The sequence below is a fragment of the Solea solea genome, chromosome 20, assembly GCF_958295425.1.
Source record: "Solea solea chromosome 20, fSolSol10.1, whole genome shotgun sequence".
Classification (NCBI taxonomy): domain Eukaryota; kingdom Metazoa; phylum Chordata; class Actinopteri; order Pleuronectiformes; family Soleidae; genus Solea; species Solea solea.
In genome coordinates, this window is record NC_081153.1 from 9,670,182 (window position 1) to 9,814,360 (window position 144,179).

Consider the following 144,179-nt stretch of genomic DNA (forward strand, 5'->3'; position numbering starts at 1 on the left):
ATGTACAAACAGTACATACTTTTTTTTATATGATTTTATGAATTTATCAAAGCAGTGGTCCATATTTAAATGCTCATTTGGGTATTTTTATACCTCTCACTTCTGCAATAATCATAATAATAATAATAACTTTTTAAAAAGACCATCTTCTCATGCTTTTTCCCCCCACTCTTTTTCAAACCAACACTTTGGAGACTGAAGATGAGAGTCTCCTCACCAAAGTCAATGTTCGGCCCTTGAAGTAAGAGGCCCCCACACCCACATGCTGCAAAGAAATGTGTCTCTGAATAAAAAAAACATAGAGCAATAACTCATTATGACATTGATATTAAGTGGTGGGCTGCATGGAATTGATTGGAGGGCTACATAGGGCCCACGGGCCATGTGTTTGACACCCCTGATCAAGAACTATAAAACATAAGCAATGGCACATCATGGTACAAGACAGTAGAGATTGGAGAGACACACCTGTAGTTCAACAAATGTTTATTTAAATAAAGGAAATTCAACACTATAATTGTTGTTTACTGGTCTAACAAAATACAACTTGTTTTGAAGCTGTTGTTTGGACTGTAAGCTGAAACATTGTTAATTCAATTATTTCTTATTTTATTTTTATTTTTTGATTCATTATTATTTGCATACCGGGACAAATTGATCCGCATCCTGTTTCCCAGCAGGATATATGCTGAGCTGTCTCTCCTTTAGCGCCAACAGAGATATCTCGCGATATTTGCCTTATGACAAAATCAAGTTTTGCATTCCCAGTCAATAATGTGTTGAGGTATTTTTTTATTATTTTTTTATTTTTTTAACATGTACATGTTCGTCTGATTTCGTGGAAACTCAAATGTGTATTTTTTTTGTCTAAATTAAGAAACCGAGGGAGCACAGGAGAAGGTGCGATTTTGAATGACACGCGCTCTCGCGAGATCTCCATCTAAGTAAGTTTCCCTGAGTAAATGCCACGTCTTATTCACAGCTACGCATAGCATCAGCGGAGTTTGGGGAGACTTTATCACTTTAGTCGACATATCTCAGGCTGGACAGTCAGATTAACCTGCGGCCCCACAGATAACGATACCCGCCACACTCCGGTAAGATTGTCTGTTTGTTTTCATTGTGCTTGTGACGTGGTTCCAGCTACAGCAATGCGTTAGCAGGCTTGTGTTGCAGCCAGCTAGCCTAACAGCCAGGATGCATCCACAGCCTCTAGAAGCGGTGGTCAGGGTTTAACAGCATCTACTGTGTTGATTTAGGATTAAAAGTTGATTCTTGACCAGAGATTACAGGCCTTTTCTCCTCACATCCAACACATATCAAATCACAAGATGAAGCTAAATCAAAGTCAGGTGGCTAATCGCTACTTAGCTGTGTTTATGTTGCTGTGACTGAGCATAAACATTGATGTACATAATATAATATACATACACAGACTGAAAGTGGTTCAATGTAAGGGCTTCAGGATTGTACTGATCAGGTAACTTCACACACAAACAAATGTTAGATGTTAGAATTCAGGATCAGGTCAACAATTAATTGATTTTTAATCATTTATGAAATGAATCGGCAACTATTGGGATTATCGAGTTATCGTCTCATTCATTCTTCAGCGTGTTATTACTTGGACATCTTTAAGTGATTCGTTTTAGTTCATTTTCTGACATTTTATAGATCAAACCGTTAATCGGGAAGATTACGGATTTATCAATAAAGAAAGTAATAGTCAGTAGCAGTCATATGCAGGATACAGAAAGTTTAATGCAGTTATCAGAAAACATTTTACATTCTTAGGCTGTCTCTTTCCTAATCCATTCAATAACAATGCAATCAATAATTCATTAACAAGTGATTCTATTGTTCAGTAACATATAAACTTAAACCTTTTCATCTTCTCCTGGTTTTTCGTGTGCTTCTCACCAGTTAACATGAGCCATGAGACAGATGGTGCGAATAAATCTCAATGTACTTTTAATCATTTAAAATCAGGAATATGGAACATGGGTGTTTCAGGGTCACAGTCCTGTTGCATCAGCAGTTACTAAGCAACCAGAACCTGGGAGCTGCTGAGGTGACCAGCCTCACTTCATGTGTCTCTGTTTGACCAACAGAATAAACAGAAAAACAGAGGCATCTTCACCCAGACACATGAAGTGAGAAGGTGTAATTGGATTGAAACTGAAAGAGTTATTTCATTTTAAAGTGCATGTTAAGCCTATGTTCAGGTTCTCCTCATCACATGTTAGAAAATAGTGGCTGAGAACATCTAAAGAAAAAAGAAAAACAGTCGACCAAAGAATTATAAAGTGAATAATATAAACAGTTTCTCTTCAGTCTTTGATTCAGGATTTTTTAGACATGTCTTAAATTATGACTCAGTGGAATCATAATTTTCATAAGGCCTCTTTGAACACTCTAAAGATATAGAAACCCTCACCGAGCTTTATCAACAGTTTACCATTCACTCGTGACTGCACCTGCTGAGACAGCTACATGATCTAATTTTAAATGTGTAGTGGCATTAAAGTCCGGCAAGTTGGTTAGTAACACATAACACAAATTATATATTTTTTCTTGAAAAATCGGCAAGCCTGTGCGATTAATTTATTGTTCCTTCATTACTTTTCTCTGTTGAAGGGGATACTATGGGCTGTGTACGTCTGCTGGTACTGACACTGGCCACATCTGCAGTACTGCTGTTCGCCTCACATTCAACCTTCGCTCACAGCCATTCCCACGATCACCACGGCCACGATCACCACGGCCACGATCACCACGGAGAGCATGATCACCACGAACATTCACATGGCTCTCAGGTGAAGATGTTCCATGGAGCGAGCAAGTGGAGTGCAGAGGCCAACATCCATGCACATGAAGAGGAGCACCATGACCACGGACACGGGCACGGCCATGACCACGGGCACGGGCACGGCCATGACCACCTGCACGGGCACGGCCATGACCACGGGCACGGGCACGGCCATGACCACGGGCACGGCCACGGCCATGACCACGGGCACGGCCATGACCATGACCACGGGCACGACCATGACCACGGACACGGCCATGACCACGGCCATGACCACGGACACGCTCATAGTGAGGATGTTCTCCATGTGCACAAGGAGGAGAGTGTGCACTCGCATGGAGAGAAGAGAGTGAAGAGAGAGAAGAGGGACATGGTGGAGCTCTGGACACAGGTATGTTAACAGTCTGATTAATGGATTACCGCTTTGAAAACCTATATTTACATACAGTGTTTTGTCCTTTTTGTGCCAGTCAGAAGTGAGAATAAATCTATATTTTACAAAATTTTGATCAAATTCAGTTTACTGGTGGTGAATCTGTTTAAAAATTCAACACTGTTTCAGAGATGAAAAGTATTCTGGCATGTTCTCAGAGGAAAATGTCAACTTAGTATGAACCAAAAGTGTTGTCTTTAGCTTTAATCACTGCAGTGGACACACACACACACACACACACTCACACTGGTTGAGGAGTGGTGTGATGAATGATTGTAACATGAAAGGAAGTTAATTTACTGAAGAAGAAATTGACAGTGAGGAAAAGAATGTATGTTTTTTCTTTAGTTGGACAAATATTGTGATGTATTGTAACGTTTATCTTGCAAATTATTGATTATTGTTTTATTTCGATATTATTAGTACCCGCTGAGAGGTATATTTTGTCTTTGTGTCGTTTTTTGTTGTCATTTTTGTTCTTTGTCTTTTTCATTCTCCTTCATTCCATTTCTTTTGTCTTTTTTTTCATCATTGCTCCCTGTCGCCTTTTTCCTCTATTGTTTTCTTCATAGCATGTTTCATCGTTCTCCTCTTCGTTGTCATTTTCCTCTAAATATTTTATGTTTTCGTCCTTTTCAATATTTTCTTTCTTGCTTTTCATCATCTTCTTCTTCCTTCTCTTCTTCCAGAATATTGCTGTGGAAGTGGTTTGGCAGCTTTTTAAAGCCCCACAAATTATGCTTAAAGATGTGGGGCTTGATAGGGAAGGGGGTGTGTTATGGCAAAGACAATGTGAGAAAGTTCTCATAGGAATTGTTGTTTTTCTGCAGGCTATCGGAGCAACTCTGCTGATCAGCGCGGCTCCTTTCCTCATCCTCTTTCTGATCCCAGTCCAGTCCAACAGTGACCAGCACCAGAACCTGCTCAAGGTGCTGCTCAGCTTTGCCTCTGGTGGACTGTTGGGTGATGCCTTCCTCCACCTCATTCCTCACGCTCTGGGTTCGTACAAGTCTGTGACTGTGTGCCTCATTTATAGGGTTGATGTGTGTGAGTGGTCAGGCGAGACAGGGAGCGGTGCAGTTGTGTGTGCGTGTTTATGTAACTACATACGTAACACTTGTTTTCTGCTAAGCACTAGTTGTCATGTTACATGGACAATGAACTGAATGGGTTTTAAATCATGGCTATGTAATGAGCATGAGCAGTAGCAACCACGTCCATCCGTTATTTGTCAGTTACATAAACAGTGTTACCTCGTTACTGTTGATGAAGACCAAGCAGAGGCAGAATAATAACAAAATAAAACAAAATGAGCACACAGCAGCTTAAACAAATGTAAATGTTTCTAATGTATTTAAACCACAGCATCAATCACTCATTTTGTTTTAATTACACAATCATTTTGACTTTTATCTCTTTTTCTTCTGTCACAGAGCCTCACTCTCATCATGGAGAAGATGATCACGGACACTCACATGTAGTTGAAGAGTCACATGACCATGGCCACTCCCACGGTGTGCAGTAACTTTCTTTAGTAGTAGTGTCACAGTAGTGTCAGTTGGTTACCAACCAGTCTTTTTTTTTGTTTTCTTCCTGCACAGGAGCTGCCCACAGTCACATGATGTCAGTGGGTTTGTGGGTTCTCGGTGGAATCATCGCGTTCCTTGTCGTAGAGAAATTTGTGCGTCTGCTGAAGGGAGGACATTCTCACAGTCACTCACATGGTACAACAAAACACGTTGACAGAAAATGTATATATGTTTTGGTTTAGTTTTGCAGCAGAAAAAGATTTCAGGTTAAAAAAAAAAAAAAGGAGTCTAGACTGTGTAGTTTCTGTAATCTCTAAGGTCGGTTTGATCTTCAATTGTGTGGAACATTTTCAGCTGCTCCCAAAGAGAAGGACAGTGATGGAGAAGAAGACAAGGAAGTGAAGAAGAAGAAGAAAGAGGAGAAAGGAGGCAAAGACAAGAAAGTCCCAAAGAAAGAGGAGATAAAGAGCACAGGTGAGCAACACATTTATTTGTATAGACCTGTCTGACAGGAAACAGAAGATCAATATTGCCCTCTGCTGGTCATTTCCCGAACTGCAGTGTGGTGAGGTAAAGTGCGCCACTTAATCAGCAATTTACCCCGTCTACTCTACTGAGGATGGATTCAAATTATTTTCTTAAATTTGAGTACTTGCAGATACTGAGTACTTTTATGTTATTTCATTTCTATGTGGTAAGCCTCATTTGGAGTGGAACACAACATTTTAAGGTGAGCAAAAGTGTAGGAACAGATTAGATTTATTAGATTTAAATGAATAATACGGGATATTGAGCGGAAAATCCTTTGCTGTGTTCGTTCTTTAGATGTTTCATCAAATGATTGAAGGAGCTACTTTTAGTTGAGCAAATTACAGGTCACAGTCGGCTCTTATCTTTAAGTATTTCCAGACTTAAAGATACGTTAAGAGGTATCTGGTGCAGGAGTATCGGAGTAGTTTTGCGAATGCAAATACTAGATCATGAGGGCCGCATTTGACCCTATGCTGGTATCTGTATAGGTGCATCCCTAATTATTGTTATTATTACTGTAGCTGCTGCTCAGCAATGAGTCAGGCATTGATAGAAGGGTTGGACAACAGCTACAACCTACTAAGCAAAGATTTTTAGCTGCTGAACAAAAGGGGTCATTCAATTCATTCTACACATTTTAAGTGTATGATAAGAATAAGTTCACTGCCTTACCTAAGTTTGTGTCACTTTGTATACCGCTTGCTCCACCGCACCAAAGTCCATAGAGAAAATCAGTGTTTTAAGCTCATGGTGACGAAGGAGCTACTGGTCCCCTGGTGCCTTGTCTACTTATGTTAATCCTAATAATTGATTTCAAACACTAAAGTCACAACATTTCACATTTGAACTTCCTGATGGAGGCAGGTGTATCAAGCACTGTAGTGCTGTGAAGTAAGTAATGACATAAGGACGGTAATTGTCAGGAATCTGAATGCACTGGTTTGTTCCGGTTAAACTGAAATGTGCTAATTATACGTTAATCAACACACACGCGAATGTGGATGATTCTGGTCTTGGCCAGAGTCATGGTTTCAAATGTGTCATTTTGTTGTTGTCTCTTCTTGTTGTAACGTTGTCGTTTTGGCTTCACCACTTGCCTCATTATTATATGATAGTTAATGACTGCCGTCACTAAACTGTCTGACCCACTTTGAGACGGTGTCCTAGATAAAGACATACCGTAAACACTGCGTTTCCACACGAGATCTACAGCTCAGACTGAAAAATGATCTTTCATTTGCAGTTCTGACCTCTTGCTCACAGTCAGATCAGCTGACTCCACTGCAGCTCTTCAACAACTGTTAATAAGCTGGCCTGTAATGCCACGTTTACCGCATTTTGTTTCACTCCTTATAATGTTTGAAAAAATGAATGAATCCAAATTTAATTGCCACTGCACTCACGTTATTGTCATTTGTTTAGCGCCATTTTATTTCAAACCTTTATTTTCTATTTCTGTTCAACATTTTGCCAAACAAGTTTGCCAGTTTTTTCATTCGTTTGACATTTTGTCTTCTTGGGCTGCAACTCGTTTGATGATCAACTCAAGCTTTGTGTGTTTTTTTTTAATACTTAAAACAAGCTCTCTGATTTTTCAGCTGCCACTGTGAAACAATTAATTTAACCATTAAACAATTATTTAATGAATTACTAAACTAATAGTCAGCTATTTTGGTAATTGATTAATTGGTTTTAGTTATTGGAAATGAGTTCTCTTTATTCAGCTTCCATATTTTCTGGTTTCTTTGCTCCACATAACAAAGAAATCATTAAAACTGAATTGCTTTGGTTTGTGGACAAAAACAAGACATTTACAGGTTTGAGAAACACTGATCGACATTTTCAAACATTTGATGAAAATAATCACAAGTTACAGGTCTTTTATTAGAGATTCACTCTTTATGATTTTATTCTGTATTGTTTGATTATCTTTAAAGGACTTTGAGCCAAAAAAAAGAGCTGTACAATTAAGCAGTCTCTCACTGAAGGTGGCGCTGTTGTACTGAGTATCAGTGCAGCTTTGATGTGGTTGCAGAAATTAAGCTGACAGTAATTTGTGTCATTATTTCCTTATTGACTTTGATTCATGCATGTTTATATAAATATGTTGTGTAACCAGAGAAAGAGGGTAGAGAATCTCTTTGGTCTGTGTGAGTCAACCGTTCACTGATCCGTCATTAAAGGGTCTCCTGTTACCTTTTACATCGGCAAGATCAAACACACTTGTTGAGGCTTTTTTTTTTATTTATTGATTAATTATGCTGTTTGTGTGAGTTTATATAAAATCATCCTGTTCACGACCGTTCCTTAAAATGTTATTTCCCGAAAAATGTCCATCTTTCTGACACTTGGTGTAATTAATGATTTCTTATGAAAACAGAAAAGGGGAGGAAACCATCAAGAATGACACAGCAAAAATACAATATAAGCCAGTCACAACAGAGGGTGGGGGGGGAGGGATTTCAAAATGAAAAAATGGGGACAGAGGAGAGATGAAGGACACAAAAGGGAATGGTGGTGTGATTATTATTATATTATCATCGTTGTGTCTTTTTCTCTGTTCTCATGCAGACATTAAGGTGTCGGGTTATTTGAACCTGGCCGCGGACTTCACACATAATTTTACCGACGGCCTGGCGATCGGAGCCTCGTTCCTGGTCGGCCCTGCAGTGGGCACCATCACCACTCTCACCATCCTACTGCACGAGGTCCCGCACGAGATCGGAGACTTTGCCATCCTGGTCCAGTCGGGCTGCACCAAACGACGGGTAGGTGACGTCTGCAGCTGTGACATCAAGTTCAGTCTCTAACGTTTAAAGTAAATCCCGGGGCTGTAGAAATCCTGCCACTGCCTACTAGTGGATTGGCGGTGCAACTGCAGAGTGCAGGGTACGCTCGCAGGCTTGACAGGCATAACAGTGTAAATGATAGTTCTTAGTAAAGACCAATTATGAATTTGACATTTCACATCTGAGCGTGCATACAGAATGAGGTGGGAAAATGAATAGCAAATAAATTAAATTAAAGGTGCGGAAGATTTAGTGACACCTACTGGCCTCCTTTTCCCCAAAGCCTATAAAGGGAACTACGACAGCCCTCGCATACCAGAAAGGATGCCATAATTTTTAATTTGTGTCGCAACAAAATGTAAAATGTAAAAGGGCTTGAACTCATTTATCAGTTCAGCCAGAATCACGGTGGCACAAGGTAGCTGCCACTATGAAACAATTTAATGAACAATTCAACAGTTATTTAATTGTTCATCAGTTACTGAACTAATTGCCAACTATTTTCATAATTGATTAATTGGTTTTAGTGTTTTGTTCATTTTTAAGATGAGTTCTCTTTTTTCTATTTTCCGGTTTCTTTGCTCCAGATAAAAAATAATTCATTAGAACTGAATCATTTTGGTTTGTGGACAAAACATGACATTTGAGAACGTCATCATTTCCAGGTTTGACAAACACTGATCAATATTGTTCAACATTTTATGACATTTTACGGACCAAACAACGAATGGATTCATCAAGAAAATGATTGACAGCTTAATCAATTATGTAAATAATTGAGTCAAAAATTACAATAAAGAATAAAGAATGTGTTGAAGTCATAGTCTCCTCCCTCTTTCCCATCAGGCCATGTGTCTTCAGCTGCTGACCGCCCTGGGAGCTCTAGCCGGCACAGCTTGCTCCCTGTTGGCTGAAGGCGTGGGAGCCGCGGCAACCGCCTGGATCCTGCCATTCACCGCCGGCGGCTTTGTGTACATCGCCACAGTGAGCGTACTCCCGGAGCTGCTGGCTGGCCGCTCCAGTTTCGGCCAGTCCCTGTTAGAGATTCTGGCCCTGCTGTTTGGAGTCGGCATGATGGTGCTGATTGCAGAGTACGAGTGAGACGCGGCAGAGACTACGCACACAGCGAGACAGGAAGCGATGGCGCAGAGGGACAGAGAGGGAGAAGGTCAAAAAGGTTTCAGGAGGTGGTTTTATGTAAAATTCAAGTGGATTATTTTTGTCAGGGGAGTGGTTATTTTTTTTTTTATTTTCTTTGCATTGTATTTTGGGAATGAACATCACCCATTGAAGGCCATTGGATGGTTTTTGTTGTCTTGTGTTTTTTTTTTTTTTTTTAGCAGTTCACAGTCACATCCCTGATGAGGAAAAGAGCCTGGGAGCTGGAAAGAAAACAAAGGAGGAAAAACGTTTTTTTTTTTTTTCAGGTACTGTTAGTGATGTGATGTCTGAGTGAAGCGCCTCCATTAAGGACAGAAGCTGAAATCTCTGTCCAACAGCCCCGAAATTCACTCGCCACTTTGACTTTGTCACAACATAAATGAGCTGCAGTTTGATTGTAGTTTTAACTGACACTTATTTCCCTCCAATAAAAGCAAGATAAATAGTCTGCTCTTTAACGCGACACTTTTTGAACTGACATTATGAGGTGCTTGTCTCTTAACAGTGGCTCAGTTGATAAAATTTGGTTTTCTTTGTGAACCACTTGCTCCCCTGCACCAGATGCCATTGACAAAAACAAAGATTTTAGCTCACTGCCACCATCACTAAGTTAAGTTTAGTCATTTTGTAATGTTGAGTGTTTGAAATCCTTTGTTTTGGTTTTTACTTTAATAAAACAAACTGATGAGGCAGCAGTTGACGAACAAACTCCTGTGACCTCTGAACTACAATCAGAAGTTTTTGTCAATGAAGTCTGTGTGGGTGGAGTGACTGGTTAAAGTGACACGAAATTCAGTTTCCTGTTGGAAAAGGCTGATAAACATTGCGCCACAGCACTAAGCTCATCGTTGAGAGATATTTTATTTGCTGATTGTTGTAATTAACTGGGTTTTGCTGGTTGCAGACTATGCCTTTAAGTCCAACATTTCAGAGTCGTTCTGGTGCAACAGCTGTTACTGTTTCACAGCGTCCTGCTCACTGCTGTTAATGTTTACTGTCTGTCAATATTTCTACACCCCACCCAAAAAAAAAGAATAAAAGTTAATGTGTTCACACTCGAAATCAAATTCTCAAAATCCGATTCTTGTTTGAAAGAAAAACACATGTCGAACTTTGCAACATTCCTAAACAACATTCAGCATTTTTCTTCAGATTGGTAATTAATCTATATATGCTGAATTTGATTGTAGTGGGATTGTGAAAATGACTTTCCAATGAACATGACTAACTGTTTTGCTATTTACAAACAGACCCGCCCTCAACACTGAACAATAGGTGACTTATACAGCTCCTGTGAAATATGCAAATATTAGAGCCGCGTATCACACCCATGTGTTGACACAACACGATATGAACGAGCATGTGGTTTCATCTGCAGTCTGCGTTAAAAAGTGCCACATTTTTTTTTTAGAGCGTGCATGTTGCACTTTTTTATCAGGATACAATTAGATCTTAAAGCAAACTTTTAAATTCACTTTTTTTTAAATCATCACACTTTAGAGGCCTGATTATCCAATATAAAATCACTACATTAATGAAGAAGAAAAAAAAAAAACACGTTTGTCAAATTGATTTTCAGAGAGAGAAAAAACATTAGTGAATATCAGTGTCTTCTCTTAGAGAAATGTTTGGGTGTAAAATCGGTGAGATTAAAACCATTGACATCACGTGTTATGATTGACTTTAAATGAACCTTTGAATGTTTATGTTCCTATCAGTGAAAGCAGAGGGGGAAATGGATAATTAAGTTTTATCCTATGATCTATAAAAGAAAAGTGCTTTATGTTCTTTCTTCTTCTGAATGTTGACCCAGAACAGTGTGTGCTGTTACACATCAAGACAAAAGAAAAGCAGAAGGAATTCATGAAGTCACAGCTGTGAAGAGCAGGTGTGTCGCCGACGTAAAAAATAAATAACATCCGTCCTCCTCCCTCACCTGGAATTATATTAATGCAATGGTTTGGAAAGGCATCTAATAAAAGATGTGGCTTACATACTTATCGTACTTTTTGTTTTTGTCAAAATTATTGTTTGTAACCTGTCTCCGAATAATATTTAATATAACATCTGCTGCTGACCTCCAGGTTGCTGCTGGAAAAGAGATGTTGATCTCAATAGATTTTATACCTGGTTAAATAAAAAAACAAAAAAAAAACAATAACATGAAAAGCAGAAATCATCTGAAAGTGCAGATTAAATGTTGATCTAAACACAGTTTTACCTGACTGAGTAAAATTGATTCTATTCTAATCAGGATAAATATATATATGAAAAAAGGACATAGAGATTCACAGAGTCAGTGCATGTCATGTATCAGTTATTTTTTTATTGTTTGTTTCTTTGTTTTTCTTTTTTAAAAGTGGAGCAAGTGCATCAGAATTTCCTTCAGACAAATGTTGAAGTCTTCATGTCTCTGGTTTGATCATAAACAACAACAACATTAGACCCTCATAATTTAAAATAGTGGTTGATTAAATGTGTCGATAGATGTTTTCATCTGTGCTGGTTGAATGGTTTAAAAAAAATAACAATATTTAGGTTTCTTCATGTATCCAAATTCAGCTCAGACACTAAAACTACAGTGACAGGTGTCACTTTAATGCTGGTAAAATGTTAATATCATCATGGACAGATTTGAGAACGCACATGCAGCGTAAAAACTGGGCAGTGAAATTTAAAGAGGTGACTGAACGCAGCAGCGACGCACACACCAAGGGTCTCAGTTTAGGAAACTGACAAAAAAAAAGGACCTAAAACTGAGTGAAACATTAAAAACACACAAAGCAGGAAGTGAAGAAAAAGGTGTTGTTGAAGAAACTGTTTATAAAACCTCCCACTCATTAACACTGATGATGGTGATCAGCTGTGAGGGAAACACATCTAAATCTAAATGACATGAGTTCAGTGTCACATTTTTAATGTTGGAAAATATGGAAATTGGATTCAAACATTTAGATGTAGCATTAAAATGTAGGTCAAATGTTTTTACATTTGAGATATATTTAACTTTATTTTAATTCTGCTTTAGGTTATATTTTTTTACATTTGTTTAAGTTTATAAATATTGGTGTAAATCTGATTATAAAAAGACAGAAGCCACAGATAAAAAAACACCTGATTTTGCGATCTCACGTGACACAACGTGACTTTAGAATGAAAACAAACATGGAGGCGTCTAGCAGCTAGCAGTTAGTAGCAGTAGCTGTTGTGTGTGCTGTTTTACACAGAAAAATGCCATCAAAACAATACAAAACAAAAGAATGAGAAAACTGAACCAACGTGGAGGTGAATTGTAAATAAAATGTTATTACTGAGTCTCAAACGGCGCCAGTGCTAGCAACTGCTAAAAGCTAATGGACGCCACATCCAGGTCGCTCTCGCTGGTCATTGTTAGTTTCTGCTCAGATGCTGATGTTTTACTGCTATTTACAATTATTTGGAATCAAAAAGACTTTGATCTACGACGATGTAAAATCATATGACCAGATAATCTGTTCAGGCCAGGCTCAGAAAAACTGAATATAGCATATAATTTCAGAAAACGTGTGTTGATTTCCCTCCGAATGAAAACCAAAAAAACAACATGAAATCATCTTTTCCATGACAGTTAACGACAATTACCCTGCTGTGATTCCTCCACCAACCTCTAATTAAAATAGACAACCCCATACACTCAATTAAATTCAGTATCATTTGTGTCATGCGTTGCACGTCATGACTCATATCAGTTTATTTCACCCAGCAACGCTGCGCTGTTACATCAACAACCCATACACAGAGGCAGAGGGAAAAAAAGAGTTGAGGAAACACCATTTTGGCAGGAAATGTATGAAAATACCAGGCAAAAATACTGTCTTTTTTTTACTGGCTGTTTTGATAAAAAGTGCAGATGGTGGACAGACGTTGTGACAGAATCGGAGACAGACTAAGACAGACAGACAGGAGAACATGTGACCAGATCAGCAAAAATCACTGCGATAAAACACACTCACAGTCAGTGATGCTGAAGAACCACAGACAACAGAGAATCGCTTCATATCAGACACTGAGTATCAGTTTCAGATTCACTGCTTTAAGAGTGAACTTAAGGGAGGCTTAAGGAAGTCCAGCGGTGGTTGCTGGTCTTTGAGAAAGGGGAAGCTCATATCAGGACCGGTTATTTATACATAAATTCTTAGATAAATGCTGCAAATGACCAACTAGAACAAGGAAATGTGATAATTATGTAAAACTGAAATGCTTTAATAGGGTTTTCTGTCTACAGACTTCACTCACAGAATTCACACAGGACTGAGGCAGAACAGGTTTCTGCACCGCTGTCAATCAAAATCTGGCTCTGCCTTTCAGACAGTTCCTCCAATCATCATGCAGAAGTCCAGCATTCGCAACCGCCCACAGCTCCATTGAATCCCAGAGAAGCCAAGCTTCAGTGGAAGTGGGGTTTTTGTCCAATCAGCGTTGAGCTCACTGCAGTGAAAAAACAAAACCCATGGAGAACAGTTAAAGCCGAGCTTTAAGTGATTTTAATGCGGAGGCTGCTTCGGGAATACGAAAATCACGTAAGACGATTCGTCATCCGTGATAAACAGCTGATTCTGAACAAACTAGTGACACATTCTCATCGCGTTCTAGTGCACGATTAATATTGAAATGTGAATACAACACAGAACATTTGACTTTGACATTTTAGAGGAAGCTGAGCGTCACTTGCTGTCTGGCAAAGTCTTACTGTACTTTGAGACTTACTAATATTTATTCTATTTGACAAAGTTATGGACAGGATTGTTGAAAGTTTCCCCTTAACTGGATGCTAACATCAGTGTCGTTACAGACTCTGGGATTAATTAACCACAGATATACTCTAGTCTGCCAGGTTCTGGGGTTTTAAAGTGTGAAGTGAACTCTTGAGATTCACTAGTCAACTATTTCTCTTCTTGCGTCTTTTTTCATCTTGCCTATACCGCAGCTTTAAAATGAGAAGAGCGGTGTCGCCATGGTAACAATAATAGAATGTTTTTTTGTACTGGGCTCCTCCTGGTGGTGGACATTTGCTCCTTTACGTCACTCGGTGTCCTTTACTACTGTTTAATTAATGTGCTTATAGAACAATAAAAGGTGACTATGGGTCACAATAGACTGATGACAGACGGTATGTTAATTATTTGTGTGTGTGTGTGTGTGTGTGTGTGTGTGTGTATCAAACAATGACTCACCTGCAACATTTGAAGTGCTAGTCAGGAGTGAAAAACCCTGCCAAAATAACCAAAAAAAACCCAATAAACAACGTGACAATAAAACAAAAAAGGATTAATGATTTAGAGCAGAATCTAAACAGAATTTAAACAAACTCAAATAACCATTTATTTATTTTTAAAAGTCAAACAGTGGTTCACATATTTTCTCCACCCAATCAAAAAGAATTGGTTGTGTCCCTGTAATTGTCAGGCTTAATTTGAGAGGCGTAATCCTGTTTGTGAAAGACAACAACAACTCCGTCATCCACAAATGATTATGTGCATAATCAGATTTAACTTCACATGGATGATGATTCCCAAAATGAATTCAAATGAAAACCAACTAAATCTGCGTCTATATGCTTCATATTTCTGTACATGCACTCGTTTTTTTATTTACTGAACATGTTTTATATTATAAGAGGCCATCGCCCGGAAGGGCCAATTAACGCTGCGTTGTTGTGTGTATCTGCGTCATGACCTCGTTTATGAAGCCCTAAAAGTCCATAACAATCAGTTCAGCCACTGCTGAGAGCGCAGGGTTTGATTGTTTTCCTGAGCCTATACGACTAGTTACGTCACTGGCGAATTTCACCACCCCTCTAAACAGCAGCGCCTCCTAGTCCGGCCACTAGAGTCCGGGCACATCCGGTGACGTACTTTCAACCGTAGAAGAAGAAGAACTACTCTCGTTGTAGCTGCTGAGCTCCGTACAACCGATACGCAGCAGCTACAACGAGAGTAGTTCTTCTTCTTCTTCTATGGTTGAAAGTAGCAATATAAAGCCGGACACAGCACCAAACTTCACCTAAAGGAAGGAGCAGTGCCAACAATACGTATATTACAATTTTTACAAACCGTAAAACTGTCTTTGTGTGCTTGTTTTGTCGTTTAGCATTAGCCGGCGACAGGCTAAGCTACACGCTACGCTCGTGTTTCATTTGCATGTGTGTTTATCATCTCTGTAACCACAACGTTATCCAAGTTACCGGCGTCCTGCTGCAGTCTTTCACTTGTTACAGTGTCTTCTGACTCTGGGTCAGACTCCGGATCAAATGCGTAAGGGATTACGGCATTACTCAATGTTTTGATAATTGCTAGCGGTGCATCTGCCTTACCTGAGAGCTGACGTGCCAATTACGTCACTTCCAGGTAACTGGCCAATCACAAGACAGTCCGTGTTCTACGGGTGTGGTTTTGGTCTGAAACAGCACGGCTGACGAGAGCGTCACTGATGAGACGTTTACATCGGCTCGTTTGTAGCGACTCGTACGTTTTTGACCATAAAAACGACTTCATGTTTGTAAGTACACCTCCATATCTCACATATAAGTGAGATAGGACCATGCTACAGTATGGCCTCTTTAAATTTCCTCACATAAAGGTCACGTGTCATGTTTATGTGTCATGTCTCTATCTGTTTTATTATTCACTCTAACTGTGACACGGCACTTTTTTTTTCTCATCTTTAAGTTTTGTTTTAAAGTCATTGTAGTTTTCTGTCACTTTAATTTTTAAACTAAAAGACAACTTTCTCTAAATGAGACACATTCCTTATGAGACACATTATAACAGTGATTAAAATGAGCATTTTCTGATTCATTTGGTTATAAGCATCTATAATGTCCGCATTAAAGGTATAGTTCAGCTGTTTGAAAGTGTAACCCAACACATCACCAGTAAACCAGATGTTTTTTTTGTTATACAATTTCTTATCTCAAAGAAGAAATCAACAACATGCTCTAAATAACTGGGTTTTATGCTTCAGGGCATGTGACCTAATTTTTCTTTTTTTTTTAAATCAGATAATTTTCTTACGTGAGAAGAGAAACACAACAGGCATTTCACTTGTGTGCTGTTAAAACAAAATTGATTTACACTGCAGACGAGGACATAGCGTATACATTCATCTCCTTATACAAAACCTGTGTCTCTGCATTCCTCTACTGTTTGATAATTATTACCTTCGGTGCATATGTAGGTTTACGTTCAAATTGCAGCGCATGAACACCTTCACTGGCATCGAGCAGTAAGGCGCAGGATCATATCAGAGACGCCGCAGAGCTTCACCTTCTACTTTACATGTTAGTTTACAGACACGCACGCACACAGAGACACACACACACACAGATAATCAACGCAAGGAATGTTGTTTAAATCACCTGCAAAGGATGGAATGAAAAAAGAGAGAGAGATAAAAGGGACACAGTTATGAGGAGGGGATTTTTCTTCTCTTCACTTCCTTGTTTATATGTATTTTTCTTTCCTTTTCGATTATGTCCAAGGTGACTGTTACTGTAACAGCAGCTCTTCTGAAGAAGTCTTCTTTCCGCATCAAATACGACTAATTAAGCTTTTTTTAATCGCTTCATGTTTCAAGGTCTTTCCTCAGATTCACATTTTAAAGCAGAGCTCTGTCATCCACTAAATCAGTCTTTCTCAAACGTTTTTGTACCAGCTGAGAAAATACTGATGTCTCTAATGTTAACATGCAGTGGTCTAAATACAGTGAGCAGATTTATTTATTTATTTCATCATCCTCCTCTTCCTCGCATAAACTTCACAGACTGGTATAGTCTGTGAACATTAGATAAATATGGAGCCAGAGATAAGGTGACTCTAATTATTATTAATATGTTGTTATTTGTTTACAATATTACATATGTTATTTGTTATTTGGTATATACAGTAGAGCAGTATTTCTGATTTTACCACCAGAGAAAGCTTGTGTACCACTGGTGTTTTTATTATGCTTTTTATATCTTTTTATATCTCGTACGCTGCTTTAATATCGTGTATGCTGCTGCATTTCTTCAACAAATACAATATAGTAGACTGAGGGTGCTACAAATAAAAAAGCCAAAAGAGAAATAAATAAATAGAATTCAGTTAAACGGCAATGACTAAAACTGACCTGAGGATATTAACTACAGTGAGCAGAAGAGTTTGAGCTCAGTGTCACGGTCATTTGGCGTTGAGCACAGACATTGAACATTTGATACGGCAGTAACAGCAGCCGTTGGCTCACAGGCGTCATTCCTGAGTTTGACGGCAACTGATTACAGTATCACTTTTCACTGTCGAACATGTTTAGAAACAAGGATAAAGAAAGAAATAACAAGCATGAATAAACAGATGTGTAAGATAAATAAATAAATAAATAAATGAATAAATCCAAACCCCGGAGCTGGATGTGGAACAAGAACAAGTGTTTCTTTGCAAACACCTGATTAATCTCAGCAATCGTTCATCCTTTCACCAGTTTGTCACAGCTGTCAGTTAAATCAGTGTGTGAGGATGATGATGACATGTTCAAGTACACACACACACACACACACAGTAGATTATGGATCCTTTCACTTTACTTAACCATATCACCTCCCTTCACCACTTCCCGTGACTTGACTTCCACTGTTATCCACATAGAAAACAGAACTTTTCCTTATTTTCACGCACATTCACACCATTATTTTGACAAAGGTCTTCATTCACATTAAACCACACAAAACCACTCTGAACACTGTAGTAATACTGTTTACAGTAAATACAGTATGATAATATCGCCGCCACAGAAACACACCAAAAACAGAGCTGGAGCTATGACATAATCACAAGATGCGTGTTAAATTGTTAAAATGTTAAATTTTCTGGGACTCTATATAGTGTATGTCTAATATACCGTTGGTTAAAAACTTAAATAAGGCCTCTATGTGTTAGCTTTGCACAGAAAAGACGACGACGCTGCTGCTGCTGCTGCTGTTGTTGTTCATGGCTGTGGTTAACGTGACAGAAATGTCGAAACGCAGAAAATCTTTTAACTGTGAGTGTTCAAAATACCTCAAGTTCATGGGCAACAAAAAACTCCTGGATGCTGCGAGGAAAGAGAGTAAATATTATTTACTTGATTTTATGCAGTTTTATTTATTTACTAATGTTTATTTTTTTGTTTGACACTGACTGAACTATTGGTCAGTGTCAGTATCAGTCCGATACTTGTCAAAATCATTGGATTGGAACAAAAAATCCTGTATCGCATGCTTCACTATGCACAGACAGTTAAAAATGTATATAAAAATCAAGTTAAGGAGACTTAACTTGTTCTCCTTAACACACACGTTTGTGCTTCATTCATAGTGAGGACCCTAACAGACATTATGCATTCCATAGCCCCTTACCCTAACCATAACCATCACAACTAAGTGCCTAACCCTAACCTAAACCCAAACCTAATCCTAAAATCAGGTGGTAACCTCCAAAAATCCCCTTAAAGATGTGAGGAAAAGACAAAATGTCCTCACTCTGTATGGTTTATAAAATGTTTGGTCCTCACAAAGGCACAAATACAGGAACACACACACACGCACACTATTCAGAAGTCAGTGACCTAAGTACTGTGATTTTAGTTTCCTACAAACAACACGAAATATTTGCAAATTCTGACCAGACAAAAAGTTTAAATGTGAAGTTTATTTATTTATTTATTTATTGATATAAAAAAACGTGAACCCCGACCCATTACCTGACATTCCTGGCTTCTCACGGTGTTGTGAGGCTGTGATGGTATAACACCACAAGGAAGAACATTATTTACCACATGCTTTGTGCACTTGACCTGAACCACAACCATAAACAGGAAATTGTTTTCATCACCATCACTTCCTCATGTGGACAGTGGCAACAGTTTGTTTGGGCTGTTTTATTTCTTCTGTTTGGGAGAACAATATTTGTTTGGAGGACTGTAGCTAAAGCAGCTGTGTGTTTGTTTACAGCCTGTCTTTAAACTGACACCAGAATGCTGGAAATGCTGTTTTCTGTCGACTAAAATCTCTGCACTGACCTTATCAGGACCAGGTTTTGGTCTCCATGGTCTCAAGTGTGTCTCCTCCAGTGGACACGGCCCCAGCATCTCAGAGCAGGGACTGTATGTATGTATGTTGCTAAATGCTATATTTAAATAATCTGATGTCGATGATTTTGATACATTTATTTGTTCCCTCACATTTCTGATCATTTAGCCACAATTATAACTGCCCCCGTTGTCATGTGACTCACACTGGTGTCTGTGAAGATGACATTCATCGAGATGAATGTGAACACAACATTTCCTGCTTAGTGGAATAGAAAATACCCACCACCGCACCCTAATTACGATGAGCAGCGTCTTAAAAATTACATAAGGATTTCGAGTGAAAATCTACATCTTATCTTGAATAAGGATATTTGGGAAGTTGGGAGTGCCGGTACTACTGCAGGTATTCTTTTAAACATGTCTTTTCAAAGGTGCTTTCCTCATTCCACAACATCAGAAGCAGTTAAAGCTGAAACAGCGAAGTGAAGTGAAAATGCAGCAAAATCACAACATTACACACATAATACTACCCATTTATTATAATTACAACTGGTGTGAAGGTCTGATTGTGTCTGCACTGATTATTCTTTTTCACCATCATCGTCATCATCATGTTTTGCTTTTTTTTCTTTCACTTTGATCACATGCACAAAGACCCACCTAACCTGGTTTCCACCTCAGCTAGTTTCAGGCCATCTGATGAATTTTCCAGTGCATTCATTCATCTTCTGCTGTTTTATCCTCCACATGAGGGTCACAGAAAATCTGCATGTTTTTGGACTGTGGGAGGGAAACCAGAGAACCCGGAAGAAAACCCACGCACACACGGGGAGAACATGCAGAGAGTGTTGACCGGGTCATGAAACTGCGTCTTCTTGCTGCAAAGGCAAGAGTGAATTATGCAGTTATTATACTTCATTATTTCAAGAGGTTTATTGTCATACGTCACAGTAAAAACACATGGCAAAACCATGCAATGAAATTCTTACTTGGGTTGTGCCCATGAAAAAAACTGTTGGTGGAGGAAGTGTGATGGTGTGGGGCGAGAGATATCGAGATGTGATTCTGCAACCAGGGACAATCCCACATCTCCACTGTGGCTGTGTAGGGCTCTTCCACATGTTACTGAGGCCCCTGTTTGTCAAATTAATAAATTATTAAATTCTTTCTTCAGACTTGAATCATCTAATCCAATAAACGGACACCAAACAAGAGTCAGTAGCACAATAACCTGTTTGCCATTGGCAGAGAAGATTTGGCAAGTTTTTCATGGGCACAACCCACATACTCAACTCTGCTGCTCATCCCACGGATTCATTTTCCTCACTAATTAAACCATTTAAAAGGGAAATAAACAGGCTTTTCAACGGCATGAGATTTATTTCCATGAGGTATCGTTGCAACAAAGAAATAATCAACCAAACACAAATTTCCATACTTTTTTGCTAAGTTTATATCAGGTCAATATGAGCCAAAACAGTTATTTTTATTGTAACACAGTGGAAATGAACGGAAATAGATGCTGCCCTCATGTGCCTTAGAGGTGAGAGGGCCAGGGCCTCGTCAAAGCTACCTGCAACTTTAATTACTGCTATCATCATAATAAATAGCAATTAAATTAAATGAGTTATTGTTTGTTATGGAAACTAATGGAGGAGTTTTTCGCAGTTTAGATCGACACTTAACAAAATGATACTAATTTAATCACACAAAAAGTAAAAATCAAAAAATGGTTTGTTGGTGAAGCCTGGATTTTGGATCTGGATGGCTCAGTAAGACGTTGCTGGAGGATCTCAGATCTCAGGCGGTGAACAGACTCACGCGTCACGAGGAGCTCAGTGTTTAGTTCTAACAGACAGACAGAGGACGACGTTCTCACCTGTGTGTTATTCATCTTTGAGACTTAAATTTGATCCGATTTTTGAGCGGTGCCACTTTAACGTCAGATCCTTACACATTTAACCAAAATTGATGAAGCAGAGAATGGTTTTCCTTCACTGTCTTTGATCATTTAGGGTGAGCAGATACTTCCTCCAGTATCGTTTTGTATAAGAGTCTGTTCACTGCTCTGAAAGTTCCAAAAAGGATCCCAGGTCAAGCTTTACAGAACTGAGCTGACCATGACATACTCATCAGTGCACCCTAAAAATAAAAGAACAACTTGTACAATAATAAATTAACAAATAAAGGTATTTATCCAGTTTAAAAGTGTAAGAGTGTTTGATTGTTGGCTGGATTTCCATGTTTTTCTCCATCACCTTCATATAAACGGCTCAGATGGGAGTGTCTGCATCCGTGTCAGTAATTTCACCCATAAACCCCGAACAAACAAAAAGACAGTTTTGCGTCTCACAACAAACGCAGTACCAGGTCCAGTTTCAGGATGTGTTCTCTGTCACACTGAGATGGGAAGTGTGAGTGCAGTTGAAGTGTATATGGGACAGAACACTGTGTCTCTTCGCGACAGTTTACCTGGAGCTGCATTCCTCAGCTGTTTGTGATTGACGTGCCCTCGCTGGTTCAGCCTCCTCATGACTCATGCAGGTGATTTATAAACTCAACGTCAATCAGCCGCAACTCATTTAACATAAACACCATGGAGGACGAAAGACAAGCGCAAAAGTAAGTCCACACTTTAATATTAAACAGTGGATTTATGTTGATATGGAATGACAATGATAATATTAAAATAAAATATGTTCAAAACGTAAAATATTTTGCTTTTGTTGTTTTGATTTTGAAGAACTAGAGTGAAAATAATTAAAAATCTAATTTCAGATTTTTATATATTTGTAAAACATTGGTTACACACTGTAAAACAATACCTTTGTTTTTGCTTTATAATAAGTTTAAAGTCAAAATAAAATTATTTTGTATCTATTTTTAATATATGTATGTATATATATATATATATATATATATATATACATATCAGTTATGCACTCACACGGGAAAATGTTAAAACAATGAATCTACTTTTGTTGTTTTGAGTTTAAGAACTTGAAAATAAAGTCATCTTTATTTTGAATTATTTTTTCTAGTTTGTTGTTACATTAGTAATACACTCACTATTTGATGTTGCAAATTATTGTTGTGTTAGTGAAATTATTATAACAATACATTTTTAAATCTACTTTTGTTGTTTTGGTCTTAAGAACTATAATGTGAAAATAATAAAATCTAAAACAATTAAAATAAAATGATTAGTTTTTTTATATTTTTAATTAATTTGCGCTCGCATCATATCTACTTTTGTTGTTACCTTTTGATTTTAAAAACAATACAACTGAAAATAATCAGTTTTCATATTTTTCCATTTGTTTAAATGTGTAACATTAGTAATTCAATCACAGGAGAAAATGTACAACAATGTATCTACTTTTGATGTTGCCATCTAATCTCATCTTTTCTATCTCTAATCATGTACATGTTTTTTGTTTTTTTTACTCAGCAGGTCGTGGGACACCGCGCGAGAAGTCCCCGTGATTGATGATGAACGCACACCTTGGAAACTCATCAAACTACTTAAGATCATTTCTCTCTTTATAGTCTTTGTGCTTGTGTTTGGAACTGCAGTATGTAGCAAGGTGTGTTATTTTCACATGACAAATAACATAATGAGTATGATTGTGGTCAGAGACTGTGGGCAAAGTGCATATTAATTTAAGCTGATTTTTATGTATATTCCAGACTGCCTTCCTCCTCCTCATTACCTTTGCCAATGAAGGCACAAAGATCCTCCATGTGGACTACAAACCCGTCGCTCTGCTATGTATTGGCTGCTCTCTCATCACCCCCTGTGTCCTTCTACTTCTCAAAAGCTTGTGGAAAGCATGTTACAAAACGTCAAAGCTCCCAAACAAAGAAACTATCGCACTGGTAAGACACAAGTCAACGGCATCTTGGATGTCGACAAATTCCACAATCATTTATTTTTGACTAACCATGTGTGTTTCTCCTCCAGGTTGTGTTCTTTGAGTTTGTGGTGTCTGGAAGTGCAGCCATTCTTACCATCGTGGCGATGCCACACTTGGACATTGTGACCAATGTTACGATTCTGAACGGTGTAGCCGTCTTCACGACACTCCTACAGATCATTTCTCAGTGCACAGCCAAGCAAAATAACCGCTTCCTGCTGCCCTCCATCACCGCCTTCCTCCTCCTTGTGCTCGGTTATATCTTGTTCGCCCTCTTGTACATCATGAAGGATCCCACTGATATCAAGATGATCATGTGGGTGGGTCTGGCCATAGGTGCATCAGTGTTTGTGTCTTTCAACTGGTGGGAGGCCTACTTCAAATTGATAAGTGAGAACAGCACCTCCATCCGTCTCAAGAGACTGTGTAAAGATATGAGAAGATGCCAGAACATCCTGCAGATCCTCACCTGCCTGCTCAGGATTCTGGTGACCGCCGGTGTGCTCGGAGCCTATGTACCTCTGTCTAAAATGGACTGGGACATCGTGAGATCCATCCCAAGCCAGGAGACAAGGATCATTGGCATCACCATCGGGGTCCAGCTGGTCGCCTCAGTGCTTTGCCACTGGTTCACTGTTGCAGCGTGTAAGATGCACGCCATGCGACGGTGCTTCATCCTGCCTGTGTACCTGGCGTCTCTTGGTGTCATGGCTCTGTTCGTCATCCCTGTCATTGTTTACTATCAAGACTACAGAATAAGTCTGAACGGGACTGCAATCACCAACTTCACAAACTACTGCAATGTGATAGTGGATGGACGGAACCAAAGCCTGAATGGGACTGTGTTCCCAGAGCTGGTTTTGGATGTTACACACACTCTGTGCTTCCTGGACATGTCCAAGATGTGGGACATCGGAATTCTGACAGGTAAAGAACATACAGCAGTTTACCTACAAAACCTACAACCTACAAAAACTAGTTCCTATAGTGGAATTTGCAAATCACATGCAAATCTGCAAACCTGGGAGGTTGACTCAGGTATGTGGACTTGACAGCCCACATACCTGAGTCACAGAGCTGTGTTTAGTGCAATAGCCATGTTATGGAGGAAATCCTAAAAATGCCATCTTTTGTGTTGCTGTTGTGTTCTGCATTTTCCCTAAAACCCCCAAAACATTGTCATGTCTAATGCTTTTTATGTACCCTCAGGTTCAGCAGTGTCCTGGTGGCTGGGGCTGGTGTTGGCCACTCTCCATCTGTGGTACCTCAATGTATTTCGTATCCAGAGGACCCAAGACCTGTTTGTCAGGAGGCTGTTCGACGGAGCATTTATTGAGCAGTCACTGCTGCTCAACACCCGCTTCGACATCCAAACCAAAACCAGGATTAAGAAGTAAGACAATGTCTTTGATTCTGTTACATTAGTTCCTCAGTTTGTGCTTGGACTTCGCTATGGGTGTGGTCATGTTGGGAGGTTTTTCTCAAACTAAACAAAATCCTCTAATGTTCAGTTATAGGGACTATGAAACCGTGATGTTGTATCTGTGTGCGACCATGTGGCACGAGACCTACGATGAGATGATAAACATCATCATTTCGATATTCAGGTGAGTGTTTACTGTGCAGTTTATCAATGTATCTCTTGATTGTTGAGTTGGCGAGGCATTTGGATTTTGAACTTCAGTTTCATGCTTCATGACTCAACAAACTATAAAAATAGTTAAAGCTTTTTGGATTATCTAATAGCCAAATATTTGAAAGATGTATATATACCTATATGTCTTATATTCGCTACAGAATGGACAAGTACAGGCCAAAGAATGAGCTAAAGGCCAAAGATTTCATTTTCGAAGCCCACATATACTTCGATGATGCCTTCCAAGACGTTGAGGGGACTCAGGAGCGTCACCTCAATGAATACGCAAAGAACCTTGTGACAGTCTTTAAAGAGGTTTATGGGTAAGAGCCAAGCTTACAAACTAACTACAGTTATGGTCAATTTTAGTATTAGTATTTGGCATATCACCTGAACTACAAACTGCCATTGACGTGATCTCTCATCCTCTGTCATCAGAATCTTCTCCAATGACGATAAATTCTTCAAGAAGCAGTATTACATTCCTGATCAGAAGATTATAAGAACCCCATATGGAGGCCGTATTGTAATCACCATGCCTCATGGCAACAATATCTTTGTTCACTTCAAGGACAAAGACCGCATCCGCCACAAGAAGAGATGGTCTCAGGTAGGAGAATAAACCACAATTGTTGATCAATGATGATGTGTGAGAAATACTAGTTCTAAAAATTGTAATTTCTTATTTTCTAGATCATGTACCTTTATTATCTTCTGGGCTGGAAACTCATGTCTAAGTATTATTCACGTTGGCAAAAGGGGGGCGAAGACAAGGGGTTGAAAGCAGAGGTGGAGGTGAGATGAGTGAAAATATTTCTTAAATGATCTTAAATGCATTATAAAGATCATTCCAAAAATGAAAAATAAAAGGTTCTACAGCATTAATGTAATTTTCACTCCAGAAAGAGAAGCGCAACACTTATATCCTGGCTTTGGATGGAGACACAGACTTCCAGCCGTCCGCTGTAATGCTGCTCATTGATCGTCTGAGAATGTACCCAAAGGTCGGGGCAGCATGTGGAAGGATTCACCCCACTGGATCAGGTGGGCTCATAGTCGAGGGAACAGTGTTTCCTGAGAAAATGCACTTGGGAATCCCGAGTGCTTTGTTTAACTCTAATGCTAAAGGTTAAATATTTAAAAAAAAAATGGAAAAATAGTAGATAGCATGAGAATGGCATTTACACCGAACAAAATTACTGAAGTAGTTTGTGTATTTATGTTACTGTATTTCCCCTGCAGGTCCTGCAGTATGGTTCCAGAAGTTTGAGTATGCAGTGAGTCACTGGCTTCAGAAGACATGTGAGCATGTGATCGGCTGTGTGCTGTGCAGCCCTGGCTGCTTCAGTCTGTTCAGAGCTCAAGCTCTGATGGACGACAATGTCATGAAGAGATACTCCACCAAGTCCACAGAGGCGAGCCACTACGTTCAGTACGACCAAGGTACAAAGACATAGACATTGTCTAGTGGACAATAGCCACAGCGATGGCTTTCTCCTTCTTCCATTCACAATCCTTTCTCTTGTTGTGTTGTGTGCAGGTGAGGACCGCTGGCTCTGCACTCTGCTGCTGAAGCAGGGGTGGAGGGTGGAGTACAACGCAGCCTCCGACGCCTACACCAACGCACCTGAAGACTTCAAAGAACTCTATAACCAAGTGAGCACTGTGAACCCCCCCCCCCCCCCCACATTCAGATTACTATCTATATTGTTCAAATTGTTCACATTCATAACCTCTGCATGCCTCAGTCTTTTTGCATGAATCATCAACAGAAAAAGGACTCACTATTGAAGCTGTGTAAAATAAAATAAAATTTCTGTGTGCACCCACACCTGAAATACATACGTCAGGCGGTTAGTTAGAACATAGCCAGATATTTACATTCAGAAAGTACATATCATCATCTTCACTTTCAAGTTCAGTGAAGTTTTAAACTAAAGCAAAACCTGATGTCAGTCATCCTAATACTTACTCACTTTTAGCGAAGGCGCTGGGGACCGTCCACACTTGCCAACGTAGTCGATCTGCTCGGTGCCACCAAACAAGTCACCCAGAAGAACCCGTCCTTCTCTAAACCCTTCATGTTATACCAGCTGTTTGCCATCATCTCGGCCATTCTGGCGCCAGCCACCATCTGCCTTTTGATTGCAGGTTGGTAATCGTTTCTGAGCTTCAGGACATCATATCTGGTCTCTGCTGAAGCTCTGGCCATTCTATGAAATGTCTCTTCCTTTGTGACATGCAGGTAGTCTGGCCCTCATCTTCGAAATACACTCTGCTGGTGCTCTGGTCATAGCTGTGATACCTCCAGCCATCTATCTTGGCCTTTGCTTCAAGCTCAAGTCAGATACTCAGATCAAGATAGCAGGTGTTTTAAGCATCGTTTATGCATTCCTCATGTTGGTGGTGACAATATCTATTGTTGGTGAGTTAAAACAAGTAGAGCCTGTGCATTCATGCATGTTACTTTATTTTGAATGTGCTTGAGGGAGCTTTAATACTGAAAACTTATTTTTCTCCCACCAGGCACAATGATGAAGGACAGAACCATCCTGACACCCAGCAGCATTTTTGTCATCGGCATGGCCTGCATTTACGTCGTCACTGCAATAATGCATCCTCAGGAGTTCCATCTCGTGTTCTATGGCTTTCTCTACATCCTCTGCATCCCCAGTGCCTACCTCCTGCTCACCATTTACTCCATGGTCAACTTGAACAACGTTTCCTGGGGCACCAGGGAGGCGAAAACTTCAGGGGGCGCTGCAGCTCCTGGAGACACCGTGTCGCTAACAAAAACACAGAAAGGTAGATGGAGGCTTATTTGCCATGCCTGCTGATAGTGCAACATTAGACCAGTACTGTTGATGGTGCTGATTTTTATTTTACTCTTGCAGCCAAAAATGCCATTCAGCGGTTTTTCTCGTGGACTAAATGCTGTAAAAAATCCAGCCAGAGGCCCCAAGAGCAGCAGCTTGGTGTAGAGAACAACCCAGAAGACACGATCCATGAGCCTGTGACTAATTCTGATGGACCGCGTAACACCATCGTAGATGATGTGAGGATGCCAGAGCTCGAGGATGGCTCACGGTAAGTTCTAGAGGTCTAAAAATCGGACTCCAGTATCATGCTAAAGAGCTGCAGGTGCTAATTAGCTTAGCTTGTCTGTGGCGACAACAGTACTAACAGTTTAACTGTTTTATTGCAAACACAGTCCTTTTCTCTGTTCTATAGCACACAAACACTGATAACTTTACACGCAGCGAACGACATGGTGGCCGTTATGGCATACTTTTTTTCCCAGAATGCCTTGCCAAACGTAATACTAACAGAGCAGCTCTCTTAGAAAGGACAGGCGTCCCTCGTGGTCAAACTCGTGGTCAAACTGGACTGTGGTGATGCTGATGTTTTTTTCTCTCTGTGTTCCAGGCCAGCGTCACCTGCTTTTGCTATACCGCTCCAATGTAAGTTATGATCTGACTTATAGGCAAAAATCAGCACTGTCATCTTTTCTTTTCTTGTGAATGTCACATTTTTTGTTTAACACCCTCTTGTCCCGCACTTGTCTCCAGGCTGGGTGAGTCAACTACAGGAGATGTCCACTGAAATGCGTCTGCAGGAGGACACACTCGACCAGGTACTTCTATTGATTATCAAGTATATTACTGATAGATAGATGTAGATAAAGACAATCATTCACATTGTATTGTTTTTTTCAGGAGGAGATCAATTTCTGGACAGAGCTTCAGGAGAAGTATTTGAAACCTTTGCCTGATGACAAAGAGAAACAGAAAAAAATGGCCAGCGACCTGAAGGATTTGAGAAACAAGGTGAGTGTGAGAAGCTGAAGCCAGTGAGAAAACGGTCTCCTGTTGGCGTTTAATCTCTAATCTTCTCTTCCTCATCACCCACAGATCACCTTTGCCTTCTTCATTATTAACGCCCTGTGGCTGATGGCGACCTTCACGCTCCAGGTCTTCTTCGATGGTCCCTATGCCATCAAGGTCCCAAAGGTCACACACACCTTGGAAGCAACTGGAGAAATGGTAACGATCGACCCCGTCGCCTTCATGTTTATCGTGGGATTTGCAACGTCGGTCACCATCCAGTTCTTAACCATGTTCTACCACAGGTGATCACTTCATTTCCTTCATTATCTTGTCAATTTCTATTTTGACAATAATACTAACAATCATTTTGTGCTCGTATTTTCCAGACTCTTCACCTTGATCCATTTTGTGGCCTTTTTGGACACCGAGCCCAAAGACGACAAATTGGAAAAGCATAAAAAGAAATATCTGAAAGGAAAAAAGGTATTTACATTTCTGCCATTTTAACTACTAACACTAATCTAAACAAGTCAACTAAACTTAACATAACCACTTGGTCCATAGTGTAGTTCACATTTTTATGGGATGTGTACAAAGCTGTGAGGAACATTACTTATAATAACAATTCAGTAAACATAAGGCACATTTTATCCCACATACAAACCATAGGTCACATAAAAATGGAATCAATGAAAGCAAGGTCAATTTTTCTTTTGGTAAATACCACCAGGGAACATAGATACACAAAGGTATTAAAAACAGCAAAAATGTTTATGTCTTAAAATCAAATAACATTAGTAGACAATAAGTGTGTGTGTGTGTGTGCATGTAGGACAGGAGAGCATACAACTAATAATAGATATTTAATAGATTTTAAATAGCAAACGTGCGTGAGTCGCTGTGTGTGGCTTATGTGTGATCATGATGCGTCATACATCAAACTGCCGCTGCTGTTATTCATAACTCCTACTTTTGTTGTGCTCAGAGAACAAGTTAATTCTCAGTAATTACTCAGAACATCAAATAGGCATGAACAATACTTTAATTACTGAAAAAAGCAGAATGTACCAAAGCCGCACCCTGTTTCCTCCTCCTCCTGCTGCTGATGCTGTGGCTGCAGCTTTTGAGGCGTGGTGCTGGCAGTGCTGTTAGCATCGGTGGTTTCCCCCGCTTGTACTGATGTTCCGTTTTTACATTTCCTCACAGCTTGATTCAGACTCCAACGTGGACTCTGTGTCCAACGTCGACTCCACCTCCATGGCTGACTCCACCTCCATGGCTGACTCCACCTCCATCGCTGACTCCACCATCACTGGCACGTCACAGGAGGACTCGGACACAGAAGGGAGCGACTATGAGTCCATCTCACATTTTAGCCGTCAAGGTGACGGGACGCTCGTTTAAACACACACACACACACACACACACACACGGATTCATAAAAAAACATTTTAGCACTTTTTAAATTTCTACTGTACAAAATATTTTTGTTTTGTTACTTATTTATGTCAAGTGTTTACTTAAGGAAAGTTGTTCACGTATTTTAGATAAAACTGTGTCGGGAAGAATGAAGGAAGAAATGGACTCAGGGAACAATTGTTGGTAAATGAAATGAAAAGCACCAACAATAATGGGTCAGTAAATGTAACACTGTTGATGATAATTATGAAGGACTGTCTGCTGCTTCCATATTTAATGCACTTATGAAACAAATGTAATGTGAAGTGGCTGTTTCTGCAGCCTGGCTTAAAAAAAAAGAAAAACTTACATTTTTTATTTTTAATTTAAACTTTGATTATCAACGGACACACAGTATTTTGTATTTTGAAGTGAAAATATTTGACGTTTGCTAACTTTACTTAGCATGAACTGTTGAAATGAAATGAAATTATTACTTTAAAAGAGGCAGGGGGTTTTTGAACCAAGAAAGGATTGTGAAACATGGTTTGGTTAAGGAATGTGAAAGGGCAACTGGTGAGAGAAGATGAAATGACACATTTTTACGTGATTTATGTTCAGAGTGTTTGAAGTCCCTAATAAATCTGTTAATCACCTTTAATTGTGATAATGACCTAGTTATGAATTGATAAATATAAAAATAAACTCAAAAAACAAAAATGTAGTGTTTCCCGCCTTAATGGATTAGAAAGAAAGAAAGAAAGAAAGATGGTGGATTGAATGGATGCTGCTGCTGTGATTGAAAGAATGAAGTAACAAATATCTCTAGCTCAAAGTCAATTTTCTACTGAAGGTTAATAGAAATACACATCAATTCCATATTACATGATAGCGACTAAACTGTATTTGTTTTGTTTTTTCATTTAATTGTCATTAAGTTAATTGTCATTAGTCTTTCTTTTGTCATGATAGAGTCTTTTCTTTTATTTTTCATGCCTTATAATAGAGTTTTTGTGGAAATGGTATTATTGTGGTTAATTAAATCAGATTGTCTAGTGCCCTTGGTATAAATTTGTTTTAATCACAATGTTAACATTTTAAATGCTGCACAATGCTGCACAAAAACAGAATGCAAATCATTTTCCACTTAAGGTACAACAACATCTGTTGTTGACGGACAAAAATACACATTCATTCCATATTTACAATGAAACAATGATGGTTGTTCCCTCTCTGGAGTTTAATAATCAGACTATTGACGTGAAAACCTTCCAGGTCAGGAACAAACTGTATGAACTTGAACGTGTTTCATCTGCACATGGGTTTTGTGTCTATTGACTGAGAACAACAACGCCTAGAAACAGGCGTGTTCTGCTAATTAAGCAGAACACATATAATTAAAAACATACTTCTCAATCTTCTTGCACACATAGCATTTCCATGAGCAAGTATGCCAATATTAAGTATGACTAACATGAAAGGGTGAAGTGGGAAAGATCTGAAGATTCACTGAACACGTTTCACCTTCTCTCACCTCTGCTTCTCAGGACAGACGTGTTAACTGGGTGAGATCAGGTGAAATCAGCAAATCTGCTGCTGAGTCCATGACAACTGGAGAAACCAGGACCTGGAAGAATGAGAATCTATTGTGTGTATTTTCTTTTATTTTCAAATGTACAAATAAATTTGACCTCCCTGAAATCAGTAGTGAAGATTCACTCACCAACAGAAAATCATGAAAACAATACACAGTTAAAATAAGGCAAAAACAACACCCAGTTCAAATAAGGTAAGAGGAAATGAAGAAAACAATACGCAGTTAAAATAATATAAGAGAAAATCATAAATACAAGACATAGGAATGAGACAATTGTCAAAGAAACGAGTAAAACTGACACAAACGGAGGTAAATTACATTAAAAACTTTAATGTGGATTAAAAATCTTAGTGGTGTGGAGTTTAAATGAAGGAAGGCAGTTGAGGGGACAGGAGCTTCACCTGCCCGGATACACCTCACTTTTCCCTCGTTCTTTCTGTAATTTATTATGGTTGCTGTTGACATTGTTTTAGAAAAAATGTTTTTCTTATGAAGGATTTAATACTTCTTAATACAGTTTAATGCTCTTTCTATTTTTCTCTACTTTGTTTTCTATATCACTAGTTTATTTCCCCCGGAATTGTGTGTTTTACTGTTTCTAACTTGACTATGATTGAGTTTTTATGTAGAGCACCTTGAGCTGCCCCTGTGTATGAAATGTGCTCCACAAATAAAGCTGCCTTGCCTTGGTTTGCCTTATACGCCGATGACACAGTAATTTACACCACAGATGTCAAATGTGTCAAGGTAGTGCCGGCTCAGGCTAGGAGGGGAGTACGTCATTCAAAAGGTTTGGTTCGTTTCGTTTCACTAAAGTGCAGTGTGAGAACAAACTCGGAGCGGCTGAATGTTGCACACCCCCAATTGAACGAGTCTGGCGGACAACATCAACTAAATGCATCCAGCTCTCACAAGAGCGACAGTTTAATGGGTAAACAAACATCACCATCTTTGCTTTAATATTCACGCTACTTCCTGTCATCTTTCAAAGAGAAAAAATGTGTCTTAAGTGGGGACTTAAAAACAGGAAGTGAGTCGGCCTGCCTGATGTGCAAAGGCAACTAATTCCACAGTCTCGTGGCAGCGACTGAAAATGCCAATGATGACCTGAGAGAGTGTGAGGGGGCGTACGGCTGAAGCAGACATACTACAGCAGAAACAACGTGACCATGTTTAAAGTCTCACCATGAGTTTGCCATTTCACCATGACGACGCATTAAACTGATTGGGAGGCCACACGTGGCCCGTGGGCCTCTGGGTTAGACAAATGACATTATAACCTTATAATTATCTTTGTTCATTGAGTAAATGAGCTGTTTGCTAATGGATACTATTTCCTACCTACCTTATGTTGGTAGGAAAGTTCCCAAATTAGATGTAGTGTTTCTGGGCGTCGTTGGCTATTTTTGACCAGCGATGACACAGTGAATCATGTTCACGCACAAACACTGAGAGGAACAATAAACACACCTATGCAGAAATTAATGGGCGGAGGCCACAGTAAATTATAATCGGAGACAAGAGCGAAGAGTTCCATGATATAATACTCCTGAAAGCTACTGATCACAGTGTGTAGAAAAGAAAACAAATAACAACATATTAATAATAATAAGAGTCACCTTATATCTGGTTCCATCTTAATCTAAAGTCACTATACCAGTGTGTGAAGTATATGTGAGGAAGAGGAGGATGATCTAGATAATTATGTATACAGTACTGTGCAGAAGTCTTTTGTTGTTTTAGCAATGCTATAACGACAATAGAGGATAATTATTTCTATTTCACTTTACTGGAACACATCCAGAAAATATGTATGCAGTTTTTTGTTGTTTAAAAACAAACAAGCAAAAAAAACATCCTCTACAGGTGTCAAGTATTTAGTGTGATCTACCCTTACACTTGAACAACAACACAGCTCTGTTAATACTGGAGTGGAACCTTAATTAATGTTACTGGTAAATCCTGTGTTTGTCCTACTATTTCATTTAAAGAAATATCTGCTGTAAAAAACGTCTATTACGCCAGGTTTATTCAAGACATGCTTGAGCATGAGTTAAACTCATTGACAGCTCGCTAATATATAAGAACAGCTTTAAGTTGCATCACTTCATTCCAAATTCCAATGATCACAGAATTTGACAGAAAAAAACAACAGAGCTGGTGGTGCCTGAAACTTTTGCACAGTACTGTATATTTTCAAATATAATTATAATTACCCAATATAAGAACATGCCAGGCAGCTTTGATAAAGGGCCCCAACATCTAATTTTGTTTTGGGCCCCATGAAGGCTCGGTCCGGCCCTGCTAAAATTTCCACTATTTTCTATATTTCATTTCTTTCCTCTCTTTGTAAATGTTGATGTTTTGCGGAACTTTACATGTTTTCACATGTCTCTGTACAGGTGACACCAACTGCATTCTGTCTGTCCTGGGGGAGGGATCTCTCCTCTGTGGCTCTGTGGTTTTTATCCCTGTACAAAGGGGTTTTGTGCAGTCTTGAGGGTCTAAGAACAGAGGGCTGTGATGATGGGCTTTATCAATCAAACAGACTTGACTTGAGGAATCGTGGCTGGTGTTGAGGAACTAAAGCAGAACTAAAGACAAACATACACAAATTAAAGCGAGAGACAGAAAACTGACTGGAAGTTTAAGTGATTGATATAACACAACAAGCAGGATAAAAAATCTGACAACAGACTGAAGACAAAGTGGCTGATTAAGTGATCGCCCACAGGTGCACTCATCAGGAGCAGGTTCCAGGTGTAGCCACACACACACACACACACAGACACACACACGAAATTCCGTCAGGCTGTTCACTGAGAGGTTAAATGCTGCCCTCTACAGTTCAAAGTACTAAATCACAGTTCTTCTGTTTTAACCCCTAATCATTATGACCTAAGCCTATTCTGTAGGTCTCGGCTTTGAAAATTGCACACTCACAATGAAATGAGTATATCTCTGCAACCACAAGGTCTATTTGAATACTCTGGGTGTCATAGTAAATGGAACACTTGTGGGATTTGCTAAGATGTGTAAATATCAGTACATGTGTTACTGGTGAAAAGAGTAAATGAAGATGGCACACACAAAAAATTAAAAGAATTCAGGTTCACCTGAAAAAAAAGCCATTTCAGGATGAAAACGATCAAGTACAACACGTGAACACCATCTCTGCAAAGTTTGACTTTGATCAAGTGAAGCAGAACATAATTAGAAAGGGTTTTAGTACAGAAAGCACACTCAAGGGCTCATTTGGCACATTTTGGCAACATAAGTGCCATTTGTATTTTCTCATGTATTCAACTACTTATTTGATTTTTTTTATCACTATTAGTGTTCAATAACACAGTTTTGGTTGTGTATCAAAGTTCCAGTGGACTTCAATATATTTCCCATTCCAAAAACGAACACCAGATGGCTCAAGATTTCATTTTCTTAAAACCACAAAGTTAATTGGGAGCATATAGGTTGGGAAGAGCAGGGTGTACAAGTTATATGTATGTCAATCGGTTTGAATGTATGTGTGTGTGCGTATGAATAGGCATGTGTATGTATATGTATGCATGTGTTTATACATATATATATATATATTTAAATATGATATAATGAAATATAACTCATTTAAATATAATGAGTTATTTTATATATACATATATGTATATATATATATATATATATATATATATATATATATATATATATATATATATATTTATATATGTATGTATTGAAATAATTGTAATTATTATTTATTTATTGAAGTAATAGTTCAGTTAGATCCACATTTTGTTCCACACTCCATACCATATGGTGGCACTAATGCTCTGAGTCAGGGGTATTCAACTAAAATTCTAAAAGGTCCAGTTAGAGAAAATGTTCCTCAAGCAAAGGTCATAATGTCTAACTTGCGTTATGATTTAGTAGTGGGATATATATTGAAGTAGCCTCGTAGTTGTATCAACGTCTGCATGTAATCAACAACTGACCGTCAGATCGGATGTAGAAAGAACAATTCAAAAACATTTCGATAATATTTGTTGTCACTTTTATACAATTATACACATATCTAAAACTGTAGATATGTATTGTATTCTTCGCTCTTTATTTGTTTTTAATTTATTTTAGTGCTTGACCGTGGCACTCATAAAAAGTGGCATTTCACGTTGCCACGGTCTCTGATCATATGAGACAGACTGGTTTTGTGCTTCCAGAGGGAAGAATGAACATGAATGAGTCTGTCCATTCAGGGGTGAAAGTTTTCGCTGTCCACTTTTCTCGTCTTAGAAAGTGCCATGTTTCGTTATTTTTCTCTGGCTCACTCGTCTCTCCCTGTGTCGCTCACTCGTCTCTCCGTCCGTCACTCGCTTCCTACCTCGTTCACCCTTTTTATTTTTTTATTTATATATTTTTTTTATTTATTCTTTAGGAAAATACAAAAACACAAGTAGAGATTGTCCATATTCAGGGTCGCAATGTTCATGGAATACAGACATTTGATTGGCTTTAATGGCATCACATGGGATGGCTTAACTCGAATGCAGTTGGTCAGTGGATTTCCTGATTCGCTAAACCAGTACCGTAAAGTCTAGAGAAGCTGCGCCGGTCAAAATAGAAGCGCCCTGTTCAAATTTAAAATACTTAAATAATTTATTGACTGTAGGTCCAGGTCCATATAGGACGGCGTCTGGGTCCTGACTCGGACTGCGGTCCGCCTGTTAGTTGCCTCTGCTCTAAATCGTTGTTTGCCAACCGCCAACCTCAAAATAGAAAGAAGAAAGAAAGGGTCCTCACGTCAGACGCCCGGAATGTTTTGAGTGTAACACAGGAAGTCCGTCTGACCAGACAGAGCTGTTTACACTGAAACATCTACTTTTCACGGATAACATAAAAGGTAAGAGCAATTTACAGTTGTTGTTGTTGGGCTAACCGATTTCTGTTGTCTTTATTATTTGACTTTTATGGCTTGAGCCGTATGGAGTGTGTTTTGGAAAAAGTGTCGGAGCGCTCCACCGAGAAATGCAGCGAGTGGGTTGACGCAGCAGTTCCGTATGAATTTTGATATGTAATATTTAATTTAGTTGTTATTTGATCTGTGTTTGCCACATTTAAAGGTTTGTAGCGATTCGATCAATAGCATCAATATATTCTCTCAGGGTTCACTTTTCACGTGATGTTGTTAATGATTTTTTTTAAGCAGAACCTCCCAGGGTCCCCCAATTGGGGATCCTTGTCCAGCATTTTCACAGCAATTGGAGACAAATATGTGTGTATATTCAGACTGAACTAATGTATATATACATACACACACACGCATTATTTTTATTTAAATATTAAAATGTGGTGTTAGTACACGTGTGTGTTCACGTTTGTTGGTTCAGTCTGAATCGTTGACTCACTGACTCTCGGAGTCAAACACGTGAAAACATTTGTCACCATCTTGTGGTATCTTAGTGAATCATTCACACATTCATATTATTCATGTTTCAATTGAGGAAATAATCTTACATAAAACATATGACATTGTTTTTTATGCCAGAATTTAGTTTAATATCTTGTTTTGTTAAAATCTATATTGTAAAATATGTTTTACTAGTTTTACATTTTGAATTTGTTTTAAAAAAAACATGTCTAAACTACAACAAGACAAAAAACTTCTCAGAATTAGTACAAACCCTAATATTGTATATTAATTCAAAATGTTTAAATTATTAATGAATAAAAACTTATTTGAACCAAATACATTGTCATAGATAGATGGAATCAAAAGATTTAAAGTATAGAATTATGAAAGTATGAATACGTCTGAATAGAGTTGATTCAAGTGAACCATTAACATTTTGACATTTTAAAGAAATGTTTAAATATATTCAGATATCTTAACATTGTTTGACTCGAGGTATTTGGCTTTATTTTGTAGTTGAACATTTACTCATTTAGTTCACATTTTCACGTTTTATTCTAAAGTTAGAAAAAATAAATACTGGTTTGATGTAAATAACACAACTATAATTAATGCAATTTAAAGTGTTACATCTGTATCAATAAAAGTCCAGGTGGTGGGGGGAGGGGCCCACAATCCTGTTTAGGGCATAAAGGCTCGGGCTGGCCCTGGGTCTGAAGGCGTCTGTTGTTTGTTCTTGTTCACAGTTCAGCTCCACCTCAATTCAGGCAGAACAATAAAAATAAAATGTAATGACTCATGGTGTCATTACAGCATTGTTACTTCAGAATGAATTACTATTATTTTGAATTTAATTGATACTTTCTCAAAATGGATAGGAAGTACTAAAACAAACACACACACCTGTGAAAGAATGTCTGAGCAACCAGCGTGTGACGACACTGTGATCTTAAACATATATGTGAAGGAGAGGAGGGCGATGAGAGCATAAATCTGCTCGGTGTACATTTTACACCACTGTATTTTAATGTTTTACTGAGAGAGATCAATATTTTCTCAGCTGGTACTTGTTATAAATGTTAAGCAGAGACTTAAAACGCTCTGGGTCTGGGCTGAATGTAGTGAGACAGACTGTCCCACGAAAGGCTCTGTCCCCTCCGGACTCATGAAATTTCCATAAGCATGAAGGTGCAACAACTTAGTCAGATAGTAGATTTAAAAACAAACAGGATCCTGTGTGTCACAGGAAGCCACAACAGATGTGATGTAATCACATTGCCTCGCCCCGTCAACAGTTTGGTTAAAAACTCGTTAGAATTGTACAATGTACTAAGGACTAAGTCACTGAACATATATTTATTTTTTCCATCAGGTTTATCTGAATATCTTAATCTTTGTGCCCCGTTTCGTGTGAAAATGATGTAGTTTATGTGTAATTTTCAGTTAAAATAAATACGTTTACTGCAGTGCAATCACAAAATGTTGTTCAGTGAATGTTTTTTAAATTAGTTATCACTTATTATTATTTAATTGTAATATTTTATCAGATAAAAAAAGAAAATCGCTACGTTGATCTTTCTTCTTGAATATGAATTTTCCACGTGATATATCTCTTCTAATTTTGTTTGTATTTTGTAACAGTGTCTATGTTTTTAGATGCATCAGTGTTTTCACTCCTGACTATTTATATGCAGATTTGGAATAAACAGACAATTTCCAGGATGTGATTGAAACATGTCTCTTTACTGTGGTGCATAATACACAAACGCACAATTACAGTACAACGATGAAAAGAAAGAGATTACACAAAATCTGTGATTATTGTAAAAAAATAATTGCAGTCAGATTTTTGTATATATACATATATATATATATATATAGACTAAAAAGACATTGAAACTGTAGTCAATGTTCACGTAAATATTTTTTTTAAAAGACACACAAACACACACACACACCCTGGTTTCCATGACTTCAGAGGACATTACATTGACTTACATTATTTCATGGAGACTTACTCTAACCTTAACTATAATTGCTACCTGACCCTGACATGTCTTCACCCTAAGGTGTAGAAATTTGCATTATTGGAATTTTTGTCCACATGTCCCCATAAAGAGAAAAGAGAGACAAGAGACAAGACAAGTCCCCATTACGTGACTGTGTAAACAGATTTAGGTCCCCACAACATGAGGAATACCAGGTAGACACACACACACACATAGTTTCATGCTTTGTTTGCTTGTCAGCTTCCGTGGAAACACAGACATAAGGGTTGTGAGATGATCTCAGTGCCAAATTTGAAGTCGATTTTAATAATTGAAATAAGATAAAGTCAGAGTTGGTTCCTCTAAAAGTGTTGGATTAAGAAGTTCTTCGGGTTTACACCAGAGACCCATGGTCGTGGCTTCTGTTGAGCAGATTCGGAAACAAGAAGTGGTTGCTGTCTTTGACGCTGTCTTCGTCGCTGTCGTCGTCGCTGCTGTCGTTGTTGTTGTCGTCGTCGTTGTTGTCATGGTTGTCGTCGTCTTTGACCTGCAGAGAAGAACTTTCATCAGTTCATGTCACTGTCACTTCACCACACCTTGAACATCACACCTCCACTTAATACCATCCCACGCTCTCCCACAGCTGTGGCAGAAGGGTGGGGACAGAAAGTTGTGCATGCTCCATCTAATTTAGTCTTTCATGTCATGACAATTACCAGTTGTATATAAAACACAACACTCCATACCATTATTCATGTCAACCATCTGACAATGACAGGCACGTAATTCAAACATAAAAATGACTTTGTATGTCAGCTATCTGGTAATGACAGACAACCATATGCTTATGCTTGACATGCTAAGTCAAGCATAAAAATAGCTTTAGGCTCTTGTTAGTTACAGTGCCAGAACATTAACATTTACACTCAATTACTAATTCATGTAAGTAGGTGAACTGCATTATTACCTGAGCAACATGGGAAATTATGTGTATGAAGTGCGTGGTGGCTATTGCTCATCTGCTGTATCTGTTGTTCTCACATGGAATGTGTACAGTGGAGTAATTGTAATAACTTCAATGTGTTTCATAGACACTTAAATTATATTTTCATCACTTGTGCAAACACTCATGCAGGCCACTATACTTTTTCTATTAGCTGAATATTCAGCGTTCAACTTTTTCATGCTTCAAATTATCGTTATTCTGTGGGAGTTTAAATACCCAGGATCAGTCGCACTTACTCTGCCTGACTTTGTAAAGAGCCTTGAGATAATGTATGTAGTGATTTGGCAATACATTTAGTAGTAGTAGTAGTGGTAGTAGTAGTAGTGGTGGTAGTATAGTGGTGATGTGACAGTTGTTTGTACCTCTTTGGTTGGCTGTTGTTCTTTTTTAATCTTTGACTCTGTGTCCAGATAGGCCACATAATGGATTAGGGTGGAGACTCTGAAACAAAAACACACACATACACAGAAATTACAACAATATAGTTTGAATAAACACAAAAACCAAAAACACATCCATGTCCTAAGAAAATGCAGCTGTGAATACTGAATACTACCTATTTTTTTTTGCCACTCAGTGCTTTTACATGCACAGTATAATCAAGCTAAGGTCCTAGTACGACTAAGACAGGCAATTGGCCAACTTGCAGAGTCCGAGTACACATGCAGAGGATAAAATCGAAGCTAGCGTGTATTGAATCAGTTTCCTGATTTGACTTTTACAGAAAACCGTGAACGGTGAAATGGATGGTGAGATGGACGGTGCTGTGATTCTGTATGTTGTACTTGTTAATCGTAAAACAAATTATTTGGAGCATGGCTCTTGTGGTTGTCATGTGTTCCGACTATGTACTAGGTATGTTAGTCTAAGACTTGATCAATTTGAGTCAGATTAACATATCGGTTTGACTAAAATCCTACTTTAAACATGCATGTAAACGCTAACAACTAATTCCTATAATTGACATGCTGAGTCAACAATTTCTTCACTTTGTTGATTTATAAGAATCCCTTATTAGCATTGCCCTAAAGATTGATATGAATAAATAAATAAATAAATAAATAAATAAAGAAGAGGCTCGTCTTCCTGGGGTCCATAACAAAAAACAACATTAAAAACACAGAAAAAACGAATAATATGTGGGATACATGATTAGAATGGCTTTGAAACGGCAAATCACATGTCATTTCATTTAATTTATTTCATGTGAATAATAAGTTGTATGTCTTCATTTTATTTCATATTGTTAGTATTATTATTGTTGTTTACATTAGTCTGGTAGCTGGGTATAGCAGACAATAGCGCACACATTACTGTGAAGGAGTTCATTATGAAAGTGTACACAGAAAATGGTAAGAATACATACGGGCGGGCAGTAGCCTGGGCAGCTATGCGCTCGCGGTGCGAGGCAGCCGCGAGGGTCCTCAGTAGTTAAGCGCGCGAAGCATCGAGTAGCGATTGTAGCCATGCGTGTTAAAACATCCGTGTTTAATCTGTGTTTACAGGTGAGTAGCCGCAGACAATGCACATTAATAGTATGAGATGAAGTGCGAGGTAAAATGAAGATATGAACCGGAAAGTATATCTGTGAAGTGAATGTGTGTGTGGAATATTAACTATCACAGGATGTAATGACGGTGAGAGATGCGCACCTGATATACGCGAGGGATAAGAAGTGCGTCTGTGGTTGGGAGTGAGGGGAGAAGTGTGAATGGAGTGGTGTGTGTTGTGGCCATGGATGTATTATAAGAATATAATATATATTATAATATAATATAATCTTATAATACATCCATGGTTGTGGCTCAGTCTAGTTATTGAGCAGATGATGTATATTGCAATAGTTGTGAATTCAAAGTAATGTTTTTATTGTATTAATAATTTGTTGTCATGGCAAAGATATGGAAATATTGCAATTTATATTCTTTATTATTTGTATGATTATGTTGTGCAATGCAGAGAGGATCTCAGTAATGTTATTGAAGTATTTGTGTTACTTATCAGTGTAAATATGATGATGTGTATTTTTGGTCCTCAGTAAGGATCAGCGCGCGAAGCATCGTGTAGCGATTGTAGCCATGCATGTTAAAACGGCCGTGTTTCTGTGTTTATAATAAAATAAAAATCATCCTTCAATACCTACACACTGGAGACTCCTTTTTCGCATTCCACGTGTGTAACAAATAGACACAACTGAAATGGTACCAGATCAATGGTTCCATTCAAGTATGAATTGTGGGAAGAATGTAGAAACTGAAAAATGGCAGAAACATTCCTCCTTGCTCTGATTGGTTACCTGTGCCACAGCATAGACAGGAACTGGATGAGTACCACAAAGGCGAAGGAGAAAATGAACATGAAGCCGAGTGGGTCGATGTACATGTATTGTCCTGTGAACTCCATGTTGGTGTCGAGCTTCGGCACCTGGATGGCGATGTTTGCTTCTGCCAGCTGGAGGGTAAAGGTCATCACGAGCCAGACAGCGTTGCACATGAAGTATGCGAATGTCATCTGCAAGACAAACTGATTTGCTTACATCTATCTCGACTGTCATGGCATTTTGCAGACGTGTTGACAAACTGATGCATTAATACCTTGTTTCTCAGTGCCTTGAGTTTCTCAGCCATTAGCTTCTGTTTCTCTTTGTCGTCGGGCAGAGGCTCCAGGTATTTTGACGTCAGTTCTCTAAAAAAATGCTCCTCGTCCTGCATAGTGATGCAAATACATCCAGTAAATCTCTACCTCGCAGTTGAACAATCATAGCTCATCTATATTTATTTTAATTTAAAAAAAAATAACTGCATTTGCCTTCATTTTCACATTGCACGGAGTAATTAATTGCTTTTTGGTCGATCACACCTACTTTCTAAACTGGAAATGTGTTTCCAAATAATTGTTTTCTTAGCACCATGCGCTCTGTTCAAGAACATGCGACTGCATCTTCAAATAATTAATTTTTCTAACTTCTCAAGCGCAAGGCAGACTTGATCCTGACAGACAATTAAATCAAAGCGTTTACAGCCCTTAACGTCAACTTTGTAAGCAACAGTTTCCCAGACCTTTTTGAATGTGTTGTGACTTTTGTGTAAACATTTTGCTTCAAGTTGGCGCAAAAGCAAAAAGGGTCACCATGCAACCATTATGATAACATGCAGTGCATTTGATAATGAAGGTGAGCTTAGTTTTAAAACAGGTATTTTTACAAACACTGTTCAGAACAAGAGATTTATGAAAAGTTATCAAAAATTAATAAACAAGCAAAGGAAAACACACACCTGGTGGAGTTGACCCTCTCGCAGTTGCATGTCCTCAGACAAACTCTGTAGCTGTGAGACCCAACCTGAAGAAAAGAGCAAGCCAGAAATGAAATATTAGTCAATATCAGCACATGAGAAATCAACTTTGTTTTTCTTAAACTCTGTTTTGCTAAATCAGAAGGAAACACTCACACTGGTTCGGGCAGACGACTGCAGGAGGCTCCTCGACTCTGCTACAAAATTATAAACCAAACATTAGCAGCATATCAGTGAAGGAACCAGTGCAACTCTTATGAGGTTAAAGCTGCAGCTGTCGTCCATTTACAAAATAACATTTGTTTGTTTGAATAATCTATTTTGAGACATTATGTCGTGCTAATCTTTCACTCAAGGTATTTCAAACTTGATCGACTGAAGCCAATGACACACATTTTGCTTATAGTTGGAATTGACATTGTGGATTCTGACCAAGACAATATGCAGTACAGTACATATGAAAACCAATTAGAAATATTGACTGACAATGTATTTTATTAGTGTTTTTCCCTCCGTGACTCAGCCATGAATTTTCAATTGTTTATGAAGAGTTAAAACACATTTTCTAGAAACCTTAAATCAGTCAAATGGTCACTTCTCACCTCTGCTCTACCTGGGGAATTTCAGGAATCCTCTCATCCACAACAATTGTGTTCTGGGGCTGAGGTCCGTACTGCTCTTCCTGAAAAATCATGCTGTTCTGCGTGCTGACGACGACCTCCTCGCCTCTGCATCCTTGCCAGACTTTTCTACAGCAATTTGACTGCGTGAAGATCTCTGTGAGTTTGTTTTTGACTGTAACGAAGAAGAAGAAAAAACAGTTTCAGTTCAAGCTGGATGTTAAATGAAGCAGCTGTGTGTCACAAACAGTTTAAAGTTTAATAACAGGTTCTGTCTGAATGACGAGTGGTTGAAATGAGAACTGGAGCATTTTCAAATCTTAACTGATTGGAACAAATGTGATTGCAGAACGTTACCAAACATGAAAGAGCCTAGTAGTTAGGAGCTAGTAGCTGTGGCGTCTGCATGATGTCATGGTTGTGAGGACAGAATTAACATGGCAGATATGTTGCAGTGTGAGCTGGAGGTGGTTTGGAAATAAATAATAAATAACAAGAAACAAGTGTGTTGATTAGCAGGGCTAGATGTTGCTAGCTGTCTGGTTGGTGAAACTTCTTGATTTGCGCGAGCTCATTGGTTATTGTGGGTTTATACACATGCATACTATAGTATTTACTTTTCTGTGCTGTGGTTAGTGGGGGTGCAGTCACAGGTGCACCGGCTCCAGGAGGGGGCACCGTCTCCCTGGTTCCCCAGGACACGTTGTTCATGTTGACCATGCTGTAAATGGCCAGCAGCAGGTAGGCACTGGGGATGCAGAGGATGTAAAGCAAGCCATAGACCACCAGACCAATCTCCTGAGGATGCATGATGGCCGTGACCAGGTAAAAGCTGGCGAGGGCGATGATGAAGAGGCTGCTCGGAGTCATGATGGTTTTTTCAGCCATCATGGTGGCTGAAGGACACGAGAAATGAGATTAGCAAATTGTCTCAGGCTTTGAGGATTGCTGGATTTGCTTCTGACGCACCTATTAGGACGAGTGCTGATATCATCATGAGGAAGCCATAAAAGGTGCTCAAGACTGCAGCAATTTTAATCTGAGTGTCAGACTTGATCTTGAAGCTGATGCCGAGGAAAATGGCGGGTGGTATCACAGCCAGGACCAGAGCAGCATTGGGTGTAATATTCAAAAGTACAGTGAAACTACCTGGAAGTCAGAAAGGAACAAAAAACTGCTTTTACAAGTTCTGTCAGTGGAAGCTGAGTGACCTAATTTACTTATAATACCATATAATTATTAGCCTTTCTTGTGGTTTCCTTCTCTAATACCAAGAACATAAGCATTGTTCCTATTTAACCAATTAATGACTGGATTACCACTTGTTATTGTGCAATCTGTAACCAAATGTTTGTTTATATTTTGTTTAGAATATTCCAGTAGGCCTGACCTGCAATCATGAGGACAACAGTGGATGGTGAAAGGATGGATGAGGCCAAGTTGAAAAGCTGGTAGAGCATGTAGGGTCTGGACATGGACGGGTTCCTTTTCACAATCAGGGAGGCGGAGCCAAGCAAGTCTATGACGTTTGCCATGGTGGACGGTCCCCATCGCCGACGCTGTAGCCAACAAAGAATATGTTGAGTTTCTGCAGTGTGACACACTGGTGACCTTTCAACTGTGATTGGCTGCAGTCAAGGATAAGCACAGTGGATGCTACCAACTGCAGTGTAGGAGCCTAAAAATTGCAGCTGTCCATCAGCCGACACTTTATACTTACTGTCTCATGTTTGTGACTGACATTGTAGCTTTTTCAGTTGCAAGTATGAGGGATGTATTGAAGATGAGCAGTGTTTCACGTTTTGTCTTTCAATTGTGTTTCAACCTTAAACTGAGAATACTGAATATATATTTAACTGGCACCAAACCCACAAACACTTTTTCCAACTTCAGACAGAATTTCTAACTGTCTCGTTAAATCCAGCATGCATCACATTAAGTCAGTGGTGCACAGATTCTAATCCTCTCAGATTAGTCCCAGTAAATAGTCCCTTTTCAAAGAGGTGACCTCTCATAGTTCTTTAAGGAACTAAATTTGACTCCACAATTACAATGTCAATCTAACAAAACAGAGATAGTTGCTAGTTGACATTGTAAACTGACAATACTAATTATGTAGTCATCACTTCACATAATAGAGTGCATTTTCAAAGAGCAGAGCCATTGAGGCAACAGAGGGTTTATCACGCGAAATGCTGCAGGAGCAAGTCAGTAATTACCAACCACTGTTTTCCTCTACCTACACCTGTCAGTCAATTTCAACAATTACTTGAAGACAAAAAAGGCGGACAAGCTGCAGTTTCTCGAGAAATGCACTTGCTCTTGTACATAATTCTTTATCTTTGAGGTATAAGACAAACAACCATTCACACTCACAGGGACAAAATGCAAAGTCTCCACAGAAATCTACATCTGGAACTGACACCACAGAACAGAAAATATTTGACACACTTTTGAGCACTTCCTCTTATTACCTGGTTGTAAAACTCCTTAAACTCCTCTGGGGCATTGGTATAGGCATCAGAGGCGGCGTTGTACTCCACCCTCCATCCCTGCTTTAACAGCAGAGTGCACAGCCAACGATCCTCACCTACACAAACAATAGACCGAAATGATTTAGTCCCACACACCTTGTGGTAGATGAGATATTCATGTACACGTGGAAAGAGTTCACCTTATATGTATTAATTACTAGAAACACACACCATTTATGTGGTCAAATTGTCAAGGAAGTAAAAATGACTCCACTTCATCTGTTTATGGTTTAGTATCTGTAGACCTGTGTGTTTGATATGGGTGACCATAATTATGTTTACTGTTAATGGCAGCTTGTATGCCATAACATTGACTTCAACCACATAAATCTAGGCTCGTTAAGTCTTTACAGCTCAAACAACCATTCAAAAAATCTGTTTAGGGAACGTGTGTACCATTCAGATCATGACGCAACGTCCATTCCAAGGCATGCAGGGCAGTAACAAAGATAACATTTAGGACAAAAGGACAGATGTAAAAAAACAAATTATAATAATAATAATAATTTGGTTCAAGACAAGCCGAGGTAGAGGCGTGGAGTGTTGAGCCTCCACATCTTCCGCCGCAGACTAAAAACATATTTCTTTCGACTCTACCTCGACTAAGACGATGACAAAAAAAACAAACCAAAAAAAACAAACAAAAAAAAACACTTGCTTATACATCTCACTTATGAATAGCACTTTATAGTTTGGCTTACTTGAAGCTCTTACTTACTTCTAGCTCTTGTTTGTACCCAAATGTTTAAATGCACTTATTGTAAGTCGCTTTGGATAAAAGCGTCCGCTAAATGACATGTAATGTAATGTAATGAGTGCAGTGGGTCAGTTGAAGAAATGGCGAGAGAAGACACAGGAGGAGGAGGGTTGGAGTTGCAATCTTGCAATTTATGCTTAAGATTTGACAGAACGGGCAAATAAGGCAAACACTTATTAGCCTTTTCTGCCAAATAAATGAAAAGCATGTTTAAATGCAACAATGTCTCTCCTTTGCTAATAAAAAAAGTCTCACATCACTTTGATTTTAGATTGTTACAGTGATGCGCCTGATGAAGCTGCCCCATTCTTTCAACTTTTGCATGATTGTCCTTAAGAATACCTGACTAAAGAAATCTGTAAATGGTGGATTATTAGGATGTAGATCTGATGCTGCTGTATGGTCCAGTTCCACCCCTATAATTGATCACGTATGTTGAGAAAGCATGTTAGCAACAGCATGCGCTGTCTGTTTGAAGTGTTACCTTGGTCGTACTGAATGTAATGTTGTGCTTGGGAGGCCTTGATGGTGTATTTTTTCATCACGTTATCGTCCATGAGAGCCTTGGCTCTGAAGAGACTGAAGCAACCGGGGCTGCACAGCACACAGCCAAACACGTGCTCTGATGCTTTGTGAAGCCAGTGACCCACAGCATATTCAAACTTCTGGTACCAAACCATTGGACCTGCCAGATCCAAAGAGAAGTTACATGTTACTGGACGCTAATAATAAAACAACAAACTCAATTCTAAATCAGACATTATTTAGATTATGATGTTTAAATTACTTTCTAAGGAAATATTCAATGATAAAGTCAAAGATGTGAGCACAAACTCATTTTCCAACTGACAAAAATTGTGCAAATCCACTAATGTATATTCATTCATTCATGCCGCTGGTCTATCACAGGTCCAACACAGACAAACAACCATTAATTCTCACATTCACACTACTGGGCAGTTTAGAGTTTCCAATTAACCTCTGAATGTTTTTGGACTGTGAGAGTAAACCAAAGAATCTGGGGGAAAAAACACACTCTACACAGAGAGGCCCTCACAAACCTGGGTCTTTTAGCTGTAAGGTAACAGTGCTAACTACAACAGCGTTTGCATGACATGATGTTCCAATGTATCTTAAGATAAGGCCAGATAATCCTGCAACCACATTTGTTCCAGAAATTAAGGCCCAGTCATCATAGTCTGGTTATGGCTCACATCAGCGATGGCGTTTAATGTTCTAAATGTACACAGATTTGTCCGCATCTCACATGGTTTTATTTATTTGTAACTTCTAATCACTTCTCTGTTTTGTTTAGTTTTTTCTCCATTTTACCCACCCGATCCAGTCGGGTGGATCCGACCACACGCTGCCCCGACACGCGGGTACAGTTTCAACCGATCTATGAGCAGCATCACAGCAGCCGGGTGGAAGTCTGTATCTCCATCTAAAGCCAGGAGGTAGGTGTTTTGCTTCTCTTTCTGTTGATACACACACAGGAATATACTGTATGTTAATCCATTTGAATGCATCAGTACATTCAGACTGTCATGTAAACGTGTGTGTGTGTAGGTGAATGATTTCTCTCAACTCACCTGTAGCTCTTTTTTTAGCTCAGCCTCGTCCTCTCCTTTATCCAACCTCTTGTAATATTTAGCTGCAACTTTCCAGCCCAAGAGATAGTACAAGTACATGACCTGGAGAATGTCAAACACACATTAGAAGCTCAGGACTGTCAGTGTGGTAAAGCTAGCCATAGCAGGCTACAATGCAACCGAAATATCCCAAAAACACCAACAATTATTGTGTGGTTTCTCCTTCCTTCTGTTGTCAAATTGTGAATTTTATTGTCAAGACTCAGTTCACACAACTGCAGACAACACCATTTTAAAGCTATGACCCACATCATGGATGTCACTATTATTGTAACTATTAGCACAGCGTCTCAGAGTTAAAGGACTTGTAATCATAATATTTTTTGTTACACTAAAGACAAAGTTGCATGTTGAAGCATTTTCCATACAGTACTGCAGTTTTTCAATTAATTCAGTAAAGTGTGGTGTACAATACTGATGTGACTGTAACTTAATAGCTTGCTGGTAGAGCATTGGACATTATTATGAGAAGTAACGCTAAACTGAACCAAACACCAAAACAGATTGAAGTGGAAAAAGTACCAGAGTAATGGTGACACAGTATCTTTTGCATTTTAACGAAATGGGAGGATTATTAAAAATCCAAATTGCATATTTTCCTACCTGTGACCATCTCTTTTTGTGGCGGATGAGCGTCTTGTCCTTGAAGTGAATCACCAGAGTGTTCCCATGAGGCATGGTGACCACCACACGCCCTCCGTACGGTGTCCTCATGAGTGTCTGTCCAGGGACCTGCTGCTGCTTCTCGAATAGGCCTTTATCCATGTTCACAAAATAACTGAGGACAGAGTGTAGAAGAAACTTCAGCTTCACTCTGTACCTGCTCGAGATCACTGTTCAGTCTCTCACATTCTTTGTAAATGATCTGTCACCATTTGACATATTTTACCTGTAAACTTCTTTAATAATTTCCACAAGCATCTCTGCATATTCATTGACGTGGCGGCCTTCGCTCCCTGGAACATCTCTGAAGGCGTCGTCAAAGTAGACATGGCCTTCAAAGGCCACATCACTGGTTTCTTTTTCCCTCTTTGGCCGATACTGGTCCAAGCTGGGGAGTTAAAACAATGACATGAAGCTATTTTGGTGGTATTGATGGAACTGAAATAGCTTGGGCTCCTGTAGACAGCATTTGCTTACACCTTTCTACTTTCACGTTAGCATGACAACAAGACTTTACATGAACAAAACTTAAGCATTTTAGAAAGAGTAGAAGACAAATCATCATCCACAGCCTTCTTCATCTTCTCTTACCGAAATATTGAAATGATTATCTTCATCATCTCATCTAATGTCTCGTGCCACATTGTTGCACAGAGGAAGACTTTTACTGGTTCCAGTGGTGTGAATCTGGAGGTGAAAAAAAATAGATATTTGCAGTTTTGTGAGTCAGACTCAAATGCAGAGGGACTTTTGGTACTGCAGTCAAAATGAATCTGGCAGCCCTACATCAAAACTAAGGTGCGTAATTGAAACACAATAGGATAGATTTTTAACATTTTTTAACAGGTCCCCTCACGATTTTGTCTACCCTGTTTCTCATTTTAAATATATTTTAAATCAACAAATGCATGCAGAACTCGAACCCTAACTCTGAATCTGTCTTATGAACACCACACATACTAACCTCTTGTGTCTGTCGGTTGTCTGGATGTCAAATCGAGTGTTAAGTAACAGCGACTGCTCTAAAAATCCTCCCTCATACAACCTCTTGATGAACAGGTCTTGGGTCCTCTGGATGCGATACAGACTGAGGTACCAGAGGTGAAGCGTGGCCAGAACAAGGCCGAGCCACCAGGACACTGCTGAACCTGGGGGAAGGTGAATGGATGGGTAAATTATCCACACAATCTTTACTATTATGATTTATCCTTAAAACCACTTCAGGTCGCAGGTTCAAAGTCAGAACTCTAATTTATTCTCTATGTATCATATAAGGGTTGTGAGTGTGTTTAGTACCTGTAAGCATGCCGATGTCCCACATTTTGGACATGTCCAGGAAGCACAGAGTGTGTGTCACGTCCAAAACCAGCTCTGGGAACATAGTCCCATTCAGGCTTGGGACTCTTCCATCCACTACCACGCTGCAGTAGTTTCTGAAGTCAGTGCTTGAAGTCCTATTCAGACTATGTTTGAAGTCTTCATAGTAGACGATGACAGGGATGACGAGCAGAGCCATGACAGCCAGAGATGCTAGGTAAACAGGCAGGATGAAGCACCGTCGCAGAGCGTGCATTTTACAAGCCACAACAGCAAACCATTGGCAGAGGGCTGAGGAGACGAGCTGGACACCGATGGTGATGCCTATAATCCTTGTCTCGCGGGGTGGGATGGACCTCACGATTTCCCAGTCCATTCGAGCCAGAGGGACGTAGGCTCCGAGCACACAGGCTGTCACCACAATCCTGAGTAGGCTGGAGAGGATGTGCAGCATGTTCTGGCACCTTCTAATATCTTTACAGAGTCTCTTTAGGCGGACAGAGCTGCTGTTCTCACTGATTAATTTGAAGTAGGTTTCCCACCAGTTGAGAGACACCAAGACGGACGCACCCACAGCCAGGCCCACCCAGATGGCCATCTTGGTATCAGAGGGATCCTTCGTGATGTACAAGATGACGAACAGGACATAACCGAGCAAAAGGAGGAGGAAGGCGGCGATGGAGGGAAGAAGGAAGCGGTTCCTTTCCTTGGCAATGCACTGAGAAATGATCTGCATGATCGTAGTGAAGATGGCTACACCGTTCAATATCGTCACATTGGTCACAATGTCCAAGTGTGGCATCGCAACGATGGTGAGAATAGCTGCACCTCCAGACACAAGAATCTCAAAGAAGATAAACTGGAGGAGAAACAGAAGAAGTAGAGCATTAATAAAAATACATCAACAATAAATTACTCTGATGTATTTGCCACAACGAAAATGACGACTCAGGTGCTGCAGTAGAAATGCATTTCATTAGAAAAGCAAGCACTTAGTGAAGGGTTCTCACCAAAGCTGCTGTTTCTCTGGCTGGAACCCTTGCAGATTTGTAACATGCCTTCCAGATGCTCTTCTGTAAAAGAAGGACACTGGAGGTGATGAGAGCGCAGCCTATACACAGTAGAGCGACGGGTTTCTGTTCTGCTCCGAGGGTCTTTGTGCCTTCATTGGCAAAGGTGATGAGGAGGAGGAAGGAAGTCTGCAGGTGAAGGAATGTGAGAGAGTTTAGTGCTTCATGGATAAACAGAAGTAAACACAGATAATGACCACAGTTACTTTTCTTTTTTTTTCTTTGATATATTGCTAATATTCCTGTAGTGTACTGCTGACACTACCAATAAAAACCTAAAGTAAGTTGAAGAATAATCCTTAAAGGGGACATATTATACCCTATTTCCCCCATTAAAATAGTTCCCTGGTGTCGTAATGAACATGTCAGTGACATGCTTTGGTCAAAATACCATAAGGATGAAGCATCATAGCAGTTCAATAACCCTGCTAAAACCTTGGTTTTGTGCATGGTCCCTTTATATGCAAATGAGACACAGGGTGACTCATTTGGACCTTGGACTTCTTCCAGGGTGTTTCTGATTTGTCCTCTTTACAGCGCTCACTCGCTCAGCTCCTGTTCCCTCAGCTCCATACCTCTCCCCCTCCCTCCACTAGTTCTCTGACAATATCAACATGGCAGCGTGCGCAGAAAACAGCGAGAGTGCCGTCACAGGAAGAGACGTCCTACATAAGGATCAAGGCGAGCTGAATAAACTGCCGCTGTATGTGACTGTATCAGACCGGTGACTGTGCTCCGGAGACCTCGCCACCGCTGATCGCCAGCGGCGAGCTGCATAAACTGCTGCTGTATGTGACTGTATCAGACTGAGTCTGTGCTCCGGTCATGGAGGACGTGCTGAACAAGTATTTTTAATTAGGACGTGTCAGAATGGTCAGTTATGAGCTCTATGTGACCTTTTCTTAACAATGTGTGTGTTTGTAAGTCGGTGAAATATGTTCGCTGACTAAATACGGCGACCGCTGGCCGCAGTCTGATGTGAAGTGGTGCGAACACAGGAACACACGTTTGCTGACTTTATCCGGCACATAAGCTTCATATATAAAAACCTCTGAGGCTGGAAGTTTGTGTAAAACACTGTGCTCCACTGTGCAGCCACCAACAGCACACTTGTCCCTCCGCGTTGACATAATACCGCTCTTCCTCCCTCGCCTGCACTCTCGCAGGGACAAGGTGGAGCTAAGGTGGAGCTCTCCAAGTAAACTTACTGGTGGGGCGGTAACATTCGCGCTGAAATGCGCATGCTGCCGTCATAACCGGAGGGAATTCAACATCGAGTGTTTTATCACCTATTCTTACACTAAGGGGGACCACGAAAAAAGGACTGAGTATACTTTTTCCACACTTTGGGCGACTGGTAGGGCCTCCAGAGTCCCAAATATAAGTATTGAAATGGTTAAAAAGTTGATTTTGCATAATATGTCCCCTTTAAGAATCAGTAGTTCTTTTCAAAGATTCTTAAATAATCTACCCACATTAGGTTTGTAACCATAAGCCTTGAATGTTGCATAACTAATATTACTGATCCCACCAAAAAATGTTACAAGAATGTTAATAAGATATAATATTTACAATCTTTAGAAATCATGATGACTGGGAAGATGAAGGTTCCCCCTTGTGATAATGCAGAATGAATCACTAGATCTCAATCATGGCGAAAATACACTGCATTTTTTAACAATTTTCTCTTTTCTTGATTAGCCCAATTATCCCAATTGTAACAATCCATGTTACAATTTTCCCATCCCCACTCATCTGCACATGGAAATGTAAAGAAGGAAAATACAAATATACAGTATATTTGCACAGAACAAACCTTGCTACACAGCGCCAACCCAAACACAAGCAGAGCAACAACACACAGGGAGACAAATTTGAGTAGTTTGATCATTTTCCAGGGAGTTTGTTCATCCTCGAATACGGGGAGATCTCGGCAGGTGTCCCATGGTCTCCTGAATTATAAAAAAACAAAAGATTCAGTATGACCATGTTAAAAGCTTTTGCTGGAAAAGGATATTATAGAATAATCATGAAGAAACTGAACAAACCACTTCAAAGCAGCTTTATTTTTTCCCTGCGTTACCTGCTGAACAGCAATGATGAGGGCGTGTTTAACTTAATGATGCCTAGGCAGGGTTCCAGCCTTCAGAGGCCAAATACCTTAATTTTTCCACCAATTATGGCGTATTTCCACCGGCTCTACTCGCCTCGCCTTGGCACGACACGGCATGATTAGGTTGCTTCTCCAATGCCTTTTTAACGTTTTTAGGATTGTTAAGTAGTTTCAAGAGATCTACAGTTTGGGGCTGTTCGGCTTGATTTGTGTGTGGGACTAAAAATAGTGCCTGGTGCTAGTGGAAACGCTACTTAAACGCTACGTGCCGAGGCGAGGCGAGGTGTTTTTTTGTGTATTTAATTTTTGAGATCTCACTCTTCTCCTTGATAAACCACAATATTATTAAAAAAAACAAAATAATTTCCACATACACACCCTCTTGAGATACATTATCAGCATTAATCAAAATAATTTAATCATAAAACATTTAATGTATAAACCTTCAATGCAACTGCACACACTGGACAAGGTCAAGAATGCAGATATGGCTGTCTGATCATATTTAAATGTAACAATAATAACCTGTGTTTTTATAAATAAAGAAAACTTCATTAATAAATCTAGCTTAAAGTCAATCATTATTCTTATTTTAAATTTATCTTTGTTTAATAATAATTCAAATTTGGTTTTGTTATAAATAAAGTAAATAAAAAGTGTTATTTGTCAGTAATGTCCTGGCGAGTCAGGTGTTTTTTTTTTTTTATTTAACCATTGGTCTCCTGCTTAATGCGATTACCTTTTATAATTGAGTAATCCATGAGTTTGTCTTTTAAAACCTGCAAACGATGATGTTTTCAAATGTCTTGTTTTGTCCAAAAAACTAAATTATTTTGCTTTAATCATTTCTTTTTTATGAAGCAAATAAATCAGAAAATATTTACATTAAAAAAAAAAACTGGGCCAAAATAGTTGCCAATTAAGTTAGTATTCAATTAATGGATTAGTCTTTGCGTCCCTATTTTTTACCAAATGTTTAATCTAAATACTTCAATCACTAAAACATCCGATACAACAAACATGGACTATGAATTAGGATATTTGATGGATGATTTTGTGTCCTGTAAATAAAAATAGATACATGTCTATTCTTTCAGACTTATGTAAATCAACAGATTAAATCAGATCCTTCTCTAAATCTTCAAATTGTAAAATAAGAAAATGTTCCACTTAAAGAGGTATGTCATTCATAAATCTTCATTTTTATGTCATAAATTAAGACAATAACAAAATCAGATTCCATGAATGCAGATTAATTGTATTTTGACTAAACTCGTCACTTAGTAATTATCTAAATGTAACAAGCACAAATGATAAATGAATTGATTTAAAAGTGGACTTACTTGGGAAGCGTCCTATCTCCATCCATGTTTGCGACTTCTGTGTTGTGTTTGGCTTGACTTCACAGCATGAAACAAATGACGTGTGTCTCGTCTGCATCAAGATGCCATTGTCGCAACACCTGTATTACAACTGTGTCCAACCTCTCATTAAAGGGAACACACGTAACTTTGCATATACTGCAGGCAAAAACAAAATAAAAGAAATTTGACTTTACTGATAACCTGTGAAGTCTCACCCTATATTACTCATGGGTTATATATAATTATAATATGTATATATATATATATATATATATATATATGTATATGTACATATATAATATAATATAATATAAATATAAATGGAGATAGATAATAGATAATTACACTTGTGTTCAATTGCTTTTTCTTTACCACGAAAGAGCCTTTTATAGTGTATGTATATCAGGTGCTCAGTCAGCTCTAAGTAGGCCACAATGTTTTATGGTGCATTCCAGTTGTATAGCTGAAAGTCAAGTTTTTAAGTTAAGGGCACGTTCCTTCATCTGGAAAAACCTCCCAAGTCACAGCAAACTCACAAAATAGCTGTCACGTGTCAATCATTAAAACACTCTTCCCAGACCAGCCGAGAGACATCTGTCCAAGGACATGGCTCTGGACATGGAGGAGCAGTGGTTCTTCTCTGAGCCCCTCCCGTATGTCCAAGCTCCTCACCCTATCGCTACAGCAGAGGAAACTCTTGGCTGCCTGTATTTGTGTTCTTGTTCTTTGGGTCATTACCCAAAGCTCATGGCCATAGGTGAGGGTTGGAATCAGTCAGTAGATCAGTCGGTAAATAGAAAGCTTTGCCTTCCATCTTAGCTCTTTAGATCGGATCCACCTGACACCGATATCCGTAAACTCCTCCACTTGAGGCAGGACCTCTCTCACGTCTGTTTGGGCATTTTGGGTTTCTTGCACACAGTTGGATGACAGCAACACGGTCTTGTAGCCAGTTTTTAAAGCATGGTGGAGAACATGACTTCAACTCCTTTGGAATTAGTTTTTCCGCCAACACCATGTTCATAGTTGATGCTTCCTGAATGTGCAAAGGAAGCGTGAGAGAGTCTTGTGAACATCCAAAGAGAGACATGTCTGTCAGGAAGTAAAGACCTGTGGTAAACATCAGCAAAAAAAGATTTCAGACCAAAATGCATGAATCCAAATATGTGTATCATTTGTCACATAATGGAGACATATTCCAACACATGAAAGTTTACTTAACACAATGACCACACATACTTTACCTAAAGTACAAAAAGGTTCATTCCAACACCAAAATATGTTTTATTATTATACACATTTATACATTTAGTACTTTTGGGTTTTTAAATCAAATTCTGCCATCACACCCTAAATGTGATTGCTCAAGTTTCCACGCAAGCATCATTATCATCAGTACCTAGAAACGTATCGCTTTGGTTTCGTTTCATTACGTTTGACAAAAGAATGAAACAGAAGGAAACAAAACTCAGCAAGAGTTTACACCTCACAGGTGTTTCGCTTTAGAAACACATATTGTATTTCTAAAAAAAATAATTGGAAATTGGGCTTGTGACAACTTTCTTCCATATTCCACCACACTGGTTTGCAGAATCAAGATCATTATTACAGATATGTGTTTTGTTCACGCGAAGAAAACTATTCCTGCATAAAGCGTTTAGTTTATATGTTTCCATTAGACCATAAGAGAGTTGATTGAAAAGCTTGTTATCAGACTTGACATCTTCACAGTAGAACTTATTACAACTTGTGTTTAAATGCACTTATTGTAAGTCGCTTTGGATAAAAGTGTCTGCTAAATGACATGTAATGTCATTACAGCTTGTTCTATGCGGTTGAGAGAGATTGTTTGGCCGAACATTCAGGACATTCCATTGTGCAATCCTTTGTCTTTGTGGATGTAATGTTTCTGCTGCACTGACAGCCCGATGATTCACACGTCACATCAGTGAACCTGACACAAAACACACAAAGAGCTTCTGAGTCAACCAAATTAAAACGCCAACACAATGAGCCCTTAATTAAAAAGAATTAGAGGGTGTATTGGTCAGGACGAATTAAGATATAATAAAATAAAAGAGGACGAGTTAAGATAAAATAAAAGATAAGATAATGTAAGTTAAGATAAGACTTCTTATTCTTATAATGTGGATTTTTGCGTTGGTTGCATGGTGCGAATGGCGTGACGCGTCGTGTCAATCACTTCAATGCTCATGTTGAAAATCACGATGACCAATCAGCTTTCATGTCTGTGTTGTTAAGCTTAATTATAACATATTAATAGAGAAACGTGCAAATGATACAAACAAACCCATTCAATTTTATTGATTTAAAATATGATTATATTCGACTAAAACTAAAATATAACTGAAACCAAATGGTATTTTAGTCCCAAGACTAGAACTCAAACTAAATCAAAATGAACACTGATACAGTATAAACATATACATACTGTATTCTTGACAGAGAAAATTCACAGTAAATTCTGACACAACATGTTTACTTACAAATACACAAAAGCACAGAATTCCACATGTATTCAGAGAATGTGTGGGTGAATAACAGGCTGCTTCCTTTCATAGAGTCAAGCAAGGACACTTATCATTTATTACAAAAGACAATTACATTATATTACATATAGTTTCATCACAAAACTTTTTTATCTTTAACCCAATAATACTGGTACATTATTTGCAACTTGTCTTGTTTATATTGCATTCTCCAACTGTGTAACACATATTCTTCTTATCCAAACATGACTCAGCTAAAATGCTGCTGTATTTTTATTTTATGTTGTATTTACATTTTTACAATCAAGAAGCATGAAGGATTTTTGGATTGTATCACATTTTATATTTTTAACTGTTTATCAGATCCAGTGATTTTGACCCGAAGCCTTCCAGTTTATAACATTCCACATTAATATAATATTCATTTACAATAAAAGACATGATAGGTTTTATTACATTTTGAGATGTTATTGCCATTTTTAACTTCTCTTCTCGGTTGCCTTTTTATTGTTGTATTGTTTTGTTCTTGTTTGTGTTTTGTTTTTGTTATTTTGCTTTAGGTTCATGTTCCCCTCTCTCTTGTTGGCTTTATTTTAACATACTTGTTGGACAGTTGAAATGTTGATTTGTCATCTCTCATCTCTCATCTCTCCTTGTTATTTCTTCTCTCTTTTTTCTCTCCCTTCCTGTCCCCACTTCTCCTTCATCACCTATTTTCCTTTCACCACAACCGGCCGAGGCAGATGCTGCACATCTTTGAGTCTGAACTGTTGGGCTTCTTTTTTGTAAAGTGCTATATAAATTACATTTATTATTATCATTATTATTCTTATTCTTATTGTTGTTGTCACAGTTGCCCTACATGATTGCATTAGCTATGTGCAAAATGTCTTCAGTCCAAAAACAATTTGTTCCTTTTGGAATTAACACTTCCATCCTTTACATAAAGGAAAAATGAAAATGAAATGATCAGTTTTTGGTGTGTGCACACATGCATCAAAATGTCCACTATCTGTCTCATTTTGGGATGGGAATACAGGCGAAACAAAACGGAAACACATTTATGTGGATCAGACACGAGATAGCACCAAAGGTCCTGATCAGATCGACTGCTTATATGAACACGATCGGCATAAACCAGCCCTCTCGTTCGGAATATTTGTTTCTGAATGTGCTGAATCAGATCAGAGTTTTCAGATTGCCATATTTACATCTGATCAGGCTTTTATTCTGTTTCCTTGTGTCCATGTAAACATAGCTGCTGAGGCTGTTGCCACTATGTCGTGACATCCGGATTAAAAATATCTACAGGACCAAAAGTCTATCACTTGTCTGTCCACATTCTCTCACAGACTTCACAGTGTAAGTGCTATCATGGAAAAAGACAGAAGACAAAAGAAAATCATAGTTTGTGTGCAATGCATGACAGTGTGTATAGTAGGAGCTCTCAGTGGAATGTTAATTGCTTTTTACGAAAGACATAAAGACGGTGAAACAAAGTCAACATTAAGAACTATAGTTGAGCATTTAATTGATATATGTATGAACCTAAAGCTGGCATTGAAGCTATAATTACAGAGGGAAGATGTGACTTTATATTTCAAAAATTGCTCACCTCAGTCTGCTCAGGTGAAAGAGCTTATAAAGTCTATGTACTGAGGTTTAAAACATGAGAACATGTGATAGCTTTTTTATTATTTCCCGTCACATGGTTTGTGGTTTAGGAAATGTTATTTTCTATCTTTTTCCAAAATAATGTTGCGTCCATCCTGAGCCACAACTGTGCTAAAATGCTACGAGCTGTGACCTTAACATAAACGCAGCGTCTGGCCCGCAAAAGAAAAATGAAATGGTGAATATAACATATGTGCCTAATCTCTGATGACACATGATGGTCATTTTAAAATTTAATATAATACATTTCTTCTATTTAACCCCTTTAATCAGCATTTCTTGGCTGGAAACGGAGGTTTGTAAACCGCTCACTCTCCCACACCAAACCCCATAGAGAAAATCCGTGATTTTATATCAAAGCACACAGGAGTTGTTGATCCACTGCTACTTCCATCAGTAAGTTCAAATGTGTTATTTTCTGACTTAGGTGTTTGAAATCCTTTGTTCACGTTTATCTCAGTGACACAAACTGCAGCTCATGCAACCCCATGAGCTAAAACCACTGATTTTCTCTATGGACTTTGGTGTGGGAGAGTGAGCAGTTTACAAAATTCAAACACCTTAACACTCACACTTTAGCTGATGTGTGGCTCTTTCCTGTCACCACAACCGAGGCTGGTTTGGACCCACTACTGTCTTCCAGAGAGCGGTCGTTGGACTGCGTTGCCTGTCGTTCTACATCGTCTACCAGCGCTCGGGTGTACACACTCAGTAACGTCTGCCTGAACTCCCCCCTCATGTCCAGACCCATGCAGAAGTACAACAGTGGGTTCACGCAGCTGTTAAAGTAGGCAACGCTCTTTGCCACTGGCTGCCATATCTTCACCACCTTGTTCTTACTGTCCACCCTCTTCACCAGCAGGAGGCAGTGGTACGGTGCCCAGCACAGAAAGAAGGCAATGACCAACACGGCTAATATACGCAGAGGGCGAGATTTCCGGGACAGGCGCGTGCGCCGGATGCCAAGTGCGGCAAGGATGTAACAGATGAGGATGACCACGAACGGCAGCATGAAGCCACATAAGAATCGGATGGAATAAAGAGCCAGTTCCATGCTCTCGCTGCCGGCTGTCTGCGTCTTCACCTCCACAGAACACTTAGTAATGTTTTTGTCGTTAAGGTAAACTTTGCGGTAGACGAAATAAGGAGTGCTGAAGGCAATCGCCACTGTCCAGACGCAGACTGCCACCACCCTCGCGGCCAACAGGGTGCGCCGTCGCTTGGTGAAGACGGGCTGCCAAACGCAGAGCACTCGGTCCACACTGATCACAGCGAGGAGAAAGACGGAGCAGAACATGTTGGCGTATTTGAAGAAGCCGTTGAACTTGCAGAGGAATAAACCAAAGGGCCAGTGGCCGAGGAACTTCTTGACGAGGGAGAAGGCACGCGTGAAGCAGAAGATCAGGTCTGCGATCGCCAGATTCACTAGCCACACGTTGGTGACCTTCGGCTGAGGAGGAAGGAGATTTAATAGATGAGAAGGAAAAGAGAGAACGGCATCACATAAAATGTTAAAAGCACTGAAAATTGCCCAGCAGGTGTTTATAAATTGGTTTTCATTAATTAACATTAAAAGTAACATTCAAAAAGTTTCTGTCATGTCATGTTCCTGTAAAAAAAGAAAAGACTAACCCACACAGTTCAGCTCTATAGGCCGGGCAGGTTACCCCTACCTTGAGCTTGAATCCTGTCACCCAGATCACTATAGAGTTCCCGGTGATGCCGAGCACCACAGTCAGCGTGTAGAGAACTCTGGTGACATTGTCCATGACGGCATCGATGTCCACTGTCGTCCCCTTCTCATCCTTGGAAAGGCTGAGGATTTCGACCGGTGCAGAGACATTGGATGACATTGTGTCGCTGCAAACACAGAAAAACAACACAGTAGTGTCATATCATCACTGTCTGAGGTCTGACCACGTAAATCTTTGAAAATACACCTTTTGTTTTCCATGATTTATGTATTTGACGTACAGACTCTCAGTGATTTTATATCACAGCACATAGCAGTTGTTGATCCACTGATGCCTCTGTCAGTAAGTTCAAATGTGCTTTTTTGTGACTTTGGTGTTTGAAATACATTGTTCAGATTTACCTCAGTGACATAAACTGACCACACAAGGCAGCAGTAGACCAGCAGCTCCTGTGTCCCGGCAAGTTCAAAATGCAGATTTTTCTAAGCATTTATTTAAACATCCTGGCAGCCATGTTTTTGCTGTAAGCAATCCTACAGACTGATTCTCAGCAGCAGGGGGCGCTCACAACAGTCAGCACCATCAAGTGTCAGTAGCTCACAAAACAGACTTTAAAAAAAACACCTACAGAAAAAAGAACCAATAAATAATATCCAACACTAAAAACACAAACAAAATCTGACTATGGTGTCTAATTAGTAAATAAATAGATAAAATAAATTAAAATGCAATTAATCGTGAAATTATTTAAATGAATGGTTCATTCTGGTTTTAAAAAATATCTTAAATCAGCTTTTCCCTGCTCTACCACACCTGATTTAAATAGTCAGCTTGTCGGCAAACTCTGCAGAAGAACCCCAACCCTCTAAAAAACCTCTAAAACATGGGTGTCAAACTCTGGCCCGCGGGCCAAATTTGGCCCGCCGTGTAATTTCATTTGGCCCTTGAGGCAATATCAAATTAACATTAGAGCTGGCCCGCCGGTACGATTTATTCATTGTTATTTTATTTTCAAATTTATTAGCATGTGGAAAAAGTTAATGTTGATATTTACCTCAGAAGGCTGCAAATAGAAAAGAGGCATTCAATTTTTTATCTAAATTTTATTTAATATGCCATTGATGTTTTTTCGTTTGTTTTTTGAAAGTTGATTTTGCACTATTAAGTTATATAAGCGTTGCTTGTTCCATATTCAGTGTTAAAACAAATCAGTGTAGCAAACTGAGCAATAATTAACGTTTTATTCATGCACTTTCTCTTGCTACTTCAAGGCTTGAATGTTTGATTCATTCATTATTGTTATTTTATTTTCAAATTTATTATTAGCCTGTGGAAAAAGTTTATTTTGATATTTACCTCAGAAGGCTGCAAATAGAAAAGAGGCATTCAATTTTTATCCATCCATTATCTACCGCTTATCCTGTATTTAGGGTGCATTCAATTTTTATTTAAATTTTATTTGATATGCCATTGATATTTTCTAATTATTATTATTATTTGAAACTCGATTTTGCATGTCACTATAAAGTTATATAAGCCTTGCTTGTTCAATATTCAATGCAAAACTTGTTTGGGTCCCTATTAAAAGGTTAATTTGTTCAACCTTGGCCCGCGGCTTTGTTCAGTTTTAAATTTTGGCCCACTCTGTATTTGAGTTTGACACCCCTGCTCTAAAACATGCAGGACTAGGATTGGGAAACAACAATGACTTTATTTTACCAGATTTTCTTTAGCTTGTTTTTAGTCACAGTAGTCTTTAACTGTAAAAAAAAAAAGTGTAAATCTATTCAATGTTGTTTTGTGGTTGTTGTAGCAGTAAAAGCACACGTAGAACTGATGACATTAACTGCAGCTCTGCTCATGTCAGTCAGAACACAGTGTGATAGTGAACTCTGGAACCGAGGAAGCTAAATGGAACCCAGCCATCGTGTATATGATTTTTTCACCCGTGACTTTTCCGACTGTGACCCATCAAGATTCCATCCTGTATAAAACCCTGCAGGGACAACAGGACGTATTGTCTGACACTCACACACGCAAACTTGTTTTTATATTTTAGTGAGGACACACCATAGCCCCTTACCCTTACCTTAACCCTGACCTTAAAACCTAAACCCAAGTCTAACCTTTAACCTAAGGCTAACTTCTAACTTCTGATTCTAACCCTAACCCGAAAACCAAGTTCTTAAACCCCAAAAAGCCATTTTAAATCCGTCCTCACACCCTGCTACACACTGAGAGTGACTTCCTTTGACATGTTCTAAGGCTGTGAGCGACAGTGACTCAGCTGCATGTGTTTATCTGTCTGTGTGTTTATTCACGTCTATTTTCAGAGCTTCATTTGAAGACGGAAGCTTGTGATAAGACAACTTCACTCTGAGTCCAGATTCCTGTTTCCACAGAGTAATTAGTTCACTTCACTAAGATATGTTACAGGGCTCCTGACGTCGCATGACGTGTTTCTATGAGCCGCTATATTGGCAGGCAAAGATACAGCAAAAAAATGAACAGTTCTAAGAGTTCACTGTCACTTTAAATCCTCGGAGATCGGCCAATATTCCACAAAACTTGACGCACTGAATATATCTGATCCTTCTGATGCCCTCCACGCTTTTTTACGAGGTTGAAGTTCAAGCCTTTCGTCCTGTGTCAGCTGGGATTGTCTCCAGCTCCCTGTGACCCTCATGTGGAGGATACAGCTGTAAATAATGTTAATGCAATTTATTTAAATATTTTGTTTCCCTGTTATACACACATATTTTCTTGTACCAAATGTGTGAAATATTTGCCTCAAATGTCTCATCATGGTAACAGTTGAGTATTTTCAGTCTGAAGACAAAACAGGAAGAGACCAAAGACTACAAACATGCACCAACCTCTTACCATCTCTGGTTTAACATGATCCTGCATTCATTTACTTAATATACATATACAATTAATAGGGGACACGACAAAGGAGATTAAATGAGCAGGTGATATTTTGGTTTAGTTGAGATTGAGTTTACCAGTGGAAACAGATGTGGTTTCAGAGAAGAGTGTGGGGCAGTTTACAGGACGTCTTTAGCTTCAAAGGGGAAATGAAAAAGAAAAGGAAACAACTGAACAGCTTCCTCCACATTAAAATAAAAACTTCAGACAGAGTCAACAAAACAATCTCGATGAGCAGTTGAAACTGGGAGATTGTGGGACTGATTAATACTCAAGAGAAACACAGCGTTTTGGGTAAAACTATACTTCAGAAGGCAAATTATAGCAGCCTTTCTCCATTTTAATTCATCAAAAAAAGTATCTATTTCCAAAGATCTAATAACTTGAAGCTTGTGCATCAACAACATGATTCAAATGACTTTTGCAAAATAGGTGACATACGTTTTGTAAATACTATAAATGGTATATTTTTATATTTTTATTTATTTATTTATTTATTTTTTTTTTTTTAAACTACACTTCTCCAAAGTGAGAAAATGGGAACTTACATTTTTCTTCTGTTTATACACTAAACATGAAACTAGTTGAAACTGAAAAAAATGACGCCAAACAATTCCACAGGTTCACTCCTGTTTCCCCTGTGCAAGCACTGCACATATTGTATATATTGCAAATATTGTAAACTGCGTCATTTACTCTTTACTCTTTCTTAAATCATCAGTAAATCTTAAAACATTTTTAAAAAGCAACCATATATATAGTTTTACTATATTGTACACAATTCTGAATTGTAAATCAACATGACTCCAAACTATGAAACTGTGAGTGAAATTTTGTTCTAAAACTCCCCTTTTTCAAATGTCTGTAAACAAGGTGCATCAAGGAAACTCACATGTTTTACACAGTGAAAAAAGTCAAAGTATGCACAAAGTTCTCATCGTCATGACTCCAACATGTTAATAATAGTAGTAATAAAAATAATACAATTTATTCTTATAGCGCTTGTTTTTATGCAGATGACACTCAGTTATACCTTATATTTAACCAAAATGATCTATACGATGACGATCAAATAACTGTAAGTCATATGTAACACGCTCTCATTTAAAGCTACAGCGCATAACTTCAAATATAAACAAAGGTCCAGTGGCACTGCTGTTTTTTTTTATGTGTTTATTGATATTTATTAATTTCTATTAAGCAAGAGTGACTTTCAGTCAAATGATGTTGAATTTTGTGGTCTAGGAAAACATGTTTCTATTTTAGGTATGTGATAAAAACACGTTTTACCATTTGAAACAGATGCAGCCGTATATTCAACGAGAAATTCACCAAGTGAAAGCAGTTATTTCTCATTTCTTCTCTTACTTGAACTGCAAACATAAACATCAACCACAAAACAAAAGCTCAGAGGACTTAATGACATAATATGTGGAAGTGTTTAAGAGTGAAGTGAAATGTGTGCTGATTACTCACCTGAAGATTTCAAACTAATTATATCACAGATCTGAGTTCAATGTCTTCACGCTCAGTGGTTAGAGATGGAGAGGAAGCATCTTCCTCTGTGTCACAGTTAATTCTGGTGGCTTTATTTACACAAGCACAAACACACACACACACACACACACACACACATACACACGTACTCATACAGACCCTACCTCCTCCTTATTTTGTGTCATGAGTGTCTGGCTATGTCTTCCTCTTTTACTCACACAGTCAAACTCACTTCATCTCCTTAACTGGTTCCACACACACACACACACATGCATGCACACATGCACGCACAGCATTCTTAGTTCCTAACCCCTCAAGTTAACCGTAACCTAATTCTAACTCTATGCCTAAAACTAAGTCTTAACCCATTAAACTGCTCTTTTAAGGTGCAGAGACCAGAGGACCAGCCAAATTGTCCTCACCTTCACAAAACGTCCTCATTTTGTGTGGTTTATACATTTTTTTTGTTCCTCACAAAGATGTATGAACAAGTACTCACACACATACATATTACTACAGCATTATTACTGAAGGAGACATAAACCACCTACACCCATCACACACCTAATTCTAACCCTAAAACCGGGTCTTAAACAATAATGAGTCCTTTGAAGGTCTGACAGAAAGTGAGGACTAGTCGTAACTGTAGTTAATATCAGTGGTCTACACACACCATTCTTAGTGAGTAGACTCATAATGCATCCCTGAGCCCTTTACCTAACTCTCAACCTAAACCTAGTACACGTACCCCTGGCCCCTTACCCTTAACATAATCCTTATTGTACCCAAACCTTAAAACCAGATGACGACTAGCCAAAATGTCCTCACTTCCTGCAGTTTAACAGCGGCCCTCACAAAGGCATTCATACAGGTACACAGACAAATATGAACTGTCTCAGTGAGGATACTCATAGTCTATTCCCCAGCCCCTTACCCTTAACTTAACCCCCTTATGACTATCATGATAATCAGGTCGTCTGGATTTATTTTGATTTTATGGCTGTAGAATTGTCAAAAAATGTTCAATGAGGGAGTGTTTCTGCATCTTTTTCCAAGATACAGTAACATTCAATTTTCGATATCTGGAAGATATTCAACCGTTTAGGAATTCTCAGGAGTACTGAGAAGCTGACGTCACAAACCGGTGACGCGCTGGTGAGTCTTGTCTGTGATTGGACGGTTGTTCCGCGGAAGTCCTGAGGGCTACCGTAATGACAAGTATGTGGGCACAAAGCTCTATTTCTCTGCTTTCCGCTATCTGTCTTTTACCGCTTTATCTTCCACATGAGGGTTGCACGGGGTGCTGTGCCGATCTCATTTGACATAGGTCTAAAGACGGGCTCACACCCCGGACAGATCGCCAGTCCATAGTTTTTGAATTTTCTAGATATCGCAAACGGTCTAGGAATTACAGTAATGAGAAGTATACATGCCAAATCTAGTTGTAATCTTGTAACCAAACCCTAAAACCAGATCTTAATTAAGGGGTGACAGAAAGTGAGGACCAGCCAAAATGTCCCCACTTTCATAAAGTGTCCTCACTTCCTGTAGTTTAAAAGTGGTCCTCACAAAGGTATACATACAAGCACACACACACTCATTGATTTCTCAAAGAACAGAATCCTCAAAATTCCACAGAAAAAACTTTAACAAACAGGCACATCCTTATTTGGAATTTTACTCACTTCCAGTTGAAGTGTCTAAGAGGACACTTCCATGAAAACACACAAAAACAAGTTAAACAAACAAACAAACAAAAAAGAATCAAGGAAAGCGCAGGAGAAAGAGTTCATGTCATGGGAACTCAAGTTTTCCCCAAGAGCCAAAACATGTGGCAATAAATAGATTTAAGTAAATGTAACTTTTTTTAGAGCAAGAACAGCAATAAATATTCACACGCACACACACACACACAAAATAATATTTTCACCAATATATATAAATATTTGGTTGAGAGTTGAGTGTGTAATAGGAATGGAGTAGAAACACTTAAGTCTATACTAATGCTGTTGTCATTTTACGTAACATTGTTTGAAATAATCCATCCATCCGTCCGTCCAACTTTTGTAACTTCAGTGTTTGAAATCCATGGTTCAGATTTACGTCAGTGACACAAACTGACCACACGAGGCAGCAGTAGACCAGCCCTGCGAGCTAAAATCACTGGAGATAAAACAGTGAAGACATTCTTAAAGGAATAGTTCACCGATTTGCATTTAGCTTTGTATTACTAGAATAGGGGTAGTATTTTTTTTAAAATTGTACTTCCCAGCCTCAGTTTCCCCTGAGTGATTTCTCAACTCAGATTTAGGGGAAACTGAGGTTGGGAAGCACAACTTTTACTACTACCCCTATTATAGTAATACAAAGCTATTCCTTTAAGATACAATTCATCCTAAAATACACCATTGCTGTATCTAATTTTCAGCTCATCTCTATTCATATCTTAAGTGGTTTGCGTTTATTATAATAGTGTCCAAATTATTTCCTCATGCTCATGACAATAATGACTCGAAAACAATTTTTGTCAATAGCAATATAATTGTGTGTAATTGCTCTGTTTAATGAGTCTATATTGTTCATTGTGTTTTCTGTTCTTTCACTTTTAATCATCTGCTATGTATACGGTCATTTTGTTGTTTTTGTCTGAGATCACTTATAAATACTACGTTTTTATTGGCTCATGTTGACTGTTTAGCCTCAGGAGACAAAGATGAGTCATGTCGCTCTGCAGGAGACACTTCTTTCTCTTTGCTTTGGTTTGCGATTTTGAACGTTTCTTATTTTTCTTTCTTCGGAAACGAAACACAAAAAGTTTGAATGTGGAACCGCTTCCTTGTTTTCGTTGCCCAGGTCACTCGACATGTCGCAAAAGGTCACGGCAGACATTTGGTCGCTACACAGAGGAAGTTATTTGTGAAAAAGTGCCACTTGAGAGATTTCTTCTGAACACTGAAGGGTTCAGAAGAAAAAGAAGCAGCAGAAGGAACAGTTTTCACTCACACACACGTCTTTAATCAGGTTATTGAACATGGATTGGACTAGACTTTGTTTTATTTAACTAGGTAAATGTGCAGATTTCTACACTGAGTCTATAAACATAAACATACTCAAAATGTTTTTTTTCCAATCGAAAAAAAAATTGTTTTCATTTGCTGATGTTGTGCTCAAGTGTGTGTGAAAAGGGGTGTGTGTGTGTGTGTGCATTACCATTATCTCTCATCTTATATTCTTTAATTCGTCATTGGGTTTTTTTAAAATTATTTTTAAGAGTCTTTATTTATGTCTTTAGTTTATTATTGATGATGCTTGCATTCTACTATATTTACGTAGAATATGTTAGTTTTTTATTTATTTTATGGTTTATGTTATAGTTTTTTTAAAATGTCTCCTACTAACAGTTAGGCCTTGTTTGTTTGTTTATTTCTGACTAACCTGATCTATCTATCTATCTATCTATCTATCTATCTATCTATCTATCTATCTATCTATCTATCTATCTATCTATCTATCTATCTATCTATCTATCTATCTATCTATCTATCTATCTATCTATCTTTCTATCTATCCATCCACCCATCTATCATGGGAACCAGTGTGTGTGTGTGTGAGACTGACTTCATACATCCAGGCATGTGAAGCCTGGACACATTGTACTTTTCATTTCCAGTGAAAAATAAATGTCAAAATACAAATTTGATCAAGAAATATTTAAAAAAAAAACAAGACTAAGAATAAGAATTTGATTACAGTTGTTCTCACATCACTACTAACATTTGCATAGCAGTTAGTGCATTTCTCAAAACAATTAGTGCAAACTGCAAAACCTAGTAGATAACCTGCAAAAACACGTCACTTGCTCAAAATGGTCCATTCCTCAAAAGCAAGTAAAGAGTGGCTAATCCACCCTCTGCATGACTCTGCTGTGATGTAGTCACATGCTGCATCCATGGCTGCTAGCAGGGCCATTTGCGCATGTGGAAGCCGGTCATAAACCGTCCACCTCCAGGCAGAGAAAAACTCCAGTATCGGATTAAGGACTGTGGAGTAGGGAGGGAGATATTCGACCAGCGTCCTGTCATGTGTTGCAAACCACTGTCTGACCAGATGTGAGTGGTGAAAACGGACATTATCCCACACAACAACATACTTGTTGAGTTGGCCTCCACCCCTCTCATTCTCGGGGACCATGTCCCTGTAGAGAGTGTCTAAAAAAGTCAGCAGATGTTGTGTATTATATGGACCAAGAAAGGGGGATATGGGTGAGGACGCCATTGTCTGAGATGACTGCACACATTCCCTCCGCGTTGGCCTGGGACATCAGTGGTTGCTCTCTGTCGCCTTCTACCTTTGGCCAGATTGAAACCCGCCTCATCAACCTATATATGAATGTGTGCAGTGGTTCCCTGGCTTCCAGCTCCAGTAAACGCTTTATCGAGAGAGAGAGAGGGAGAGAGAGAGAGAGACTGTGTAACATAATGCATTTTGGAAAACATATTGTACAGTATGTTCTGTGAGTACATATACAGAATTGCTAGTGTACTGCATGAAACTACACAAAGTAAAACAGTTTACAGTGCTGAAGTATACATAGAAGACATGTTTAACCTGTACATACTGGTGACGGATCTCCTTCACTCTTTCACTGTTCCGTTCAAATTGCAATTGACACAGATTCAATATTGCCAAATACATTGTTAACCTCTATGACAGCGCTTTGAATTTCTTTCAGCCTTATTGCGTTGTTTGCGATCACCATTGAACAAATGGCTTCCTCTTTCTGCGGGGGAAAAAGGGGCCCTCTTCCTCCTCTGCAAGGTTGTCTTTTAATCCTATGTGGTGCAGAGTAAAATTACACTAATGTACAGTAAACATGAGATATTATGAGATGTTGGATTTCTGTCCAATACTTTACATACCTGTTCTCCCTACGAAATGTTTGAATGATCGAATTCACAGTGGTTCTTCCAACATTTGGTTGCACCCTCCGACCAGCCTCAGCCATTGTGAGGCCGTGATTGACAACAACTGTAGCCCTAATTTCATTAGGAATCTGCCTATGAATTTGGCCTCTTCTCCCTCTTCCCCTGTTTTGTCCCCTTCCCCTTCCTCCCAGCATCCTCACCCCTCTTCCACGATGCTGACCTTCCATTTGTGTGTCAAAGAATTGTAGAAATGGTAGACACTATGTCCTGCTTGGTTCATATATGCTTGCCACGTGAGGGTTCATGGGATTCATCCCTGAGTGACTGTGAACAAGTGGCTTGTCATTGGTTACACCTCCTCGTGAGTGAAAGCTGAAGTTCACCTGAGAGCAATTGTTAAAATTAGGAGACATTTCCAGGAAAAAATTATGAAGAAAGGTATAAAGTTTGCTTGACAGAATTTGATAACTAGTTCAACAATTTTGTGTGTAATGACTCAAGCAATGGGCCACACGGTGATGTAGTGGTTAGCACTCTCGCCTTGCAGCAAGAAGACCCGGGTTCGAACCCCGGTTGGAACAAGGGCCTTTCTGCATGGAGTTTGCATGTTCTCCCCGTGTGTGCGTGGGTTCTCTCCGGGTTCTCCGGCTTCCTCCCACAGTCCAAAAACATGCAATGTGGGGATAGGTAAATTGGACACTCTAAATTGACCATAGGAGTGAGTGTGAGAGTGAATGGTTGTTTGTCTCTATCTGTGTGTGGCCCTGCGATGGACTGGCGAACTGTCCAGGGTGTACCCCGCCTATCGCCCGATGTAGCTGAGATTGGCACAGCACCCCCCGTGACCCTCTGGCAGAGGATAAAGTGGTAGATGATGACTGACTGACTGACTCAAGCAATGAAATGAAGACTATTAGTTTTATTGGGAACGACTATTCAGCATCCATAAGTATAGTTCATTTTGACTGACATGACATAAGCAAATGATAATGTTATAAAACAGCAGAAAATTGTATGAAAGCAACTGATACATGTCCAAAAGCATTTGCAATTTGTTCAAAGGAAGGATAAATTGCTACTATGATGTGCACAAATGACTTAATGTTGTGGAGGTTGAACTAATAGTTATGAGAATTTTCATTCTGATCTGAGAAAAGCACCAAAGCGACTGCGAACAACTGTAATTCACATGTTGTTGTTTTTAAATCTGAGAGAGAATGTCATTAAGACTTTTTATTGGTGACATCAAATCTTTTATCTGATGTTATGCTGCCCTCTAGTGGCATGAAGTGGATTTGTTGTTTCATGATTCCAGCAAGCTTGAACAATTCCATTTTCATTTTGACCTTGTTTCCTAATTATTTTATGAATAAATGAAGAGAAATGCAGTTGTAAATACCCAGAATTTCCTGGGACACCTTCTGAATGTATGTTTTGTCTGAATCAACAGTTTAAAACTGAGAATTGAAATAATATATACATAAAAAAAAGATTACAGCAAACAATTTTACATTTGTTTTACTGATCATTGATCATCACAGGTCTAAATAGATGAATATAAATGAAATAAATAGATGAATGAATAAATAAATATATAAAGACCAGACAATATTTATCTAATAACACAGAGACGTTAAAAAAAAGAAAATTGCTCCACAATGTGGCGACATCTGTTGCAGAACCACCAACATTTTCAGTCAAATTTCACCACACACTCTTTACACAACGTTTACACAAACACACGACACTCAGAGAAGTTCCTCACTGCGACAACACTTCTGTTTTTAATGTCCACGGTCAACTGTGCAGAAACTGCTCACCATCATCTCACAGGTAAATTCAACATCCGGTTCATAAAATTACATACAAACTTTTGTGTTTTATATTTTGTTGAAATACAGAAACACTAAATCCTGTATTTGTTTTTACAGTTTTTATATATTTCTTCTTATCTCAGTGCAGCAGAGTTATGTGTTTTATTTTGAAGCGTTGCCTGATGACACTGTAAAAATAAAACAGTTGACAAAAGTTATTCAAATTAAATTTACCAAGTTATATGAAGACAACTTACTCACTTTAGTTTGAATGAGCTTAATTCAATGTCATTGTTTTGTGTTTGTTGACCATGTTTTTTTTTCTTCAATGTATATATAAGTAAATAGTTTGTCCTTAAATTGATATTGATATTGATTTTCATATTTTCCCTACTGTATTTGTTCGTCTCATGCAGCTGCGATGGGTGTTGTTCTGACTGACTTTGTTTTGCTCATGGCTCTGATGAAAGGTGTGTGTACTTCCTGGATTTTACTCATCTCAGGTGGATCAATATCAGTGTTCAGAAACTATACACACAATATTTTTTTTGTATGTAAAATGATTAAACTACATATAAAACAAAATTATTACAACTTAACGTCTTACTTTAAATGTGTTATTTATACCAAATATAATTGGAATATAAGTGGTTGTGCAGTGCAGCTAAATGTTCAGAATTCAGAATTAACAAATTAAAACTGACATTGCGAAAGAGTCAAAACATTTGTTTAATTGTTTTTGGTTGTCATGCTTTAATTATTTTATTTATCACTGTGTTTTTCTTTGTTTGCTTTTATTTTGCATGCTTTTATTCATTGATGTTAAATTAGATGTTTTCAAAAGTGATTATCATTAGATTATGAGTTTAATGGTGTTGAGCTCCCTCTGCTGGTCATTGAAGTACTACAGGTAATTTCACCAATCTTATTTAAGTTAATTGCCAAGTCATGGTTGAGCTGGCAAGCAGTTTCTCTGAGAAGAGTTTTAGAGTTGTGTGTGCTTTATATTTATTTTAACATGAAATAGTTTAATTTTTTGTAAAAAAAAAATTGATATCCCGCAAGTGTTATTACTAAACATTTTATGAATTAAATGAATGAGATCACATGTCCGAAACAGATTCGATACTATCTGACACTAGAACATCAAGCAACATTTGACTTTTTAATCAATAATTGTTTCAGTTCCAAATGTCAATAAAAATAAGTTTAATTTCTTAACACTACATCATAGATTTCTCTTTTTATTTTACACAAAAATCCTCTAAAATAACTAATGATGTGATATTAATGGAATAAAATAAATACTTTCAGTAGTTGAGTGAATGTACTTAACCTGCTGCTGTTGAGGCTTTTATTTTGTCTTTGCAGGCGTCGTAGGTCAAAGCTGGGATATAATGTTGCCCGAGACCATCGTGGGCCTCAGTAAATCCTGCATCACTGTTCCGTGTCACTTTACCGTTCCTGCTGATCAGGAAACAAACATCCTGAACTGCTCCAACCGTGGCGTGTGGAGGAAAGGAAGTCTAACAGGTCCCATCGTCATCAATTCACAGAAACCCAACGTCATACAAGTGCGTTCTGTCTTTTTTTAAATTCCAAAATAAGATAGTGGTGAACATGAGAGGATTTTCAGGTGTTAACTCATTTTAAAAACATATTAGAACATGAACATTGTGAGGACACAGACTCAAGAAACAGGAGTACAAATACGAAAACTCGTGCCTTTAAAATGAAGGCAGATATTAGCAACTAATAGCTAGCTGTTGTGTCCTGCTTTGCACTTAAAATGCAAACAAAAAAATGGATGAAACGGTGGATGAAATGTTGGCGGAGAAAACTGGATCACATATGTTGCAGCTTGAGTTGATTTGAAATAAACGTCTATTGTTGGTCTCCAGCGACGAGCTAAATGCTAACGGACGCAACATCTGCTCGGTGAAGCTTCTCAGTCTGCTTGCGTTGGCTGTTGCTCGTTTATAATAAGCATTTGCCTGATTTTAATCATAACTATCAAAAACGTTTGATATATTTGGAAGTTTGGAAGTAAATCAGTGATTGATTCATTGATTTGGACTGAAAATGACATCTTGTAGGGGCAAATAATCGGAGACTTGACACAGAAGAACTGCACAACAGTGATGGAGAACTTCTCTGAGGACAACAATGACATGTTCTTCTTCAGGCTGGAATGTCCCAACCTCAAATTCACCTTCACTAACGGAGTCAGAATCACTGCTAAAAGAGGTCAGCTCAAAGTGTCCCTTAGTGAGAGCTGAGTGATTTGTGAGCGCCCCCTGCTGTCTTACTCTTTCTTGTGTGTGTGCGTGTGTGCGTGTGTGTGCACAGATCCGTCTCCTCCTCAGATGACCTCGGTGACTCAGATGTCACAAGGAGCTGAGGTGAAGTTTCAGTGTTCGGCTCCACTGACGTGCTCCAACCTTCCTCCCTCCATCAGCTGGCAACCGCAGGACATTTTCAGTAAGGAGGAGCTGGTGGTGGAGGTGATCACTCACTCACTCACTCACTCACTGACTCACTGTAAACTCGCAGTAAAGTCCCCTCCATAACAGTTTAGTTAGTTCAGTCTAGTTTAGTTTAATTTAGTTTAGGTTAGTTAAGGTTAGTTTAGGCTAGTTTAGATCAATTTAATTTAATTTAATTTAATTTAATTTAATTTAATTTAATTTAATTTAATTTAATTTAATTTAATTTAATTTAATTTAATTTAATTTAATTTAATTTAATTTAATTTAATTTTCTCAGGTTTTTATTTGTTTCCTTTTTTATTGTTTCACATGTATTTGATTATTTTGTGTCATTTAACTTCTTATATGTATACATACATATATAAATGATTAGATTTCATTAGATTCATATATGTTTTTCTTGTATTCACATGCTCTTTTTTTTTGTAAAAGCAGGTCACAGACGGCCAGACGGTCATGACATCTACGATGACCTTCACGGCCTCTGCTGACCTTCACAACGAGAGCATCATTTGCTCGGTTTCTTACCCGCTGTCCAAAGGAAAGAGCAGTTCACCGTCAGCAACAACTCGAAGACTCAACATCTGGTGTGAGTGTTTGTCTGCGTTCAGCTCAGCCAAGCAGAGCGCGACCTCTGCTGGTGGTTCTAATAAAAGCCTCGATTATTTTTAAAAGACATGACATTCAAAAGCTACAGGAACCAAAGGTGAGATAAGATAAAGTGAATTAATTCAAATAACTCAAACAGATATTCATATATATACTAAATAACATTAGAATATCTGTTGATAAAACTGGAATTAAAGTCTAACTTTAACACTTTTTCCAGGTGTAAACCAATATATATGTGTATCTAGTTGACGTTATATATTGAAATTATACATACAGTATACTACTGATGACAGATTAATTGATTGATTAATCAATGAGTCTTTGGTTCATTCATGAACTCTCGTTCCTTCCTCCGTAATGAAAACAGCTCTGACTCTTGTTCGAGTGATGAATGCGTGTTGGAAAGGGGACGTGTTTGAGCGTGACGCCGCCTGAGGAGGATTTTTTTGTTTTCTTTTTCTTTGAAAAGAAGAAACTTGTCTTAACTTGACAGAAGTAAAGAAAGAAAAATGGCTGCAAACACAAGATGTTGTTATTTTGCCACAGGCAGAAAAAAGTATTTGAGACAGTGATTCAGTCATTAGCATAAATGTTAGAAAAATTTACTTTTTAGCATCGTTTTAGCATCAAAACATAATTTACGTAGTTTTTTCCATTTCACATTAACGTAATGTATCACTTTAAATGAATTATTGTATATAAACTTATAATAATGCTGCAACAATTAATCAATTAATTGGTGATTGAAGTGTCAGCTATGTTCAGCTTCATTAACATGAATATTTTCACTTTCTATGATCTACAGTAAATTAAGTTATAATTTATTGATACAACTAATGATCAGTTATTTAAAAATGATGAACAGATAAACTAATAATTGAATTAGTTGCTCATTAAAGCCAAAAACTATAACACTTCAATCAAATATAATAAGACCTTAGAGTTATAATAGAATAATAATGATTGTATTTTTATTTTTGCAAACACTTATAATACAAGGTATATTTCCTCCACCGTGAAGGAAGAACATAAGATTTCTTTTACGTTAAACTTTGGCTACTTTAATTTTGTGAAAGTTTTGGAAAACATTTTGACACTTTTCATCATTTCCACAATATTTTTAAGGTGTGATTAATCATAAATGTCCGTTATCAATAATAATAAAGGAAATTAAAAAATATATGTCCTGAAAATGTACAATATATTGCAATATGCAACTTCACCCCTAGATGCCTCTAAATCCTACAAACTGCTCCTTTAAATATCTGTAAAAGATATCGACTTTTGTCTTCACACAGATGGTCCGAGATTCACCACAGCAATGCTGAGCACCTCTGGTCCTGTTTCTGACGGGACTTTTGTGACATTCACGTGTTCAAGTGACGCAAACCCTCCTGTGAGAAGCTACACCTGGTTCAGAGACAACCGCGGGCAGGTGAACACAGAATCTCCTCTGTTTTTAAATCCATTTAGTCAAGACAAATTAACTTGTTGAGACATAAACACGCTCCCCAAAGTCCAGTGGGGAGCGTTCAGTGATTTTTACATCACAGCACATAGGAGTTGTTGATCCACTGCTGCCTCCATCAGTAAGTTCAAGATTTGATTAGACTAGTGCAAAAACAAATGATCTTTTTGTGACGTGACTATGTTGTCACTGAAAGCCAGTGTCTATGTCTTTATCGAGGTTGCTCTTTCTTTATTTCTCAGTGTTTTTTTTGTTGTTTTTTTTTAATGTCCTCTCAGCTCAACAGAGTGGGACAAGGACAAACGCTGATCCTTCAGGTCAGTAAGAGAGACACCGGGTTGTACCTGTGTGAAACCCAAACTCAGCGAAGCTCTGAGAGATCCAGGTCTGTGGTTCTGGAGGTGCACGGCTCTCCTACTCAGGGTAATTGTGGTGTTTTAAAGCTGCAGTACGTGACTTGATGATTGATTCTAGTTGTCGATGTTATTATTAATGAAGTTGGAGTTATTTATTTGCTGCATGCTTACTTGACGGAGGGAGCATTTGTCTGTATACAGCAGCACAGCAGGGGTGGGCGGAGACTAACGCAAAGAAAGTGCATTGAAAGTTCTCACATCAAAATCCTATGTAAAACCAACATGTAAAAAAAAAAAGTACAATAAAAACACACAATTTTAGATATATTGATATTACACAAGTGTTTTATGTTTAAATGTAACAATTCCAAAGGTTTTAAGAATAGTAAAGTATCAAGCTGGTATTGTTTTTCTCTTGTTCAGACATGTTTTTTATTCCGATTTTTCAGAGAACTGTAAAAATGTGAATTCACTGATAATTCCCTACATCATCTGTGGAGTTTTGCTGGTTCTCTTCATCCTGACCGTCGCCGTTGATTTGTACAAACATCAAAGGTAAAAACAAAACGAGAGCTCACTTTTATTTTCCACTTTTACTGTCTTTGAGAATTCTTTAAATGCTTTATTATCGTTTGAAAACCCACTCACCAATGACACTTAATCGTCTCAGAACTTCTTGCCTAACATTGCCTCTCTTTGTTTTTCTTCTTCTTTTAAGTCTTTCCAAGAGGCTGAAGGTAAGATTTTCTCTTTTTTTTCCCCCACTTCAAACAAAGACAGTTCAGAGACAGACAGTCAGATGAGAGACACGCTGTCGTCTCCTGCTCGGCGCTAACACTTTAGATCAGATAAGTAGTTTTGACATCACGTCATGGTCGACTCAGCGTCTCCTTCACGCCGACACTGCCGTCATCTACGTTTGACTGAGGCAGGAAGTCAGTGTGACACAGGAAAAAAACACATCTATCATTTTTAACATTAACTAATATACTAGTATAGAAACGTCCCAGACAAATTTGGTAGGTGCTAAAAAGTCTTCAACTTCTTAATTTAAGTCCAACCACTTTTTCAGGTGTAAAGCAGTGTATATGTGTATGTAGTTAATGTTATTTGTTGTATTGAAATTATACATTTTGTGAAAATGTATCATTTTTTAAACACGGCATCATTTCAGGACACGTCTTCAAGCACACGCAACCACCCAAAATGACTCGAAACGCTGTCGTACATATGCCAGACCTATACGTGGTGCTGTAGCGCCACTATCCCAAAACTAGAGAAGAAGACGCTGAGCATAATATGCTGTATGTGTACGCTACAATGTAAACAATCACAGAAACAGAGACAGAATAAAGAAAGTCAAGACAACTAAGAATAAAATAAAAGTTAACATAGAGAAAAGAAAAAGACAAAATAAACTTCAGGAGAAAGGGATTAGTTACTTTTTAAATGATTGTGCCATGTGTGACAGATGTTATTGATCCATTTGTTTTGCAGAGGATTGAGCAGAACAGGGACCACACATACGCTGAACTGAGGACGGTGAATGTCAACAGTGTCTATGATCAACTCCAGGTATCTGAAATACCATTTTTATACACTAATACACTTTTCTTCCTCACTCTGAAGCTCTGTTTGAGCTTGGGCACGTCATCGTGACTAAATTCACTGAGTTGCTGTCATTGATTAGATATTAGCTTTAATGAGCAGCTGAACATGTGTACCTAATAAAGTGGACAGTAACTTTGTTACCAGTGCAACAAGTTGATTCCAAAGTTAAATATTCATGCGACTGTTTTCTTTTATTAAAGATATCTGGATAAACAGAATTAAACCTGAACATATCTGGATAACTAGAGTTAAATCTGACGTCATCTTGATGCCCATAGTCTGAATTTAGAGGATTATTTGGATTATTTAGCCAGATTAACATTTAAAGTGGAGTGAAACGAAGCAGGAATTGATTATTCATGTCCAGACATGTTTAAAAACATTTAAAATCTGACTTCTGTCTGGAGGGGGCGCCCTCGTGCACAGTTAGACACTTGGTCCAGAACATGTGGATGTGATTCCATCAAAGTTTTTTTCTCTAAGGCTCTAAACAGAGGAGCAGACGTCAGGTCTGCTGGTAACATCCTCTTCAGAAGCTTGGACTAACAGATTATTGGGTCATCAGAGTATATTTGCTTGTTTTCTCTGTGTCGATGTATCACACTGCTCTACTCTGTCCACGTTTGATTTTGTTTCGTCTCCAGAGGCGTCCACAGCTGAAACCGAAGCCCAGAGCTCCTGAAGATCCAGAGTATGAGAACAGCACCAGCACAGTCACAGTCAGAGAGTCACAGTCAGAGTCACAGTCAGAGAGTCACAGTCAGAGAGTCACAGCCAAACAGAGACAAACGACCTGAGCTGAACTTTTCATGAACACCAGCCTCCAGTTCAGACAGGGGTCACCAGAATTTTAGGTTTTCAACGACTTTTCTCTTCGAAGTTTTTTAATGAAATAAAAATGTTTTCCAAATGAACCAACAAACTGAAGACAATGAAGACTTGCATGTACACATCATGGCTGCATCGTCTGTTTGTTTGCACAAAAACTTAGCACAATATGTCTGTGAAAAAGATGCAACTCAAATTGAATAAAATACGAGCACATTAGCAAAAACATTTGTTTTTTCTTTGAAATAAATATGTCATATACAGTCAGGGGTCGCGTTAACCGAATATTTTCCGTCATTGACCGTTTTTTTAAAACGGTGACGGAAAAATCTGAGAGCCATCCGTCATTTTGACAGATTGCAATTCACACCCCTAAAAACTATGTTGATAAAAGAGGTGAAAAAAGAGGGATAGATGCAGATGAAGAACAAACTCAGCCCTTGGCCTCAGCGGAGCGAGGAAGCGGCAGTAAGGAGGTTAGGCGATTTCAGTGGGAGCGGGAGTTCTCCTGGCTGAGGAGGGCGGATAGAAAAATGTTGTGCGACAAAATAAAGATTCCCATCGGAGAATCTGAGCATCATTTCTGACCTGGACACCGTACTCAATGCATCTCGCTATCCTTGTAGTGCTGACAGCGTGTTAAAGAGCTATGGACAGGAGGCTTTGGAGCGCGTCTGTGACCGGTGCAGCTGATCCACTGGTGCAGAAGCAGCGCATGTTGCGGGATTTCCTACCACGCGCAACTACGCGCAAGCAGGCACGCGATTTAAGTCCATGTGGACCAGGAGGAAGGTGTGAGACTGTGCGTTTAGGCCACAGGTGAACTGTTCATATTTCACTGCAATATGAACAATGCAATTGAATATGTCATTATTATCATTTAAAGTGACCGGTAAAAATGGATTATGACGGGATTTTTATGACCCTGTCAGTCAAAATGACAGACAACGAAAAAGTCTAGCGCAACCTCTAATACAGTATATCATATTTACATTGGACAGCATGGAGAGGTGAATAGTAGGAGGAAGACAGAATACCTGTAAAAGGAGGTGCTGGAGGTGTCAGCGGAAGATGCTGAGATTTTGGTTGTTAGAGATTAGCATATAATCCAGGGATAGCTCAGGTAAGGTAAGTAAGAGAGTAATGGTTGAGATGGTTTGGTCACGTGCAGAGGAGGGACAGTGATTATATTGGACACAGGATGTTGAAGATGGAGCTGCCGAGAAGGTTCATTGATGCTGTGAAGGAGGACACAAGGACAGTTGATGAACAGAAGAGGAGACAAGGTAGAGGACAAGATGGAGATGATCCACTGTGGTGACCCTTAAAGGAAGAAGCTGAAAAAATAGTCACATATGAACCAGGAACATCTCAAAGTTCACATAACAGAACTGTCTATGCTTCAAAACCTATGAGGCTACACAGAGTTCACGGTCAGTGCTACTGTGAGAATGTATGTTAGAATCTTTGAGGGACGGCTGAGACATCATTTAAATACACTGGTTGTTAAGAACCCACAATGACACACTAACCCTTTCATCACCTTTAGGAAAAACAGACTGAACCACATCCACTTTCGTATTCTTCACACTTGTTCAGATGAGAGTGACGCAGCATCATCGCTGCCTGTTCATTTCCAATCACAGACCTGCAAGTCATTTCATCTGTGACACATAATGCGGTATTTACTGGTGCTGATGGTTAATAGCAACATTAAAAAAAAAAAACAACACTGCCACAACTGTGTCAACCAATCAGATGAGGTGTTGTTGTATCACTGAGAAGCTGCTCCTGACCTACATCATGTTCAAACTAAATTTATTGCGACAGCTAATGCCAGTTAGCGACCACACTTATTTAGATTTGATCTTTCACAGAGAAATGTAAATCTGCTTCCTGTCATAATTTTCAGAACCTACTTTCTACTCGTCCAACTGCTGGAATTGTTGGTTTTAAAATTGCTTTTCACCACCAGAAGGTGACATCGCGGTGGAGTTGACGCCATGACGTCAACCCCAACTTTGCTTTATGGCTACCTCAATACACTTTAGTCTTTTCTGCTGTTAATAACTATAACTCTATAGACCTTATTTTTTAATCAAAAATATCAACGCTCGTCATTGACAATCTAATATCGTATGCGCAGTCGGGGGTTCATATAACAGCAGTCGGTTTAAGCAAAGGGCTTTAATAGAATGGGAATGTTTTGAAAGTGGACACGAAGTGCCGTACAAAGGAAGCACACTGTGGCTAAAAGTTTGTTTGACTTTGTTGAAAACAAAAGGTACTGTATGATCTTCTGTAGGTTTAAACCTGCAACGTCAGCAGTTGCAGCTAATTAGGATTATTGTTAGTGTCTAAGTTTGTATCAGACATAACAAACTACGAGGAAACTAGTCCTTGAATTTGATGCCAAGGTGTGGGAACCTTGATTCCTTGCAGCAAAATATAATAAACTGCCCATAAGTATGTTAGTATAAGTGTATAATCATTTTAAAATAAACATCTATTTGGTTTTCCCAGCTTATATATACACATACATACATATATACATGTAATTGCTGTAATTGCAATATGCACCATTGGGTGTCACTACTTCTTACTCGATGCACCTTTTAAATGCTTTTGTACACACTTGAGTGCCAAACAGACATGAAAACAAGCTCCTGCTTGGAATAAATGACAACTGTAAAATATTTTTCCTCCGAAACATGAGATCAGCGACATGTCGGAGCTGCAGACGTGACGTGGAACTCCCATATCCATAAGAAATTCCACAGGAAGCAGTCACACGGCGGCTCCTTCAGTGTTCACTTTGATTTCTCGCTTCACTGCTCGTCTATAGGGAGCGGGGCTGCGGTCTGTCTGTCACGCTGCATTCCTGCCTAATGTGACGGGTTCAACTGGAGCCAGTTTAGTCTGTGTTAGAAAATCACCAGGCTGCAGAGTGTTTGATCCAAAAATACTCCTACATCAAAACAACTATGAGCAAAGACACTTTCATTTTAATGAGCAGATGCGTCTCCATTTTTACCTCTGCTGCTGTGAGAATCACCATGGACGTAGGACATGAGTAGCAGGTAGTCACCAGGGAGCGACTCCACTGCAAAGGGAAAGAGGTAATGAGCCTCTACTTCTCACTTTATTTCTAAGTCAACATTTTCCTGAGGAGTTAATAGTCAATTAGGGATTGGCATCATTTTACGAGTATATATAGTCATTTTAGACCAACTACTTGTTCCTGGGCTTCACTTTTCAAACTGAAGCACTACGTCCATCTTTATATATACAGTCTATAGCACTGAAATAGATGTACTGTGACTGCACTTGGAACTTTACTGTATATTTACATAAGTAACATTTGTTTCCTGACCCACTGTAACTAAAACAGTTTTTCTTTCTTCTTTGGTGCAGGTGTCGGCTTGTTTGCTGTTGTTATTGGGAGTAACTATAATAATGAAATACGATGACACCTCGGGCACATCCGTCACACCACACTGAGCCAACCAAAAGACAAAACCTCCCTCTGTCACTCATTTGCATGCTGCCTCTCCCACTCTACCATTCAGTGGTGCATTTCTCACATTCCACCATTCAGTGCATGTGTGTGTGTAAAAAGTGGGAGATATCCGGAGCGTGGGTGTTGGGGAAATGATGAAACAAGTGGGTAGGACTGTGAAAACGACTATAGAAGATAAGCCCCCTCTTTAACAAACCCCCAACACACACACACGCACACACGCGCGCGCACACACACACTTTAATTGACTTTAATTCATTTTCTTTGGACTTATTCTAATCCTAACTGCTACTGGCCAAACCCTAACCTTGACCTAACCTTAAAGTCATCCAAACAATACAACATGTCTTCACCTTAAAAGGTAATAATACCTCATGGGGAGTTTTTTTGTTGTTTTTTCCCCACAAGGAAGACAAGTCTCCATAATGTGACTGATAAGGTACCCACAACATGAGAACAACATGAGAAAAAACACACACAGGTTTGTGCGTACACACACTTGCCTCTCTGCAGTTGTGAGGACATATTATTGAAAAAAATACATTCCCTAACCCTAAATAAAACCCAAACCCCTAAAACTAACCTTAACAATAACTTAAATAACTCAAAAAAGTCACACAATACTGTGTCGTCCAAAATCACCCAAAAAAGTCATACTATAGTATGTCGTCCTAAATCACTCAAAAAAGTCATACTATAGTATGTCGTCCAAAATCACTCAAAAAAGTCATACTATCGTATGTCGTCCAAAATCACTCAAAAAAGTCATACTATAGTATGTCGTCCAAAATCGCCCAAAAAATTCATACTATCGTATGTCGTCCAAAATCACTCAAAAAAGTCATACTATAGTATGTCGTCCAAAATCACTCAAAAAAGTCATACTAAAGTATGTCGTCCAAAATCGCCCAAAAAAGTCATCCTATAGTATGTCGTCCAAAATCACTCAAAAAAAGTCATTCTATAGTATGTCATCCAAAATCACTAAAAAAAGTCATACTACAGTACGTCGTCCAAAATCACTAAAAAAAAGTCATACTATACTGTGTCGTCCAAAATCACTCAAAAAAGTCATACTATAGTATGTCGTCCAAATAACTCAAAAAAGTCATACTATAGTATGTTGTCCAAATAACTCAAAAAAGTCATACTATAGTATGTCGTCCATAATCACTCAAAAAAGTCATACTATAGTATGTCGTCCAAAAATCATTAAAAAAAGTCATACTATAGTATGTCGTCCAAAAATCATTAAAAAAAGTCATACTATAGTATGTCGTCCAAAATCAATCAAAAATGTCATATGTCATAGTATGTCGTCCAAAAATCATTTAAAAAAGTGATACTATTGTATATCGTCCATAATCACTCAAAAAAGTCATACTATAGTATGTCGTCCAAAATCGCCCAAAAAAGTCATACTCTGCTGTGTCGTCCAAAATCACTCAATAAAAACTCCATGCAAAAACACTATTTTTTCAACTGGGGCTCGAACCCTGGTCTTCTTGCGGCAAAGGCAAGAAAACTAGCCACTACACTAACTGTGTAGACCATTGCTATATGGTATGTTGGGTTGAATCAGACAAAAGTCATACTGTAGGATGTCGTCCAAAATCACTCAAAAAAGTCATACTATAGTATGTCGTCCAAAATCGCCCAAAAAAGTCATACTATAGTATGTCGTCCAAAATCACTCAAAAAAGTCATTCTATAGTATGTCGTCCAAAATCACTCAAAAAAAGTCATTCTATAGTATGTCGTCCAAAATCACTCAAAAAAGCCATACTATAGTGTGTCGTCCAAAATCACTAAAAAAAGTCATACTACAGTACGTCGTCCAAAATCACTTAAAAAAAAGTCATACTATACTGTGTCGTCCAAAATCACTCAAAAAAGTCATACTATAGTATGTCGTCCAAATAACTCAAAAAAGTCATACTATAGTATGTCGTCCATAATCACTCAAAAAAGTCATATGTCAGAGTATGTCATAGTATGTTGTCCAAAAATCATTTAAAAAAGTCATACTATTGTATATCGTCCATAATCACTCAAAAAAGTCATACAATAGACGATATTGTATTTTTTGTATGTCGTCCAAAATCGCCCAAAAAAGTCATACTCTGCTGTGTCGTCCAAAATCACTCAATAAAAACTCCATGCAAAAACACTATTGTTTCAACTGGGGCTCGAACCCTGGTCTTCTTGCGGCAAAGGCAAGAAAACTAGCCACTACACCCACTGTGTAGACCATTGTTATATGGTATGTTGGGTTGAATCAGGCAAAAAGTCATACTATAGTATGTCGTCCAAAATCGCCCAAAAAAGTCATACTATAGGATGTCGTCCAAAATCACTCAAAAAAGTCATACTATAGTATGTCGTCCAAAATCACTCAAAAAAAGTCTTTCTATAGTATGTCGTCTAAAATCGCCCAAAAAAGTCATACTATAGTATGTCGTCCAAAATCACTCAAAAAAGTCATACTATAGTATGTCGTCCAAAATCACTAAAAAAAGTCATACTACAGTATGTCGTCCAAAATCACTCAAAAAAGTCATACTATAGTATGTCGTCCAAAATCCCCCAAAAAAGTCATACTATAGTATGTCGTCCAAAATCACCCAAAAAAGTCATACTATAGTATGTCGTGCAAAAATCACTCACAAATATCATAATGTAGTATGTCGTCCAAAATCACTCAAAAAAGTCATACTATAGTATGTCGTCCAAAATCACTCAAAAATGTCATACTATAGTATGTCGTCCAAAATCGCCCAAAAAAGTCATAGTATAGTATGTCTTCCAAAATCGCCCAAAAAAGTCATACTATAGTATGTCGTCCAAAATCACTCAAAAAAGTCATACTATAGTATGTCGTCCAAAATCACTCAAAAAAGTCATACTATAGTATGTCGTCCAAAATCACTCAAAAAAGTCATACTCTACTGTGTCGTCCAAAATCGCCCAAAAAAGTCATACTCTACTGTGTCGTCCAAAATCACTCAATAAAAACTCCATGCAAAAACACTATTGTTTCAACCGGGTGCTCGAACCCTGGTCTTCTTGCGGCAAAGGCAAGAAAACTAGCCACTACACCAACTGTGTAGACCATTGCTATATGGTATGTTGGGTTGAATCAGACAAAAAGTCATACTATAGGATGTCGTCCTAAATCACTCAAAAAAGTCATACTATAGTATGTCGTCCAAAATCGCCCAAAAAAGTCATACTATAGTATGTCGTCCAAAATCACTCAAAAAAAGTCATTCTATAGTATGTCGTCCAAAATCACTCAAAAAAGCCATACTATAGTGCGTCGTCCAAAATCACTAAAAAAAAGTCATACTACAGTACGTCGTCCAAAATCACTAAAAAAAGTCATACTATACTGTGTCGTCCAAAATCACTCAAAAAAGTCTTTCTATAGTATGTCGTCCAAAATCACTAAAAAAAAGTCATACTACAGTACATCGTCCAAAATCACTAAAAAAAGTCATACTATACTGTGTTGTCCAAAATCACTCAAAAAAGTCTTTCTATAGTATGTCGTCTAAAATCGCCCAAAAAAGTCATACTATAGTATGTCGTCCAAAATCACTCAAAAAAGTCATACTATAGTATGTCGTCCAAAATCACTAAAAAAAGTCATACTACAGTATGTCGTCCAAAATCACTCTAAAATGTCATACTATAGTATGTCGTCCAAAATCGCCCAAAAAAGTCATACTATAGTATGTCGTCCAAAATCACTCAAAAAAGTCATACTATAGTATGTCGTCCAAAATCACTCAAAAAAGCCATACTATAGTGCGTCGTCCAAAATCACTAAAAAAAAGTCATACTACAGTACGTCGTCCAAAATCACTAAAAAAAGTCATACTATAGTATGTCGTCCAAAATCACTCAAAAAAAGTCTTTCTATAGTATGTCGTCTAAAATCGCCCAAAAAAGTCATTCTATAGTATGTCGTCCAAAATCACTCAAAAAAAGTCATTCTATAGTATGTCGTCCAAAATCACTCAAAAAAGCCATACTATAGTGCGTCGTCCAAAATCACTAAAAAAAAGTCATACTACAGTACGTCGTCCAAAATCACTAAAAAAAGTCATACTATACTGTGTCGTCCAAAATCACTCAAAAAAGTCATACTATAGTATGTCGTCCAAATAACTCAAAAAAGTCAAACTATAGTATGTTGTCCAAATAACTCAAAAAAGTCATACTATAGTATGTCGTCCATAATCACTCAAAAGTCATACTATAGTATGTCGTCCAAAAATCATTAAAAAGTCATACTATAGTATGTCGTCCAAAAATCATTAAAAAAAGTCATACTATAGTATGTCGTCCAAAATCAATCAAAAATGTCATATGTCATAGTATGTCATAGTATGTTGTCCAAAAATCATTTAAAAAAGTCATACTATTGTATATCGTCCATAATCACTCAAAAAAGTCATACTATAGTATATCGTCCAAAATCACTCAAAAAAGTCATACAATAGATGATATTGTATTTTTTGTATGTCGTCCAAAATTGCCCAAAAAAGTCATACTCTGCTGTGTCGTCCAAAATCACTCAATAAAAAACTCCATGCAAAAACACTATTGTTTCAACTGGGGCTCTAACCCTGGTCTTCTTGCGGCAAAGGCAAGAAAACTAGCCACTACACCAACTGTGTAGACCATCGCTATATGGTATGTTGGGTTGAATCAGACAAAAAGTCATACTATAGGATGTTGTCCAAAATCACTCAAAAAAGTCGTACTATAGTATGTCGTCCAAAATCACTCAATAAAAGTCTTTCTATAGTATGTCGTCCAAAATCGCCCAAAAAAGTCATACTATAGTATGTCGTCCAAAATCACTCAAAAAAGTCTTTCTATAGTATGTCGTCCAAAATCGCCCAAAAAAGTCATACTATAGGATGTCGTCCAAAATCACTCAAAAAAGTCATACTATAGTATGTCGTCCAAAATCGCCCAAAAAAGTCATACTATAGTATGTTGTCCAAAATCACTCAAAAAAAGTCTTTCTATAGTATGTCGTCCAAAATCACTCAAAAAAGTCATACTATAGTATGTCGTCCAAAATCACTCAAAAAAGTCATACTATAGTATGTCGTGCAAAAATCACTCACGAATATCATAATGTAGTATGTCGTCCAAAATCACTCAAAAAAGTCATACTATAGTATGTCGTCCAAAATCAATCAAAAATGTCATATGTCATAGTATGTCATAGTATGTTGTCCAAAAATCATTTAAAAAAGTCATACTATTGTATATCTTCCATAATCACTCAAAAAAGTTATACTATAGTATATCGTCCAAAATCACTCAAAAAAGTCATACAATAGATGATATTGTATTTTTTGTATGTCGTCCAAAATCGCCCAAAAAAGTCATACTCTGCTGTGTCGTCCAAAATCACTCAATAAAAAACTCCATGCAAAAACACTATTGTTTCAACTCGGGCTCGAACCCTGGTCTTCTTGCGGCAAAGGCAAGAAAACTAGCCACTACACCAACTGTGTAGACCATCGCTATATGGTATGTTGGGTTGAATCAGACAAAAAGTCATACTATAGGATGTTGTCCAAAATCACTCAAAAAAGTCGTACTAAAGTATGTCGTCCAAAATCACTCAATAAAAGTCTTTCTATAGTATGTCGTCCAAAATCGCCCAAAAAAGTCATACTATAGTATGTCGTCCAAAATCACTCAAAAAAAGTCTTTCTATAGTATGTCGTCCAAAATCGCCCAAAAAAGTCATACTATAGTATGTCGTCCAAAATCACTCAAAAAAGTCTTTCTATAGTATGTCGTCCAAAATCGCCCAAAAAAGTCATACTATAGGATGTCGTCCAAAATCACTCAAAAAAGTCATACTATAGTATGTCGTCCAAAATCGCCCAAAAAAGTCATACTATAGGATGTTGTCCAAAATCACTCAAAAAAGTCGTACTAAAGTATGTCGTCCAAAATCACTCAATAAAAGTCTTTCTATAGTATGTCGTCCAAAATCGCCCAAAAAAGTCATACTATAGTATGTCGTCCAAAATCACTCAAAAAAAGTCTTTCTATAGTATGTCGTCCAAAATCGCCCAAAAAAGTCATACTATAGTATGTCGTCCAAAATCACTCAAAAAAGTCTTTCTATAGTATGTCGTCCAAAATCGCCCAAAAAAGTCATACTATAGGATGTCGTCCAAAATCACTCAAAAAAGTCATACTATAGTATGTCGTCCAAAATCGCCCAAAAAAGTCATACTATAGTATGTCGTCCAAAATCACTCAAAAAAAGTCTTTCTATAGTATGTCGTCCAAAATCACTCAAAAAAGTCATACTATAGTATGTCGTGCAAAAATCACTCACAAATATCATAATGTAGTATGTCGTCCAAAATCACTCAAAAAAGTCATACTATAGTATGTCGTTAAAAATTACCCAAAAACGTCATACAAATAAATCCTTAATTTAACCACAGAAATAAGGTTTTGCATCATAAGGACCAGGTTTTGGTCTCTATGAGGACTACTGGTCTTGAAAGGGTCAATGTTTATGACAGGACGCACACATGCGCACGCACACACACACTCTCTCTCAATTACCCCATATGGTTTTATTTGTGATGACAAAAGGAGAGCGAGCGAGTCAGCACTGTGACCGTTATTACATTCTTTGTGTTTGTGTGTGTGTGCGTGTGTGTGTGTGTCTGTGTCTGTGTCACTTTCACTTCTGCCAAAATGTTCAGCATTTTAATGTTTTGATAATGACAATAACATACAATGGGGCAACAAGTACTTGAACTTCTTTTTCTTTTTTACTAAAAGTACAAATGAAAGACAAAAATTACACCCAATTAAAAATTACTCCAGTAAAATTAGTAAAAGTATAAACAGTATAAACCTTAACTTAACCTTGACCTTAATTGAACTACTTAGTTGTTTTAAAAGCTTTTAATTATGCTTTAATCAATTCCATACTGTTCAACAATATGGTAGCAAGCAAAGCAAAAAAATATTTATTGATATAAAGTCAAATTAAATGTTTTAATGTTTAAATGTTTTGGGTTTTTTTTTAATTTGAAAATCATGTATGGTCTTACCTTTATATGTATGCATATATGTCCATGCACCAACATTTCCATGGTCAAAATCGCTGAATTTACGCATTTCCTGTTTAAATACACGGGAGAACGGTGAGGTGAAGCAGCGGTGAGCTGTGCCACACACGCTCAGCACTGCACGTCACTGCCTAGTATATATAATATAAAATGGTAACATAATGCATTTTGGAAGTACAGATATTTGGAAGTGTAATAATAATAATTACAATAAATAATAGTAATAGTAACTTTTTTTTTAGTACAGCCACAGTTGCCACACCAAAAAAAATCATATTAATATGACAATATATGAATTGATTATGTAATATTACAAGATTCATATACAAGTGCAGTTAGAAAAGGGGTGGGGGGGTGTAGAGAGTCTCTGTTCTCTGAACCCTGGTGGGTGGAGATTCAACTCATAAAGAAAGAGGAGAAAAAAACTTTTTCTTGGAAATGCCGTAACATTTCTCACGCAGCTTTGACGCGAGCCAAACGTCTGTTTTATGAATGAAGTGAGTAAGATAATGAAGCTCCACGTTCTTACACACAACAGGGGTTTTTTAGCTGACACTTTCATTCTCAGTGACATAAACTGAATGAGTAAGAAAGTCATGACTGAACAGAAGTTGCTGCTGCTGCTGCTGCTCTCGTTCTTTTTTTAATTATTATTATTTGCAAGTCGTGCGGATTATTACAAGAGCACGTTTGTACTTCAGTCACAGCGAAAATGTAAACCTGCAAATGACCAACTGTCAGCACTTCATTTTGGTTTGTTTTTCTTACAGAATAATTTACATTTCTGACCAACGTGGTCAAAGGAAGGGAAAAATTGTGGTCAACAAGTGTTGACTTTACAAATACTCATCCAAAAAAAACCACACTCACTTCCTGAACTAGTCTTTTAATTTAAACCATGTGAGCCAAAGCTCCTTCATGTGGTTGGTTTCCCTCCAATTCACACACAAAAACATCCCAGAAGATGTTAAATTAACAGAGATTCTGAACTTAAATGAAAATACATCATGACATACATTGAGCACGTGACTTAAAGCGGAAAAAAACTGGTGTTGACTTTTCAAATACTTTACCAAAATCCACACTCACTTCCTGAGCCGGTGTTTTAACTCGAACCATGTGACCTTAAGCTCCTTCATGTGGTTGGTTTCAATCAAATTCCCACACAAAAACAACCCAGAAAACATCCACTTTATAGAGAAAAATAAGGTTTACAGAAAGCACATGGCAAACACATCATGACATACATAAAGCATGTGGCTTAAACCTGGAGTAATAAACATGCTTGTATTGTCATTGATCAATAACCCCACAATAACCTTTCAAAATAACATAAATAGAGCATGATGGGGTCAAATCCAGATCGGGCCTCCAGGTCGGCCCGCAAAGTCACTTGAAACGCCCCTGCTCAGTTTTCCTAACAAGCAGATGAGTGGTTTTGTTTTTACAATTGAACAAATGTAGAAAATCCCAGTCTGAGGTAAAAATGGACATGGGCACATATGACAAATCATTTTTTCATAAAAAAGAAAAAAACTCCTGACACATTACAGATGGAGAACGTCAGAGTGATGCAGGATGTGAAAGTAGAACTTTGCAACACAAAAAAGTTCACTGATGAGCAACGCGCTGGCTAATTCCATGTCTTTAACAATTTAAATTGGCTGCTCAAATTAAAAACCACAAAATGATGCTAACATCAACCACCAAGTTGCCAACTTGTGAAGTTTGTGGAAACGTAAATGCAATTAACACGTGTGACATCATTCCCAGTACCAGTGGTGCGCGGGCTTCCTCTTCTGGTACTTGGAGGAAAATCACAAATACTGTTCTACTGTATAGTAGGGGTGTCACAATCTCGATTGTAAATCGAATATCGAAGGAAATGATGTCACGGTTTCTACGGTTTCCGACTTAACCACGCCAGAGGGAAAAAAACACAGCTATTGTAGCACATCTACACGTTAGCTCCTCCCGCTAACTTGAAGCTGCTGCCAACTAATAGTAACCACAGCAACTGCTGATTTGGGCGACACATCGACCAAGCAGTTCATGTCTTACTACAAAGGTGTTTCCTTCCATGTATGATAATGTTATTGGAGGTCAGAGGTCAGATTTGGTGACCTTAACAACACATTGCCGGACCTGCAGAGTAACACAGAGCTACATGACTCTCTATGACACGTAGTTTACAATTGTCTTGGTTATTGTTACGTTCGTATTGTTAATGAATTATTTAAATTTGACGATCAGGCCTGAGTGTAGTACATTGCAAACAAGTGATCATGACAGAATGTAGAGAATCAAAATGGGAATTAAAAAGTTATAATGACATAAAAAAAACCAATGATCCTTGACTAAAAATGGCTGATCCGTCTGCGCTTAAGAGAAGCAAAAAAGATTGAGAATCGAATCAAAACGTGACGATTTGGAGAATCGTGACACCACTACTGTATTTACCAGGGTATGTGATCAGAGTGGAGCAACCTTTCCTCCAACTGAAACGTAATTATGGGTCGTTTTGGTCAACCTTCAGTACGACCCATAGGTACGTTTTTAGCATACTGGTATTCTTCAACTATACTACCAGTAGGGGGCGCCTATTTTAAAAAAAAATACCTCCTCGAGACGGGCTGAGGAATTTTGACTGGAGTGTGTAGAAAATGTAACACATCACAAAATAATAATAATAAACCATGGCTTCTCCTTTTCTGAGGGTCACATGAGGAGCTGCAACCAATCCCAGGTGGCGATAGCACATGTCACACCCTGGAAGAGATGAAGGGGGGGGTTGAATTATTTACATTTAACTCGACCCAAAATAGTTTAGTTCCACAGTCCCTGCCCCCAAACATTGACCTGGTAATAATAGAATATTAAATATTTCGAATATAAATAGCTACTCAACCCACACAGTTGACATAATACATATGTCAACTGGAAAACACCTAATACTTACTAACTGAAAGATCGCATATCGCCACCTAGTGTCTGACTTCACTGGTGTTTTTTGTGCTATAGGAAGCGGTCACCTGTCACTTTGTTGCTTTGGGACAGACAGACACATTTTTACGCTGTATTGGTTAAAGTGCTAAAATTCACAATAAAGCTATGACTTAGCAGAATGAGGTGATTGATTCTGTCCTCCCCTGTTTTCCACACTGATATTACAAAACTGTTTATTACAGGGTTACATTAATCACAATCAAAGAAAAACAGCCACATGACTTTTTGCACTCACAGATGATTTACAGTGTGAATGTGGGACGTGACATGATTAGGATGTCTGCAGGGTTTCGTCATCACAGCCTCCGGTTCCACAGAATAAGGATTAAATCTATGTCAGTTTGTTTCTTTTCAGGATGACACCCACCCAGGAAGTTCTTCAGGAAACTTCAAAACTTCCACAATTCCAGTGAGGGTGACTAAAGCGGAATTAAACATCTAAAAGTCTTATTATTTATTTTATTGTGTGGATTTGAGACAGGAAGCCACAGTTGGAGCTGATGCAACGTCAGCGTCGTCACACACTTGTAACCGGCAGAGCAGCTGGGGGTCAAGAGCGCCGCCACAGTGGGTGAGTGAGAGCTCTTTGTTTACCCGTCTCTATCGTTATTCATCACATATGTTCATTTTTAATGGAAAGACCCTTTGCACATTTGACTTTTGCATTTTCTTTCAATTTTTTATGAGACAATGTGCAGGAAAATCAAGACGTGTGGATGTGAGGGAGGTGTTAGTGTCCAAGACTTGATTTATTACATGAATAAATTAGCTTTATATAAACAAAAGTCTGTTTTTATTTGTTAAAAAGAGACATTGTGAGGTTTAGTTTCAAAATGAAAGAAAGGTGTGATGAGAGGGAGGAGGATTGTTGCTTTGTTATTTTATGGTTATTTTAATAATTAATTATAACTGTAATTCCCCTCATTCACAAAGAAAGAAAGACATTTTGGGTTTTTTCAGTGTGTGTGTGTGTGTGTGTGTTCATCAGTGTGTGTGCTCATCAGTGTGTGTGTGTGTGTTGGGGGGGGGTGTCCAGCGTGGGCGTCAGTGCTTGAATGGCGACGATGGCTGATGACTCAGGTGATGTGTCATACTCTGAGCTATAAAAGGGAACTTTTTACGTTTTGTCCACACAAACACACACATACAGTACAGTGTACACACACACACTCACACACACAAACACTCACTGTGGACTCACTGAAGGAAGCGTGTGTTTACTGTAGCAGCAGCAGCAGCAGAGGAAAGATGAAATGTAAGTTTGTTTATAACACTTTAACACTCAATCTGTGTGTGTGTGTGTGTGTGTGTGTGTGTGTGTGTGTAGGTGGTCTTTACTGCACGTGGTCTCTACTTTTACTTTTAGGCTAAGTGAGTGAGTGAGGGAGTGAGTGAGTGAGCATGTGTTTTGTTTCATTTGAATCTCTCAAACAACGCGGTTTTTGGCAACAGGCTGCGCTCTGATTGGCTGGAGTGTGTGTGTGTGTGAAGTAGTATGCATTCAAATCATATTGATGGTGATGATGATGGAAAGCAGTCATTGTTAAAGTGATGATGAATGAAGAATTATAGTGAACATTTGCTGTCTCACTGTTAAGGAAACTTAGTTTTTGTGTCACTTTGTAAACCACTCACTCTCCCACACCAAAGTCCTTTGAGAAAATCAGTGATTTTAGCTCACACAGGAGCTGCTGGTCTACTGCTGCCTCGTGTGGTCCCTTTGTGTCACTGAGGTAAATCTGAACGAAGGATTTCAAACACTGAAGTCACAAAATAAGACATTTGAACTTACTGATGGAGGCAGCAGTGGGTCAACATCTCCTGTGTGCTGTGATGTTAAAATCACTGATTTTCTCTATGGACTTTGGTGTGGGAGAGTGAGTGGTTTACAAACTTCAGTTTCTTGTTGGAAAAGTCTGTGTTTTTGTGGTGCAGGGGCGCTCACACCACAGTCAGCACTGACCGCACTTTAAAAACTGTGCATTACCCATTTAATGTTTGACCTTTACCAAAATTCAAGTGTTTATTTGTGAAAAGAGAGAAAGTGCGAGGTGAGACACAGTAGCATGAGTCAGGAGAACAGACAGTGATGTCATCATCATCATCACTGTTACTGTAATGTAATCTGCACAGTCATGATACAGAGCTGGACTACTGATTGATTAAAAGGGAACGAGAGAGTGAGTCACGTTGTGTCTCACTTTGACATCTGTGGCCATTTATGGTACTACACCAGAAAATAAATCGACATTTAGCTTCGAAAACAGAGTTTAAAAGTTACCATGTAGTTACTGAATAGGTGAGTCATTATATTTGACAGTATTTACTGGTTCAAGTTTGAACTTTTCCTCCCACAGTTTGAACAGATTTCAGAATTTAGGCCATCGATCATTAACTATTTGACCCACTTATACCAAGGTATTGATCAGTGCAACTTTGACTGAAAACGTGTGTTGTGTTTTGGCTTTATTGGTTTGTCCACTCGTTGGTTCTTGGAGGAAGTTGGGTGCACACAGCACTTCAGAGGTTTGTTGCAAGAAAAAAAGTAAAAGGTCCGGCTGAGGAAGTGAGGCGTTCACTGTGTCAGAGAGCAAATACAGGAAACTCCAGCGCTACAGCTGACTCGGCATTTTTTTCCCTTCTTTCTTTTTTTCCTTTCAAAGAAGGACACAAACTGGAACGGAAACAGTGGAAGTGTGCGAGACGCTACATGAATGTGTGTGTGTGTGTTGATGTTTGCTGTGTGTGATGAAATGACCTGCAGCACAGATGAAAGACGCTTCATTCACTCCTGCTTCTTAAGCAACTTTGTTCTGAAGCGTAACGCTGTCACAGCTGTTCGCGCTGCCAAGTCCATGAGTGTACACTGCAGCGCTCGCTGGCGGATGTTTTTCTTACTCTGACAGCAGGATTGTGCTGATGTCCTGCTCAGTATTTTTCCTAAAGTCATCTGAAGTCAAAATGCTTTTGTGGACAGGAAGTGCATGTAAAGAAATGATGATGATGAAACAGCAGGAGAATGTTGGCAGAGAGGCGTCAGTGAACATCTGTCTGTTGTCTAATGGGATTTGGTGTGTGTGTGTGTGTGTGTGTGTGTGTGGGCAGAGATGAGAAGTGAAAGGTCTTAACCTTCACTCGTTGCCTCGCGTCACCGCGACACGACCGTCTGCTGAGGAAAACGCTCCAGACTGTGTCTGTGTTTTTGACTGGAGGTCAATGAGTGACTCAGACACAGACAAATACACAGTAATGTTCATAAATATGACATGGCAGTGTCTCATGTCAGCACTTGTAAGTGATATGATCACTATATGACTTTATATTAGTGAAGTGCAGATATTTCCCAACTATGATGAACTGCTACGTGACGCCGTAGACATGAGCAAAATAAACTTATGAATAAAATAAATAAAGAATAAACACAAATGACAACAACAAAAAAAAACAACAAGCTGCCAAACTGGCTACAAAGCACGGAAAATATGTTGGAGTCTTTGGTCTCAACTTGTTTTGGTTGTAATTCCCCTGTCTTTATTCATGTTTGTGTCTGCTTCTCTGTCCCAAATTTCTCTTAAAGTTAGTTACAAAATAAAAATAAAATTCAATTAAAGTTTACAAACCGCTCACTCGTCTGCACCAAAGTCCATAGACTCCTGTGCGCTGTGATGTCAAATCACCGTGTTTCCAAGTGAGTGGTTAACAATATGACACACATTTGAATTTGTCTGTGAGAAAAGGCTCCGAACATATTTTAAAAATATATAAAGATTTTGGCAAACAAATATTTTCTCATTCAACCGCACTTTTAAAAAACTGAACAATTGATCCATATAAAGCGTATAAATCCACCTTTAGAAAAATAGCTCATAAACAATGCTGATAAAACATGATAAAATCATAAAACAGACAAAACCTCACAAAAAAAGCAAATAAGAACAGAACTAGAATACAAAACTTTCTAAATATACAGTATGTGTTAAGCATTGTCAACATAGTTTAACACACAGCATATGGTACAATCTCAAATATGCCAACTATACAATAATAGTTAGCATCAATTACCTGAGTATAAAATGGCACAGTCCATGTATGAATATATTTAATTGCTTATTTATAGACAAAACACTGTGAGGTGTTGTCTATAAATAAGCAATTAAATACATTTAAATGCAGTTACGACTGTCAGTGTAAGTGTGCATGTGTGTGACAGTAAAAGTGTTGAAAGTTCACCATGTCAGACACTAAGTGGATGTTTCCTCTACAGAACGCAGCCTGAGGCGTTCGCTTGCTGATGTCACCACAGTGAGATTAATCTGAGTCAGAACCCTGCACCAGCTCCACAGGCTCCGCCCTCTGCTTTTCCCACAGGAGGCTCAGAGCAGCCTGGGAAAAAAAAGAGAGAGAGACAAAAAAAACAAAAAACCCACAGCATACCTTTCATTCCTAAGCCATGACCTCACACTAGCACACACTTCATGTCTTTGTTGAGATTTGTCATGGGAAATTTGAAGTTGCATAAAGGAGACATTTACAGACGTGAACTAACCGCGAGTTTGAGTGAACAAAGATCATCTGTAAATTATTGTTATTAGATTATTGTTATTTTTAGGTGCAAAAGTGTCATATTCGCTCCCATCACATGTTTTAAGAGGTTCATGGAAGAGGATTAAGGGTCAAACATGTGAAAATGTTTTTGCAAACAAAATTTGAAACAAGAAACAAGCCAGAGTTCTGAGATTAAATTCAGAAAAATCTGAAGCTATTGGAATCAGAGGTTAAAGTTTTAATTGCTAATAATTCTGTTTTGAATATTAGAATTCTGACTTTAATCTCAGAATTGTAACTTTTGTCTCAAAATCCAATTTTGAGACAACAGTTAGAAGTCAGACATTTAAGTTTTTAAGAAATCTCAGAATTATGAGACTAGACTCAGATTAACGTTTTATTTTAATCTCAGAATTATGAGATTAGAGTCAGAGATTAAAGTTTTGATTTTAATCTCAGAATCATGACTTGAATGAAAATGAATGTACCCCAATCGTCTTCCGTAGATGTTTACCTCCATAGATCATTTATGCTTAAACCAGAATCTTCATATTGCTGTTGCTGCTTATGTGAACTGGATCAATAACTCAGTGTTCACCTTGCGTCCACAGAAATGTGTCGCCCACACACACATTCCGCTGACAGTAAATCAGTGTCTGACCTGTTTAAACCTTCAGTCGAACCACAAACCTTTCATCTTTAATCTCAACCCCCACAAACCTGGTTTAAATTGAAGGATTTTGTCACAGATTTACAACCAAAGATACTGAAGCTTGTGAAAATGTTGTGTATGTGAGATCGACCAATGCTATTTCTTCCACCGAAGACATGTAAAAAAAAGAGAGTCAATTTTAAGGTGATCGTATTCTTACCATTTATTGTGTTCTTTCATTACAAACTAAATATATTTAAATAAATCCCAATTATAAATCCATACAGTCTTCTAGAAAATATTAATCTCATAAATAAGCAGCTCACAAATATTTTAAATATAAATATGTGATGAATACATAAATATTTAGTAAATTTACATAAGACACATTAAAAGATGACACATTATGCACATATTTGGGTTAATACTTTTAATTTAGGTCACTACTTGAGTAAATCAAAGCCAGAAAGTAAAAAGTCAAGTGATGATAATCCTTTATTTGTCCCACAAAATGATGAACCAAAATGATGGTTATGGTTGAGAAAATAACATAAAATAACGCCTGAACTACACATTTATCCTGCCTCACCACAGTGTTAAAACACACCAGTAAGTCATCTCATAACTGCAGGAAAAGCTCATGGTTTTAAACTTGAAAGTGTGGTTTTGCTGCTATGCAGACGACATCACATTCTATGTAACTGACCACAAGAGTAAAGATCCTCGAAACCGCTGCGTGATAAATGTTTCATCATTACATTATTTCACATGTGTTAACTTGTGTCCATTTGAGTGACAGTGGCTCAGTGGTCATCTTTCAACTGGAAGGTTGAGGGTTTGATTCCCAGCTCTGCAGGTATACATTTTGATGTGTTTTGTTGTTGAAATTGAGATTTTCGATGACTGAGATTGAAAGAAATTTAGTCCCATTTACATCCAGATCGACAGTATGTCATAAAACATGTGTTATATATTTTCTGATATGAATATTAAAGTGATGTGTACATAAATATTTCGTTTAGTTTAGTTTAGCTGTAGTTTCATATTTTATTTAAAGATGCACATATTTAGTTTATTACTTTTAATTTGAATCAAAGACCCATTCACCTGATAAAGGTGTAAAACTGAAATGTTCTTTTTGCTGTAATAAATGTTGACATGACAACTACGAAACAATTTGATTTCAACCAATTTCCTTCTTTTTTGCTATATAGAAAATACATATCCAGATATTGCAGAAAATTGAAATACTTTTTTGTGGTTAAATCTCTCTGTAGATGTTGGTTTTGTGTAATCAAAACACTTTTCACAGACACATCCTCGGGTTTGAACTTGTCATATGTCACATGGTCAAGATCTTATTTCTGTGATTCACACACAGCAGGTGTGTGTGTGTGTGTGTGTGTGTGTGTGTGTGCGTGTGCAGCCCAGTCTCCACCTGTGATGGGATTATCTGTGTGTTAGTGCAGCTGCGGCTGATGATCATGTCTCTGAAACTATTTCAACCTGCTGTTGTAACTTGTTTTACGGTAAACTTTTATGAAAACACTTAAAAATAAAATTTGCTGACAAATGTCAGTCTTTGTTCTGCGAGAGCTACAAAAACAAAAGTAAAATGTGAAAAAAAAAACTCAACTGTTTTTGAATTTTTTCCCCTTGTCTTTGCAGTGATTCATGACTCCGCCCCATTTATTCTCCACCTGCTGCTTTTGGCTGAGCTGTTTGTCCGCACGTCGTCCCGTCCCACCCACAGTTTCTCTATCTGTGGTTTTTTTGGGTCAATGATCCCTCAGGTGGACAGAATCAGGATGTTATCCAAACATCTCCATGGCCTGGTAAAAATTAACTACACACACACACACACACACACACACACACAAACAGTCTACATGAGCTGGATTCTGATTTTTACTTAAGTATTTATTTTTGTTGTTTGGTTTTTGAATATTTGAATACAATAAAACTGTATTTTTCAGTATATGCTTATACATAGATACTAAAAACAATTGGGTACACAATTAGGTACATTAAAATAAAACAGTATATAACTAAAGTTGACTAATATGGACAATTAATTGTAAGTCAATTGTTTTAATGTTGTACTTAATTCAGTTTTAACTGTAATGTTTCATTAAAAACAAAACACATTTAAAATGAATCTACTGCCACCCATACAACTGGGTGTATCATGGAATAAAAGTTTAAATTGTTGTTTAATGAGTGATAAATAATATATTCTAATGATTTAATCCGCAGGAAGACTTTAATTTGGGTGTTGATCTTCAGTATGTCATAAAAACTGTGTCATATATTTTAAATATAAACATAAAAGTAATTAATTCATTCATTCATTTACATGCAGTAGAGTCATGTTTTATTGAAAGAGGACACATTATGCACATTATGTTTTGGTTAATACTTCTCATTCTGATCAAATGATCAGAAAAAGTTTTAGTTTTAGTTGTTTTTTTACATTATTACACAAGCAAAGACAGATTTATGAATGTAAAGTATAGAAAAATGTTGACTAGTTTTGCAACATTTTCTTGAATAACCTTTGTTTTCCCGTCATGTTTTCAACAGTCAGATGATGAACTTCTGAACCTCGCTGCTGTTGACAACAGACTTCATGATCTTCCTCACATTCAGCAAACTGCTGCTCATTTCACTTCACGGAAGGTAAATGTCTGTCTGGATCAATCAATCAACCAATCAATCAATCAATCAATTGAATTCAGATTTTTTTAAACAGAAATGTCTCCTGCACTTGTTCACAGGTGAATGAGTCTCTCTCTCAGCTTCATGTCTACACTCAGTCTTTTAAGCATCACATTGACTGGCTGATAACTGCTCAATTCAACTTCAGTTTGCCCACGCAGCCAGCTGAGGGCGCCAGTGCTCACCTGCTGCAGCTGTCCACTCTCATCCACACAGCTTTACATCAGGTGAGACCAATTTCATCTCATTGTGTCTTATTTAAGTTTATTTATACATATATATATTTGTATATATATGTACATGTATATATATATATATACATATATATGTATATTCATTTTCAGATTAATTAAACCAATAAAACACAAATATTTATGATTTTTTTTACATTTTTTTGACCAATTAAAAAATACCTTAAATCTTCTCTTAGCCTGAAATTTCTTATCATACAAAATAAACTATTTTAAGAGTTTTATACTTTTGTAAATGTGCAACAAATGTGTACATTGAGGTGTAATGATTAATAATTCAGAGATTGTTAAACTCTACATACCATGTAAATGTGTATGAATCAGGTTCATGTGTTAAAGTGTAAACGTGTTGATTTGACGGCTGGTTTTAACGCTGACTTTCTCCTCGTTGTCCTCAGATGGACGAAACGTCTACTCAGGCTCCGCCTCCCTTCCTCCCTGTTGCCGCCTCCACCTTTGACGTGCTCCAGTTCTCTGTGGAGATTTCTGAGCGGCTTCAGGTCTTCTGTTACTGGTCCAGGAGACTTTTACGGCATCTCCAGAAACTCTCGCGCTGCACTCGACGTTAAGACCTTTGACGTCATTGTCGAGCAAAAAAAGAAAACCACTGTTAACTTTTGCGATTTTTACCCAGCAAGGCATTAGCATAGCAATGCTAGCAGCCAGAGCCGGATTACACAAAGGCAAACTAGGCACGTGCCTAGGGCCCGATTGGCAGGGGGCCCAGACAGAGGGACAATCGAAACCTAAAAATGACGATTTAGGCTCCTCGTCCTGATGACGCGACGCTGTCAGGGGCTTTCTAAGGACAGTCTGCTCTGATCGACAGTCGCGCTGGGGGCAGGCGGGTGGGAGAAGCTGCAGTGAGTGCACATGTCCGCGGCGAGGTGGCGGGGGTTCGCTGTAAACCACCTTCGCCCCGAGCCCTCCAAGCCGATCTAGAGTCGGTCGCGGCGCACCACCGGCGGAGGAAATTTCATGTCAAACTTAAGTGTGACACTGCACTATAACCCTAACCCTAACCCTAACCCTTAGTCTAAAAGACTAAAACTAAGACTAAACCAAATTGGCTTCCAAAAACAACACTGCACAGTACACCATCCAGAGAAACCTACTGCAAATTGTATTGGTCTTTGTATATTTGACTACTTATTAAACTATTCAATTTAATCAACACATTTAATTAAGATTTTCTGCAAAATGAAATAGCTTACAACATTTATCTTATTTGCTCTGTTTACATAGCAATGCTGACACCTATTGGTGATTTACTGGTACTACTGCCTTAACAATGACACTCGCAATGGATAAGATAAGGATAATTTAATAGCATTTAATAGAGCCTTGTAGTAATGTATAAATACGGTAATACAAATCAAAAAATAGTGTGATAGACTGTTTAATATACGACACATGACTTATTTTGGCATACAAAGAACCAACTTGTAACCAAAGACTACGCTATGTAAAATGTGAATTGACTTTTATTAGTAACTTTGGTAAGTTTCAGATTTCAATTCATAAATAACATCGATGGAGGGGGGCCCAAAAAATACAGTCTGCCTAGTATAGTCCATTTATTTAATCCGGCTCTGGTCTCAACGTGAAAATGAAAGCTCAAAGCTGAAGTTACTGTAGCGTCACCTTTTACGTTTACGACTGTTTACACGCTCAGTGCCTGCGAAATGTTTGTCTCCTCATGAGCTAAATTGCAACAAAATATCCTGGAACCTTTTTTTGTACTTATTTAGATGCTATTTATGAGCTTTTTTTACATTTTATATATTAGTGTGAGATGCAGGCATCTCATTGGGTTATGTAATATTTAATAATAATATTAATAATAAAGTATTGTCAGGCTGTAGTGACATTTACAGTACTATTTATATATTTTGTATGTTTATGTGTTTTTTTTACCATGATTTATGATAAACTTCATAATAAAAATGAAGATTAAAACAGATGTGACTGTCTCCTGCTGATTAATAATGACATTTATTTATTTAGACAAAAGTTACCACTGGTTACAGGATTTTGGATAATAGTTTTATTCTTTATCAGTTTGGCGAAAACATAGTAGACATGCATGTAAGTAATAAGTGAGAGGTTTCAAACTATTTGTTGTACGTCATTAGGCAGCCTTTTCCAAAAAGAAACTGAAATTTGTGTTCTTCACTCTCCCAAACCAAAGTCCTGAGAGAAAATCAGTGATTTTAACATCACAATACACAGGAGTTTTTGATCCACTGCTGCCTCCATCAGTAAGTTTAAACGTGTTATTTTGTAAAATTCTGATTGAAATCCTTTGTTCAGATTTACCTCAGTGACACACACTGACCACACGAGGCAGCAGTAGACCATCTCTCTTGTGTCCCTGCAAGCTAAAATCATTGATTTTCTCTAAGGAGTTTTGTATGGGAGAGTGAGTGGCTTACAAACTTTCTGTTCCTGTCTAACAGTGAGATAAAGACGTGAACATATTCTTAAGATATTAGACTTAAGGAGAAATTGATTTTGTTAATGGCTGTAATTTCTTTGTTTTACCCATGCAGTGATACTAAATATAAATTAAGGCTGAGCCAGTGCACTAGCAGGAACCTGAAACTGAAGCAGTTGAATGGAATGTGGCCATCATTAATTTAATCATTTACATCAAAATGTCTGCACTGTGTTTTCAGTCTTTGATTCTTCTGGTCAGATTGTCTGACCTCTCTGAAGTTCATTGATTTTTTCTTCTTCCATTTTTTAAAAATAAATAAAATCCTCTTAAGTCTCAGTTCCTTCACAGAAACATGTCCGTGCTACGTAAACACCGCATGTGCTGCTGAAATGCAAACACTCGTAAAGTTAAACTGCTGTGAATTACACGTCTCCTGCCTGCTCAGCTGTGAACGCTGTGCCTGAACTGTGGTAACACACACACGTTGACATGTAACTGATGCTCGCTGCCTCCAGAGGAAAGCCTGACATTCATGGACTGTGGTCAGTCAACGGCAGCTAGCAGCTGAGAACGACGTCCACCACGTCCATATTCATGTTACACCTTCATAATTACTAAAATAACATGACTTTACACTGATTTATTTAAGTACTAAGATTTTGTTGCATACATTTGACAAGTTGAGGCTTCGTTAAAGTCTTCTCTATGTGTTGTGATGAAAACTGTGGTCACTGAACCATTGGTTTACTCACGTTATCTCAAGTAAACAAAACTGTCCAGCTACAATAGCCCAAAGCCTGTAGCTGCCAATGTCAAACACCTTGCATGACATTTTTATGTTAGCAAGAAGTTTATGTGATAATTTTAGTTTGAATAAATGTAATGAATTAGGGTGTTACCAGATGAAGTGTTTATCAACCATTTTCTTTTTTTCCAGTGTCATATGAACACCTCACATCTTCCAAACATGGTTGTTTAATCATGTAACTGAAGCCACATTGTGACGAAAGGGAAGTGAACACACAGACATACAAATGCATGACCACCCGACACTGCATCAGCAGCAGCAGCAGCGGCAGCAGCAGCAGCAGCAGCAGCAGCAGGAAGACACGTCAGATCACACACAGACTGAGACTCTGAGTCTGAGCAGCAGGGGAAAGAAAACACAAACCTACTGAGATGAAAAGCAGGACATGAATTTATGTCGGACACATTTCTGAGCGAAGATCAGCGACACTCCACTGGATCACAGCTGCAACATGACAGTAAGTCTGAGCCGAGAGCTACTGTAGAGACCGACACCACAGACATGATCTCAAGTTAAAGGGTCACTTCACCAGAATTTGACAGAGAAAATGCAGTCACATCTACTCATATAGATTCTTGTCTTCATAAAGCTCTGAATATCTATGTATACACCTTTAACAGTGACAGTGAAGGTTACTGGAGGCAAATAAAAACAAAAACTAATGTCATTCATTGATATGTCAAAATTAAACCAAAATGTGCATGCAGATACATTTGTTGTATGTGGAAATTTGTGGACTTAAAACTAGATTTCCTATTATTAGGTATCTTTGCATGAGTGGATTTGCATTAAAATTCCCTGCAGAGCATCAACAAGCTGATTTAAACATTTTTAGACACATGTTATTATTTCTTCATAATATAAACATAATTAATATAACATATATAATGAAATAATAGATAACAAACATTATTCCCAATTTCTCAATGTCAATCTTGATTAATTTACACATGCTTTCCCTGATGAGTTTATGTTGCCTCATGAGTATGGATTATCAGACTTTAACTGATCCACTTTTTTTTTTAGCTCACAATACTCAAAATAATATAAATAACAAGATAGGCGTTAATTACAAATAATTCCACAACCTATTATTCAATAAATACAAATACCCTTTTGATTATTTTGACATTTTATTAATATAGGCCTCTTTTGTCGATTTTGTCATTTGATTGGAAATATCTTGAATTATTAATAATATTCTGTTGATTTTTTTGTTAGTTTTATCAATAAATTTGGCTAAATAATACTTTTTATAAAGCATAATAAACTTGACTTATGAAGGACGGTTTCAACTGCTTTACGTCATCACAGAAATGAGGACATACAGTAAAATGAAAATAATAATGGAAACAGTTCAATCAAATTATATATAAAGAGAGAGAATGATTTGTAACAGCATAGACTGTAATGTATACATGAGTTTAAAAAAGTATGTTAATGTCATTAAATGGGGACATTTTGAATGTTGACCTCTTTTCCATACGTGTGTCAGTGATGACAGACGTGTGCATGTCACACAAACACACACATACACACACACACACACACACATACATACACACACTGATCCACAGACAAACATCTTGTCAGTCATCATGTTGAAGTTTGTTGTGGGCACAGATCCATTTCCATGTAAAAGACATCATCACGACATGTATTCCTGACACACACACACACTGCATGTCTCTGTATTATACAGCCTGGGCATTGGGCCCATCGTAGCAGCAGTTGTTCTGCAGAGACGTCGCCTCCTCTTACACTCATTTAAACCTGAGCGACTCTGAGCGCGTCAGTTATGCTGTTTACTGAATAACAATCTAATCCCTGATCCTCCACACACTGATGCAAATGCTACTACTGCTGATGCTACTGCTGCTCTTTAAAGCACAGAAAACTTGAATTTATTGTGTTGTGTGTATACAGCAGCAGAGCAGGCGGGTGGGGATAAGAAGAGTTTACATCGTGAAACTGCCAGGCGTGCGGTACAATTCATCTCTGAATTTCTCTTTTCAGTCAAATTCCAACCCCTTAGTAGATTCACTTTACTAGCTCAACTTCCTGTGTGCAGTGTGGGAATGTCGGCGGGCAACACAAGATCTAAACACTGCTATACTGAGAAACTTAAGTTTGTCTAGAAACTTAAGTTTGTCTAGAAACTTAAGTTTGTCTAGAAACTTAAGTTTGTCTTGAAACTTAAGTTTGTAAACCACTCACTCATCTGCACCAAAGTCCATATAGAAAATAAGTGATTTTAGCTCAAAGGGACACAGGAGCTGCTGCCTCGTGTGGTCAGTTTGTGATTCCAAAGTAATCTCGATTAGCTCGGTGATTTCAAACTTTGTGGCGTTGGCATTAAAACGATTCCAGACCTGAATAGCTCAATACTTAGAACACTAAAAATACATTCACACATTGTGAAGAAGGATTAGACATTGAAAATATGGTGTCACGCATATGACTCTATAAGTGTACATGTTCTGCTGAGAAATCTTTGAATTGGATTGAATGATTCAGTTGTAGCTAAATCTCCATTAATCTGTCTTCAAAAACAAACCCTCCTACTTTGTGTCTGTGGCTGCAGGTGTGGACAAACACCCCTTGACTTATTCACAGTATCTGTGTTCAGCACATTCATGGTGCCGTGTTACTCTCTAATGACCGTGTAATGAGTCGACCTGTGTATAGACACAACAAATCCCGACTTGGGCCTGAGGGAACCAGCTGTGCTGGAAACATTAACCTCCCAGCAGACAAAACACACATCTCTGAGTGTGTGACAGGATTTCATGAGGCTATGAACAGACATATTTATAATACCTGTGGATCAATGTTGTAGTATCTCCATGACAACTGTCATCATGACAACGATGGTGTGGAACTCCACACAGAAAACAAGCAATTAACCTGTCAAAGTTTTCCTCTAAGTATAAAAATTATTTCAAGCAGGATGTACACAGGGAGGGGTAATGTGGGTCTTTACAGCCCGCCAAACTCACAGTTTGAAATTCAAGTTCAAAGTTCTTTTGAAGTTCTACAACCTACCTCAAAGTTCTTCACCCAACTGCTTGCTGTCTCGTCTCCTTAGTCTTTATGATGGTTCAAAGTTCTTGATCACAGTCCAAAGGTCTTGATCATAGTCCGAAGTTCTTGATCACTGTCCCAAGTTCTTGATCACAGTCCAAAGTTCTTGATCACAGTCCAAAGTTCTTGATCACAGTCTGAAGTTCTTAATTGCAGTTCTCAGTTCTTCAACACAGCTCAAAGTTCTCCACCCAACTCGTCTTCTTAGTCTCTTTAAGTCCTCCTTCATTCCTATCCTCATACTTTTTTCTCTCTCTCTCAACTGTCAAATTTTGATTTTATTGATCTTAAATGTTCAACTTCACTCCTTCAAAGGTGTTTGCTTAATTTACTGAATCAAAAAAAGCATCTGGTTTTTGGTTACAAAACAGTCAGTTGTGTTTGAGAAAGTGACTTAGTATCAAGGAGAGCTCATAACGTGGTCAGGTACAGAAGCAAACTGAACAGACTGAAAACTGCTGGAGGTTTTAGTCTCAGATCCAGTGCAAACTTGTTGAAATATAATACGTTTGGCTGTGATATGGTGGATTATTGAACTTCTTGTGTTTCCAGGGTGCCACAAAGCTTCTGGACGAGATGTGCCATCTGACGGCTCAGACTCTGACAGCGATGGACACATCTGAGCACTTCAAGGTCCTGAAGCTCCTGGGTGAAGGCTCGTATGGGAAAGTCATGCTGGCCGTACACAGGACGAGAGGTAAGGGACAGAGTGAGACATGATGTTTGTTTGTTACAAGCTCATGACATCAAAGTTAGACCCACTGACCACGTTCAATTCATGATGTCATGCAGGTACACCGATGGCTCTGAAGTTCTTCCCTCGGGTGTCCACCTCTCTCTTCTCTTTCCTGAGGGAGTATAACTTCTCTCTGTCGTTCTGTACACACCCATCCCTCACCAGAGCTTTGGGAATCGCGTACTCCACACCTTCACACTTCGTCTTCGCTCAGCAAGCAAGCCTCTTTGGCGACCTCTATGACATCATCCTGCCTGAGGTACATCGTTATTTCATGATACAACTTCATTCTGTTGAGGTCTATTTGCAAAAGAAATGTTGATTGAGAGAGTGAGAGATTGACATTCACCAACTTTCATCCACCACTGTCTCCCTGCTAACATCCTGTCCAGGTCGGTATGGAGGAGGACTGTTGCCAGCGTGTGGTGTCCCAGCTATGTGGCGCATTATCCCATCTGCACTCGCTTGGCTTTGTCCACAGAGACCTCAAACCAGAGAACGTCTTCCTGTGCGACTCCACCTGCCGCTGGGTCAAACTGGGAGATTTCGGCATGGTCAGTATGAGAACATAGTTATTCAACTATCACTGTTAATGTTACCTGCATTACTAACTCCACAATACTTGCCTGTGGCTAATGCTAGAGCTAACTCCATTCCTGCTAACCAAAGTGTGACCAAAAGCTTGAATAAAGGAACACATGCATATTTTTAGAAATTGTTATCGTCCAACTTCCTAATTTACTTTCTGCCAACATTAGCAGGAACGTTGTCCTCCTTTTCTGATACAACGTCTAGATGCTAGAACTGTATAATGGAAAAGCCGCATTTGTGTGTCTTCGCATTGACCTATCAACTGTGGTGTGTACTCAGTCTTTGACACAGAAAAAACAAAGACGAAGATGGAGCAAACACATTCTCAGGTACTCAGTATTTCTTTTACCCCAGGTGAAGGCCAGAGGCACCAGGGTCCCAGAGGTCTGGTACAGTTCTCCCTACTGCCCCCCTGAGGCTGAGATTGCTCGTGGAAATGAGGACAGCTGGAACAGCATCAGTGATGAGAACAATGGTGTTAAGGAGGACAAAGAGGAGGAGGAGAAGAAGCCCAGAGTTTGGGTGTCAGTGGAGCCGAGCACTGACAGCTGGGCGCTGGGAATCCTGACCTACGCCATGCTCACTGGCAGTCACCCCTGGGCTGAAACAGCCAGCGACTGCCGCTCATACCTCAAATATCGCGAGTGGTTTGACAGTGCAGTGGAAGCCCATGAAGACAAACTGGACATGTGGACAGAGCTACAAAGAAAGAACGCTCAGGATTCCATTGATTCAGTTGGAGCAGTGAGACCTAACATTGCACCACAGTTTGCGTGCTTCACTCCACTGGCCCGGTCCTTCTTCCAGTCGCTCCTGGACCCCAGACCCAACGTTCGAGGACAACCCGAGGACGCACTGAGTTTCCTTGGAGGAGACTGGATGATGGAGAAGGAGAGGGCGAGGCTGGAAGAGGAGAGGAAGAAGAAGAGGACAGAGAAGGGAGGGATCAGACACACGAAGGAAAACGAAGGCAGAGGAGAGCGATAAGCATAGACAACACATAATACTCTCACAATTTACTGTGTATTAAGTTCATTTTAGTACACCAAAAACCCAGTGGGGTTATAGGAAATGGTTATATAAAGTGTACAATGAATCAGTTATAAAGAAAACATTATATGGTTTGAATATGTATAAGTTGAATATGAGTTGTATTTTTTTAATAACTTTAATAACTGTTGGTCAAACGTGACCAATAAACACAATTGTAATGAACTTTTTATGTAATCAAAATTGGTCTAAAATTATTTTTTTATATTCAATTAAATGATGTTTTAATCAAAGCGTTGCTACTGTCCTGTTTCTCCATTGTCAAATCACATCCACATTAATATGTGCATTCATTTAATAAAAATAAATGTAATGTGACATAAGCTAACATTTAATCTCTTCATCTTCCTTGAGTGAAACGTGGTTCATGGCAGAGAAATATTTCATAAGCCATTTCAGTCAGGACCTTATTAATATTTGGCTGCGAATATAAATTAAGTTAACAACATTTCTTACGTTAATTGCAAATATTTACTGTAGTATAATTATGTCCAACACGTCACGTGGAAAAATAATAGTGCAGCAGTTGCATTTCAGGATGTTGGCGCTGTAACAGCATCATGTCCTTGGAAGAGAGAGCTCCTTAGCTCACTGCATCTATATTTAGGTCAACTCGCCTTAAAGTATAATATGTCATAGTAGGCTATGACTTGTTTATACACTGCAGCCATAAACATGTCCACTTTAAATGGCTCGAATGAGTTCATTGACTTGGCTCCAGATGATAAAACAAAATGGCGAATGAAAAGTAAAAAAGACAAGCATGTGTCTTACTAGCAGATTTTAGGTAACGTAAGCATTGGTGTTTGCTGCTGCGACACAGAATCCTAAGATATTACGTTCCCATACAACTTAAGTGCATTCTCAGTAAGATTAGCACGTGAAATAAATAGCCACTAGAAAATTTTACCATTTCATGTTGTGTTTTAGCTGCTAAAACACAGCCACAGAGAGGGACTCTCTCCAGCCCTGATTAATGACATTAGAACATGGATGACTCTAAAAGTCCTTAATCTAAATGACGATAAACCTGAAGTTACAGTGTTTGGTCACACTGATGAAGTGGATGTAGGTGCATTGGGCCCTCTACCCCCAAAAACCCCCTCTTGTGTTAAAAACCTTAGCATCCATTTTGACTGTGCCTTTGAATTTGATAAGCAAATCTCAGCATTTGTTTTAGAAATACTGATCTATTCTTTTATAACATCACGGATTATTGTAATTCTCTGTAGCTGGTCTTCTAGCAGTCATCTATCCAAAGACTGATCTTAGGGCGATCAAGCCTTTTCTGTAGCTGGCCCCAAACCATGGAACGCTTTACCCATTAAAATTAAATCTGTTCCCAACATTGAACTTTATAAACCACTTTTATAGACCCACCTCTTCTCTTTGGATAGTCAACCCGGACACTTTTTTCTAGATTTTTACCATTTTATTATTTTACTATTTTACTTTTGTCAAACTAGCTAACCACTAGTAGATTTTAGCGACTGTAATAGTATGTTTTAGCACTGTTGTTTGCTGCTGTAACACAGACTTAAAAAATTGTATGTAACCACACAGCTAAAGTAGATTCCCTGTAGTATTAGCACCAGAATTAGATAGTCCCTGGCAGATTTGAGGGAATTTTGTGCTTTAGCTTGTGCTTTAGCTTTAGCTTTAGCAGCACAAATGCTTAAAGTGCATTCTTAATTAGATTTCATAAAGGAGGTTGTTACCACATTACATTGCTGATAACCATTTCCTGGTTCCTGCTGTGGCTAGCTAGCCTACTGAAGCTAACTATCACTTTGAAGAAGCTAACACTCATTATTGTAAAATGTTGTAATACTTGTTCTCAATTGTTTTGCTAATGCTAGCATCACCTAAACAACTGTGCCCAGAAAGTAACATGTGGCTAGGTTTTTAGCACAAAGGCTACCTGGTTAGAGGTAAAATGTGTTTTTTTTTTCCCCCTTCATTTGCGCGTCAAAATCCTTTCCATTAAAAGACACATATCAAGTTAAATCACATTATAACAAGTCTAATTTTTGGTCTTATCTCATAATTATGTTTTATTTTATTATTTATAATATTATAATTGTTGTTCTTTCAAATGGATTTTCAAATGTTGCAGACTTTACAGTTTGTCCATACTGTGATAATGTCCCTGTAAAATTATATGGGAATAAAAATAGATCACATTCTGTGATGACCACACACACACACACACACACACACGGTGATGACCATCTGGACAGCTTCCCCAGATGTTTTCAAAAATAGACCCAGGGTCTTAAATTTGACACGACAATCTTTCAGCACGGTGCATGTGCTCTGACCCTTCAGCCACACCGTCCAGCCAAGTCTCATACTGGATACGGTCTGCAATGCAAATACAATCAGCTTGAACATTTCAGCACAGACGCAATGAAACATGAGCTGAATAATAGAGAGAGGATTTATAGTTGTCTGATCAGAGAGAAACCAGGAATAACAGGTATTCATGGGCTGCATTGTGATTCTCTTCTCAGAAAGTGAACTCATGTAAACTTACAACATTTTAAGTAAATGTCCAGATCAGGTCCAGGGGTTTACAAACATGAGGTCACTCATACTTGTGAACAGTGAACGGTGAGCTGGACGATGGATGGTACTGTGGTTCTGCATGTTTCTTACCTGCTGTACATTTTAATGTGACACAAATTAGATGGAACATGGCTCTTGTGGTTGCCTTGTTGTCCAGTGTATGCGTCGTCTCCTTCTACTTACGGGTCAAAGACTGGGGAGGACATTTTGATGCATGTACAGAACGCCAAATCCGACTCCAGTCTGACTAAACATATACATGCAGTAGTAGTCGGACTATGAATCACATTATCCAGGTATGTTAGTCCGACTAAGACAAGATCAATTTTATTCGGGCTATAATAATGACATTAAGAAAACTTAATTATTGTGTTAGCCTGACTAAAATCAGACTTTCAACATACATGTAAACACACCCAGTGAATTGTACAAAAATGTTTTAAGCGACTTCTTGATCTCCAGTCTGTCAGTCTTGGTGCTCTTGCTATCTCTAAAAACTCTCCAGACTGTGGCTCGTGGATGTTTTCCCAGGCTGAGAAAACGGACACTTCCAGCTACTGTTTTGATTTATTTGCTTTCAGAAAACATTTGATCTTTGACACTTGTGTGGAAAAGAGAAAGTCAGCAGCACTCACACAGAGAGAGGAGGAGGTCAGAGTCAGAGCAGGAGCCACGGAGGCCGTAGAATGTTGAACCGCTGCCCAGTGTAATAAAAACCAGGAGAAGGCATAAATAACAAGTCGAGGTGAAAACAAAAACAAAGCAAATACTGTGGGATTTATTTCCTCAGCCTGTATGTACTGATGTCAGAGCTATTTTCACCAGCAGGTCACTTTGATTTCTGCCTGTTGCATTCAAAGGCCTATAGGAAATGTTGGACCCTGTATATAAATAAGCTTGTTTACGATGTTTATGAGAAGGGCACATACACTCCACACTGTCATATTCACGGCCTGTTACGTCTACATTTTCTCAGCTCTGAGTTCACGATGTCCTGTGCGTGACCGGCAATCTCCAGCCAATTTATTAAAAACATGGGACGCCTGTTAAAGTGTCAGGAGTAGCATCTGCTTCAAGGTTTAAGACGTCTCAGTGGCCGTCGTCTTTGTTGGTTTGAATAAATGGTGATAAATCACAATTTAATTGACTTTAATGGATAATCTTTTCAGTGGGTTCTTAATTGTGTCTTTGTGTGGAACTGAACGGGTTGGAGAAAACGATAAACCCTGAATCTTGGATCTTGGAAAAGCTTTCCATTCAAACGGTGATAATTTTGCAACCAGGCAGGTCGCCCCCTGGTGGCTTTTAAATATAAAATAAAATATTATGACTCTAAATGCATCTTCGGGAGAATCACACGACTATGTCCACTTATTATAAACTGTCTATGGCTATGCTAACAATGTCAATATCAATATATTCTTACTCACATTGAGTGTCCACTTTATATATGTGAGCTACGCTACAAAAACCCCATTTCAAACCAGTTTAAACTGGGGTTGTAGCTGATTTGTGTCCAGTGGGAGGGAGGAATGACTGTGGTAAAGTTGTGTGTGACATATTTATGACGTGTCCTTCCGTCGACTAGCGGCTTTTCTTCGCTCACTCTCTCACACATACTCACAGACAGTGTTTCGCTGCTTTGGCAGACTTCACACGTCGTCCTGATGCAACGTATCAGGTGAAATGTCAGGAGAGGAGAGTTTGGATCAGAATAGTCCTCTCTCACACACACACACACACACACACACACACGCGTCTCATGTGTGATACAGTTAATCAAACTGTCTGCCTTTAACAAGCCGGTTAATTCACGGTGCTTTGGCTCAGACTGAGCTGCTGCCGCTGCTGCTGCTGCTGATGATCTCTTCATTTCACAATCTTTCACGGATGTGAAGAAGATTCAGGTGCTGGTGAAAAAAAAAAAAACACCAGGGAGCCGCAGACAGGTTCAAAGGGGTTCAAAGGTCACAGGTTAGAGTCGCTCAAGGGCACTTATTTTGCTTTGAAGTGAGCGCTGTAACCCGAACTGTCCCCTCAAGGGGATGATTTGTGGACGTCAGCAGGACTCGTGGACGTAACTGTGTGTGAATTCTTGTTGGTTTAAAGGGAGACTTTGTGTTTTTTGCAATGATGGTGGTGTTGTTGCAATAAATATGCGTGAAATAAAACTTACAGACCATCACAGTCGCCCACTCTCTTGTATATTTACATTTTCTAAATTTATATGACACTTAGATCTTGTCTGCTCATATCTTAGCGCTGTTTGATTTAACTTAGTATATTGTTTGTGATGTAAGGCGAGTTTCGAAAGGCTCTTATAAATAACATTGATTCTGATTATTATCATTGTGAAAAAGGCCCCCTCTAGTGGTGACTCATCGTGTGTGTGTGCCAGCTGTTCTTTTTTCCACCTGCACTCAGTTACACTCCACACAGACTTTGTGAGAGCAGCCAGCTTGAGTGCTAGAGATCTTAATTGAGTGAGTGAACACTTATCATATTAGTTTGCTTATTATGTGCCTTATTAGTTCTTTCTTTATAACTAATAGTAGCATTGTTAGAATCTGTATTGCTGCTGCAGGTTTGAAATGTCATTGTGTGTTTCTCTTATACCCTGTGGCATAGTATAGAGTCAGTTTTGATAATCTATTCACCTCATTATTTAATCGTGCATCTTAATTGAACGCATGCTGCTTAGTTGACGTCAGGGTATGACTGTGTGGAATGCTCATCATCCAGTAGATGGCGGTGTTGCCTCACACATGCAATATCAACGCATGATTAGCCTGGTTCAGCTTCAGAGAAGCACTACAACAGTTACTACGGTTTACCTGTTTGTGCTGCTATGTGATATTTACTATCCATATTTATGTTCATTATTTGTTTGTTACACAGAATCACTTTGTCACTGGACAACAACTAGAGTTACTACACCAGCATAACTCATAGATAATCCAATAAAATCAGGAACAGAGGAAAGGTCAGGGGGCTCAGAAGGTGCATCTACAGAGAGAGAGGGAGGATTACACGCAGTTTTGAGACAGTGGGAATGGCAGTGAAAACTCCAACTAAGGAGGGAACCAGAAGACCGGTCAAAATGAGGGTTGTGAATCTTTAGCCAAGGATATCCTACAACCATGGGAGTGTTAGGTTGCTGGAGAGGAGAAGAGTGAGGGAAACAGTGATGTGCGTTTACAGTCACGGGTTCAGGCAGAAGAATGAAAGGGTCTGTGGACTCGTGCCATATACATCCCCTCCAGGCTTCACATGTCCTTTCCACTTAGATTGACCTACAGTCTGACTTTGACATGATTTTGTCTTTGTCTGGCCTGTTCCTGCAGGGAAAATGTACAGTGTCACCGTGCCATTGGCCACATATGGAAGCGTGTGGTCAAAAGCTGCTTCTATTGGCCCATTATAATTCACATTATCATGCATTGTTGTTCCCTATTACTGTTAATCAGCTCAGCCTCGGGGGTGGGGGGGGGGACTCAAGTCTAGACACATATGGATACATGGTGGGATGGATATAAGAAAGACAGAGGGAGGAGCTGCTCGTCCTATAGATCAGGGAATATACAATAATCCGGGATCTGTTTTCTACAGATAATGTTTAAGTGGGTCCGCACAGAAATGGAACAGTGGGCAGACTTAGAAGATCATTTGGGTTTTTAGGGGGGAAAGACATCCTGGCATCCCCTCTCACTCCCCTTGTTCTTGTCTATCATTGTCCATGCCAGTTTCTGGAGCCCTTATAATAGATTTGCACATGTCTATGGTTAAAGTATCCTTTTTTTCTAGAAAGTATACAGCTGTCACCTTTTTCTCTTTTCTCTCTTCTTTAGTCTGACATTACTGACATTTAATTATTGTAATTATGATGAATAATAATAATAAAGTAAAAGGGGGAAGAGATAGAGGAAAGGCTATGGCTCAACAACGAATGCTGATTTGCCGGATTTGTCACAGTCACAGTCCAAGTTCTGGGGTGTTACAATATGTTACTTTCCAATTTTTCATAAATAACAAAATAATCTTATTTTAGAATTTCAGTGTATACTTCCAATCCAATCCAACTGTGTTTATAAAGCACTTTAAAAACAACCACAGCTGTATTGTAAATAATACAAATAAAATATAGAAACATAAGACCTAAAAACAAACAATACAGCCCTTAGATGATTCTGCACTCCATATTCTGAGACCTTCACTATCTTTGTGTTAAATTAAAAAAAAATGCCAATAAGTGGGAACCAATTATTAAATAACTTGTTAAACTTGTTTCTCTCTTCTTGGTCACAAAAGTAAACTTAGACATAAATGCTCCACCGCTCTAACCTCTGGACTTTTAGGAATGTTTCATTCTGGAACCTTAACTGCAAAAGTCAACTATGACAGAATTTCCAGGAAAAAAAAAACTAAACAAAAGCATAATTTTATGCTACAGAAATGTGTTTGCCATTCTGCGCCGTTATTCATCTCATGACGTCTCAGTTGCGACCCATTAAAAGGGTCCTAACCCCAAGGTTATGAACATCTGCTTTGCCTAAAAGCAATGCAGCATGTTTTAAATGAAACCCACCGCACTCTCCTGAAAAGATTATTCCGTGTACATACTGTACATATGCACGCATGCTGTCATTCTGTCAGTAAATCTTCACCTTTCACCTTATTCTTGCAGGTCCCTCAACTTCCTCATCCCGCAAACTCAATCTTTTGAGTTGTAGCAACACCTCTTTACATAAGCAGCACACCAGTGAGAGATTTCTATACTCATCCACCCCTGTCAGTTTTTATTCCCTGATTTCTTTCAAAGGGAACGCTCACTAGGAGACGTGATGGAGAAACGGGAGGCGGTATTTCGCAGTGATGTAGAGAATCCTGAGGAGAGAGATGTTGAGCAAAGGCTTATCTTCAAACCCCCTCTGAATCAAGATCCTATTTATTCATCCGGTCTGTTTTCTTCTGTGTGGGTTTCACAGTGGGTTTCAGTTTTGGCCCCATGGGGGAATTACTCACAGTAACTGAACTACTGCCTACAGGTTGGTAGAGATTAACAAGAGCAGATGTTTCATACTGATACAAACACACACAGACTCTGTGTCATTAAACAACTCCCTGCCTGCCTCCTTCCATAGATCCTGACACACTTAGCAGCCGGGTATTATTTGCTTTAATTCTCCTCTCTTCCCCTGCTGCGTCGGCCTTTTACTCCGCTCAGGGACCTGCGACTAAATGGATCGGCATCTCTAAGTCTCTTCCTGCATCGTTCCCAACGGGCCGTCGTAACTCCATCTGCAACAAAACCAGGGGTCTATTTACCACCACACCGACAAGGAGGCTGCGTTGACGCTGATGTACTGTACAAACGCACTACGTAAACACACATGGACCACATTGGCAGACATCCCAATTCACAGGCTTCAGGCCCAATTAGCACCTGCCCAGTCCTCACAGGCCTCCAGCGACACAGGAGGTGTGACGCTGAGGAGTGCTCCAGCTGAACCAACACACATGCGCACACACAAGAATTTATTGAAACCTGGATTGAATGAGTTTTTTACTAGTGGAAATTTCTGTGATGCACCTTTACTTTCTGGTTGTTGGCATAGTCTAACCCTTCACCACGGATATTTTGTACCAAATCTTACATTTTACAAGTTGGTACAGCAATAGGTTTTTATTTCATCAACTGGATTGGAGATGAGTATTAAAAGAATACACAAAAGTAACCACTTTACTATAGACACTGAGTACCAAGATTACACAAAAGTAACCACTTTACTATAGACACTGAGTACCAAGAATACACAAAAGTAACCACTTTACTATAGACACTGAGTACCAAGAATACACAAAAGTAACCACTTTACTATAGACACTGAGTACCAAGAATACACAAAAGTAACCACTTTACTATAGACACTGAGTACCAAGAATACACAAAAGTAACCACTTTACTTTAGACACTGAGTACCAAGAATACACAAAAGTAACCACTTTACTATAGACACTGAGTACCAAGAATACACAAAAGTAACCACTTTACTATAGACACTGAGTACCAAGAATACACAAAAGTAACCACTTTACTATAGACACTGAGTACCAAGAATACACAAAAGTAACCACTTGACTTTAGACACTGAGTACCAAGAATACACAAAAGTAACCACTTTACTATAGACACTGAGTACCAAGAATACACAAAAGTAACCACTTTACTATAGACACTGAGTACCAAGAATACACAAAAGTAACCACTTTACTTTAGACACTGAGTACCAAGAATACACAAAAGTAACCACTTTACTATAGACACTGAGTACCAAGAATACACAAAAGTAACCACTTTACTATAGACACTGAGTACCAAGAATACACAAAAGTAACCACTTTACTTTAGACACTGAGTACCAAGAATACACAAAAGTAACCACTTTACTATAGACACTGAGTACCAAGAATACACAAAAGTAACCACTTTACTACAGACACTGAGTACCAGTTGTTTTGTTTCCACTGCTTTCGTGATGTAATGATTTCTGCACGGGTGACGCCGGGGTGAAAGACAACACCACCGGACAGACCAACCACAACGATTGCTGATAAGGTGTTTTCTTTTATGTTGCTTCACCCAGGGTCATAGATCCAGTGTGTAGCCACTAGTTTTAGAGTGAAAGTGGCTTAATACGTGTGTTCAAGTGATATCATGGTGTTGATTGGATTTTACTTGGGCTGTATCTCTTGTTCTGCTGCATTTTAATATTAAATCGTTGGAGAACTTTACTGGCAGTAGCAGTTCTGTCAGGAACATAACTCGCAAATGTGAGGACTTGAGTTTTGCTTGACGAACTGTAAATGGCTCGACTCAGACTTGACATTCATGACTTCAGACTCGACTTAGACTTGCATAAAATGACTGGAAATGACTTGACTTCCTCCAATATTGAGGAAGTTAACGATAAAACATTTTTTGAAACACGGAAAACACTGGGTGTCCACTTTTGCGGTCTTGCGCACAAACCTGGCAACCGGGTGACACTTCAAATGCCACAAGGGAAAGTAACACAGGAAGTGAGTTAGCTGCTTTTTTTTTTTTTTTTAAATCAAACACTAGTTAACATCTGGAGGGTCAAACGCTGGTGGTGATTGGCACTCGTTGATATCAATGATTTCAACAAGTTGTTTTTTTTGGTTACATTGTGGATATTGATCGATATTTTACTGGCTTGGAGCATAGCAGCACTTAACCTGAAGTGACTGTAAAACATCATGTGATCAAACATCTGCACTGCCACTGGGGGAATATGTATTCATGTGAATATGATGACAAACCATTGCCGCAATCACGATCACGAGGAGGAGGAAAATGATGTCGATGATTAAATGATGTCTCAGTCTGTATCATCAATATTCTATTGAGCCACGTCCTGATACATTTTCCTGTCTCATATTCTGGGATTTGCTGACAGGACCTTTGTGGATAATGAATATCGTGTACTGAGGACAACATTTATGCAGTTTAAATGTTATAAGCGATGAGGAAAATGGCTGCAGAGTAGAGTGCAAGTTCTAGAGGCAGAGCTTCCTCAGCACAAGGAGCGTGTTATATGGCAAGGCTGCTGTATTCAAGATTGAAGATTTAGGATGACTTAATTGTCGCTGTATATGTATCCGTCCATCCATTTTCTACCGCTTTATCCTCCACAGGAGGGTCGTGGGGGGTGCTGTGCCAATCTAAGCTGACATAGGGCGATAGGCAGGGTACACCCTGGATACAGAGACAAACAACCATTCAACCATTCTCACAGGTCAATCTAGAGTGTCCCCATATTGCATGTTTTTGGACTGTGGGAGGAAGCCGGAGAAAACAGAGTATTACATATTGATTACTGCACGTTCTGCATGTTCAGTGCAGAAAGTGCAGCAGATGATGGCTGCAGAATAAAAATGTCCAACACTCTTGCAATGTCCTTTTTTAATGTAAAAATGTAAATGAAACAGTTGCAGCACTCATACACAAATGAACTAAACAGTTATTAGTAATATTATTATTGTTGCTGAATTATATACTATTGTATAAGCATGGCGATGCAAAATGGCAGCCTATATAGATCTGACCCGCGGCTCCTGATATGAATATATTAGCCTCAAACTAAAATGTACACTTTACTCGATTAAGTAATCATTTTATATTCATTTACACTGTGGGACTTTAAATTGTTGGTTTATTGACTTTTGCAATGAAATAAAATGCAGGGGAAACACATCTTTCACACATGATTGAACATTGATTGGCAAGAAAATATGAGCCCTCAACTGATAGCTGTTGCCGTTTTGCTTTCAAAAGCCCACAAGCTCCGATGCTTATCACACAATCTCCATCACTTCCTCTCCCTGGCCATCTTCATCCCTCCTCCTCCTCCCTGTTCACTATTTCCTAATTCCTGCTCGGTCTCTACATCATCTCTATCTCACTCTCTCCTCCTGTCAGAGACACTGTCCCTCTACCTGTCTGCCTGTGCTGGTACAGACCGCCCCCTGCTGCCTCTGTCAATGTATTTTGCCCTTATAAGGAGAGAGCACAGGCAGACTGTACTAACCGCCTGAGCTCAGCGGGGGTGTTGCAGGGGCATGGAGAGAGCATGGCAGAGATGAGGATGGAGGCAAGAGCGAGGGGGGGGGGGGGGGACTTCTATCAATGACTCTAAATAAGGTGACAGAAATAGGCACATGGGAGGAGGTGGAGGTGGGGTGAGTGAGGAGGAGAAGCTGGAGATAGAAATGGGAGGACTGTGAGGAGAAGCAGGTGTCTGGATCTGTGAGTGGAGGGGATGCTTATGCTGAACGTCAGCCTGAGGTAATGTTGTTACTAAGAGACACAGCACTTCCCAGCAACACTTAGCTTCCCAAGTTGGTCCACATTGATTAAACACAAAGCTCTGGTTTTCTCAGTCCCGACACTGTGAGCACAAACTGCACGATGCCAGCTCACCATCTGCCCACGGATGTTCATCGATATAGAAGTCTAACATTTAGCTTCATTTAGTGGGAGTCGTGGAGAGGACGCGAGGGCTTCAGTCAGTCGCCTTTGGAAGGCTGTCGTGCAACGTGACGCGTGCAGATTTCAGATGCCGTGTCCTTTGAGGAGAGGACTATTCACTGTTCAGATTACCGGCCACGTTTTCCCAAATCAGATTCAAATTTCAGAATTACTGTTTCCACACTTAAAATTTGGTTCCGATTTAGATGTACTTTTGAAACCCAAACAAAACAATCATCTCTTCCTCCCTCCCAGCATTGATAATGCCTTATCTCTATGGCAGAGCTCAGGTCTTGTCAGGCCAAGTGATCTCTAAATTAACAATGTCCTCGCTAGCTTCAGGGAATTATGTGAACAATGTAACCTTCCCAAGTCTCACCTATTCCGATACCTTCCAGGTTCGTAACTTTGTTAAATCAAATAGTACCTCATTCCCAAATATCCCACCTAACTCAGTAATTGACTAAATTTTGGACATTCCCACAAATCAGAAAGGCCTTATCTCAAAAATGTACACCTTAATATCCCATCTCAAAGAGACATCATCAAAGAGACTGGGAACAAGAACTTGGCAGGGTTATCGATGACGGTGTCTGGAACTCAGCATTAATTCGTGTAAATAACAGTACATCTTGCTCCAGGCTTAATTTAATACAATTTAAGGTTGTCCATCGTATTTATTTTACCAATTCCAAACTTTCAAAAATGTAATAGGTGTCACTTGTCACCAGCGAACATGCAACTGCAAGCTTACTGGACGGATGTTTTTAAACATCTTGCAGAAGCACTAAATGTGAAATTGACGCCTTGTCCAGAATTGGCTATTTTTGGAGTATTATCCGACCATCAAACAATTAGGATAAAAATTAAGGATAGTTTCGCCTTTGCTTCCTTATTAGCACGTAGAAGAATTTTGTTGGAGCTTCGCTGTGGCTTAAGGACTTTATGCTGTACTTAGATGTGGAGAAAATTAAATACAATCTGAGGGGGACACCTGGAAAATTTGATTCGGTTTGGGGCTGCATGATTAGTTACATAGCTAGATTAAAGACACTACAGGACTAATGAATGATCTTTACCCTCTCTTAATTATCTGTGTGCTTTCATATTTGTATGTCTGTTTACGCTAAGAAGGAAGGATGTGTGTTATTACTGATCGGGAATAACATTTTGTAGGAGAGGGAGGGGCTGGGGGTGGGAGGGTATAAGTGGTTGTTGTTTTTGAAAAAAGAAAAAGTCCCTGTTTTTCATTGTATGTACTTTTGCCTGTCAAATGAATAAAAACATTAATCCAAAAAAACACAACACCTCATCTCATCATTGTTTTAAATTTCATACGAGTCACTTTAGCCTGGTAATCTGTGCGAATAAAACTATCTTCAAAAAGAAAAATCTATCTCACACAAAAGCATGGTCATGTGAATTTCCCCAGTGTGGGCTCAATAAAGTGTAATCTAATCTAAGGATACTTAAATGTAAGCGGTGAATTCAGGAGATGGACTCACATTCAGGAGTTTGGAAGCAGGCACTTCAAATGAAGGATGTATTTCCAAAACAGAACTCGCAGGACACCAGGACATGACACTAATAATTCCACACGCGCACCACACTGAACAGGGAACTGAACTAAACGAGGGAATGAGCCACAGGTGCAGAGATTATTTTTCCACCTGAATTTCTTTTGAATTATTATTGTTTTCTCGTTTTCTTGTAAAATATGTCATTTTTATGTAGAACATATACTCACTAAAATAAATGTTCTCAGCTTTGATTTCCTCACTCCAAGTTGCTCTTTCCACAGCTTCACCTTAATGGCACCGGTGCACTTTATATCTCCTCATAATTCATAAAGAAAGCCTTTATAGAACTGGCTCAGCACAGGTACCACAGGCAGCCATTCACACAGTGGCAAGCAAGATGGGACAAAAAAAAAAAAATATAGACACTACATAAATAATCCAAGGTGTTTCACCTTATTCTTGTTGGCGGTAATGCTGACATATTAATATTTCAGATAATAAAAGGCCCCGTCCTCTCTCACACACGCATATTGTAGACCAAGTTATGAAAAGGCAGCTTGACCTGTTTTTTTTTTTTTTTGTATTAGAATCAATACAGAAAATTGAACTGAGAATGTTTTTATTTTCACAGTTGTGTTGTTAAAGCTAGGACTGGCAATTTGTTTCTGAAACACATCCAACAAATCTTTGGTGAAATCCTCTTCACAGGCTGACAGAATCACTAATGGTGCTTTTCCACTATACAGTTCTTGCACGACCCGGCTCAGCTTGACTCCCTTTTGTTTTGCTTTTCCATTAGCAACAGTACCTGGTACAGTACCATATTTACCGATACTAAAATGTGACGTCAAGTTGTCTGGAATAAAGAAGAAAATCCGTAAAAAACGGGAGAGAAAGTGCAGCCAAACTTGACAGGGGAGGAGCTTTGACGAGTGCCTGGAATGTACCGGTTGTTGTTTGTTGTGAATTAAGAAAGTTAATAAGCACATAAACATCTAGCATTATTTGATGTTTATGTGCAGAGTGACCGTTTGCAGACGGTTTCTCCGCGAGTGCACGTTCATTATTATTGATTCATTATAAGCATATGCAAATTTACTCACTTTCGCCAGTCACCGGATCATGTGATGATCATGTGTCTCAGCCGAGGTCTGGGGAACACTCTGGGGTGAGTCTGTCCCCTCACAGCATACTGAAACGAATTTCACGGTGTGGTGAGATCTGAACAAATTAATCTTTCAGCCTTGAGTTGACTCGGTTAGGAGGTGCAATACAATGCCTCACATCAAAGGTGATGTTTATTCACAGACAACAGGCAACAACCCCCCCCCCCCACACACACACACACACACACCCCTCTACAAAGCCCACATCTGGTTCCGTGCATGTCGCGAGTCATTAGGGGAGGTGAGGCTCACTATAAACGGTGAAACTTACATTTTATTTCTTTGTGTGAGATCCTTCACATATGATCTTAGGAATCTTTCTCCTCAAGAAGAAACCAGAGCAGCAACACTGATATTAGTAGGACTCGAGGGGTCACACAGTAATGTGTCTCGACCGGTCATTCCCAGGGAGCGGGTCACAGTGTTTGGTCACAATGCATCTCTTAGAAATGACTGGTTTACAAAATTGCATGAGCTGTTTTGGGATGGCAGTAAAAATAGAAACATTTTAAATTATACACACATGCTCTCGTCATGATTTACTGGATAATGTGAACTGGGTCAAGCTGGTTTGTCGTTTTTAACAAAGTGGGTCCCCATATAAAAGGTTTGTGAAACATTGGTCTAGACCAGGGGTGTCAAAAAATATGGCCTGTGGACCAGAACCGGCCCACCAGAGGGTCCAATTTGGCCCCCAGGATAAACTTAAAATGTATACTGTATAAAATACTATATTTTTCAGTGCCAGATACCTGTGACGGAACGTTTGGTGCCTTCATAGATCCAGTGTGATCTTTCAGTTGTAATGCACACGTGTAAATGGTAAACATAGGCATAATATTGTTGAAATGATTAACATTTATTTGTCTCAAGAAATCTCAGGTTATTTATTATATGTTATATATAGGTTATTAAGCTATTGTTTTACTGGTCCGGCCCACTTGAGATCAAATTGTTCTGTATGTGCATGAGTTTGACACCCCTGGTCTAGACTAGGATATTAATGGGTAAAAACCAAAACCATCATGTGCAACCATTGCTTTGATGCTAAAGCCTAAAAAAGTGAAAGATGACAAGTGAGGATGCTGAACTGTTATGGAAAGAAGATGACGACCCACTGTCTAACTGTATATCCACACGAGGGTGAAACACTGGTTTCCAAAGATGTCTGAGGTTTTCCTGCCTGCATCGAAAACATCCGTTTACCTGAGTGAGGTGGGAAGCTCGTTTCACACTTTGAGGGCCCGATACATAACACCATAACAGATTAAAGTGTGCAGCCTTATAATGAGTCTCACAGCAGTTCTCTAATAACCTCCCACTTAATGAGCCTCGGTGACTCAGGAAAAGCTCTCTGACGAAGCATCTACTGCGATCCTCGGCCCTGCAGTCGGGAGGAGAACATTCCTCCCAGCATGTGCTGCACTGCGAGTGTGTTACACAGGAAGCCCTTTCACATCACGGTGACTTTTCATTTTATTGTAATGTTCCGTTAGCCTTTCAACCCTTCAACCAACCTCAGCCAAGACAGTGGTATGATGGACTCATCGTGACACTGACGCATCGAACTTAGAGTCAAATGTAAATGTGTGCATTTGGTTCATTAACTTTACTTTTCCAAGCATTTCTATTACATGACGCTACCACTGTTAACTTGAAGTCAAAATGATTTGCCATTTGCTGAAGTGAAAGTCACACACTGCTCAGACACCAGTACAGAAACAGGAAGAACCACCGTTTATCGTCAGACATGAACTCTTCCTCTGCTTTTACATGTGCTAGGTTTAGCAGAGAGAATAGACCTTCAGTGCTTTTACTCTGTTCTAGTCAATCATGCATTGTTGCTATAAACTGCACCAGAGCTGGTGCACAAATGAACACCCACCCACACACACACACACACACACCATGCGCACACAGGCATTATACAGAATGACAATTATGCTAAGGCTCATTTAACCGTGGCCTTTTGTCTTTGCTCTAAGTGTAAGTGAGAGAAGTTATTTCAGCTGGGGAAAAAAAAGAAAGAAACAACCTCATATAATATCCATCACAGGCAGCGTCTCATAAATGCCTCATAAAGTTCATACGTGCTCGCAGGCACTCGGCACATTTTTGACTTCCGAATGAACAAATATAAACACCTTCAGTGCCGTGCATAACCACAAACGATGTGAGTTTCCTCTCCATGTGCAGCACAGTGGCAGCCGGTGCTCGGCAGTCACCCACACAGTGTGCAAAAATACCCTGATGTACATCCTTACTCACCATGATTCACTTGCACACTGTGTGGACAGAAAAAGTCACTCTGCCACTGAAACAATGTCAAACACAATACAACTCTGCACCACGCACACACGCTACACACACAGTGTGTGTGTGTGTAGTGTGTGTGCGTGTGCCCCCTCCTCAACTGAACAGCAGGCTAGTGGGATATGCCAGTCAAAGGGGGAGGGGGTGTTGTGAGGACACGGCGAATGTGTGTGTGTGTATGTGTAGTGGGGGTCTTTGTGACTGAGCGAGCGAGGTAGGAGGAGATGGGGAGAGGGAGGGGGACATAGTGTTCTATTTCTCATAGACCAACAGCTGCTGTCTTTAGTGCAGTGAGAGAGAGAGGGGGAGAGAGAGAGAGAGGAAGAGGGAGGGCTGTGTGGCGTGAGGCAGTGCGTGTGGTGAGTGTTTAGGTGAATCCACAGCCCTCTGGCTCACAAGAATAAAGGATCTTCACAGAGGAAGAGCGAGAAAAGCGACATAGAGACATTTCCCCCCTCTCTCTCTTTTTTTTTTACATCCTCCTTCTCTCATTCTTTCACGAGCCTCCACTCGGCAGGGTCTGCACTCCCTTGCCTTTTGTCCCTCTCTTTTGTTCCCCGCATCCATCCGTGCTACACCTCGGTCCAGAGAGCAGGACGGAAAGGAAGAGCAGAGTCAGAGGTATCATCCTCCTCTCCTGTACGCCCAGCCGGTAAGCTGAGCCAACACTTTTTTTTTTCTCTCCTCCCTTTTCTTCTTTTCTTATCGTTTAATTAAAAGTCTGTCCATCGTTGTAGCACTGATAGAAGGACGGGGTCTGGATAGTCCCACCCATACAAAAAGATGCTGCGAGCTGGAGAAAGGCTGAGGAGGAGAGGATGGAAGATGGATGTGTGGGGTGTTAGACTGTAGATGGAGGCGGCTGGTGGTTGAACGGTGATTTCAGTGGTGCGATTTGCCTGTAGGCGGATGGAGTGGATGTGAAGGACCTGTGTGGCTCAGGATCCTGCGGGGTAAAGTGGAGGGAGCGATGAATTTGGCCCAGCCACATCAAATCCATGGGGCTGGTCAACTGGGACCAGTTCTTTTTTTCACTGCAGAGCAGAACGGTCACTGCCACTGCCACTGCCAAACACACACACACACACACACACTCCACTGTGTATCAGCAGGAATCCAGCCGACGCTTTTTTATCCATATTCTGTACTTTTTAGCGACACATATGAATTAAAAGCATCGTACATGCTCATGGATCCATACGTCACACGGATGTGCTCGAGTGCTCTGTGGGTAAATTGCATGTCGGTCATACCGACCATTTCTTTTAACACAAACACACACACATTACATCAGAAATTGCTCGTGTCTGTACAAAAGGTGCAGCAGGCTGCACAGTGAGGTGGGTGTTTGTGGTGCGCGTGTGAACGTGTGAATGTGTGTGTGTGTGTGTGTGTGTGGAAGCCGTCTCTGCTAACAGCCTGATAAAAACAATAGCCCCAGATTGCACTGCTGATCAGGAGGAGTGGGCGCATGAGACAAGAGTAAAAAACAGGGGGGTGGGAAGCAAAGGGGGGAGAGAGGGAGGGCGGGAAAAAGCTGAATGGAGGGATGAATGAATGTGGGATAAGTCTTTTGAGATCTGGAGCAGGAAAAGGGGGTACATGAGGTTGTTAGAGCAAGAGAAGGAAAGAAGAAACCAGCTTCCTACTATGTGACTCTGCAGGTCTTTGTGAGTGCAGCGGGGAGAGAGGATGAAAAACCATCCAGTGCATGGTTGAATAAAAAGGTATAGAAAGTGAAAGTACTTTGAGAGAGTGCGTGTGTGTGTGTGTGTGTGTGTTCAGGTGAGGAAGAGGAGATAAAGAGAAAGAGAGAGGAGAGAGAGGAGGTGTGTAATTGACAGATCTGGTCCCAGACAATCCTTCATGTAATCTATGACTCTGGCCTTAATCCATATGAGTAGATTAAGTGATGATTTGCTGCCATGTTGACTTTTCATCACACAAACATACGCACATGCACACGCACACACACACACACACACACACACACACACACACACTTGAGCTTGTATGTGTCATCCTCCCCTCTGTGAAGGCACAATACTGACTGAACATACATGTACACATGTATTTAATTTTTGTGCATCGGAAATCAGCTAATTTAGCTTTTTAAAAAAAATCAATATATGTATAGTGCATAGACTCATATGCACATTAAACACACATCTATAGCATTTATTAGTAATTGCACACATATTTATAGTTAATGTAGCTAATAAAAAAAATAGTTTAGCTTCTTATTATAAAGCATTACACATTTAAACCCACTGTATGGAGGTTGAAATGTCCTCTGTATGGTGATGAGTTAGAATAATGTATATAACCCATTTACATATATGAATTCAAAGTAAGCTGCATTGATGTTCATGGTCTAGTTCATGATTGCTTTAATCATTATTTGTGTGTGTGTGCAGAGGTTGTTTTTCTCCCCCCGGTCTGAGATGGAATGGTGGCTCCTATGGTATTTACTCCGCTGTTGCTAGGACACTCCCTTAGAACATTTTAACCGGGCCGTTTCATTGGCTCGTCGTGATGATGCAAGATTCCCTCACCCCAAATCTTTCCTGTGCGCCCATAGAAACATGCTCGTCTGCATTTCCTTCTCTCTCCTCGCTCCTTCCCTGCCACTCTTTGTCTCTCAACCCCCTCTCTCTCTCTCTCTCTCTCTCTCTCTCTCCTACTGTCCGTCAGCATCTCTCCCCGTTTCTTCCCTCTCTTCCTTCCCCTCGCTCCATCGTTAGGTTAAACGTTCATTAATTCATTGCTCATCCTCTCCTTCTCGGCCGCTCCAATCAGCCTCCATCACCTCGGTACGTTCTGTCACTTCCTTCTCCCTCATCCAGTCAAAATGTTCACTGCAAAATGGTGTTGACAGCATGTGGCGGTGTCTTCCAGTGCTGCACAATCACTCTACCCTGCTGTCTTGCGGAGGATTAGCGCGCCGTGTGTCTCACAATGTCTCATTTCCTCTGTCCATAGGTGTAGCAGGATCTTATTAGGCTGCTTTAGCATACGTTGGGCTTATCAGGTTTGACATGGGCAGAGGACAGGTATGGGGGTTGTCTTCTACACTCTCACCTAATGTAACGTCCCCATATGCATCGCCTCTTGTGTTCCATTATACTCCTCAACAATATACAGTCAAACGGAGCTGTGTTCACATTATCACAGCAATTACCCACAGCTCACACCTACACACACCTACGTTTGACGTGATGACAAGCATTTCCCATTACAGATGTCTGTAACCTTGTGGCCCCAGTTATTACACATTGGGAGGACTGAGAATAGAAAATGGTGTACGCGACTGTTAGGAGAGAAGAGAACGGAGACGTTTGTCTTGTTTGCCGCTTTTCGAACCATTTGTCGCTTTTGAGGAGGCCACTGTCCGCGCCGCACATCGGGTGTAATGGCGCGTAATCGTCTCCTTCAGCCTGCAGTGGACTAGACGTCGCTGAGGACACCGCAACCTCGGCGGACACTCCGCGGCAGAAGAGTGACACTTGAGATGTGTGCAGTTTATTCCACAGTGGAATGGTTTTGTGTCTGGAAAAGTGTTTTGTCAAAACACTTTGACACTAAGGATTCTAATAGGAATGCCAGAGTGATAATAGGAATGCCTGGTGTGAAAAGTCATTATATAAACTACGGGCGCCCTTTTCTGTGTATTACCAATATTTAAATATCTTTCTGAAATGACTTCATTTGGCAAATAGCTTAGCATTTAACCATAAACCATCTTTGATCATCTGCACACGCCGATTTTGAATGCTTGAGTTATTTCATGGCAGATTATTTCTCTCTTCTACTTTTCTAGAGGAGCTTATGAGACAGATTTGCATTATGAGGCACAGGGACAACCATTTTGCTTTAAGCCTAATTAAAACACAACATCCTCCATATGTGGCACAGCTGGTTTCCTCCAAACTGCCTGAAAATCCATGTTTCATCTCCACACTTCTAATCTCATTGACTGGCCGAGCCATTTGTCCAGCAACAACATCTGTCACTCAAACATCTGTCTCTTCAGCTTGTCCGCGAGTTTGTTTTTCTTTATAATTTGGCATTTAGAGGCTCGGGTCAGACTCGGGGCTTAAATCATTTATACATTTTAGATGTGATCCATCTCTACCTGGTAATCTTGTGGTTTTTAATCCACTGTTGTCAGGAATCAGGGATTACACTTAGAGCAGAGATGATCCTGTTAATGGACCACAGGGTGGACTAACCCATCAAGCACAGGCTTACTTATATCTTAAATATCTCAAATATAAAAAGTATAAATTGAATCTTTTTAATTCTAGTTAAATATAAAATGTTCTTGACAGATTTTCATGCATTTTAAAACAAACGTGTTAAATTATAGATATTCTCCACCTCTCTAGTCCTCTTGTTTTAAAGAGACAAGGAAACTGAACTCAACACTTGATCAAAAGTCATGACTAGCAAGTTTTGAACAGTGGGATTCTTTAATTTAACATATTTGAAGTGGGAAAAACAATAGATTAACAAGATGGTGTGATTTAATGCTCAACGACAAAGAAGCCAAAATCTGATATGATCGTGTCACTTGTAGAACCCACTGAAAAGTACTATTAAACCCTGTCATCATCCTTGTTGTGATCCTTGTGAAGCAGAGTAAGTGTGATATGACACACAGAAATCCTCTCCCGCTTCTAAATAAAACATAAGAAGGACTTCATGGATGTGATCATATGACCTCAAATCTGCCCCTTTATGAACTTCAAGCTTTTCAAGGTCATATTTAAGGTCAATGATAGCCAATTCAGCGTGAAGGTGAAGTTCTTTTTGGCCGATGAAAGGATGAGGAGAGCAGAGAGGGAGAAGAGGAGGAAGAGCTGAATCACAATTAGCGAAGAGGCAAAAGATGCAGTTAGCGTCGTTAACTCAATCAAGGCTCCAGCTCTTTTAATCACTGCACAGATAATATACTGTAAGCAAGTGTTTGATTAGGCTCAAGATGAATACACACTTAAAGTGGACAGGAACTTTGCCTCAGAGAGATGAATGAATGAATGTCAAGGGGTGTTTTGTTAGAGGAATACCGGGTATTTGCATTTAGCTAGAATAGGGGTAGTATTTTTGAAACATTTTTTTTTTTGTTATGTTCCCACCAGTGACACTTGGTCTGAAGCTTGAAACTGCAAACGCTAATTCCTCACTTTTTAGACCCACTCGTAGGGGGACGGGACCTCATTCCCAGAATGTAAACAGTGTCCGCCATCTTTGCTAACAGTTAAGCTAAAAAAATACTACAGTGCCTATTCTAGTAATACAAAGCTAAATTCAAATTTAGCACAAAAGTATTCCTTTAAGACGATATGATATGTGAAATGTGTGCGTGTTGCTTATCTCTGTTTACCAGAAATGGGCGAAAGTCACACATTTGCAAGTCACAAGCAAGTCTGAAGTTAGTCTAGAACCAAATCGAGTCATATCGAGATGATTTCCCAGGTATTCCACATTTAAAAATGCTTATTTAAAAAAGATTTTGAACTGTTTGAGTTTAGTCAGTCACAGCAACACTGTGTTACTCCCACACAACTGAATTGTTGACAAAAAAAAATATATATAATAAACATAAATGCAACTCCAGTACTGACGTTAGGCCAACATTCAACCATGGAAATGCATTTCAAATAGGCCAAAAAACCTCAGCCGGTTTCGTAACCAGCTTTTGACCCATTAATGTTAACTAGTGTTGGATTAAAATAGCAACCAACTGACTTCCTGTCATATCTGCCTTTGTGGTATTTGGCAAGTGTCGAATGAAATTTCACGTCGTGGTGTCGGTGTCGCTCGGTTGCCAGGTTTGCACACAAGGCCGCGAAAGCAGACACTTTGTTTTGTCCATGTTTGAAAAACAAATGGTGACGTTAACCCACTCAGTATTTGAGAAAAATAAGATGAGTCGAGTCTTTTACGAACGTTAGTCAAGCAAAACTACAAGTCACTACACATACTATACTAAATATAAATCCCTCAACACTCCCGCAGGAACAATATCTGAAGGGTTTAGAGGATGTTAACCCTTTTTTTAAGCCTTCGCACAACAAAACATACAAAAGCAAGCGCGTGGAACTGATTCATTTGTATGTTTACAGCTGTTGGGATAAACGGCTCAATGGTGAAAATGTTGACGCCACAGTCCACTGGTGTTTTGACAAGAGAATCATTATCTCCAGGCAAGAACGAGAATGGAATTTGAAAATTTGGAATGTTTAGAGGTGATTATATAGTTGTTGATGTCATTCACTGCTTTTGCAAGAGGTGTGAGATGAGTCATATTATGTGTGCATGGGTTTTGCTACATGTGTCAAACTCTGTCCCGCCATACAATTGTATTTGGCTGGAGAGATAATATGTTACATATTCCCTCCTCTTCCGCTGACACACGTATCATTACCACACATCATGTGACCTCGCCTGTAAAAGAAATAAACAAATTAAATGTGGACTATTGAAAACAACCAGAGGGGTGGTATATCATTTGTATTTTGCTCCCTCGCCTTTTGAATATTAGTATAGCAAATACAGCTAAGATACACATTTGTATCTTAGTTAATCTATAAGCTTACTTGGTTCCGAATTTTGTATTATTTGACCTATAGTCTGACCCTTTAAATTAGACACAGTTTTAAATTTTGTCCCCCTCTATAACTGAGTTGGACACCTCGATGTAGACGCTTGTTTCAGGAAATGTCTTGCTGTATAAAAAAAACATGACATCCTCTGTTTTGGTTCATACAGGGGTAACTCTTCAGTTAACTAACTATAGTTCTGTCATTTTTCCTTAAAATGAGCATTATGCTAAAAACAATTGTTCACTTGACAATAGTTGCTGTGTTGCAGATTGCAAAAAACTGGCTAGAATTCCTGGCTAGAATCACAAGGGATACTTTTGTGAAATTGACTCATCAAAAAACTTGGCAAAACAAAACATGTAAATGTCTCGGGTTTGTTTTACTGCCACATGGGAGTGAAAACCTAACCATGCAGGCTCGGGTTTAGTGAATATTCACCTGTTTCAGTCTCACCACTTTACACTTTACACACATGCACATCTATTTATGCATGTGTGTGTGTGTGTTTGGTCACATGTGCATATGCCAGATCTGCCACGGGCACACAAGGAGGATGCTGGCAACCGCATTTGTGTCGAGTGTTTGATCAAGATTGTGAAACTGTGGATTCAGACTCTACTGTAGTCTATGCACACTGTAGTCTATACACACTCAAACACACATATGCTCACTAATGACTTCAGATTGAGACGGTGAGGATTTATCCACTGTATATATAAATCATTTTCCATCAAACAACAAAAGAAACCAACACATACTGTACCAAAATGTCTCCTTTTTAGTTCATTCTTGTCATGTTCAATCAATATAATTCTCTCCACTTCTGTTTAAGCCTATACCTTACATCACAACCAGCTTCCTATATGCGAGAGCTGCTGCTGCTGCTGCTGCTGCTGCTGCTGCCATCCATCCCCTCCCAGTGGGACAGGGAGTAGTGTATCACAGCATCCTCCTCACTGCAGCACAGTGTGCACATGGTGCACTGCCTCTGTCAAGGACACACCAGGTCCTCAAGGTATGCAGGGGGGGGGGGGACAACTTCGACACACAAAGCTGAATATAGATTCTGGGTCACACTGAGGTCAGAGGTCATTCATTCGTTCTCTGTGGCTGAGCGATTGAGACACATGCCCTGACCTAATTCTACCCTAGATCGAAGTAGCACTCTGTAAATTGTGACTTTTGTTCTATGCTCTATAATTAAGTTTTCTCACTTTTAAGAACTCCTCTAATTTGAGTGAGTTAAGTTACAGCCGCCTGTGAAGCTGCAGTGACGGTGCATATTTACGTTGCCCATTGTAGTGGCCATTTTTCTAGCACTGGCACAGGAAATTGATGCTCTACTCTTAATTCCAATTCCACCTACAGCACTTTGACCAACCATCTCCTCAGCTGAGGTCCTCTGACCCACTCTGACCGATTAGTTTTTTTACAATTATTCAAATCTCATGTCGTTTCACAGCAGCGTGAGTAGAGCTTGGATTCACTCTCTCTCTCTCTGTCACTCTCATGACGACATCATTTATACAGTAGTCGGTCTTGTTAAAAAACACCCTCACTTGCGTTTGATGTCTGTATCTCAACAACCAACCAAAACAAGGGCAAAAAGACAAAAGCAAAAAAAAAAAAAAATAGAAAATTATTTGTCCTGTGGAGTTGTAACACAGCTCCTGAGAGATTAACTGGAAGAGGTTGTGTGTCAGGGGAACTTTACTTCTCTTTAATGTTTAATGCAGAGGACACTGGTTGATGTGCATGCAGGCGACGGAGTATAGGCTAGGTAATAGACAAACACTCAAACAGGCAGACAGACAATAAATGGATGGAAAGAGTGAAGGAGAGTTGAAGGAGAGGGGAGCGCTGTAAGGCAGCAAGACACCAGGGAGCCTCAAACTGACTTTATGTACTGTTTTATAGTGCGTGCACACACACACACACACACACACACTCACTCTAACCTTAACCCTTACCCTAACCCTAAAATATGCCCTTCTGTATTCAGGAGCATCTGCATGCTGCACATTCACACTTCGATAACACACTAAATCAATTTTATTTTCATCGTAACGAGCTGAACTTGAGTTGTGAAAGCACATCATATACACATGGCCTGACCCATAAAAAAATCACTGTGTAGGCAGGGACAAAGAGTGACTGTCTGCACGACCACTGAGCACGTTAGTACATCTTTCTTTGTTTGCAGACAGCAGGGGCTTATGCAAAAATGCACATAAACGCATCGCAGAGCCTCTGCGACTACGTGTACCCCTAAAGTCCTATAGAACTCCGTTTGATAGCAGCTAAGTGGCATTGTGTATACCGCAAATAAAAATAACAAGATCTCTCTTTACAGCCATCTATCCACTGAAGCATATTTGGTGTTTCCAGTATTACTTACATTTAAATGTATTTTCTTTGGCTGAAAAATAAAGAATCAATGCACTAAAATCAGTTATATCACCAATAATTGCTTACATTACAACACCTTTACAAACAGGGTCATATATAGAACAAATCCAAAAATATGCATATGTACGTATATATATATCTATATCTATATATAGATATATAGATATATATAAACCTCTATGTAAAACAACTTAAGAGTTTGGTTTTATCCAAAATAAGCATCAAATCCCCCTGCTACTGGCCCAGTTCTGTGTTGTATTTGAAAAATGACATAATATACAGTATTTTCCATTTAATGAACTGATTCTAAAGAACCAGGTAAAGATGCCATGCTCTCTCTCTGTCTCTCACTATCCTCCCTCCTTGTCAGCCATGCAGCACAGAATAACAATGCTCATTTGCAATTTCTCTTTAATAAGGCATCGTACGCAGACTCAGCCAGCCAGTGTGTATGTGTGTGTGTGTGTGAGAGAGAGAGAAAGAGAAAGAGAGAGGGGGGGAGGGGTGATGCAGGAGAATCGTAACATCTTCCTTCCGTTTTTCTTTTGCTCTCTGCCTCCATCCCTCGCTCTTATTCACCTTCCATCCTCATCTCAGCAAGGAATGATGGCATCTGTGTGTGTGTGTGTGTGTGTGTGTGTGTGTGTGAACTTGTATTAGTCATCTTTGTAGGACCTTCTCTGCCGTAAACTATGACCTTGTCATGACAAGATGTCCTCGTGGAGACCAAAACCTGGTTCGAATGAGGCAGAAACTAATGTCTGAGGAACTGTTAAGTGGTTAGGGTAAGGTTAGGGTTTAGGCATTGACTGGTTAGGGTTAACGGAAGGCAATGCAGTATCCTAGAAACGCGTGTTCTTCACACACATCTTTGTCGGGACCAAAACTCTTTTACAAGACATTTTGTGAGAAGTGAGGACTTTAAAAAGGGGCCGTTTATGGGTTAAGACCTCACTATGACTGCTACACAAAAACGTGTGTGTGTGTGTGTGGCCCTGAGGAAGTCAATCTTGGAATTGGAAGTCAATCTTTAGTGATTGTGTTGCTGGGTCTGACACTGCCATCTCTCACTTTAATCCTCCAATTGGCTCTGTGTTGATGCAGATTCCTTTCCTTTCCTTTCCTTTGCTGGGTGTTTACAGTTGTTCGCTTTACACTCGCCCTCTTTTCCGCTGCTTTTTCTTAAAACACACTCGAGGAGCGGCCACGCAGCTCCCTGCACTCATCTCTACATTAAGGGGGACAATACAGGGAAGGATAAAGGAAAGGGGAGAGGTAGCATATAAAGGACAGTAACAGGGGAAGAGGTCAAAAGGGTGAGAGTCGTGAAGAAGAGTGAATGAACGGCTACAGATAAAAGAGGAGCTTGGAGTGAACAGGGGGTGGAGAGAGAGTGGGCTAAAGGTTACGAAAAATGGAAAAGAGGCAGAGCGAGAATAGAATGAATCAACAATAGAAAAGACCTGTTGGGTCAGCAGAAGTAACGTGAGATGAGTCCGTCTAACTTTCAATAAAACAGACAGATGTCTGCACACAATGGTCTTTTTTTGGCCCCTCTGACCTAATGAGCGCTTCACCGTCGGCCCTGCGGTCACTGTAAGAGCGGCTACTGTACATTCAAAGACAGGGACCTTATGCCAGCTGGACTCCTTTTTTTCCTTTTCTTTTGTTACACCGTTTGCTCTGAGGCTGCGACAGAGTAGACTCCTTATTTGATTAGTATGACACTGATTCATGCCAAGATCAAATTCTTCCTGGAATGGCATCGATTCATTTTCAGGGATATGATATTAACTCTGTGTTCATTGAGCTGTGAAACAAAACAAATGAAAACTGATTCAGCAAAACCGGAAATTCTGAAGTTTTCATACAGGGCAAATGAGTTGACAGTAGTGGTTTATTGATTATGAAAGTCAGATCTTCTCTACATGCATGAGAGAGTTTGAGAGAGAGTTACTGCTTTTTTTCTTGCTTTTTTTCATTTTTAGTGTATAAAATGTATTTATTGGTAAATTTGCATGTGGCAGTTATATAATAATAATATCCCTCACCTCATCCTTCCGGTCTAAGTGTGCTGGATGACATACGTAGCCTTCAGTTAGCATCAAAACCCAAAACATGTAAAGATAGAGCTGCTGTGACCCCTGATGTAAATATCTTCACTTTTCCACCTCATGAAAATAATTAAATTTTTTTAAAGAAACAACAGTTAGGTCGCCCTGCAACCATCAGTCAAATCATTTCTTGATTTAACTATTGAGAAAAAATCCCAAACATTAGCCTTCTCAACTGTGGGTTTTAGTTACAGGAAATGTGGACACCTTTATTTCTGACATTCAAAGTGACAAAATGAGGAAGATTGACTGTTTATTTATCTAGTGCCTTGCTTATTTTCTTACAGTACAGTATGTAGCGCTTGGTTTTTGGCGCATTTGTAGTTAAAGGAATACTTCACCGATTTGCATTTAGCTTTGTATAGTATAGGGGTAGTATTTTTGAAAAATTGTGCTTCCCAACATCAGTTTCCCCCAAGTGTCACTGGTGGACACGTAACAAAAAAAAGAATGAAGATATTTCTCAACTCAGGGGAAACTGAGGTTGGGAAGCACAGTTTTTCAAAAATACTAGCCCTATTCTAGTAATACAAAGCTAAATGCAGGGTGGACTACATGGGAGTGTATAACCAGTTTGGACCAGAGAAAGCAAACAGGTGGCGTATAGAGCTCAAGAGGCAAACGAAAGCACTCAACTAATTAAGAGATTTGAAAATATAATCTGTCAAAATGTGAAGTCAGGCCCCTGAAGCTAGAGCAAAACGAGACGCCTGTGCTTAATTTGATTTGGTAAAAAGCATTAATAGTTGTGACAACAGCTGCTGGGGTTTGTTTTGTCTTTCTCTGCCTGAAAACAACAGCAACGCGTGCGGCATAAAGACACGGGAGGATAAACACGACGCGTGTTCACTTGGACCTTAAACTGGTGAGAGAGAGTTCACCTTAGGTCAAAACATCAAGGGTGAAGATGCAGTTCACGATTAACCTCTCTTGACCTCTCGATGTTCAATTTAAATGCTTGTCTTTCGCTCTTTGACAGAGAGGAAAGAGTCAATAAGCAGTTTACCTGAATAGAACATGTAATCAAATCAAATCTCCCTCTGTAACAAAGACAATATTTTATGACAGGAGTGGACGATGCATAAACAAATAAATAAATTCCAAACGAACATGTTTATTTATCTATTTGACTATGCATCCATGCCGGTGTTGTTTCACACACGCAGTCCATCCATACATACATCCCTTCATTTGATAACAGTACCCATCAATGTGTTTCCATGAGAGAAAGAGGCTGTTTCCCTGGCAACTATTCTTCAAAGGCCCCCGCCTCACTCGCGTTAACACATACACACACACACACACACACACACTCTCCTGATGAGATTCGATGATGCAAGGGCAGCAGCAGCAGTGTTAATAGTTACAGGAGGCGGCGAGTAGGAGACAAAGCTGCAGTTGTAAGTCTAACAAGCTCTGTCCATTTTACTATGGGATTACTGTATTTATTAGGGAGGTAATACTGTCCATTGTAAACTGAGGCCACAGTAAAAATCCTGTGTGTCCAACTACTTATGACTCCAGTGACCTCAGGGCTCACATGACGTCACTCAGCCTTAAAATAGCAGTGAAAGTGGCTTAATCAATTTCCATGCTGATGTTTCAAGATCATACTTGAAAGCATCACGACGACCGCGAGACTTTTACAGCAGCTGTCAGTTTACGTACAGAAGCAACTCTGTTATTTTGGTCACTGTCACCCTAGACACTGAGGAGCACCGAGACTGAAAACACTCGGGGTTATTGAACACAGGCGAAAGGCAGGTGATCATCAGAGAAGGGGAAAACAGGACAGGAAGTAAAACTACACAGGGTGAACTGGGAAGAACTACAAATAAAACCAGGAACAAAGAACCGAGAGTCCAAGGTTTATGAAAACAAATACGAAAACAAAAAAACAGAATAAATGTCCAAAAAAAGAAGGCCATGACAGACCTGGTTCCAGATTGTTCTGAACAGGGAGGCATTCATCAAATCTAATATACTTTATTGTCCCCACAGGGAAATGTTTCTTGGGTAGAAGTGCTACAGCTGCAGGAAATGTATATGTCTATGCATGTGTACTGTTGCACAACAAAGGACATGAATTCACAGAATCTACATTAAAAAAAAGATAAATATTACGTCTGCCCTAAAAGAAAAGAAGACGATAACACACACACATACACTATTATTATTCTATAACATCTGCCTGAAGTAAACGGATCATATTCAGAAAATAATAATAATAGTGTGACAGGGTTACTTAGAGAACCGTGTCTGTCATTCAACGAGACCCAGAGTCGTCATTATAGACTGATTAGATGTAGCAACAGGCTAAAGGTGGATGGGTTAAGTTTGGCTGCAGTTCCAGCTCAGGGGGAAACAATATCCTCATCTAAAATTAGCCTTTTGGTATTTTTAGTTCTTCACTTCTTGCATTTATTTGCCCTTTGTGCTACTTTGTTTGTCCGAACACGCTCGTCCGTGCCCTTGCTGACTCGGCGCATTCTCAAATCAACACCAACGCTTCTCTCGACACCACGTGGAAGATGAGGTTTATGTAAATTCACCTCTCTCTCTTTCTCTGTGTGTGTGTGTGTGTCTCTCTCTCTCGCTGTCAGGTGGAGGGTGCTGATGCTGTAACCACTGCGTGGAGCTGACAAGCCCTGGTTGATGCAGTGAAGTGTTCCAGAGGGATAAACACAAGCGAAGGTAGGAATGGGAAAAAAAAAAAAAAAAAAAAAGGAAGAGTGGAAAAATGCAGATTACCCCCCCAAAAAAAACCCTGCTCTATTCAAATAGAGCAGCAGCTGAAAAATAAGGATATGCTAGAGGAACGCCATATGGACGAGTTGGGAGGCGAAGAGACGGATAGACAATTTTGGAGTAAGGAAACAGTGGTGGGTGGAGAACAAAGATGAGTGCATGTGCTGCAAGCTGTGTGTACAGTACAGCTGCTGTATAGGTTTGATTCACAGGCCTGTGAATACACAGTATGACGGACAGAGAGATCATTGTCGTCGGATGTGGAGACGAAGAGACACAGATGGTGGGAGTTTAGATGGTGTTATTGGTCATTTAATAGAGGTTCAATTTGGCAAAGGGGTGTCGCTTCTGTGCTCACTGAATCCACACTGATGAAGCTCCTGACCTACAACAGGAAGACGCTTTCAGGGAAAGCTGAAAGGAGTCGCGAAGGTCTGGCCAGACCCGCTCACTGATCGGACCAGGTTTGCTTTTCAGCCGCCATGTGGGAGCCGAGCTGTGTCTTTATTAAGACTCGAGGAGGCCTTTGGTTTGGGGTTCTCTTGCTGGACTACAGATGAGAGCTGTGTGCTGCACAGTTGCATAAGAGAAGCACTTTGCTCCACTCTGCCCTGCTGGCTGAGTGCATACACTGCAGGTGTTTGCATGAAGCAGAATCTGCAGCCAGTGATCACCCAACGCACTTCCTAATTCACAGGACACCACGTCCTAATGACCAAAGCCGGGGTTGTGTACACACAGTGGCTTATGTAGATTACGGAGCCGGTCTGTGTTTACATTTTTACTGTTTTCATCGAGCCACTTCGAGTCGGGGCCACCAGTGAGACTGAATGGAGCTGTGACAGAAATGTGCTGTGACAAGAAAAGGCCAGAGGAGCCAGGAAGGAGCTGGTTAGTGGTGAAATAGAGAAGTGAGGTGGAGAGGAGCGCGAGCAGGGATCATTTTGAGGAAGCAGTTCTGTCGTTGGCGACAAAAAGAGAGGAGTTTTCTTGATTTGGGTACGAATTGATAAAAAAAAACTCAGACATATCAGGACAATGGAGCCAGTGGTCGAGGGCATAAAATACCGTGAACATACTGTGTGCTTTTAAAGCCAACATACTCACTCAGCAGGGTGTCCTCTCCTACCAAAACAAAGCGCCGCATCTTGCACACAAAGCAAATAGAGAAAACCACACGCCTTTAAATAGATTACTGAAAAAGAGAAGTGTGAAGTGGACAGAGATGCACAGTGAGACGCGCAGTGAGACAGATCGAGAGCAGAAGTTAATATCAGCCCCCAGAAACGCGGCGAGCGCGACGACCAGTGCCACCGTGGGACTCCAGATACTGTGCAGAGCCGAGGTCACCTGGGATTTACCCACCGCAGCAATTTCACAAAGCAGGCCGCAAAGGGACGAGGACAGAGAGGAGGAGAGGATCTGAGGGAAAAGGAAGCGGTGTAGCACTCATAGGAGAAGAGGGTAAGAAGACTGCCGCTGGCTGGTTCCTTTCCTGGTTGCAAACTTGTGTATGTGTGTGTGTTGTTTTCGACTGATTATTGAGGAGCAAAAATCGATACATTATTGTGACAAACAATAATGTAAACGTGTGTGAGTAAGCTGGATTTTTTTTTATATTTTGTTCTCCTCCTCTTTGCTGAAACGAGCAGCCGATATCACCAGGCCAACAGTATCCTGGCAACCATCAGCCGAGCTCTGCTCTCTGCATGGACCACATGCTGCTCTGAACCCAGTGGATGTGTGCTGGTGTGTGTGGGAGTGCGGCTACCTCTGACACACACACACACACTTTTCCTCATGTCAGAAAGCTTTCACTGCTTCATATAAGCCTCGGGTGTGAAATTCACCGCGATGTTGTCTTTGCGTTCACCTTGTCGTGGCTGAAGATCGTCATGCGTGTTGTTCATAGATTCATAGTTCAGTGGTGGGGGAGCAGGTGGTCTAAAAGTCAGGGTGTGTTTTATCTTTGGACTGAAAGGTTACAGCAGTGACTCGGCATTCAGCTCTCTCCCCCCCGCCCCCCTCTCCTCTCTCTCTTAGCCTCTCAACTCATCTCGGAGATAGACATATAATACAGTCAGTGCCGTACGCTTCTGAAACAGAAACAGCCACTTCAGATGGAGAACATCAGCGAGCTGTCTCAGCGGCGGGCGACTGTAACTCCATCCCTTCTTTATCTGCACCTCAGTGCTGCAATGCAACGCCCATTCTTGCTGAGTAATGTAATGTGGAGAAGACTTCTTTTTTTCTCTCTCTCTCTCCCTCTCTTCTTTGCAGGAGTGTGGCGTCTCGTAAACATGCTAATGCTGGCTGTAAATCTAACTTGCCTCTGATTGGCCTCTGCTGCGAGCTTTACAAAGCGCACACACACACACACACACACACACACACACACACAGAGAGGGCACAGAGGAGGAAGTGAAACTCGGCAGCTCTGTAACATCCGTGACTGACGCCCCTCTGTTCTCGAGAGGGGCGTCGATGATGATTTAGGAGTGAGCCGTCTGTAAATATTGGAATCCACTTGTGTTTTTGCATGATTTATGCAGATTCATGGAACTATAGACGACACATAGACGTAGACCTGTACATTACAGCGACCAGCAGCAAGCAAATTCCAAATTAAAATGGCAAAGGTTCTCCTTCTACACGTATATTTGATCCAGGGTTTTTTTAATTGCAATGAGTTTCTTATTTAATTCATATATGGTGGAGGCATGTAATATCATTGCATATACAATCTCACGTGGTTTAGCTATTACTATTGAAGTGAAGTTTCACTTACGAATCTTATTGTGAATCAATTGCAATATCTGGCAGAAACATTGCGATCACACCACTTTGCCTAAATTGTTCAGCCCTAAAAATCGCTATTGTGTGAGTATTTACTCAAAAACCTGAATCTGTGTTCCTGTCCAACCCTACTTTGAACAACAGTCGTCTCCACGACCTGAGCTGGAAAAGATAAACCAGGGAAAACTGACCTGATCTCCTTCTGAACAACACCAACGTTGTGTTATAGGTTATATGTTATATGAATACTTGTGTGTGTGTGCAGACCTGTTTACCCCGCTGACCTACACTATAATCTAATGAAGCTCGCATCATTGGTTTCATATAGCTCCGGCATCTGGCCTGTGGGTATGAAATACAAAAGGCTCGCCATGAAGCACATAGACTGCTGTGCGCGCAGAGCATTAGGACGGAGTAGCCTGTACGTAGCAGGCTTTTATTGGGTTACTATAGTAAT

The 144,179-nt window shown here is 39.2% G+C and overlaps 8 protein-coding genes across 15 annotated transcripts in view; 6 read left to right on the forward strand and 2 right to left on the reverse strand.

Annotated features, from left to right (window-relative positions):
• The first annotated feature begins 938 nt into the window (after positions 1–938).
• On the forward strand, positions 939–10,308 carry slc39a7 (solute carrier family 39 member 7). The gene is made up of 8 exons (XM_058619736.1): positions 939–1,097; positions 2,638–3,200; positions 4,073–4,241; positions 4,676–4,756; positions 4,844–4,966; positions 5,126–5,245; positions 7,874–8,070; positions 8,938–10,308. The coding sequence occupies exons 2-8, from the start codon at positions 2,646–2,648 to the stop codon at positions 9,190–9,192; spliced, it is 1,500 nt and encodes a 499-aa protein (XP_058475719.1). The 5' UTR covers positions 939–1,097; positions 2,638–2,645; the 3' UTR covers positions 9,193–10,308.
• An 11,550-nt stretch (positions 10,309–21,858) lies between these two features.
• On the forward strand, positions 21,859–31,814 carry LOC131447783 (chitin synthase chs-2-like). Of its 2 annotated transcripts, XM_058619824.1 has the most exons (23): positions 21,859–21,957; positions 22,787–22,922; positions 23,026–23,214; positions 23,300–24,179; positions 24,462–24,645; positions 24,764–24,859; positions 25,050–25,211; positions 25,327–25,498; positions 25,582–25,683; positions 25,791–25,932; positions 26,131–26,331; positions 26,429–26,544; positions 26,871–27,039; positions 27,134–27,313; positions 27,415–27,693; positions 27,783–27,975; positions 28,315–28,349; positions 28,458–28,522; positions 28,605–28,715; positions 28,800–29,017; positions 29,102–29,198; positions 29,922–30,099; positions 31,661–31,814. In XM_058619824.1, exons 1-23 carry the CDS (start codon positions 21,932–21,934, stop codon positions 31,672–31,674), a joined length of 3,945 nt encoding a protein of 1,314 aa, XP_058475807.1. In that variant the 5' UTR covers positions 21,859–21,931; the 3' UTR covers positions 31,675–31,814. The 2 variants fall into 2 exon arrangements, with proteins under 2 accessions (XP_058475807.1, XP_058475806.1); XM_058619823.1 differs by lacking the exon at positions 31,661–31,814 and having other exon boundaries at positions 29,922–30,147.
• A 7,059-nt stretch (positions 31,815–38,873) lies between these two features.
• Positions 38,874–55,587, reverse strand: LOC131447943 (chitin synthase chs-2-like). The gene is made up of 22 exons (XM_058620050.1): positions 55,471–55,587; positions 53,831–53,966; positions 51,955–52,143; positions 50,924–51,803; positions 50,592–50,775; positions 50,219–50,314; positions 49,854–50,015; positions 49,568–49,742; positions 48,905–49,006; positions 48,649–48,790; positions 47,797–47,997; positions 46,496–46,611; positions 45,412–45,580; positions 44,991–45,170; positions 44,639–44,917; positions 44,004–44,196; positions 43,558–43,598; positions 43,384–43,448; positions 42,703–42,813; positions 42,405–42,619; positions 40,471–40,549; positions 38,874–39,649 (listed from the first exon to the last, which is right to left on the reverse strand). Exons 1-22 carry the CDS (start codon positions 55,494–55,496, stop codon positions 39,497–39,499), a joined length of 3,894 nt encoding a protein of 1,297 aa, XP_058476033.1. The 5' UTR covers positions 55,497–55,587; the 3' UTR covers positions 38,874–39,496.
• A 2,298-nt stretch (positions 55,588–57,885) lies between these two features.
• On the reverse strand, positions 57,886–65,867 carry LOC131447065 (C3a anaphylatoxin chemotactic receptor-like). Its single transcript, XM_058618529.1, has 3 exons — positions 65,774–65,867; positions 61,349–61,535; positions 57,886–61,125 (listed from the first exon to the last, which is right to left on the reverse strand). The coding sequence occupies exons 2-3, from the start codon at positions 61,526–61,528 to the stop codon at positions 60,244–60,246; spliced, it is 1,062 nt and encodes a 353-aa protein (XP_058474512.1). The 5' UTR covers positions 61,529–61,535; positions 65,774–65,867; the 3' UTR covers positions 57,886–60,243.
• Positions 65,868–72,481: 6,614 nt separating this feature from the next.
• On the forward strand, positions 72,482–80,100 carry si:ch211-171h4.5 (myelin-associated glycoprotein). 2 transcript variants are annotated; one of them, XM_058619497.1, is made up of 12 exons: positions 72,482–72,552; positions 72,950–73,003; positions 73,905–74,107; positions 74,630–74,780; positions 74,883–75,037; positions 75,455–75,611; positions 76,933–77,069; positions 77,381–77,525; positions 77,908–78,013; positions 78,177–78,195; positions 78,956–79,033; positions 79,714–80,100. In XM_058619497.1, exons 1-12 carry the CDS (start codon positions 72,507–72,509, stop codon positions 79,864–79,866), a joined length of 1,404 nt encoding a protein of 467 aa, XP_058475480.1. In that variant the 5' UTR covers positions 72,482–72,506; the 3' UTR covers positions 79,867–80,100. The 2 variants fall into 2 exon arrangements, with proteins under 2 accessions (XP_058475480.1, XP_058475481.1); XM_058619498.1 differs by having other exon boundaries at positions 75,458–75,611.
• A 13,906-nt stretch (positions 80,101–94,006) lies between these two features.
• Positions 94,007–103,578, forward strand: LOC131447658 (uncharacterized). 2 transcript variants are annotated; one of them, XM_058619566.1, is made up of 5 exons: positions 94,007–94,127; positions 100,422–100,588; positions 101,337–101,432; positions 101,531–101,698; positions 102,121–103,578. In XM_058619566.1, the coding sequence occupies exons 2-5, from the start codon at positions 100,535–100,537 to the stop codon at positions 102,289–102,291; spliced, it is 489 nt and encodes a 162-aa protein (XP_058475549.1). In that variant the 5' UTR covers positions 94,007–94,127; positions 100,422–100,534; the 3' UTR covers positions 102,292–103,578. The 2 variants fall into 2 exon arrangements, with proteins under 2 accessions (XP_058475549.1, XP_058475547.1); XM_058619564.1 differs by lacking the exon at positions 94,007–94,127 and adding an exon at positions 94,722–94,811.
• Positions 103,579–105,218: 1,640 nt separating this feature from the next.
• On the forward strand, positions 105,219–110,664 carry si:ch211-171h4.3 (serine/threonine-protein kinase SBK2). Its single transcript, XM_058619239.1, has 5 exons — positions 105,219–105,427; positions 108,607–108,751; positions 108,847–109,049; positions 109,183–109,344; positions 109,736–110,664. Exons 1-5 carry the CDS (start codon positions 105,422–105,424, stop codon positions 110,366–110,368), a joined length of 1,149 nt encoding a protein of 382 aa, XP_058475222.1. The 5' UTR covers positions 105,219–105,421; the 3' UTR covers positions 110,369–110,664.
• A 16,684-nt stretch (positions 110,665–127,348) lies between these two features.
• Positions 127,349–144,179, forward strand: part of fam49al (family with sequence similarity 49 member A, like) — a 27,779-nt gene continuing 10,948 nt past the window's right edge. Inside the window, exons 1-2 of one of the 5 annotated variants that reach the window (XM_058618819.1) lie at positions 127,349–127,699; positions 140,782–140,872. The gene's annotated coding sequence lies outside the window, so the exon portion shown is untranslated. Of the gene's footprint in view, positions 127,700–140,781; positions 140,873–141,058; positions 142,391–144,179 lie in introns of those variants that run through there. The other 4 variants (XM_058618824.1, XM_058618822.1, XM_058618826.1 and 1 more) reach the window with 4 other exon arrangements.

Coding starts and splice junctions, on each gene's coding strand:
- si:ch211-171h4.5 (XM_058619497.1), top strand. CDS start 72,507: ATGTCCACGGTCAACTGTGCAGAAACTGCTCACCATCATCTCACAG. Junction 75,038..75,454: donor AGGAGGAGCTGGTGGTGGAG/GTGATCACTCAC, acceptor TTTTTGTAAAAG/CAGGTCACAGACGGCCAGAC. Junction 77,526..77,907: donor GCACGGCTCTCCTACTCAGG/GTAATTGTGGTG, acceptor CCGATTTTTCAG/AGAACTGTAAAAATGTGAAT.
- LOC131447783 (XM_058619823.1), top strand. CDS start 21,932: ATGGAGGACGAAAGACAAGCGCAAAA. Junction 27,314..27,414: donor GGTGACAATATCTATTGTTG/GTGAGTTAAAAC, acceptor TTCTCCCACCAG/GCACAATGATGAAGGACAGA. Junction 27,694..27,782: donor GCTAACAAAAACACAGAAAG/GTAGATGGAGGC, acceptor TTACTCTTGCAG/CCAAAAATGCCATTCAGCGG.
- si:ch211-171h4.3 (XM_058619239.1), top strand. Junction 109,050..109,182: donor ATGACATCATCCTGCCTGAG/GTACATCGTTAT, acceptor CATCCTGTCCAG/GTCGGTATGGAGGAGGACTG. Junction 109,345..109,735: donor AACTGGGAGATTTCGGCATG/GTCAGTATGAGA, acceptor CTTTTACCCCAG/GTGAAGGCCAGAGGCACCAG.
- LOC131447065 (XM_058618529.1), bottom strand. CDS start 61,528: ATGTCATCCAATGTCTCTGCACCGGTCGAAATCCTCAGCCTTTCCAAG. Junction 61,126..61,348: donor TGACAGGATTCAAGCTCAAG/GTAGGGGTAACC, acceptor CTTCCTCCTCAG/CCGAAGGTCACCAACGTGTG.
- slc39a7 (XM_058619736.1), top strand. CDS start 2,646: ATGGGCTGTGTACGTCTGCTGGTACTGACACTGGCCACATCTGCAGTA. Junction 4,757..4,843: donor TGACCATGGCCACTCCCACG/GTGTGCAGTAAC, acceptor CTTCCTGCACAG/GAGCTGCCCACAGTCACATG. Junction 5,246..7,873: donor AGAGGAGATAAAGAGCACAG/GTGAGCAACACA, acceptor GTTCTCATGCAG/ACATTAAGGTGTCGGGTTAT.
- LOC131447943 (XM_058620050.1), bottom strand. CDS start 55,496: ATGGATGGAGATAGGACGCTTCCCAA. Junction 50,315..50,591: donor ACAACCGACAGACACAAGAG/GTTAGTATGTGT, acceptor TTTCACCTCCAG/ATTCACACCACTGGAACCAG. Junction 46,612..47,796: donor TTACATTCAGTACGACCAAG/GTAACACTTCAA, acceptor TTGTTTGTGTAG/GTGAGGATCGTTGGCTGTGC.
- LOC131447658 (XM_058619564.1), top strand. Junction 100,589..101,336: donor CCAAACATCTCCATGGCCTG/GTAAAAATTAAC, acceptor TGTTTTCAACAG/TCAGATGATGAACTTCTGAA. Junction 101,433..101,530: donor CTCATTTCACTTCACGGAAG/GTAAATGTCTGT, acceptor ACTTGTTCACAG/GTGAATGAGTCTCTCTCTCA.